The sequence below is a fragment of the Solea solea genome, chromosome 9, assembly GCF_958295425.1.
Source record: "Solea solea chromosome 9, fSolSol10.1, whole genome shotgun sequence".
Taxonomy (NCBI): domain Eukaryota; kingdom Metazoa; phylum Chordata; class Actinopteri; order Pleuronectiformes; family Soleidae; genus Solea; species Solea solea.
Window position 1 is genome coordinate 8,667,273 of NC_081142.1, and position 127,183 is coordinate 8,794,455.

The 127,183-nt window shown below is 41.4% G+C and overlaps 1 protein-coding gene and 2 long non-coding RNA genes across 3 annotated transcripts; all 3 read right to left on the minus strand.

Annotated features, from left to right (window-relative positions):
- Positions 1-49,471: 49,471 nt before the first annotated feature.
- LOC131465912 (uncharacterized) lies at positions 49,472-53,069 on the minus strand. The gene is made up of 3 exons (XR_009241352.1): positions 52,942-53,069; positions 50,157-50,263; positions 49,472-49,894 (listed from the first exon to the last, which is right to left on the minus strand). It is a non-coding gene; the product is annotated as an uncharacterized LOC131465912 (long non-coding RNA).
- Positions 53,070-54,142: 1,073 nt separating this feature from the next.
- On the minus strand, positions 54,143-117,160 carry trabd2b (TraB domain containing 2B). Its single transcript, XM_058639453.1, has 7 exons — positions 116,697-117,160; positions 113,412-113,981; positions 79,127-79,273; positions 74,855-75,029; positions 58,408-58,504; positions 55,766-56,044; positions 54,143-54,961 (listed from the first exon to the last, which is right to left on the minus strand). The coding sequence occupies exons 1-7, from the start codon at positions 116,820-116,822 to the stop codon at positions 54,727-54,729; spliced, it is 1,629 nt and encodes a 542-aa protein (XP_058495436.1). The 5' UTR covers positions 116,823-117,160; the 3' UTR covers positions 54,143-54,726.
- On the minus strand, positions 86,811-88,726 carry LOC131466249 (uncharacterized). The gene is made up of 3 exons (XR_009241403.1): positions 88,545-88,726; positions 88,064-88,119; positions 86,811-87,176 (listed from the first exon to the last, which is right to left on the minus strand). It is a non-coding gene; the product is annotated as an uncharacterized LOC131466249 (long non-coding RNA).
- Positions 117,161-127,183: the final 10,023 nt, after the last annotated feature.

Consider the following 127,183-nt stretch of genomic DNA (forward strand, 5'->3'; position numbering starts at 1 on the left):
TGCTTCTGCCTTTTTTCTTGGATTAATAACTGCAAAAACATAAATTAAATACATTAACACATAAATCAACACGGTCTAGCACTAAAATGACCTCGCAGTATTATTGTTGGCAGCAATTTTGAGTTGGTTTCCCTTGCAGTTTGAAACAACATCAACATATTTCTGCATGCCAGTGTTGGAAAAAGAAGTGATGTAAACCTGTGATTTAGACATTAGCACTTCTCTAAATCACTTACAAATCAGGGCATTGACCTTGAGCAAATGTGTGCATGAGAGACTTTACTGAACGAGGACGCTGATTACTCATTGAGTTCAAGTTTGTGTTGTGGCATGGACAGAGATACAGAGCAGTTTGAGAGAAACCCACAAGATGACAAGATGGCTCTTCTCACATCTTATCGTCTCCTCTCCTGATGAGATGTCTCTCCTCTTATGTGTGAGACTCTGATTTGATTAGTTAATGAGACAGTGTGAAACAGGCTCTTGTGGCTAATGACACGCTCTCATGCCAAAACACTCAGAGGAAGCTGAGGAACAGATAATTAGTCCTTTGATTTGTGGAAATACAGTTTATTTAATTTTTATTAGGTATGTTAAGAAACAGCCGAGAGGGAAATGACAAATTAAACAACATTTAATTGGCTATGTTAGGTAAAAACCATAAACCGCATGTAAAAAAAAATGGATGGAGTATTCCAGTTCCCTCAGTGAAGTCCATCAGGAAGTAAGCGTATACTGAATGGCCACCAGGGGGTGACTCAGCTGGTTGTAAAAAGTTTGAATGGAAGTCTATGGAAAATTGAGCTTCTACTTCTCTCTTGATCAGTAAACATTTTCTTCAGGAGTTCATGATCTCAATTGCTCATTTAGGGTTTCCTTCAATAGCACATGATGTATATTATAGAAGATAATGGCACATGTGTGGGACACCAGTGCGACTGACAGCTAGTGTTCCAGTTGCAAAATGTCAACATGGCAGAGGCTAAATAAATCGTAGTCCCAGATGTTTCAAAATGGGATTTTAGATTCTGAAATCCACTTTGTAAAAAAAAAAAAATTCCCTTGGTAAAAGCAAATCTTATATCATAATCATGATCATCTTCATTATGATGCCTGTTTGTATTAAGCTGCACAGTAATGAAAAGAAAACACAATGCATTTCCACAGTCAAGTAACAAAGAAGTATCAAGGCTTTAGCAGTGGAGTCTTTCAACTGAGCAGAGTCTCACTCAAAGCAGCGATTATCTGTGATAGGAGGCCCATTTTTCTCCATCTCAGCTGCGGTTTAAGCTCTCTGTGCTGCAGGAGTCTTCATTCACTGCAGGTTCAATGAAACTTTCTCTGTTCTCCTTCTCATTCTCTCCGCTCATTCAACCCAGACGCTGTGCAATACACTTACGTACAGTAGCCTATATATCTCATTCAATAAAGCTCAGTTCAGCGGCAACATCTCCCCTCTTTAGCTTTTGGAGGAGAAAAAAAAAGCCATGAGCGCTGTCAGAGCAGCTGCATGACACTCATTAGATATGACGGAACATTACACTCAGTGATTTTCTGTGGACTCTGGACAAAGTATGGTTGTTAACACGTGGTTATTGTTTTATATTGATTCAGTGGCACATAAGCTGAAAGATGACACACACTCGAGGCCTTAAAATGACTTACAAACCACATCATTAAGAGATTAATCTTCTGCGAAACCACACAACCCCAAAAACAAAAGGCTTTCATTTCCGATTTATATAAAATGACTTGGGGCACACTTTGGGGCTGTGAGGTTTCAGGGGCTGACCATGAATCACAATGTTCATGGTTTGTCTCTAACCTTTAACAAAACACACTTACTTACTGTAGGTGAAAGTGTGGCTGAGTAGCACCAGAGGAAATGAGGTGAGAAGACTGATGTTCAACTGTCAAGTCTTACCAAACCAGTTGCTACAGTCACTAAAACACAGTAATATCAACATCTTCTCTCTTAGTTTGACATCCTAACTTAATTAAAGCATGTCCTTGCCTTAAGATTTAATGATTTACATTAAAATAACTAGTTTGTCTACACAAGTTAGTCTCCCAAAGTCCCCAAAACAAGAGTAATATTTACTACTACTACACGCACACAGCTAGAAAACAAGAGCAACAACTTACAGTAGAAGTAGGCTGGCAGGAAGAACAGGATTTTACTGCTCTGACTAAAATAAAACATGCAGACTTTGTGGTCCACAGTACAGTTAGAAAGACAAATATTATTTTTTACGAGAGAGAGAGAAAGAGAGGTGGGGGGTGGGGGGTTCAGGGATTGGCTGCATAAAACACCGTAATGATTTAATGGCTAAAGTATTACACCTTGTAACTTTGGATGTAAATTTGACAGCAGTGAGGGAGGAGAGACATGTCCTTGAGGGTAAAAGTGCAGTGTGTTCAGTGTGTACACACATCAACAAACAAGTGTCACACATCTGTCAGGTTTACTCTGGCAGAGGAGTTGCTCTGTAAATCTTTATGTTGGCATGGCTGTTATACAGATTAACGGATTACTTCTTGAAGAACACTTAAATGTCTTTAACAAACAATAAAAAAAAAAAAACAACGAGTGGCCATGTCCATGCAAATGTATAGATTCATTGATATTTGCATTTTTCTTCCTGGTGCTGTCATGTGTCATCAGAGAAAATAATCTTATCTTCTTTATAGTGAGCCAAACAAAAGAGGAGCGTTGATGGGCAATCTGAGATTTCCTGCAGCACTCAGACACTTTGAACTCGGTATGCTAATGTTGACATACCAGACGAACAGCTCTCCATCACGAGGCTCATTATCTGTCTGCTACCCTGCATGATCATCATCATCATCATCATCATCGTCCAACAAAGCCGTCACATCCATTCACCAGCACTGGTCAGCATTTCAGGAAAGGCTCAGATTCCATGCAGGCTTCTCTCACGGTGTTCCCTTGAGAGCAATGAAGGGATAGAGGGGTGGGTAGTAAGGCGGCAGGTGGCAGACAAAACTGCAGGCATGTAAGCTATGCCAGGACTGTGAAAATGTAAGCGCGTACCGAGATAAAGCGTCTGAGTGTCTGAGTCTGAGTCTGAACGCAAGCAACCTCTGTATGTCTCTCATTTTCTCTCCCCGCCTCTGTCTCTTTCTCACACACACAAATGCACCCTTGAACATCTGCACCAGTCCTCCACAAGGGGGGAGAGAGAGAGAGAGAGAGAGAGAGAGAGAGAGGGAGAGACCCACAGGTGGTCATGGCAGCCGTACACACTCTATACTTCTTTCTAACAAACATGACAATTATGAGGGTTTGTAACAAGCTGACACATCATATTAAAGAAATGCCGTCCGCATGTGTGTGTGACATTTGAATGAGAGACTGATCAGTTGCGGTTACACTTGCACTGAAGTACGTGTCACTAGATTGTGTATCTATGAGTGTAAATGTCCCACTCCTTTTCCAGCAACAGCACCCATGCTGAGGCCTCCTCCTGGTAGCCATTATGGGTGTGTTTGTGTGTGTTTGTGTGTGTGTGTGTGTGTGTATGGGTGGCCTAGTCCCATCTCCATCTTTCTAATAGTTTTATACTGGTCTGCTCTGGCAGTGCTCGAGGGCAGGCGATGGTTGGGAGGAGGGGGTAACGGTAGGTGTGTGAGCGGCCCTGCTGTGGTGAGCAGACGACTGGCCTAATAAAGCTACACAGGGTCTGAGCCCATCGCTCTCAGCACTTCCTCTCCGCTGCCCTCTCTGCTCCCTCCTGCCCCATCGGTCTACCACCACACCCCCACAGGCGCATGTGGTCCAGCTCTAATGGGACCCAGCTGGACTCCCACCTTCCCTCTCATACGGACCCCAGCCTCAGCTCTCTGTTCTACTCTCTCCCTTTCAGCCCCAGATGGCTCTCCTTCAGGCAGGATATTCAATGCTCAAGGGAAAGGATCCCTTTCTTTCTGTTTTCCTCTTTCTTGCCTTACTTTTCCTCCCTGTCTTTCTCTCCTCTCTTGTCACAGCGTTTCAGGATTCTCTGCTTCCCTGCAATGGTGGCTGTGTGATGTGGCTTAAGTCAGGATTCAGCTTCCCAAAAGGAGGGGGGTGGGGTGTGGGGGTGGGAGAAGATGAGAGATTATGTTGGGAGAGAAGATGAGAGATTAAGTTGTCTTGTCATGCAGCGGACCCTCTCGGAGGCCTGAGATTTCTACCACCTCTTCTTCCACAGTCCCACCGCAGCCACTCGTTCACACGTCAGGCTCCCTACGGCTGCTCTAATCAGTGTCCCTCTGTGGTGAGGTAGCGTGGGGAAACATTTGTTCCCCAGACTTGCTCTGCTTCATCTCCCCAGAGTCGCAGCCTCAGCATGTAAACAGGGCGGTGCCAATTGCCCGTCCCAGAGTTTTTATGGTACCAGGGCAGAGCAAACAAACAAACTGGACAATTTTATGCAACAGCCTGCGAAACATTCTCACAGTGCTTTAGGGGACAAGTGTTGCCACGTCCCCTTACATGTAATTTGAGCACATACACTGACATGAAAGCAAATGGGCATGGATTGACACACACACACATACAAGGGCCTGTTTTCCTGGCAGCATGTTGGACAGGACTGTCATAATACAACAATTAATGATCAAAGTCTCTTAGCATGCAACACTTATTCGCTGTGGTAGTACCAAAGTGCCTGTAACAGCCTTTATCGGTTTTTACTCTTGATTCCTTTTGACAGTAATTAGCTAAAACATTGACAACTGAGACTTCATGCTGGTTCAATTTGAACCCTGGTAAACAAGGCGTTTTTATATAAAACAAATAAAAAATAAAAAATAAATGCTTCCACTTTTCTACAGCAAGAATAGGCAATTAATGTGATTACACTGAGGACAGACAGCCCATCGTGTGCAGTTTACCATAACATCTTATCATTCTCAGACCATAACTAGATGTTCACACTGATTAAATGGTTGAGCTTCTGCTGTGTGGTCCCTCTGTGGCCTCTGCACATGGTGTCGTAGTGGTTCCGCTCCATGTCAGAGATGAAAGAGCGTTGGGTGCGGCAACGCTAGGTTTGTGCTCTTGAATTCATTATCTTTGACCAGATCCGTCCCTGTGATCAGAGCAAGCGTCAGGATGGTGGCAGAGCAGGGCAGGGAAGTTGCTCTTCCTCTTCATCATGTACACACACACACAAACACACACACACACACACACACACGGTTTTACTGCTTAATTGCCCATTTATTTTGAAAAACAACCCCATATGACTCAAGACATACATCTAATCTTTAGAAAGCAACGGACTCTGTCTATGTTTATTTGAACAAGATGCAGAGCAACTATTGGAATGAAAACCTAAAGTAAGATGCGTGAGATCCTGCTGCTCTCCTTGCGTGCACTCACGGTGGCAACTACACGAGTAAACACTCTAGATGATGTCATATACCGTACTGTACATTAATCCAAAGGATCATAATGCAAATGTCTTGGGAACATTGGCAATGCAACCATAGATAGATAGATCTTAGTTAAATTTTAGTTCTCACTAGGTCCTTCAACCGGGCCTTCTCTGAGGTGGCTTTCCAGGAGGACTTAAACATGACTGTTTTCCCCTCCACCTTCATATGTATATGTACATATCCTGAAGCAATGGAGTGTTTATGTGCAGCAGGCACCCAGGCTAAACAGGAAGGGACGGGAGACCTTGATCACTGAGGACTCTGAATGTAGACCTACATCTACGGGCCCTCTCAGTGTGTTGTGTGTTTAACTGAATATCACAAACATTACCGGAGGCCAAACACCTTTAAGTGACCACATACAGGCCAGAACTCTGTGGGTGGTGGATCTGCATGTCAGTATGCTGCTGTGAATCAATTTATATTCACACTTGCATCAGAGAATGATGTCGGTGTTTGCTTATTGACGTGTGCCCGGTGGACCTGGTGTTTCGTGCTGTAATACTTGTGACAACCTGTGCAGAAGGGAGACGCTATACTGTCCATGCAGGGCTTTATGTGAGCTGCTCAGACAGAAAAAATAAATACTGTCAGAGGAGCAGAGCAGAGGAAAGTGAGTCTGTTTGAAGTCAGGGAGCTGCAGAGCAGAGCTGAAAGGCAGATGAATCATCCAGTTTCAGAAACCTGAACGCACCCTTGTTAAGGAGCAGTAATATGTGTTTGTGTGTGGCAGCAATAACACAGTTTCAAGACTTGGCCCTCTGTGTGTACACATAAGCCTGTGTAACTCTACACACCTCTCTGATGATGTCAGATTAGCATTAAGCATGAGGTCGGGCCTGTGTGTGGGAACACATGTGTGTATGTGTACTCATTGCGGTGAATAAGATGTCTGGTATTGTTTTTTGGGCAGAAACAGAAATGTAAACAGCGGAAGGTAGCGGCTAAGGGAGAATGGAAGAGCCGAAACGCTCCTTGCGTGTGTTTGTGTGTATGCATGAGTGTGTGTGGCAGACGGATGATGACATCAGCGGCTGGGCAGGGAGTGGGTGAAGGGGCTCTGGTCAGTGTGAAAGTCGAGGCTGTCACACAGACGTCGTCGGTTGCACGCCACGCTCACAACAGAGCACTCAGCCACTGGCAGAGGCTTGAGGACTGGCCGACGGTGGTCTGCCAAAGCTGTCAGCTCTGTGGAAGCTTAAAAGGTTCAGTGCAGTAGTCTGGAAGGAGAGATGTAACAGTCACAGCAAATGTTGGCATTGGATTCCTACACTGAGAGGTTTCCATCCCAGCTTCCTGGCCATAGTGAAAGTAAATGGTGTGTACTTTTCTATGGTAAATTAAACATTTTAGGGTCAATTCAAATGTAGATGATTGGAACTTTCTCTTTTAAATATATTTTAAATTTCAAACAAGGCCACTGCCAACGGAAGCAAAAGAAATACAGAATTATATTTGAGCCGTAAATCCCTTTAATCTTCAACATGCCCTTCTGTACAACAGCAGTTTATGCCTGGCTGAATGCCAGTGTGGAGTTTGCCAGTTCTAGCAGGGAGACATATAGAAATGCCCACCTGTTTCCTCTGCTTCCATTGTTATATTTATCATTACCAGACTTTATTGTAATGGGTGCACAATTGGCACATTTGTCAGTTTTTCGGTAATAAAAGTGTCAACTTTCCGCTTCTACTCACAAGCCTGCCTTTGTCGTGGCTGCCAAGTTGTTGTTTTTCCCACAGCTGTGCAGTTTCTGCACAATCTGCTTGCTTTTTTAAACATTGCAGGATTTGTTGGGTGGCCCAGCGTTTAGATACTGAGACCCAGGAGGTTTTCCTCTACAGCTGAACCAGTGAACCATTCTGGATGAGGGCAAGTGTAAAGAGTATTCCCAACAGGGATCAATGAAGTATCACTTTTATGGCAGTGTTTCATTAAGCATTTTAGGCCGGGACCACCAGTGAGGAACAGGGTCCAAATGCAGACCGTGGAATGATAAAACTTCTCTCAGGCCAGGGCTCCTCAATTTCCCTTTCTCCCTCCATCAGATGAGAGGGTCCTTGCTTTTTTTGTAGTTTGTCTTTGATCCCTAACTCTCTTCTTCTCCTATGATTCATCCTCCTGCTGCAGACAAAGCCTGCCTTTCCAACAAATGCAGCCGCTGCCTTTCAGGGCCAAGCGTCAGGCTGTTGAGGAAAGAAGGCAGCAGGAGAGAAACATGGAAGCAGTGAGGACAGAGCACAGAGGAGAGAAGAAGAAAGAAGAGAAGTGATCGAGGGGAAGAGAAGAGCATGCAGTTTCACCTACTCTGGAGGTACCCGGCAGCCCCCGGCTCTCAGTGCCCTACCTCCAGAAGGCCTTATTCAGAGACTCACCTAATGAACACTCCTGCCCTCATTCAACCTGACAATGGAGCCCTCCACTGCCATTGAGCCTGCTCACAATAGAGAACATCGCTCCAATTAAACCCCAGGGACAATACACTGGGGTAGGTGAAGGGGTGGAGGTGTGTGTGAAATATGTGTGTGGATGAGGGGTCGAGGTGGGGGTTTAGAAGGGTAATAGACAGACGCAACACACCAGATCTCTTCGGAGGTCCACTGAAGTGCCGTTGCTTCTGATGTGCTATTTGGATCAACAAGAAGCAATTAGGTGCCCATTCCCAGCACATCCCGAAATCTTATCCTCCCCCAGGCAAATTGTGTGCGTACTTGTATTTGTTACCTCTTCAGGACGTTTTCTGTCATGAACACTGACCTTGTCAGGAGCAAAACTTGGTCCTAATGAGGCAGAACGTCATTTCCGAGCTACTTGTGGTGAGGTTAAGGTTAGGATTAATGCTTTTTTTAAGCCGTCCAGATGAATGGAAGTCAATGCAGTGTCCTAAGAAGAATACTGTAGCTGTATAAATATGTGTAAGTGTGTGTGTGTGTGTGTGGTTAAAGGAGAATAAGAAAGGAAAAGGGTGATATTGGCCTGTGAAAGTGAGATATTGTGAATTGACAGGTGACTTAACCACATTTGGCCTTTTCAAAAAACTGTCACACAAATGGCAAAAGAAAGCCGTGCAAATAAAATCGTTTGACACTTTCTCCAACATAAAGGGAAAAAAAGGTAGATTCTAATAGTCTACTTTAGTTACACTCTGGCAATGCGTGATTGTATAAATAGAAAAGAAAAGGATAATAAGATCAAACTGGGACAGCCGTATAAAAAAATAAATGAATTAGATGTATGAGGAGCAAAGGAGCTGGTCAATCATTAAACAGCAAGGAATGAGTTAGAAAATACAAACACTATTTTTTAAATAATATAAAAACAAGTTCTTGAAAGTAAGGTAAATATTAAAATAAGATATGCAGAAGAAAAATGTAATATGAAACAAAACAAACCACTGCACATGTACAAAGGGGTCTAGGCAGGCTTCCATTACGGTGAGTGTCCAATTATTGACATTGATGCTCAAAATACAGAATCTGCAGAGACGTGACATTTGACAGAAGCAGAGGCAGGCAGGAAAGCTAACAAAGGCCAAAACAAAGGCGACAGGGTCTGGGCCATGGTAATGCAGCTCAGTGCAGATCCCACTCATGAATATGGCAGCTGTGGTGCTGTCAGTGGTGAAGGTGTAAGTGGGTGAGCGCGTTGCATGCATAGTGTATAGTACTATCCCAAACTGCACATGTTTGCTTGTGTGCTCGTGCAGTTGTAAATACAATTTATGCATATCCTCACACTCGTCAACACTCTCCCTCTGGCTTGTGCATGTATTACTGTGTCAAGCCCACTGATGTTATGGCATTTATGTGTCTCTATCTGCCTATGCTCTTTCCCAGTGGAACTGAAAAGTCAATCAACAAGTCTGTCAGGGGAGCAGGACGCACATTTTGCACATGGATCAATGCCCTTCACCCCTGGGACTCTTGCTAAGTCAGTGGGGGCATCCTAAGCCCTGAAAAGCTCTCTAAATCCCTTGCATGGCTCTGACAGCTGACTGCATGAGTCACCTCTGTGCATGTGTGGGTGCATGCCTGTGTCTACATGTGCAGGTGTCCTTTTGCACATTTGACAAAGCCTAACACAATGGGTGCAGTGTTAAATTGAGTTTATCTACTTTAAATTAAATGCAATGTTTTTTGTTTGTGTGAATATGTGAGTATATCTTACACCTTCTAGTGCAACCCATCAGACAATCCATTGCCTCTCTGTGAAGAGTATGCATACTTGGCCCCATGTCTCTGAGGGTTTTTCTCCAGGTCCTCTTCACTTTCTCCTGGATGCATTGAGACTGGGACTGTGTTACGGTTGACTGTCCATACTTCGGTCGGTTCGGTTCAGTACAGTATCATAAGGTTTTGAATGGTAAAGACCTGGGTCAGGCCTTTACTTGACAAGACGTCAAGGACCATACTGTACCAAACTGAGCTGTTCCACTCCATGGAAGACTAATGTGAGAGTGAGTGGTTGTTTTGTCTCTGTATATCAGAGCTGTGATAGGTTAGAGAGTCGGCTGAGATTGGCTTAGGTCTGGGTCATACTTTCCATGTCCACATGACCACATGCACAGAGGTCCGCACAAGTTCACACTGGTGAACACCCCTATACTTTGAATCTGCATGGACCTTACATGCATGCTTACCTTACTGTGCATGCTCCCTGTAATACAATTGTTCTGGTCAACAGAGACAAAGAGGAAGATGGTAACCAGGGACACTTGCTTGAGGTTATGCAACGAGGTCCACCAGGATCCATACCTAGACAACCTATTGCAAGAATTCAACTGTAAATGAGTATGAGATTGAGTATGCATGCACAGAATGAATGATCATCTTCACTACCAGCATCATCATCATCACTACCTAGTTTTAAGATATTCTTCATTTCTTTCTTTCTGTATCACAACAGTTTCACAAATTGCACCGATTTACCCATGATTTGAATCAGCATTTTTGGGACAAAACGTTATCATTGAGAAAAAGAAAATGTTTCAAATGCCTTAACTGATTGTAATGAGAAACATTAAACTTTGAGAAGGATATTTCTGTAGCAACCTCAACTCTCAGATAGATGACTAATAGCTTTGCCTCCAGCCGGGCGGGATGCTGTTCACAAGCCTCAGCCTTTATCTTCTGCTTTGGTAGGTTTTGTAGGAGCTTGCTGCTCTTTGTTCAGAATCTCATCTGCCCCCAATTTACTCTCCCGGTGACCTCCCAACCCTGACCTGTCAGTGCAGCGTTCCTTTCTTTATTACTGAAGACCATATTGTTTTCAAATGAAAAAGGACATAAATACTTGCTAATATTCTCGAGTCTCAGTCGAGTGGAACTGGTAGTTGTACTAAATCAAGGGCCAAGAACAGGAGTTCCACCACTGTGTCCATTTGTGCTAAGTTTGTGTATAAGAGTGTGTTTTTTTGACTGACTGAGTGTGTATGTCTCCATTAAGTGTGGGAGGGTGTTCTCTCGACTTCTTCTTCGCTGATGTTGGCACAGACCTCCACCTCTCTTCCTCTCCAGTTCCTGTGGCCTCCCAGGGCTTCCTTTAGCCGTCAAGACATAGCACTGCTGAGGGACTGGGACGATGGTGGTGGGGGTGCAGGTTTGGAGGGGTAGGGTGGGTATCATATTCTTGTTCTCTCTCCTGCTACAGATTTATGGGGGCTCAGTCCTTCTCTAAATATTTGCCTTTCCCCCTGTACGGTGGGAGATTGATGGCCTTTGATGTGGGGGGTGAGGTGGGTTGGAAGTGCACAGGCTCCGGGTGCTGAGATGGAGGACGGGAGGAGAATATGCAAGGGTAAAGACCTGGTTTAGTGCCACCAGGAGGTCCAGTGGTGCTAGAGTAAATGGATGCTGCAGATGAGATGAGAATGACTGTTGAGGTCAGGTATGTTTACATGACTTTAGAAAGAAGAAAATTATTATGTTAGCCCAACTTTTAAAAATACTTGTTTGTACTAAATCACATTTCTCAAAGTTGGATTAACACAGCTAGATAATGCAATTGGGAGTTACTGGGAGTGGAAATTGCATGTTTAACCAGACCCAAACTGGCCTAGATACTGTGCAAATGCTCCTCACTTCTCACCCCCATAAATAATAAAAGAAGCCAGTATACTGAATAAGAAAACAGAGAAAAAAACATGGTTAACATGGTTATTTTTGGACTGATGAGGGGACCAAATTTATGCTCTGTCAGTTTAGAGAATTAATAATCTTTGGATGGTGAAAAGACACAAATTGGCACTTAACATGCTAACAACTAGCCATCAACCAAATACCGACAAGCTGAAATGGGGCATATCAACACCTAGTGTAGCAAAGGCAGACACACTTCACTCAATACATTAATTCCTCACTAGTCCTTTTATACTTTGATGAGTAATCTGATTAAACAGCATTGGCAGATAAGTTGAGCTGCAACTGTAGCTTGACAAAGGTACATGATGAAACAGACAAACTGATCATTTTAACCCACATGCTTTGGAGTAATGGAACATGGTCTGCCAACTGACTGTTCCATAGAGGATTAAGTAGGGAAAGTCTGAGTAGAGCTGCTAATAATAATTCTATACAAAGTCAATCACGAATTTAAAAAAAAACCAAACACATCTGTTATAAAGCTAGCTCTCAATCTTGCTGAATCTCCTTTGTAAATAATTGGTTTCAGATTTCCAAAACCAGAAGATGTTGCATCATCTTCTGAAGTTACATTTATAGACGTCTGTTTGCTTTTTGACTACAACCAATTGTTTTTACTCCCTCAAAAAGGGGAATTGCAACCTCCCCACGGTAAAGGCCAACTTATGCCAGACAATGATGTTTATATGTATGTAACTCTCTTAGCTGTGCAGCATAACAGTCCCATTCTCTTTTTGTCTTGTTGTTCAGTCCAAATAATATCTTATGCAGCTACAAAGCCAAAGTAGTAACTACACCGTGAAAGCAAATAATTGCTTTGGTTATTAGAGGTGAAAGGAACATAAACAAGTCATTTCAGCGAACACGGTGGTGGTGACACAAACTTTCTACTGCAGAGTTACCCCCCCAAACTGCCTCACATTTCTACACACACATAAACACGCACACACACAGGTTTGTGCAGCTATTCTTCTTAGGACATTGCACTGACTTCCATTATGTTGGACAGCCAAAACAAAACCTTTTCCCAAATCTTAGCCATAATCAGTTAATAAACCCTAACCATAACCCAACCGAAATTCAAATCTGAATTTAAATCTAGAATCTGTTTCTCACAAATGAGGTACAGCCTCATAAGAACCCTGATTTGGATTACTGAGCCTGGCAAGGTCAGTGTCACAAAACACAACATACACATGTGTAGCATGTAGACATGTTTCAAACACTACATACACTCACTCTTAATTCACCTCTGGTTCCAATTTATCTCTTCTCTCCCCAGGCAGCCATTGCTCCAGGAGCACTGTGGTAGTGACACGGGTGGGAGAGGAGAGAAGAGAAGAGAAGAGGAGAGGAACAGCAAAGTCATTTGGATGACTAATGGCCAAATTCACAGGAAACTCCAGGCACATTCTTCCTCAAATTATGCTATTAGCTATTTGGGGGACCAGAGGGAGAGAGAAAGAAAGAGGGCTAGAGAGAGAGGGGGGGGGGGGGGGGGGGGGGGGTCAGGCGTGAACAGTGTGTGTATGTGTGTGTGTGTGTGTTAAAACAACAGAAAGAGAAAGGAACTTGTAGCCACTTGGCCTCCTGTTCTTTAGCGGAATGTGGTGCAGTGGCATTTACATGTTCACTGTGATTTATTGGCACTGGCGTCCCCCCTCTGTCTCTGTCAATACAAGGCTCTCAGTGCCAGGAAAAGGCTATAAGCCCAAGGAGACAGTGGGCCTGAACTATTCTCCCTTTCCCCTGCACCTGTTCCCTTGGTGGGGGAAATGAGAGCCTGTAATTATGTGTGAAAAGGGCTCTGTTGGATAGGCAGTGTGATAGTGTCAATCCGCTAATGCTTTCAATGGGTCGGACCAAATGACCTTATGAACATGAGGGGGATTGCGCCTTGATATTCCATTTGTTAGAATATTCTGTCACAGAGCAGGCATTTTACATGTGTTTGGTTTGTGTGTGTGCATTTGTTGCTATTTGCTTTTTTCCATTGTGGTACATTAACTTTCCCTAGAAAAAGTTGAGATATTAATTTGTAAGAAAATCACCAACAGTAACTTTTTTGTGTAGCCGTGAGGGACCAGGCTGTGACTGAGAGATATGGACAGCCCAAGTTGACCAATCAGGGTTCTTGCAGGCTCCAGCTGTTGTACCACCGATGTGAGGGTGGATTTTGATTTACTGACCTTGCACATTTTTTAGAGGTTTTAAACCAGCTATATGGTGAACAGCAGTCATTCCCAGAGACTGGGTCAGGACCCACAGATGGATTTTGGGGTTGCCTAAAATCCATCTACTGAAGATTTGTGTGAATCGTAGTGTTGTTTTTGTTGCCATTTCCCCTATATATACACAACGTGCTGCATTCATGAGGGATAGAATGTCAAGAAGCAAACGCTTGGCTTGCAATTTCCAAACCAAAACGCATGCTTGGAAAAAACATCCATCATTTTACACATTCTCGACTAAGAATACTGCACTACAGGTGTAGAAACAAATGGCCCACCCCTTCCAACGGTACTGAATAATTTAAAAACTGGTAACTCTTTTTGAAATTTTCAGCTGTTGAGTTGGTTTTGACTGTAGGTCAGGTTTCCCAGCTGGAGCATGACTTAAGTTGAAAATGACTGCAGTGGGAATAAGTTCAGTTATTTTTTGCCCTCCTGGTAGCTGGCTACCTTCATATTGTTTTCTGAGGTCCGATGAAGGCTGTGCTAACTGTAGAAGCTGAGACGTCTTTCTTGTGGAAAATGAAACCCACCTCATGTGTCGTGAACAAAGCAGGATAGGCAAAGAGAAAGAGAGAGAATAACTTACGTGTATGAAATGGCTGCTGTTCTATGTGGGAAACATTATTCTGTCATTCATCCATAAATGAAAGAGGGAAAAGGTTATTTCAGGAAATGTGTCAGTACTTCATACCTGTGTGTGTGTGTGTCTTAACAGCAGTCAGCATATACAGGAAACCACAGAAAGCTAACATTTGTCTCCATAAAATGAGGGGAAGGCTTTGCTCCACCTGCCTGATACAGAGAAAATCACAAAGCACAGCGGTCAGACAAAATAACCGACAATTTCTACATCCACCACTAACTTTATAAACCATCTGACCCTGTGTGTGTGTGTGTCCGAGTGTGTGATTGTACACTGTGTGAGTGAGTCATAGCAAAGCTGCAGGTGATTGGCCAGGAAGTGGTCATGTTATTATCTCTAATTGAGGGGTAATTGTAGAGCTGAGTGTACTGTACTGTATGTGTTAGTGTGTAGGTGTGTTTGAATGTCTATGTGTATCTTTCTATGTGTCTGTGTTTGTGTTTAGGTGTATGCAGAGTGGAAAATTACATCTAGAGTTTAGGCTTGCTGTGATTAAAAACAAAACTGAATAAACACTGGGCTTTAGTGGGTAGCAGTGGGAACAGCGGAATGCTTTGTATCTAAGCTTCCATCTGTGTGTGTGTGTGTGTTTCTATGCCTATGTGTGTTTCTATGCCTGTGTGTGTCTGCAGCTCTTGTTGGCCCGAGTGGTGGATTACAATTTGTAACAGATTACCCAAGCTTGTCGGGAAACTATGGGGGCGTTCTCGTACCAAAAATGACGTTGCTCATCTTAATTTATGAAGTAAACACAAAACACACACTTTAGCCGGTTTGTCCTGCTGTAGAATCAAGGCGGCACAAGATGGCGGCCTCCTTAAAGCAAGGCCCTTGACCAAATTACATAAAAAAGCTTATTCCAAAATTCCAAAACAATTTTCTATCTAAACACTGTTACACATACATACAAACATCATTTTGGCTTGTAAATTACATTTTAGCAAACAAACCTTTACTGTTTGTACCGATTCATCACCCCTCTCAGCTGTAGAAGATCGGTCTCCCTGCCACAGCCTGCAATTCTTTGTCTTTTCCACCTCAAGGAGCTCATACTGTCTCGCTTCATCTCTCTCTCCTAGTTTTTTTCCCTTCTTGGTTTAAATCCCTCTCCACTGTGTTCTCACCTACACTGAGCACAGATCTAATTGAGGGCAATCATTCAGATAAAAAGCCCCCTACAATGATGCTGCTGCCCTGTGTGTATGTGCATACATATTTGTGTGTCACACTTTATACGTGTGTGTGTGTGTGTGTGTTTGGGGGGGGGTGTTCCTTTCTGTCTCTGCCCAGAGCCTCACTTCCTCCTCTCCTCTCTCTCTTCACCACCATTAAAATACCATGCTGCTCTCTTGACCCATCTACTCTACTATACCCCCAACAAACCTTTTGTGTGCCACGGAGAAGAGGGACTGAGGCAGCAAGAAAGTAAGAGAGAGAGAGAGAGATATGAAAAGGAGGCAGGCCAGCTTCTGTTGTTGACTGGTACCATTGTCTTGGACCTCTGGGAGCACGTCCTTAACATCAGGAGATCCAGGGTGCTTCCAAAAGCGCTCCACTTTTCACTCCTCTTCCTGTCCTCTTAACCTTCTCAACCATGCTGCCACCCCAGCATCATCCCATGCCTTATCATGCTATGGTTGTAGTGTTGTTTTGTTTTTCACTCTTTGGCACTTTCTTTCTTTACCTTTACTTCCAGCATGTTGCTCTCAACAAACACTGGAATTATGGGGTTGCACGTTTGGGATTGCATTCTGATCTGTTGAGGTCACTGATGGCAGTGGAATTAATGTTTCTGTGTCTTCCTGTATTATTTTTTTCATAGTATGATTTGTTGTTGCATCATTTTTGCAGAGCTGCTGCAGTTTCACTGTGCTACAACGTGACGGCATATTGTCTACAGTATCATGCTTAGAAATATGTTTTATTGGTTTCTTAAAAGCAAAGCATAATGTCATTGGTGTTAGACACCCATAGAACACTGATACAATGACACCATAAAATATGCACAGTAATTGCAAAGTCCTCCACGTGAAGAGCACCCCAGTGTCCCCTCTCTTTCTTTTCCCTCAGTCTCTCGCTCTCTCCATTCACTCAGTAAGAGCCAGTGATGGTGTCAATGTGGTGAGACTGGTGGTGTGACCCCTCAGAGCAGGGGGACACGGTGGTGGTGGTGAGGGTTGGTTTTTTGAGAGGGTAGAGATGGGAGAGCTCGGAGGGTAATAGGGTGGGACAGGCTGTTGTCGAGTGATCCAACCCCACTTGGCACCACTCTGCTCATAGTGTTAGCATCCTACTCAGGATTCTTCATGTTCCCCGTGACATTTCTTCTCAGTTCACTTTCACTTTTATTTACATGTAAGAGACCTGTTCTCTCCCTCCCCCCCATGTCTGTTGGTCTCTTTATCACTTCAGCAACATGCTGTATATAACTGAATAAAACTTTTTATTCAATAGACAATATACATTTTATGTTCTTTGCGTCTTACGTTTTACGTTATAGTTTATATGCTTTAAATCAAATTTGTCTATTATATATTATTCTCTCTTAATGTCTTATATAACCTATTTTGTTGAAGTTTGGGGTAACACCTATACAACACAAAACCAATTGTCCCAAAAGGGCATTAAAAAATATACAATTGGACCTGTGCACTTTGAAATTTATGTTTCAAATAAAATGATTCCTTCTGCCAAAAATAATATGAAATCTGTTCATAACCAGAGAGAGTCAATATCAACTCAGAGGATTTTAAATGTTTAAAAAACAGCATTTAGGCCAAATATCAAGAACAACTGTATATCAGTTAAGGGTGTGGATCTGTGGAATAGCTGCACAGAGGAATGAAATCAAATACTTCACTTTTTTATTAATAGATATATGAAGACAGTAATATTTTGTCTGTAGATAAATGTATTTTTCTTGTTTTGATTATAAAGGTTTTGTTTTATATTTTTGTTTCATGTGCTGTTGGGTAACAAAAGAGCTCCAAAAGATTCAGTCTAGGACTTTTCTGTTTATTTCGTTTATGTGCAGATTGCTGCTATTTAATTTATAAGAATGCATGTTTAATTCGTGTAAATGTATTTGCATTTATTTGTGTAAACCTGTGACCAAAATAAACAAACTAATGTTTTATTTATCATAGATTAAACACCGTATTTGATGTTGTTTATACTTTGCATTTTTTTTCAGCAGGGACTGTTTTCACTTAATCTTCATTCAGTCATTGTCTTATTTTATGATCTTAAATTCTCAAGCAGACTTGCTTTGGAATCAAATGTCCTGTAATTGATTTTATCAAATCAATTGAGTTTTATTTGTATGGTGCCAAATCACAACATACATTACCTTAAGTCACTTTTTTATTATAAGGCCAAGACCTTGTGATATTAAAAAGAGATAGAGGAACCCAACAGTTCACATACTGAACGAAAGAGTAAACTAAAAAACCTTTTAAGAAAACTCCAACACCAACATATATCTGGTGCTTAACATCACTCTCCTTCTGTCGTTATTGAATAACTAACACTTATTGACACTTGTAATCCACATTAAAAGCATTCAACTGGCACATGGTTTATTTGGAAACAGGCACATGAAATGCGATGTGTCACACCGTTTATCGATGGCCAAGAAAATGTGTTGCTGAAAGATGAAAGTTTTCTACATTTTATGTTTGACAGTGGAGAACAGCCACAGGGACCTCTTGTATTTATATAAGTAGCTGTACTCAAGCCGTGTGTGCTGTAGAATCACACCACTACCACTAATAACCCCCAGTGACCGCAAAGTTTGAAATCAACCAGGACTGAAAGCTTCCAGTAAAGTCCCCTGCCTTCCCTTCAACTAACATCAACTCCCTGTCTATTTGTTTCATTTATTTAAACTCCCAGCCCGTGTTTAGTACTTCTCAGCGGTATTGTGGCATTTCGCCGTACATCTCTCCCCTCACAACTCTTGGAGCATTTTAAGTGGCTCGGAGTTCGAAGTTCATCCTGTAACCCTGGAGCCTCTAACTCTCTGCATCAGATCTCATTTTTAGACACTATGAAGTTACACCCTGATGACTATTAGGTTCATTTGTGTAGTTGTGCTCACCTCAAGAATACATTTCGTAAAAGGACAAGCTGGAACAATCTGAAGTAAAATGCCACTTCTTATTCTTCATGTACTGACATTATAATTTGCAAATGCAAGACCCACCATAGAATTGGATTTAATGTCTGTTTTAGTTTTACTATTGTGCTCAGTAAAATGTGATTTTACTGACATTGTGGGGACCTAAATTGATTTTCACAGTCACATTGGGGACCTGTCTTCCTTATGGGGACATTTAAACCGTGTGTGTGTGTATGTTGATTGATCCTGTTTTAAAACCCTTATCTAGTTTCAAATGAAGTCACCCACTCACTCCGCTTGATGCTGTCACCCTGGTTTACCCAGTTCTCTGCGCGAACCATCGCACTAACTGGGAAAACCTTAACATAAGTAAGCCTTCTCCTGACAACTCTCTTTTCTCATATTGCCCTCTTTTCCCACCTTTTACTTTTTACTGTTTTCCCTCTACTGCAACCTCTCTCTTCATTTCTTTCACTCTCTGTCTCTCTCCACCAGGGAAAACATCATTGTCATGGAGAGAGGGATGACAACAATGAAGCGGCTGCAAATCACACCGATTGTTAGTGCTGGACCCAGTAGATGGGGAGAGGGCTAATGTAATTGTCCAGGCCCTTGTCACTGTTGATATAGGCTCTTCAGAAGCCGGGGTGATTTAGCTAAAAGCTATCTCTCGGCCAAGTAATTAGACACACCATTCATGGTGGCATTAGCACTGGCTGCTGCCACCGTGTCCCTTGCACTGTGTGTGAATACTCACACAAATGCACACATCCCGCTCAGGCTTTATCACGCCACTCTGGGTGTTATTCAAACCATTAGCAGGGAGCATGGTGTTCCAGGCTGGGAACAAGTGTGTGTGTGATTTTTTTTCCTACGTGTTTATCTGTGAGAGAGAAATTGTGCTTGGCCTTTTCTGCTCGTGTGTACAAGTCTGTTTTTTTTTTATGTTGTTATGTATCACTATGGGCTCTTTCTGGCAACTGACACAGGCTGCCTAAGATCTAGTTGAGGTAGTGCAACACACTTGACTTCTCTAAAGCATCCTGTGTTTCCCCATCTCCTGCTGTGACTCCTCGCTCTCCCATTAAATCAATTAAACCAGTCCAACACTCAGCTCAAAACAGACGGGGCAGAGTAGAGCAGGCGCCGTGCCTCCCTGTTCAACATGTACTTCAGTGGCATTCTAACCTAAAACCCAAGGGAATTGTACAGAAGTGTGTTGGATTGTTTAGCTATACTCACACCAGGATATAATGCCTTCTGTAGAGGCCCACTTACATTTGAGGCCTTGAGATGAATAACAATGTGCTCATTCTGATTTTTGGATATACAGTTATGTGGTTAGTCCAGATTGTCGAGGCATGTATGTCACGTTGACCTCATGCCGAAGATAGTTTACTATTATCTATTTTGTTCATTATTTCAAATAATGTCACTACAATGCTATATATGAAAGTTATGTGAACAATATTGTGTGTTTTTTTTATTGTGTTTGATTCGCCCACTAAGGAAGGTGAAGTTTTTGTGTCTAGATGGGACGTAACTACTAATCATCCTTGTAATACATGGGCACATCACCATCAAAGAGTCCTTTTATCCTGGATGGGATTTCACTGCTCTTGTGTCGCAGATGGATAACCATCAGGATCATTCCACACCAGCTGAAGTGACACCGCAGAGTCTGTCACAACAGTGGAGGAAAACGTCCATAATATTTTGACTGTGAGAGCAGTCGACAGAACTTAAGCCAACAGAAATAAGAGAAAACACTCAGGCATGGACATATTCATTTCACGTAAAATAAAAATGATTTGGTCTACATAAAATAAACATTTGGTGAAAATGTTCTTCTTCATCGTGTTAACTGGCAACAAGGGGGACAGTCATTCTGTTTTTGAGGATTCAATGGCCATAATCGATGATTCATCAGTGTTGTTATAGTTTCACCCTAGAGCAAAGTAAGTATATTTACTCAATAGTCTTGAGCAGATATCACTTTAAATAAATGAGCCCATATTTCTCGGCAAAACTTTTTTTCTTATCAAAGCAGAGCTAAATATATCTACCCTGTTTTCAGTCTTTCTATCGTGCTATGGTAAGCCTATTGTGTGCCGGCTTCATGGAGATTTCAATGTGGCATCATCTTTCGTCTTGACAAAGAAGCCAAAACTTCACGTGGATTCCACTGAGTACTTTGTAATAATTTGGTGCTGCAACTGTTTGCATTTATTTGGTCTGATCACATCTCTCTCCTCACTGACAACCACATAGCCAAATGAAAATATGCATTTCACACTGTCAGCCTATTAAGACCATAAGGACCTTTCACATCTTTGGCTGTCTCTGGTGTCAACAGACTGTGAAATGGTGGCAATCACTCTGTAATACTAACATCCATAAAAACAAGACTGGTAGCATAGCTGATGAGTTAGCTTTCCCCTACAAACATCCGGATGGCCTCAGGGAGGTTTTTGTTTAAGTTAAGGCCAAGTGGAAAGCACTAAAACTCCCTCCTAAAAATCCATCCCACTCTCTGTTTTCCATCGTTCACCCCCTCCTCTTCACTGTTTCTCCAGCTCTGCTCCCTCTTTATGGGGACATCAGACTCCCTGACAGTTTGTTTTAAATCTGACCATGCAGATGTTTCTCTGGGTGAGTGACTTTTATAGTTTAGAAAAGATTATATCAGCTTTCCCTAAGATTGTGTTACTGTATTTAAAAACGACTGATGATTTGAACAGGGGGCTGGATTGGAGGGGAGTGAGGTTGGAGGCAAGATAGACTGACCAAGAGAAAGAGAGGGAGGGAGGGAGAGAATGGAAGATAAGGAGGTTGCGTTGAGGGGATTTGTGCAGCAGGAAAGGGAGCAGATGAGAATTGGTTTATTCTTTGGGTCTCTAAATTCTGGGTTTCTCTCTGCTGCACAGGCTGAATAGGGAGTTGCTGGGGAGCAGGGAGGATGGAGAAAAAAGAGGAGGAGGATGGGGGATATGGAGAGCAGGGGAAGGAGGACAGAGTTCACGGCAGCCAGGTTTGGCTTATTGCATTAGACACAGATTCTTTTTAATTTCAAAGGACAACACGAGCGTCAAATTTGAGGATATTAGTTTTTGATAGGCAGCTGGAGCAAAGCACACAGTAAGGGGGTGGGTGAGGAGTAGAGGTTGAGTTTGACTTTGTAGCCAGATGGTCAATCCCCTTTCCCTTTGTTCCTTAAACTTATAAATGTGTTTTTTGTGAAGTAATTTTGCAATAATCCTTTTTTTGGGGGGACATTTTTCCTCTTTTTAAAGTATTTAAGTGAATGGTAAATATCAATGTAGTATACAAGCACTGAGTGTAGCCAGGGAAAGCAAATGCACAGTATTTGATAGTTATGTTTTAAGGCCCCCCAAACACTGACTTCATGGCCAGAAAACAGTTGGAAATGTGTCTTATGTCCAAGCAGAATGGGGTGGCATAAGAAAATAGAGTTAAGGCACATGCATACTGGCGTGAAGTGAAAAAGTACACATCATCTATCTGTAAACTTTATATCAGACTGTTTTTTTTTCCAGTGTCGAGACAAATCAGTTAGGTCATTTATCCACACTCTGAAATAGCAGAAAAACCCATCGGCATCAACTTCTAATGTTTCCTTGTGAAAATATGCAGGATAGCAACAGTAACTATAATTGACAGATTAAACAAATGGAAGGCGGCCATCAAGTTTGGCCTGATGGTAGGTCCAAGTGATTTAAATGAGAGATGAAAAAAGGGTGACGTGGATCAGTTCAGCTTATTTGTTTCACAGGCAGCTTGAATTGCGTTCATTTAACCACAGGTTGCTGCAGCACTGTAAGGTTGTGATGCATACATTATCAGACTGCGTTGCGTGGTAAGGACAGTTTTATACTTAATTCAGTGTCCCATTGGTCTGGTGCACTAACCAATTTCCTACCCTCTGGTTGACATGCTTTTGACCGATTAGCCAATGAGCCCTGTGATGGACTAAAGGATCAAAAGATCCAACATGGTTTAAAATAACCTCTACAGGGCTTTCATCAGAACACGTAACACAGGACAGCGATACTTCTTGAATGACAGCTCAGCAACAGTGCTAGCTGCCGTTAAGTACAGTTAGAGTTAATTGTCCATCAGCACCACTTGTGGTTCTGGTGCATGTAGCAGCATCAAAACAGTTCTTAACATCGGCCCTATACTTACTTGCCATATCAAAGAAAACCGGGTGTAATTTTCTTGCTGTGGTCGCCCACCAGTGCTGAAGAAATGCTGAAGGACAAGACACATTGGATGTGGTGGACCGGCTGGCTCCCTGACTGATCTTCTGTCTGTCTGACTAACTGGTGGCACTGCTGGATCTCTGCTTGTGAGGTAAGAGGTTGTGAAAATCGGCGGGATTACGTCACTTTGCTTGACTTATGCTGCATTCCCATATGCAGTGAAGTCCGCACATATTCCTGAAATTGTCCAGAGGGGCTGTATGTAAAAACACAATAGTCCACAACAGTTTTGCCAGAGATTTTCTGGAAACTTCCCTAGTCAAGATAATGTCTGAGTGAGTCAATTTAAGAAAGTAGCAGGAAAATGTCAAACAAGTGAGTGAGTGTTTGGCCCCCTGCAAAGCCGGGTGCAAACCCTTTACCTCACATGCTCTACTTATACTGACCTACATCCAAAATATGTAACTTGAAAAATCTCTCTCTATTGCCCTAATGGCTAAAAAAATTTTTTACAAGAGAATTCTGAAGATATGAGTTATGAAATCATGCTAGGGCCACATGGCGATGAAGTCAGTCAGTCAGTCATCATCTACCGCTTTATCCTCTGCTAGAGGGTCGCGGGGGGTGCTGTGCCAATCTCAGCTACATCGGGCGATAGGCGGGGTACACCCTGGACAGTTCGCCAGTCCATCGCAGGGCCACATAGAGAGACAGACAAACAACCATTCACTCTCACACTCACTCCTATGGTCAATTTAGAGTGTCCAATTTACCTATCCCCACATTGCATGTTTTTGGACTGTGGGAGGAAGCCGGAGAACCCGGAGAGAACCCACGCACACACGGGGAGAACATGCAAACTCCATGCAGAAAGGCCCTTGTTCCAACCGGGGCTCGAACCCGGGTCTTCTCGCTGCAAGGCGAGAGTGCTAACCACTACATCACCGTGTGGCCCCATGGCGATGAAGTGACTAACATTATTGCCTTGCAGAAAAAAAAGACCCACATTCACCACCTGGTCTGAACAAAGGCCTTTTCTGCATGGAGTTTGCATCCTTACCCGCCTTTCGCCTTCTGTCAGCTGGGATTGGCTCCAGCAATCTGTGACTCTCATGTGCAGGATAAAACAGTAAACAATGAATTGATTAAATCACACTATAACAATAAATACATTTTACATTTACATTTGTGAAACACTTTACATTTGAATCACATTTAAATCACATTTATATCATTGTTCACGTTAATTGGCTTGAAACAATTATGAGTGTAAAGTCTATTTCTATTGCGTGATTTAGGCAACAGAGCATTTTGTTGAAGTCCTAAAAGGCTTTTAGTGATGTTTTTACTGCTGCAGTATTTCAGCAAGAACATGATTCCAAAACCAAGTAATGTAAATAGAAAAAGGTAACAGTAGGTATCATTTGATGGACATTCACAGTATACAATCATAATTCCTGGGACACAGAATTGAAATGCCATGAAAACAGAGTGCTGTTTGACTTTTTCCCGGACAAGACTTATTTTCTCACTGCCAAAATCACCAAAGTAACAAGAGAACAATGCTGCACAGGAGTTAGTTTTACCACCATCTCTTCACGACTACCTGACTTTGGCTTCTGTAAGAAGCCAAGATTGGTAGTTTGCTGTAATGTACATGTAGAACCCAACATGATTGTCTTGAAATAGATGAAAGGGCACGACTGCCTTGAACTACGAGTGGCTTCCATCTTTTTATCATCTTGTGTTCAGTTCACCTCTCCAGGCTACTCAGAGACGAGGAAGATGGCAGGGCAGACAAAGAGCCTGTACCTCCACCACCTCGCCTTCCCTTTGTAGCGCTCTCTCCATCACTGTTAGTCACACATGATTATGCCCTGTCGACTGCTGACCAAGTGTTGCTATTTGCCTGTAATAGCATGACAATCAGTGTCAATCTGTGCTGGGTTTCAAATGTTGTTCACACTGTCTGCCCTTTGAATATGTGTTTTGCATAGTGTTGGCATACACAGATGTTGCCTTGTCCACAGTCTGCTGATACTGCTCATCTATGAGAAAAGAAACTACCTATACACTGTTAATAATGATCTACATTTTTCCATATAAATAACCACTTGACACAATATTGTAGTCGACATCTAAAGGGCAAACAAGTGACTGTCTACTCTTGGCAAATCAGTTTCATTGGCAAGCATGTTGTTCCGAATTGTTTTCATGATCAACACCAAAGATTAGACCGAGACAAGGGTCAAGAGTGAAATGACAGATGAAACAAGACAAAGGGGAGGAGCTCCAGGCAGCAGGGGATCAACGTTCATCTCGTCAAATATCTCGGCTTCACCTCTAATCCGTGAAAATATATGGAGCACGTGAAGTATAATTGTGAGGTGGTCTTTGACCATTAAAATCTCTCAAGTTGTCACATGAGGGGCCAGAGAGAGAGCGATGGAGCGGCAATCACGACAAGTTCGCTCCGCTGATGATGGGGAGGGAATTAATTCACCCTGGAGAAAAACAAATTAGGCCTCTTCTTAATCCAGCCCAGTCACACAATAGCATATATAAATATTTTATCTTGGTTGATCCAGGTTAACAAAGGTTTAGTGCATCTCCATTTACAGAAGAGCCACCTCTCCAAACTGTGGCCTCCAATCTCTCAGCTCTTTGCCTGATGAGTGCCTGCTGTCCTCTCTTTCACCTCCCCGTCTTCCTCCTTTTCGTGTTCCACACCACCTCTCCATCTCCCAGCAATGTCTCTATTGCACATGTATGGTATTTCGCCTCTTGCGCTCTCTACTTGAACTCCCACTGCCTCTAGTCTGCACTCTTTCTCCATCTCCTCCAGTTGTTCAATACAAAAATCTGAAAAATTCATTGTTAAGACCAACTTGCATGGCTCCAATGTCTTAATCCCCTCTGACACAGATGTATCTCTTGTTGACAGAGAGTGGGAGGGGTACACCATGAAAAACAGGATTCAGCTGACACAGTTGAAAATGTCACAGTGATTTATGGACCCGTGTATAAATCAAGTTTGAGGCTGCACTGTATTCTTGAAACAACTTACTTTTCCTAGTTAAACTGGGTACCGATCCCGTTGGATGTTTTGAATTGCAATAAATTTGCCCTGGCAAAAGTATTGGGTTTGTTATTTCAGCTTCCCTTTTCACTGGCTTTCCACTTGAACAATAAAAAAATACGAGTGTGTTACACTATAATATAGGAAAGAGAATCATTTTGTAAAATAGATTTTCACTGGATTGGACCTTGCTGAGTTTGCTGCTTGTAAAGAAATATCTTAACTTATAGGTCCACTGGATGTGTCCTGCAGCTCACAGTGGGATAGGTACAGTATTTATCACATTAATAAAGCAAACTGCTGTGTTTATCTCTTCAAATGCATGTTGTGAAATACCAGCAGAGAAAGTGATTGATTCATTGACAGATGGATGGATGTTTGACAGGGTTTGTGGAGGTGAAAGTTTAACTGCTTTTTATAGTCAGCTTCAATTTCTATGACCAGTGCTGTGTGTGTGTGTATGTTCTTATACTCACATGACTGAGTATTACAATTTCATGTGATTTGACGAGCTGCTGAGGAGCTTTACTTTTGCTTAGTCATAATTGTGAACACGATGATTATATAATATTGTGACAGAAAACTAGGCCAAGCTTAGAATGTATAGCATAGTTAAATACACTAAAATATAACACATGCTGTTAAATTATATTTACCCATTAGCACATCAAAAAACACCTTATAATAATGCTTTCACTTAAAAAAATTAAAAAATTAAGAGAATCAACCAAACTGAAACAGAAAAAATATAACAACTCCATTGTTGTGTGTCCAAAAGGAACCTTATCTCTTCTTTATGTTATGCCTTTAAACCTAAAAGTCAAACAATCACTTTGAAGCTTTCACATTAGTTAGTCTTCCATATTAATATAAACTATTCAATCAAATCAATTACTATCACAAGAAAAGAAAATATTTAAATTGTCCTGATAATACTTTAGACTGAGTTTTGCGTAGTCATTTTTTTGACATTAGTTTTATTTGACATTCATTGACATTAGTGATATTGACTAATGTGAAATATGTCAATGCTTTATCCAACACTGGCTCTTGTTGTGCTGATGTCATGTTGTTGTTGTTGTTGTTCTCAACAAAGTGAGACAATTAGAGCCACATAAAGCCAGTAATGACTGTGGTGCAGAGCGATCGCACAAGAGCAGGGCAACACCCGATGTGAGAAAGAGCACGTGCCCCTGCTTTGCGTCCCGCCTTGCAGCAATGAAGCTTATGATCTAATGAGAGGGATGTAAGGGATTTATAGTGGTGGAGGATTCCTGCGTGTCCACAGGCCCTTGGCTCCGCCAACTAGAAACGTCTGTAATAATTGGTGAGCCGCCTCCACATTAACATGAACCAAAGGGAGAGAAAAAAAACCCGGAATCTTCCCCTGACTGCTTTCCCACGACTACCATAATAAAAACAGGTAGCCAGCACGGATGCTAAAACAGTGAGAAAATGACTCTGAGAGTGGTTATGAAGAGATTATGAAGAGTTTTCTCACCACTTTCTTCAATATAAAACATAGTTTGATAAGAATCGACCCAATTTGAACTGAATTGATCTGCCACCATTTGGATTAAAAAAGCCAACATCTTGTTTTGATTTTGGGGTATTGAATTTTTTTTAATGATGATATACTATTGTGATCAATAATGTGTGTGTGTGTGTGTGTGTATTAAAATGTCTGTAGTTTGTTTTTATGGTCAAAAATGTCATAGTTTCTGCAGAATGAGTCTACTGCTCCTCTTAGTCTGCCTGGCAGTTTCGGAAGTAAACCACACCCCCAGAATACAGACTGTCTTGTGATTGGCCAGCTCCCGAGAGTATTCCCACTCTCTTGTGATTTTTATGTGTTTGAAAAATGTAATTAGGAAAAAATAAGAAATAAGTAGGGTCTATTTTTTTGTGTGTGTTTTTACTGAATAGATTAATTGCATTAATTAATGTTGTTGAATATTGTGTGTGAGCAAGTGAAGGTCACACACCAACCCCCTTTGGCCACTTTCTCCTCATTTATATTTCTGCCAATAGGCCTTTGAATTTAGCCACAATTCACGACTTTGGTTTGCTGTAATTCCTCTTTGATCTTTGATCTTTGATTTCCTCAGACTGGGCTACTTAAGAGCTGTCACGTTGTCCTCTGCTCTGTTGATCAATAGGCCTAGCCTGCTAATTTATTGTTAATATGTCCATTGATCTGGAGTCCTGTGGGGCCAGATAGAGAAGCCTAGGTCAACTAATCCTTAAGTATAATCACATGAAAACGAGGGAACTAATTATCTTGTGTCCTACTACAAAAGTATAAATATGCAATTGGAGTAGCTTATACCTAATGTGATATGATAAGTAATTTAATGGCAAATAAAATATGATATTATACATTATTTGTCATACTTTTGTGTCAATATCAATGTTGGATAACCCAGATAAACCTCATCTGATTTAATGAATCATTTTAACATGAAAACAAAAAACCATGAGCACTTATTGAGTTAACAAGTTGCCCCTCCCAGCTCACCGCTCACAGGCTGAGGAGAATTTCAGGACAAAAGAAACATTTAGCGTGCGCTTGTTTATTCCTGTGCTCACTCTGTATTTATTCACTCCTGTCACTCATCTTTTTTTCTCTCTCTCTCTCTCTCTCTCTCTCTCCACCTCGCTCTCCCCTGCGGCTTTCTCTCACACACAGGCAGTGTGATGGCGCTGCAGCCGAGAGAAAGATCTGGGCGACCATCTGAAACCAATTATGGCGGCGTTGCAGCCACCCAGAAACTCAGTGACGGATGGGGATCTTGTATTTATAGCTGGGATAATTGGCAACACTCACAACACACACACACACACACACTTGCACGACACAAGGAATCACAAAGAAATAGACACATTTAAGTCTACATTCATAAGACACAGTTTGTGTTTACACTTTGGGATAGACATCACACACACGCAAGCAAAGGCCTCACAGGCTGCAGAATAGGTGCACACCCTGTCAATGCTTGTCTCGCTGGCAGCCAAAGTGACACAGGCTGCATATGAATCAAAGGCCTTTGTCATGGGAAGACAAATAAGGCTCAGGGATGGCCATAGAGGCATGTTTGTGTTTTCCACGGTCTAATCAGAGCTGATGTTTACAGCCCATTTTGCAGTCTGGACAGAGGTTGTACATCTCAGCTATCTGTCTCGGGCTGTCAGCGCGTCAAACCTGAATGTGAAAACATATACAAAACACATCTGCCTCTTGTTAGGTGCCATAAATGGCTGCCATGTGGTCTGCTGATAAATAGGCCAGTCTATTTATTGGAGCACAACAAATTGGCTACAAACACTGACAAGGAATTGAAGAACCATAAATATTGCAACGTGATGAAATCTTTAAACATTCTGCAGGTATTTTACGAGGGTCCTTTGCCTTTTTATGTAGTTGGAGGTATTTTGGCTTTCTTCTTTCACGTACCGCCTTGTTTAATAGGTGGGGGGGACAATGGCACACTCTCACACTGAGCATGTCCAGGGCTGAGTGTGTGTGTGTGTGTGTGTGTGTGTTGAAGGCTTGGCTGCACTAAAGCTGAGCAGATCCGCCACTTGAGAACGATAAAGAGCCATGTTACACCCAAACTCTCAGAGAGACGTAACCAGAAATTCCTGAATGAATCGGCAACAGACAAGCCTTAAACCCCGTGTAATTACATATTTGGAGTTTATCGGGCTTTATGCGAAAATGCACAAGTTTCCCTTCCCTGGTGGTCCTTAAACACATCCATATGTCCAGCCTGTTTCCATTTCTGCTCCTCCCTCTGCTCTCTCTCTCTCTTACTCTTTCTCTCTCTTTCTCTCTCTCTCTCTCCCCCTCCATCACCATTTTTCCCTCCATGAAAAATGGCTGCGGTGTACAGATGGATGATATGACCCATTGGAGTGGTGTTTTTCTATTGTTAAGTTGTTGTTGACTCTCTAGACTCACAGTGTGACAGATCCAGTTTGGTGCTTCAAAGTGGGCTGAGGCCATCAGCACCGGCCTAGAGCTCTTGGTGGAACTGTGTGCAAACAGAGGAAGCCGCAGCCTGTCCACATTGCACTGACTGGAACACATACACAAATCTAGGGAGGCCTTCTATCGTGTGTGGGCCAGTTTTTTTTCATTCCTGTTTCTCTCCGTCTGCTGCCTCTCTCTCACCCCTTCCCTCTCTCTCGCTCTCTCTCACTGTTTCTCCCTGCTTGAGAAAACCGATCTGTTTTAAAACACGTGCTAAATATTACCATATTTACATTTTCCTGTTTCAAGAAAACAGCAAGGATGGGGGTGTGGTGTGGATTTTTCTTCTCTTTTTTTTCCCAGTGGAAAGGTCTTGGTCCGGGGTTAGACTCTGTTTGAAACTTTAAACCTTTTTCATGGTTATTTGTTTTATGATTCTGCAGGGCACCGTGTTTACACTAAGAGTATAACATCTGGATTAGATAATTTGTCGGGAATTAACCGATCTTAAATGCCTATTGACTTCATCTGATTAAGTTGTTTGGCGTTCATTATTTTTTCAGCCTGGTCACTTATTCAGTTGTAGATAATAGGAGTAGAATAATGTACAGCATTAGCACCAGCGGCAGAAGCAAGCTACCCATTCACTGTCATATCTCTCTAGTCACAGCTTTTACATAATGGCTTACGTCCAATAAAAACTCATGGATAATGGTTGACTCTCCAGTGACACATGACGCTGCTGGACATGTTAGCAACGTCTGCCAAGAGGACACATGAATGGATGACATCCTCAGCACTATTTGATGCATCACATATGGTCACAGAAGGAAATAACAGGAACACTTTATACACTCAGGATTCATGATATTATAATTCTCTCAGTTTCTCTTATCTCCCTTTTTCTACCTTCCCCTCGTGTCTCTCTCTCTCTCTCTCTCTCTCACACACACACTTTGTCACTGTCTTTCTTGTATATTTTATTAGCCGCAACCAGCAGCTATAGAGCACTTCACCCTGTCACACAGTTCGGGAAGTGCTTGTTCCAAATAGTTTAACACACTTGACAGAGCCAGCGGGACGGTGTGAGCCTAATAGTTCTGTCACCTTAAATGTTTTGTTTAGGTCTTAAAACATAACACCACTGCTCTGTTATCCAAGTGAGTCCATACAGAACCAAACTGCTTTCATGTTGTCACGTGAGTTGTGATGTGGTGATCAATACTGTGAGAGAATATATCTCTGATCCATTACATCCTTCTCTGATTGCTCTTATTACAGCTTTATAAATACTTTAAAAAGTTCCGACATGTCTGGGCTCTTATATCTGTCTGGTCTCCATGCTACTGACTTTATCTGAAGCATAAATGTCCACCCTGGCCTCTATCAGGCTTCATCTCTATTGCTAAAAATCCATTACAAAGCAGCCTGCTGTCTCCTGGGTGATCTACCCTGTCCCCTCTAATCTGGCCGAGCTGCTGTGATTCCATCACTCCTGTCGAGCTACACGGGAAGATTAGTCTGCTCCGCGTACAACAGATGTGTCCAACACTTGATTTGTGTGTGTTTTATTGACTCTGGCCATCTGTTAATACAGTTGCTGGTTCCTCCTCTTGTGTTTGTTGATGCACACAGACAGGGGAGCCGAGTGCCAGAGGAAACATTCAGCAAAGAGGGAGATGGGAGATCAGGAAAGGAAGAGAGTGGAATTGAAGGTATAGGAGGAGGAGGAGGGCGATATTTTATACATTTGAGTTGTATTTGTGCGTAAAGAACAGAGCTTTGCTTCAGTCGGAGCATGAGTTAAGGGTAGCGCACAGGCGGCGTTGCTTGATGAATGAGTCTCACATGCTGAATGCTTTCACCAAACAGTATAAATTTCTTTACTAGGAGGAAAGTGAAAGATTAGCTATCTGGAATTCTTAATGGTTCCATTCCTCACATTCCCTCTCAACACTAAGGTGCATATGGAGCAGTTGCTGTCAGCATTCCGTGGATTGTCCATGTGTGTATATGTGCGCATACTTGTGTGCTTGTCTGTATGCTTATGTGCATTGCAGGGATTTCTGACCACGCATAAAGGGATGATAGCGTGGAACAGTTGGAGTCACTTGTGTCAAGTTGTTGCCCTGTGTCTTCTTGGACCGTCATTTGTCATTTGTCTTCCTCCTTTCTGTGTCACTCACCCACTCCTCACAGTCCTCACTCCCATGGTGTCTTTTTCTCTCTCCCGCTGTCTCACATAACAGTTGCACAAATGCCTTGGAAGCCGCAGAGCTTATGAAAACTTACGCCTCACATTAATTATGCCCTGTCCTGCTTAAATGCCTAAAAGGTGAGGCAGATTACATCTTAAAGCTTAACCTACTGACTCGGCAAAAAAAAATTGCACTCTTAAGTTTTGACAGTCTCAGACAACTTTCTTAATCTGATCTATTTCATCTGCTCTTTTCTCGCAGGCTGCCTATTCCCCTTCATTCCTCCCAGTCGTCAGCTGTGAAGCTTCCCTCTGAATGGAAAATTAAAAGCCGTGTGGGTTTTTTTTTCTTTTTTTCCTGCCCTGCTCTTTACTGCAGCACTGATGTTTCTTCTCGCCACCCTCTCTGCCGTGTCATGATGATGTGATTTCTTGACACAGCCAGTTAAAACCCCAGAACTCCATCTGAACCTGCGGAAAAGACGGTGGCGTCCGGCCTGGGTAAACATATTGCGAGGGGAAGCCAGGGACACAGCCTGTTGGTCCTAAATGTGGAGGGGGAAAAAAGGTCCAATAACTGGTCCTTTAGGGAATGAGCGGGGCCAAGGCTAATGCTTACCCATGCTCACAGGGAGCAGGCCATGGGGTTGGATCACAGCTGCTCTTGGGGACGTATAGGTAACAGACGGGACTTAAACTTGGGTCTCATGAACAGGACGTCATTTTCTAGAGGGCAGTATCCCCTCTGTAAAGCAGGAACAGCACTTCATTTCTAGTCAACCTAATAGTTTTTGTAAATAAAACTTGAAAATAACCATAAAACCCCTGCAATAACTCACACACGGCCCAAAATGAAGTGCACAATGACATTAAATGAATTGCAGTTTTAAATTACATGTTAAACTGAGCAAAGTGAAAGCAAATTGACCTCAACTCTACAACGACATTTAATCTTTGCGCGGCCATGTACTGTTACTCACTGTACGTATTTGTTCCTCGTCCTGTACATTCACCCACCCCCCCCCGAAGAGGACATCGATATCGCCTTCTGTGCTTTTTACCTCACTGACTTTCTGTTCCCCCTTCAACTTTGACCATTGAAGGTTTAAGCACAGTCCAAACGAGCAGCAGGGGTTTGTGGGAGAAAACACACACACAGAGAACACTGTATTATTAACAGAGGCAGAGGTGTTAACAGTAGTTGTGTCTATGCGAGAGTACATCTCTGCCAGACTTGGGTCAAATATTCAGAAATATTGTTATTGCACATTTTATCCTGTATGAAGTGCCAGGTGGGTTGGACTGGGTGAGAATAGCTCAGATGGTGTCAGCAAGGTCCTTTCAGAGTCTTTGGCTTCGTCCATTCCAATGATTCACATCCAGATGAGGATTTCTGCTCCACCAGATGTAATCTACGTACATCGATACTAACACAACTAAACTACACGGGTGCCAGTGCAAACAGGAAGCCAATTTTCTCCCTTTTTTTTCCCGCTTAGTTACAGAAAAGTCTTCTAACGAGAAAAATCAACAGTTAGAGTTGAAAGTGTCATAATAATATAATGCTGTGTTTTATTTCTTTTTATGGCAAACACATTGCATTTTGAGTCCAACTGGTTCATGACTCACAGCACAAGGCACCATAGGGAAGAGGTGCAGGTTTTATTTTATTTTCACCACGCTGGTGTGATGGTATGTTAATTATACTGAAGTCATCCACTCTCGCCACAGCAGCCAACCTTTTTTTTTTTTTTGTACTTTGTTTGAGGAAATTAAAAACCCTTTTGAACTTGTTCAGGTTCAGCCCCATGGCCACTTGCTCCACGTCCCGACCCAGTGCTACCTCACATCCTCCGGGAAGCAGCTAATGCTTTAATTGGCACTTAATTAGTGTTGTAGGGAAAGGGGGGCTCGCAGGGCGATGGGGGCTTTGGGGGTTTGGGGGCACAGGTGAGAGTAGAGAGGATTGGCCCAAGGTGCTTCCTGTGTCACATCACCAGTGGAGGTACCCATCAAGCCCTTTGAACTGGGGCACAAACACTGGAAACACTTTCATCGGGCCAATGTGTCATCACAGCAGGGTCCCATGTATATGTATGGGACTGTCTGAAAATATACAAAGTCCAATTTGCCCGGGACAGGCCAACCTCAGGATAATGAATCACATGTGATGTGTATCTGATATACAGCCTGAGTCATCACCAGATGTTTCAACAGGATTACTTCCAGTTCTGGAGAAGAGCGGCATGACTTAGAAAGGGAAACCAACAACTCTCCATCAAGGCAGAGAAGTCAACAGAGATTGGTTTTTTTGTTTTTTTTGTCACACTGAGCAAAACAGGAGTTTATAAAAATTCTGCATAGTTTGGAGTACCTTTGGAAGGCAGACAAAAGTGTTTCTCCTGTCTGTAATTGGGGGTATGCCACATGCCAAATGAGGAGAGTTTTGAGGTCAAGTGCAGAAGAGGAAGTAACTTGGGCACCAGACCTTCAGATAAAAGCTTACAGGTGGAACTAAGTACAGTGTTACATGTGTAAGCAAGCTGTGCTGTTTGTTTGTTCTAGTGTCTGTTTGTACGTCGAAAACACAGCTCCCAGTACATAGTGTGTTTGCTCAGTTGAAGCATAGCATGTACTCTGGATTATATTCCCTGTCTCCTGCACTTGGCAACAACTTGTATGAACCTTTTGTGAATCTGTGAACTTGACCCAGACACATTCACTCAAAAAACACACACACACACACACACACACGCAATGGAACGCTGCCACCGCCTTCTCACGTATGCTTATTGTATCTCATCTAATACACATTTCTTATACCATAATGATATTTTTTGGGGGGGAGAAATGTGGGCGGTTGTGGGCTTCATCCGTGTGTGGGTTCCTGCGTTTGCCCCTGTATGTTTGCACCCATGTGTGTGCGTGCACCATCAGAGAAGGAAGCCCAGCAGGCACTGTTGTTGTAGGTGAGGGTGAGGAGCCCCCTGATGGGCAGCTGTGGCAGAGAGGCCAGCTTTGATCAAAGGCCCAAGAACAGGAGGAGGGAGGGGAGAGCAGCAGGCCGCCCATGCAGGAGAGAGGAGAAGCGAAGCAGAGCTGGAGAATAGGGGACATGGGGAAGATGGTGGAACTCTCCAACAACCAAAGACAAAAACACCTGCTTCTCTGCTACACAACCGTCTTCTTGTAAAACGATACACTGATATATTTTGTGACATAAAAGTAATGCAAAAGACTGCTGAAAGTGAAATGACTTCCTGAATTAAGTCCCCCTTTTTTAACATTTGGAGAACTGGTGCCAAATCTAATATCGTTTCTTGTGTGATAGAAAAAAATGAAAGAGAGAGGGAGAGATGGAGAGAGGGAGAGACGAAGAGAGATACACACACACACACACACACACACACAGACAGAGTGCGCTCTGCTGCGGAGTTTTCCAAATAATTGAATCATGTATTTATTCAATAGGCTCTGGGCTGCGTATTGATTGTCGACAGATTGAGTTACGCGGGGAATCTATGGTAAGTCTCACAAGAAGAACGAGACATCTTAACCAAGGGCATGTGTGCGTGGAGCCGTGTGGACAAATGTATTCAGACGGAATACGTGTCGCTTAGGTCATTCATGGCTTCACAGTGCGCCTCGAGGGAAACACTCAACTCTTCCAGATAAAGACGCTTTTGTTTCCACCGCTTGATACTTGCATTTGTACGGCCTTAAGATCATTTGCGGGTGAAAATTATAATAATGGAAACAAATCTTTTTCAATTATAATATATAAAAAACCATGAACCAATAATGTATTTAAATATCCCAGAATTATATATATATATATATATATATATATATATATATATATATTCTATATATAATATAGATTATCAAAAAATAATAATACCCCTGAAAATAAAGGGGACACATTTCAATGATATGGTAAATGTTTGGGGTATTTATAGCAACGTATTGTGTGCATTCTTTCCAAACTCATACAATGTGTCTTTGAAATTCAAGTCGTAAAACATATTTAAACACGCGCGTTTTCTCTGCCAAGCACAGCAACAAACACATCCTCGAAAACCAGACTTCAGCGGCCTTGACACACTCCGAGAGAAAATTAAATTTGACAAAATAAATTAATACCAGCACGGCACTTGAACGGAGCTCATGTAGCACAGTGAAAAATGTGTTGGCAATAAAATAAAAAGGACAGAGGGGTTACTGGGAAATTTAATACACTATTACCCACAATCGTAAAATGAATTGAACATTATTATTATTATTATATTATTATTATTATTATTATTGTTACAATTACTACTAGTTCATTCACATTTATTTTTTTAATCAATTATCATTTATTCCAGCGGGGCTCATTTACTTTAATTAAAATCAAATGTTGCAACTTAATTATATGTATCACATTAATAACAGATTTGTTCTTATTCTATAGAATGACTTCACTGGTGGCATTTCGTGTGCTTCAGTGGGAATGGGGCCTTGTCGACATGTGTTTCAGTTTGAACTTCGTGATATGCAGCTTTTACAGAGAAGGATAATCATTTTCTTAACCCCTTCATTCACCTGTGCACGGCGTCCTTCTTCCGTAACACGGCGGTTAAATTACAGTAAAGACGGATTAGGTCAGAAAATGAAGGAGATGTGGCCTCTGCTGAACCTCGGAAATTGGTGTTAAATGTAGGCTCCCTCACATCAGCCTTTGTTTGCAGGAGCAATGGTGAGTGTGTGTGGATTTATAATACACGAGTGGGATGGACTGCAGCAGCAGCAGCAGCAGCAGACGACAATTAGAGGCACGCTGAGCCTGATAGCTGTAATTTAGCCTACATGGTTCCTCACATGTCATTAGTGTATCAGGGTATAATGAGTTTGTCAGTGTCACGGTGCTGCTGCTGCTGCTGCTGCTGTTGTTGCTGTTACAGTCTGACTCACACACATTTCGTTTAAACAGGTTTATTTTCAGGCCCCAGAAATGTTCTGGAATGAAAATAAATAAAAAAATACTAGATTGAATCCTGTCTGAAACAAGTGCAGGTGCAGGTTTCTGGTAATTATCTATCTTATCGAGTGCAGTTTACTTGTAAATATTATGTTGCTGTTTAACTTGCTGTCATTTGTTGCCTTGCACATATTCAATAGTATTTTTTTTTCCTTATCTTATTTCTACTGTTCTACATTGTTGTGATTGTATGCTGCTGCATACGGCACTGCTAATTGCCCCATGTGGGACGAATAGAGGATTATCTTATCTTATCTTAAGTAAAACAATACGTCTGCCACAGTGTCTTATTTGTGTCGATTCATTTATTCATGATTTGTTTTGCTATTACTACTAATAATGATTATTATTATAACAAGTGTTTTATTATTAAATATAAATTATTCTTTATTTTAAATACACAGATGCAAAGAGGAAATAAAGAAAAACGAAAAACCCCTCATTTGATAACAATCAGTTTGCCAACCATTTAAATGTTCAACAAAACTATTATTTTCTTCTTCTCTGTTTTTAAAGAATAGATGCGTGACCAGAATGGTTTGGGACAGTCTTTACCTTGTAGCTCCTTCTTGTGTGATACTAAAACGGACACTGACTTCCGTTATAATTACGTGTTGACTCTCTCGGGCCACAGGCCCGCGGGTCGACTCGCTGCTCCGCATGCAACGGGACGCGCAGGCCCCCGCGCGTTGCTGTTTCGTGTGGTTTCAGAGGAGCACCGATGCCATATGCGCTGCCTGTGCTGCATGATGCATGTGTGCGCCTTGTGGGGTACACTGAAAAAGAAAAACAACAATTAGACATGAATGTGTGTGTCCAAACAAACGAATCAAAGGCCCGTTGAGTTTGTGGGAAGATGACTGGTGGGGGGAGACAGCCTTCCCCCTTTCTTTCTTTCTCTCTTTCTCTCTGCTCTGACCCCGCGTTTGAGTCCTGCAGTGCGAGGCCGAGACACACAGATGGGCTGCAGTCTCTCTTCTCTGTCGCTCCCCTCACTCTTTCATTATCTGTCTTTTAGTCTCACTTCAATTCACGTGAATTCAGTTAATTCAACCCAATAACTCAAGTTTATTCAATGCCACTTACACAGCACCTGTTTTGTTGTCCTATAGGCGTGGAAAAAAATCTCTATCTATCTATCTATCTATCTATCTATCTATCTAAACAAAGAGGGCAGGGTTGGACATTGAAGACGTCTTCTCTCTGTCTGTCCCTGTCCCACAACAAAAAGCAGTGACTGAGTCCACCACGCCTGTTCCCCAGACAAGTAAAAATACAGTGTTGTTATGGTTTTCCTGCACACACGTGAGGATGTGGTTGGGCTCCATCAAACATAATAACAGGACCAGACAGCTGTCATGCTTAGGTCATATTGTCCAAAAACAATGTGACATGTGATGATTTACTTTAGACCAGTGCCCACGTTTGAAAATGGAAATTGTGCCGAGAACAAAAGATAAGCTAAATAAAGTCAAATCCCAGCGACACGCAGCAATTTTGGACAATATTTGATATCCCACAGATGTTTCACGAATACAGAGAATTGGATTCAATCCTGACTTTTGTTTTGTCTGATTACTATTTTTATTTAGCCCATGTATTTATAATTTAAAAGCATTTTTTGGTCCACTTTGGTAGTTTCATGGTACAAAATCAACACCAAACTCTGGGTTAGATGTGACACAGCTGCTGATTTGAATTTATTCTTCAGCAATAAACATGTGTTTTTCACAAACTTGCACTTCAAATGTGTGAACTCTCAGTGCAGCTTGTGTGGGCCTGCAGTGGTGAAAAACCTCATGTCCATTTAGCTCTGCTGTCCCGACACCAAACTGTCTGAGCCCCAGCCATGGTTTCTGTCCCTCCCAACCTCCCAAGCTGCTCAGAGAAGGTATAGAGCTCCAGAAGTACATCAAGTCTGAATAGACTGGGGGCCAACAAAGCAATGGAGCTGTGGGGCCCCTGGCCGTGCAGTGTCTATGTTTGCAGGCCTCCGGTGGTTGAGACGAGGCGTTACATGGGGCTGGGGGCCTCCACTGCATTAGGCAGTAATAGGTTTGGGATGACCTAAACGATTAGTTGACTGGGACAATAAATCTGTTGTGTGTTTCTTGGCATGCTGAGGGGAGGATTACAAGTTGTCACACAAAGGAATGCAAATTGCAAGCCAAACTCTCCGAGAGGCCTGTGGAGTAGCCAGCTATTTAGAGCATTTGTGCGGATCTGTGCCTCTCTCTCACACTATTTTATGTTTCTCTATTAGTCCTAATAACTGTGAAGGGCCTGAGAGTAGCCACTGTATTCATCTCAAATCAATGGCTTTCCCGCACCAGGCCCTATAGACCTCCACATTTGCATTCTATCAAGTGAGATGACCAGCAGGACAATTGGCGTTAAGTCTCTTTCAGGCTGCCAAATGGAAATCTTGAATCCAGAATGACATTTTTTTTTTCTCAGACCTTTTTCTCCTATTCACTCTCCATATTTATTTTCTGACCACACTTTTTCTCACTCACTGAACCCTGGAGCTGCTGAGACCTTCTATCTATCTATCTATCTATCTATCTATCTATCTATCTATTTAAACGTGGGCTAAAACAAAGAGGTCAGGATTAAAGACATCTTCTGTCTGCCTGTCCCAGTTTGCAACATTGATTCGTCCAAATGTGCATTTGAAAAGTCGTATAATTTTGAACAACAAATAAATGAACGTCTATCCATCCATCTCTTGGACAACTTGCAGCCTCAGTTCAGTCTTCAATCACACCTCCTCCTAGCGACTGCAGGATGAAGTGCATGGACAGCAGCAGCCCTCCAGATTTGAGCCCACCTTTATCTGCTGAACTGCTGCAGTTATATGGCAGCAGGTCGGTCGAACCCGATTCTCACTGATATTTCATGCACATAATCAGTGGTTGTTGTTTGTTTGAGGTCGCTTCTCCTTCGGTGGCCCTTCTGCCTCTGCATCCCCCCCCGTCAGTGTTCCACGGTGGAGAGGCAGCGGATTCCTGAGGTTGAGTGGACGAAACCGCAGGACGGGGATCAACACGGCGATAGTGGAATTATTCCTCTCGAATCACAGTAGGAGTCCTGCAGCAGAAAGAAATTATAGACGCCTGAAAACTGCAGCATAAGTTAACAAAAGATCACTCTGACACTAAAGTCTTCCCAAGGACCTGTATGTATAAATTATGCCATTGTAATGGAAGGCAATGTTAACACTAAGTGCTTCAACATTAATCTAATTTGTAAAAGAGATTTAAGTGCATTTCTGCAAGATTAACAGATGAATTATGAAAGTAGATTGATATATTCACCAATTGTGAGTTTATCTGCATGATAAAAATGCTTTTACACACACACACGGGCTCTTTATTGTAAAATCATATCTAAAATAGAGATACAAAGTGTGTAATGTTCAGTTCCAGGTCCAGGTTCTTGTAAATCAATGCTGCTTCAGAGGCTGATCACCTGATGCCTATAACGAGCTGTGATGATGGATTCATGACTGTGATTGCAAGATTCAGTTTCAGAGTGGACGGTTGTTGTAATTGGCTAAGAGTCTGAGAAGGGTATGCACACACACACACACACACACATTAGTCACAGAAAGAACCCACAATGCATTGTTTGCATGTATTCACACTGAGGCGTTTGCCAAAGGTTACCATAGCTCTGTGCCTTCTGCCCCGCTCCCTCACACTGAACGGCAGAGATAGTTTAATTAAAGAACAACATTATTTTAGGACAGCTGCACTCCTACCAATGAGGAATGCCCTGATTTCAGTGCTGTGTCAGGAGAGACAGAGCGCATATCGCCGCTGCTGTCCTCCTATACGCTCTCCTGGTTGCTTTTAATGGAGTGATTGTAAAACATCTTGTCATACGAGGCAGTTGCAGTGATGTTTTACTGCCCACGGCTTTCAAAGATGAGCCATAAGAGTTGCGCAACACCCGGGAACATTATTTTCTATGCACATGTAAAGATGGAGTCTGTGTGTTCTGATGTGGATCATAAAACAAGGTACTTAAACACAAGGCCGCACATGTGGACATAGATGCATGCAGCACACCTATGCCTGAACACACTGAACACAGCACACACACACACGCATGTGCATGAAAAACAAATGAAATTATATGTAGCAGAAAAGAGAGATCTGGACTGAAATACTGTATAAGCACACAGTGGACAAACACTCAGAGACAAGGTTAATGGTCTGTTGAGTAAAAAGGAAGATATCGATGCACCGCATTGCCTCTTTATTATTATTTAACAAAGATACATGCGTGGTTTGGCTTCGGTGCGTGTGTTCCATTATGCTCCAGTTGTGATAGAACACTGGTGTTTGAATGCTGATGATGATTTCTGAGGCCAGCAGCAAAGACCTGGCTGTTTAAATAGTTTTTTTCTCCCCGTAATCAACACAATTGCAACCCCTGCAGAACAAAGGCATGAATATCCATTTCCAAGGAAAAGGGTGAGTGCCCTCTCCATGCCCCACTCACCCTCCTCACCTCTCGTTTAACTGTACTAGTTACCCTGGTAACCCCATGGGCACAATGCAGATCAGGAGGACCAACGAATCGGCCCCTTGTCTCTCCTCACAATTCACCCTGATGATGACTAACACATTGATTCATGGAGAGGGCAGGTGGGGTTTATAAAACACTTCAAATCATTGCTCACCCAAGATCTCCCTCGTATCTTCTCTCTTTTCTGTCATTGTTTTTTTTTTATCATTTCATTTGCTTTGCTATTTTCATTTCCTTTTTTTGGGGGGGCTTTTTGTCTGTCTGCCACTCAGGGATGACACCGAGTCCCTCAAATCTCTCTCACAGCAGACATGGCAATGGTTTGCAAGAGGTCAGTGTTATCTAAACAGACCCATTGGGCTATTTGCTATAGCACCCTCCATCAAGCAAGAAGCTCTGAGGAATCAGCCCATCACTTCAATCAGCCACGGCAGCATACAATGAATTCATAATGGCTGCAGCTAGATGAGGAATGAAATCAGAACAAATGCTGAGAGAAAGGGAGAGCGACGGAGAGGGACAAAGAGGGAGAACAAGATAGTTACGAGAGGGCAAAAGCAAAGAGCCAGAGGAGAGTTCTGCTGCTGTTTGTGTCAATGACCACTGTGCAGGAGAGTGTGTTGTTTGTTTGTGGTCTGAAACAAACAAGTGGTTGTTGAAAGTGGGGGGATGAACTGTGATTGTGTTTGACAGTTAACTGTGTGCGAGAGGCTTCATCCGTTACTGTACACGACTGCCTTTCTTATTTGGGTAAACATGCAAATGTACACACCGCAAGAATCACTGTACATCAATGTGTGTGTGTGTGGGTGTATGAACATGTGCGTGTGTGCACTTATTTGTGTTTATTGGCCTGTGTGCAAAGAGAAGAAGTAATCTTATCGCTCCTCAGAGGGTAAGTACATGTGACAGTAGATATATACAAACTCCCGATCAGTATCTTGATAGATTGTCAGATAATGACTGATATGAACAATTGCTTCAATATGTATGTTTTCCTGGCTTGTGTGCAGACTGCCTGGCAATGAGCCACCATCCACAACTCATGGACCAAAACCAGAGCGCAGTCCAGTCTCTGCTTGGACTGCGTGACTGCAGCCAGACGCTCACTCAACAACACAGCCACTGCCCTTTGACCACATCAACCAGTGCGGTCAGACTCATCTCTCAGACGTCTCTTATCACCTGAAATCAAACATTAAAAGAGGGAGAGAGCCAGAGTTACTCATAAAGTCAAAGAATTACAGTCGTAGACGGGGGAGGGGGGCAGAGAAAGAAACAAGAGGGGAAGGGGAATTAAAAAAGACAATTAAACACAAATGAAAACAAATTAAATGACTGCGCGTAAACAAGGTGAACACAGGGAGGGTGATGAAATACAATGTAGGAAGGAAAAAAAGGGGTGAAGGTGGGGATTAAGCAGTGAATAGAGAACGAGCAGCAGATACCACGCCATGTCGTCTCATCCTATAAGCTTTCACTTCCTGCCTGTGAAAGTTTAGCACCTAAAAGGAGCAGGGCGGAGTTCAGCTGTAAGCAAACAGGCTGTTTTACGAGTACCATTCTGCAATTACCCGTTACCTTGACTGTCATGGTTTTAAGAGCGGCCCGGCCTTGGAGTTACCTAGATACACCTGGAGGAGAGCGATAAAAGAAGCTGGGGGTGTTAGAAACACAAGGTGCAGATGAGTTCCTATCTAAACGGACTGAGTGTGCACCCAAAACTCCATCTGTCTGTCTGCCGAGTCACGACTACTGGCGCCCGCACACACCCTGCCTATCTCTGTGTGTCTGTGTACCTGATTGTACACATATCTATCTGTCTCTGTGTGTGTGTGTTCTAATAAAGCCAAGATGTCTCAGTAGTTTCATCAGTTACGCCGATATGTTGCTTGGCCGATTCTTCATGTACACGCACACATGCACACACGCACACACACACACACACACACAGAATTAAAGATTTCAGGCAGGTGATTTGCTGATAGTGATGGGTAGGAAAATATTTGATGTCCCCAGCTTGGCCATTTAACATTCTCACCCTGTGCTCTGACCTTAAAGAGAATGAATGCATGCATAGAACGTGCATGACTGTTTGTGTGTGTGTGTGTGTGCGTGTGTGTGCTCATGTACATCAGCACATTCAATGCATTGCTTTATGTTTGTTCGCTTAGCTTTTAGCTGCAGTTAGCTGGTCAGAGCCCACAAACCACTCACACACACACACACACACACACACAGTCTTATTAGCAGAACATTTCAAAGCCCATTTGACCTCCACCTTCTCCCTGACCTCTAGCTCCATCCCTTGGGACTGTGGGTCATCAAGGCGAAAGTGTGTGTATATGTGTGTGTGTGTGTGTGTGTGTGTGTGATAGGATGGGGGGCTGCTCCCCTGTCTGACCGTGAGCAAACACTGATGGTCAAACACACAGAGCCTCCTCCACCCCCTCTTGTGTCCATCCTTGTATTTTTTTTTTGTCTCTCCCATCTCCTCTTCTCTGACATATAGCCGTTCAGCTAATTGTCACTTATAGAAGTATACTTATAATACTTATACAGTAAGTATTCAGCAGTCATTATTACATTATGACCTGGGAACTCAATGCCTCCAACAAGCAGCTTGTGGCTTTTGGTGGTATTTTTTTTTTTCTATATGAATTGGAAAGTATTATTATTACCTGAACACCTGAGGTCTGCTCAGACTGTCAGCTCATTTAAATCAGGCCTGAAAACAAAACATTATGTACTGCAGCTTTTTCTTCAATTCTTAAATAATCATCTTAGTCATCCATTAATTCTTGTCTTTTAAATGCACGTTGTTTTGGAAAATCACACTTTTATCTCTCATGATTTGAATGACTATGTTAATTTGAATGTTGATTTTGACATCTTGCTTTTATTCTGTGATGTATAAGTATGCCCTTGGAAAGCACTTTGACTTGCTATACAATAGTGCTATACACAACATGAACTCGCCTTGCCTTCAGAAGATGAAATTGTTCTTTTTTGGTGATGTATAATCCAGATTTTTTTAAACAACTTAACTTTGTGAGATGGGATTTCAACATTCTCCTTAATAACTCCTTAAAAACTAGTTTGACACTGTGAGAGGCCATGAGGTTTGTTACTCACTGACTGTGTTCTCTTGTTTTGCTAGTTGTCAGAAAACCATTTAGAAACCAGTGCATTGGCAGAGAGACAGAGATATTTCTCTCTCTCTCTCCCTCTCTCTCTCACACACGCACACATGCACACACTGTCTGGCTGGTAAAAATCACAGTGATGTGAGTAGTGTCTACTTCACTATGATACAGCCATAACAATACTGTTTCAAAGTGGCTGCAGTTCAAAGTCATTTTGTTGGCAGCTTGTGTTACTGAAATGGACGACAGTGCACAAGTGTTGTTGCCCACTGTAATGTTGTGTCTTTACTTGTCTACTTAATGTGTGTGGTCCGCAGCCCACTGGTGGGCCTTGGAGGTACTGCAGGTGGAGCTTAGACTGAGGTATATAAAAAAAAGTGATATTTCAAAATGTATTCTATTTTTTTTGGGAAAGAATAATTGCATTGTATTTTAAAAAAACAATAGGGATTCTCAGTTATGATCAAAATGGTAACTACATTGTTTTTTAGTTAGATTTTGATCAATATTTAAATTCTGATAAGTGATTCTTTATTAATAATATAGGCAAAATATTTTACTTTTAATCGTATCTGTTAACGCCAGTGTTTCTGCTCCATTATGAATCTGGACGTGGGGCTCAGAGGTTTTTACCATTTTTGGGGCCTCCATGTTAGTCCTATATGTATCATAACTGTCTATGCACTCATAAGCTTCCAGTCAGACAACCCTTCTCTAAAGACTAACTGGTGTTACATTAAGTTGAATTTAATAAGTTAATGCTTGACTGTAAAATGTCTTTGACACATTTCTCAGATTTTGATTGTGTAAACTTTAAACATCTCTCAGTCAAGTTACCATATTTAGTTTTTCAACAAGTCAGACAGTGGAATCCACCTTGTTGGTGCTGTGAAGTAAATATTTCAGTCCAAATTGGGTAAATTTCAAATCAGGGGGACAAAAAACTCCTGCTGCAGAGACAAGGGCCAAAGTTAGAGCAGCACAGAGAGCACTCTCTTTAGAAATCCTTTATTCCATGCTCCTCCATCCGGTGTTCTCCAGCAGACATGGTCTTTTACTGAAAAGGAACAATGGTGTTCTTAATCAGCAGACCTTTCCCCCCGCGGCAGTTCCTGGGTCAACTGATGTCCCACACTGCTTTGTAGCAATTGAACTGCATAAAATATATGTTTATGAAAAAGAGAATTAATCACAGTGGGTATCTTTGGAAAAAGTCATATTTGTTTTTTATACCCTTTCTCCGGCTCTGTCTAGGAGGGCTTTCATGTGCCTGTAATTACCATATTTCATTAGCGTATGGAGTGTCACTGCTGGAGCATCAAAGCAGTTGGCTCTTCGCATGTGCAGCAACCACTGCCAGGGAAGTACACAACTATCTGTTTTTTTCCCAGAATAAATTCGCCTGCGCCTGTTTTTGAGTGCACTCTCTCCCTCAAGCTGCTGTCGATATCAAAGAGAACCCATTCCGCATGTGAAGTGCCCCTTGCGCAGAATAATAAAGCAGTGCATCATGGCAAAAAACTGTGAAACACAACACTCTCACCACCATTCTTCAATGCACACACAAGGACACACACACACACACACACACACATTTACACATGGAGACACAAGCACACACAGTGTTCCTATCTCCTTTGTACCTACTTTACTCTCCTTGGTACACATTCACTCTTTACTACTTCTGCACTCAAAAAACAAACTATTTTGCCATACCGCACAGAGGAATATAGAACCAGTAAGGCAACGTGGACTGCATGTGTTTAGCATGATCTTGCCGTAATTACACTATGATTCACAGATTTATTTCCAGCACATTTGACAACACTCCTCTAACCTTTGCAATACGAATAATACCTTCTTGAACAATAATTAACATTAATGGTTCAGTAAGTGATTAAAATAACCAGTGCCATTCTTTAATTATTGACCATTTTTAATTATCACAAAGCCAGCACAATCTGAGTTCTTTACTACCAACAGTGTTATTATACATCTTCACCAGGCGCTGCTTTGCCTTGGAGACTTGCACCTGACCTGCGTTAATTCGCCTCAAGGCCACAGGGCCAAAGCCGCACATCTTCAAGGGTGGAAATACAATGGTAAAGAATAATGTCTCAACCAGCACAAACACAGATGAGTTAGCAAAGCTCACCAAACAGCACCACTCGGCCTCCACTATCAGCAGGATTATCTAAAGAGAGAAGAGCTAAACACACTTTTGTTTTCCCAAAGCTTTATGGCTGCCCTCGGCTAGACAGAGAATCAAAGCTCTCTGTGAAATATGGGGAAGCGTTTACCACACAGGACATGGTTAGAGTAGACAGACGTTGCCTACAACACATAATTACAGATCCGGCATTTTTGGAAAAAAAAATGAAATTTTGTAAACATCCTTCAGCAACAAGCAGACAAGAACCACTGCTTCTTAGGTGGCTTTTTTTTCTTTTTGCAGAGCACATGTGTCGCTACAATGGACCTGATTCACTGAGGGACAATAGCATGTTGCTTTTATAGTTAAAGTCATCGGGTGTGTTTGCTGTGTGATAACAAACTCCTCCGTGTGTCATTGCTGTGAACAGTGTGCGTGTGAGCTGCAGCTCAACAATCCAAGCAACACACACTTGAAATGCTCTTAACAGCTCCAGCGGCCTGAGATCGATGTTCACCTTGGCTCCGGTGACTTTCAATCTGTGAGCGGTATTGATCAAAGATGAGGCTACAGCACTGAAATGTGAAAACACTCCAATGCCTGTGTGTCTCAGTCTCAACGTGCATTTCCTCCTCTTTTTTATGGAGGATAGAGTTGTTTTTAGCACTTATCCCCTGTTTCTTCCTCCCCATTTTTAGCAACTTGCTGAAATTATAACTTCAATTTTGTGGGCAAGGGTAACACTTTGATTTTTAATCCTGTTATCAGAGGTTATTTTTCAACAACTTCCCTTCCGATCATGTTTAAGTCTGATTCACTGTAGGCTTTCTCAGGCTGGGTGAGCCTTAACCTTGGAACCCCCCCCCCCCTCCCTTGCAGGAGGCACAGGCCAACATGGAAGGAGATGGAGGGAGTGGGGGCAGGCCAGGGAGTGCTGGAGCTGTATGGAGAAACCAAGGACCTGCCACATTATATGCTTTAACATGACTGGCAAATCCACCACGGTTAAACAAACTTAACCTTCATTTGTGAAACGGTGCAAATCAAAGGGCAAAAAACGACTTGTGCAAGTAATTACCACCAGGGGAGAGCAACAGGGCAGAGGAAGGATGGAGGGAGGAAAGGTGGGAGGAAGGGGTGGGGGATGTGGGGGTAGGGTGGTCAGTCTCAGGGACAGCAAGCCGTTAACAGGTTGAATGGAAGGAAATGGGAATCATTTAAGGTGCGGGGCATTTTTAATGAGTTTGCTCAGAAATTGATTTTCCACTGTAATCTTTTATTTATATGCGGCTGGCGGCATATCCCCAGCAAAGTGAGGGTCAGCCCTCAGAGCACCCTGTCAAGTCCCCCCCCACTCCCTCAAACAACACCCCAAAGCCCAGGGAAAATTGTATTCTAGCTAAGGCAAATATTGTCCTGTCTTGGCTTAAGGGGCGAAAAAGCAGTTTGTTCTAAAAAACTTGCTCTTGACATTTTAACACCATCTAAGGGGCAACAGTAAGGGAGGGGAAGACACTTATTAAAGATAAGTGTGAAATTAAAAGTAGCTTTATAATTATAGAAAATGTTAAATATTTGTTTCTATTAGATTGATTTCATCATAAATCTAATACATTTTATAAATCTCATAAAATACCCTTACCCTTATTATTTTACTTTAGTAGTGATTAATTTTGTCACACCAATAAATTGGTAATAAAATCTGCACATGAATGTAACATTCAATTCAAAAAAACATTTATCATACATTTATAAAACCACAGAATCCCTTTTATCTCACGTCATTTTTTAAACATCTTTAAATAAAGAAATCTTATTTTGAACATGTTTGTAAACGGAACCAATGTTCCGTAAACAATTTAGGTTATCTTGCAAATTCACAACAAAATGACCAGACAATGTAATAAACATAGCAAAAACAATTTTATGTACTTTTAAAAAAATATATATATAACAATAAATCTATAAATATACTTTGTCTGTAGGCTGTTAAGATATGTTCTAAATAATATGTGTTTCTAACCTCAGATTAGATTAATAAATACAATTTTTATTAGATTCAAGTGCTTACTTAAAAATTAAAAAGACAATTTATCATTGCATTTCACGGTCATTTCAGGGTTAATGAATTTTTTTATCTGTTTAATATGTTGTTCAAAATGCGGTGTCTCTCACTACCTGCCAATGTAATAGTATTAGGCCTTTATAAGCGCTATTTTAAAAGCAGTGCTGTGTGAGTGAACGGTGACGTTATTAGAACTCTAGCCCCACTTAGCGGTAGAAGTAGAGAAGTGCAGTTTATATCTATAAAGCAAAGTAAACTGCACTAGCAATACTCACCTATAGCTTGTAACTTTACTTATAATTATACCATTGCATCTAATTACAAAACCCAACAAAACGTTACTCTTGTTTCTGTGTTATTACTCATCTTTGTTATATTCTATGTAATTGAGTAATATTTATTATGAATGTTTTAGTAAATATTAATTGAATTAAGTAAATATTTTAACTATTCTATTAAATAATTCAATATTTTCCAAAAACAAATATGTGCAGCTTAAGGGTTGTTTGAAATACACTTTTATTTCACATTTGAAATGGCATAGATATATTTAAATTGCTACATAACATAACCACAAACACATGGCCATAGAACGTCTTGCTAGCGCAAATTTTCTAATTCTATAATTCCATCAATTGGGCTCTTTTATAAACTTAAAAACACTGAAGCTTTCACTTCCTCATGGATTTTATAGGCAGAAATTCATTGAGAAGGAAAACAAAAGACATTCTCAGGATGTTCAGGACGGAACGGACTTATATAAAACTGAGCAACACTTGAAATCACTGTCAGAAAAGCTGACTCTTTTAAAAATAAAAATAACACTGGTGCTTTCATTTTCTTGTGGAGAGACTGGACATTTGCTGACATTCTCAGGGTGTGTCAGCCGTGGAGTCCAAATTAGCAGTCAGAAGGTCCTATGTTCTGTACAAAAAAAAAAAAAAGGTTATCTATATGCTTTTCACCTAATTTCTACTAACTCAAGGATGCACATTGATATTAAATTTTTTTAAATTTACATATATGGCCCTGTGATGGACTGGTGAACTGCCCAGGGTATACCCCACCCATCGCCCTATGTCAGCCGAGATTGGCACAGAACTCCCCGCGACCCTCAGGGGATAAAGCAGTAGAAAATGGATGGATGGATATTACAAATTATGTGTACATTATTTTGTAATATTACCTGTATGGCCAGGTGTCTTGCTTTTGTAGTCCTAAGTAGTTGCTATTGTGATACAAAGGCTGATGCTCCTCATGTTCTTAAAGACTGTTGTGACTTCCTGTTCAAGTCTAAAAGGAAAACAGAAATGTAATGACAAGAAGCAGTAACTCACTTTACATAGCGCTGTAAAGTGACAACAACAGAGTTATACTTTCTATATAATAAGTACATAACAAATAACATAACCTGCTGGTTAGACCAGGGTAACTGCTGGTGTATGTGATGTGACATTATTGTTATAATACAGTTTTCAAAGGGAAAGTCATTGAAAGTAGTTAAGAAAGAATAAGCAAAAACAGTTACACAGACAAATGCATTCCTCCAGCACAGTTATGGCTCCCACAGAGTCGGGCGTACTGTACCCATACTGTGAGCGACGCTGACCTGTGCGCACCGTCCGCGAACGTTTGAGGTTTCATGGTCCAGCGTATCGTGTTGCATTTAATACAGGTCTATGTGAAGACTTGAGTGAAACTGAATGCGTGTACACGGAGACCGCGCTATGGGGTATCCACACGTATTTCTTGATTTGAATGTGTGTTTTGAGATCCACAAATAAAAAAATCCAATTTGTAACTTGTATATGGATTTTTACAAATATAGATTAGTATTTGTAAATAATATTAAATTTGTAAAACTGAAAATTGCATTTGTGAATTGTGATTCTGCATTTGTGGACCGCCAGCACACACATTCCTCTCTTTCCAGTCATGGATTTTTGAGACCGTCTTTGCGTGAAAGTCGCACAGATCGACACGTATGTGCAGAAGGTGATCTACAAGTATGTCTGGATTTGCATGCGTGTTTTTAGATCCACACATAAAAAAAAAATAATAATAATAAGTAAATTGTATATTGATTTTTACAAATAATATGACATTTGTAAAACTGAAAATTGCATTTGTGATTCCACATTTGTGGATCGCCAGCACACGCATTCCTCTCTTTCTACAGTTAAGGATTTGTGAGACGTTATATTTGTCTCAATAATGCTTCCTTTCATCAGCAGGTGGCACTGTTTTACAAGTACAATCTAGCTAAAGTGACAATGCACTCCATGGCATGGATGTATTATAAGAACTGGATAGAGCACCTCCCCTTCGGCATGTCCATAAAGAGCGAAAGGCATGATGGGAGTACGTTACTAACATGTGCAAGTGGATTTCATGAATACTGATTGCACGTTTGCTTCGGGCTTTAAACCATGGATTTGTAAATGAACGTCAAAACCAACGATAGTGAATGTCGTAAGCTGAAAAGTATAATGACGTCATTACAGGTTAAAATGATCAATTTAATGGTTCTGGCTTTTAAGTGTTGTTACAGGAATTATGTTGTTTTCTTGGACAATTTTTGCTTGATTTTCTATTCACTGATATACTGTATGCTAATAACTGTCACAGGACTCAGAGATTTTATACATCATTGTCCAAGAAAATAATTTCAACATTAAGTACTTTCATGATGAATAAAAAAAAACAATTTCATTGAATATTAACCATGAATATTATTTTTGGTCTCATTGCTATGCTTTTTATTTTGGTTTAAATTTCAAAATTTCTGTTTTTGTATAGGTGGCTTACAAATAAATCTAAATTATCATTATAATTACAATTTATGGTAAATATAATAATCATCAAATATTAAAATAAAGTCAGGCCAGAAAACCTGCAGACTCATGATCATATTTAGGAATAACAATGTGTTAAACGTAATTTTATAACTCCAGATTATTTCACTCTACTTCATGTGTTTATCACATTTATCAGTAACTTTATGAACGATAGTGACGATAAGAGAAGCAGCCTCCCCGGGAGTCAGTGGTGATGTGAGCGCAGGTCTCAGTGCAACACACGGTCACAGCTCCACAGTCCACACCGTCATCTGACCCGTGTTCACGATGCCAGTACGACTCCACACAGCAGGTCGTTGACTCATTGGCTGCCATTGACAGCTATAGACGTCAATTCGACCACTGCTCTGAAAATGGCTGGCAGACAATTAATACATCAATAATAAGTTTGAAAATAAATACGAATGAGCAACGAATAAATAACTAAAACCTGCTTTGTTGTAATATTTAAAAAAAAAATGTAAAAGAAGTGCCTTAATTTATTAACATTTCACATAAAGTCAAATCAAGAAATACGTGTGGATCACCCTCTGCACATATACAAATATTACTGGAACGAATTTAACCGCATACCCCATGATCCGGTTTGTTTGTTTTTTTTTTATTACACACCTCCAGGCGGTGAAAAAAAAAACTTTTATGACAGCAATTATTTCAAAGTAGACCATGGTCGTTTTTATGCGTTCACAAATACACATATACAATCATAAATCAACTCAAGTCTATTGTATCAGTATCAACAATTGAAAATGTCAAAGGACTTCAACTTCAGTGACTTGTAACGGTCGAATAGTGGAGTTGGGGGTGGTTGGGGGGTCAACAGAGCTGACAGCACAACTTTTCCTTATTTCTGTAAAACGCATATCATGTAACAATGAAATTCACTCGTTCCAGCCAGCACACCACTTCCAGATTTGATAAAACCACGAGCTCATGTAATGAGGGCGAAAAGGACATACCTCGTGCCAGCAAAGTTAGTTAGCTAGTTAGCTAGCTACCAGGAAAATACTCTATTTGCTAGCGCCGCAGCCGCCGCTGCTTTCAGTGCGGAGAAACTGATTTAACCAGGTAAGCCAACAGGAACGTAAAAAGTTTGTTTCGCTTAAAACTTACCTTCATGGTTCCATATTAGTCACGTTCCGTCTCAGTCAAACTCCGCCAATCTAGTAGAGATGTGGACCATGGACGTGTAGTTCGTGCCTGACGAAAAACCGCTGAAATGCGGGGCGGGGCTTTTGACGTCATGCTCCGAATGCGGAGAAGGTTGCCAGATTCACTGATGTCACTCAATTACATTTTACTTGGAAATATCAACTAATTAAGCCAATGAACTGGTTTAGTGAAAATTACCTGGATGGAATGATTCAATTTACATTATAGCATAAAATTCCATCATGATACAGCAATACATGAAACGTTTTTTTAGAATTTCAAAATAAAACTGTTTGTTTAAATAATATTCACACATACACACACACAGGTCTGTAAAAATCCTAAACAGACACTTACACTTGATACTGAGTGGTGGGCCACATGTTAGAGACCCCGTGCTAGAGGAAAGTCTTTCTCCAGCTCAACCAGCAGAGGGCAGATTAACACAAGCTGTTACACTTAACCTCAGTCTGCACTGATAACTGTACATTTAACTGCAAGTTATATTTTCAACACATCATTTGTGTGTAATTACTTAAGGTAAGATTTGTTTTACTCAATTTACAGTGCTTAAAAATGTATTAGACCACCATCCAAAGCCACAGCTGCCCTAAATTAGTAATTATCAAAATCATTTTTTATGTTTCTGTAACGGTTAATACACTAGTATGTAGATTATTGTTATCCATGAATTTTCAAACTTACTGTTTTACATAAAACCAGAAAAAATAGTAAAGCACATTATTATTTCTTGATTAAGATGTCAAATTATAGTTATTTACTTGCATTCCTGAACAGAAAAAAAAATAGATTTAGTGGTTGAATATTATGCTAGATTAATTTCTCACTCCTCAAATTTGGGTAGAAAAAAAATGAATTCAGTTTGTATTCACCTTTTTCAAAGATTATTAAAATATTTATGTTTTCTCATTTTTATGACAGGTGGTCAAATTTGTTAAGCACTGTATATTGGTATATATACATGTGAAATGCACACATGTCTGACACTGGAAGGTGCATTTTGATTAGTCAAATGTCAAAATGAATGAATAATAACTGAATAATGATACAACACACTAAGTCCACAGAGAGTTTACTGTATGTCATTACCACCAAAATAAATCATTTCTCTGGTGGAGAGAAATAAGCATTGCACACTTGATTGGTTTTGAAAGTTTATTTTTGTTTCATGTTTCTTCAAAAAGCAAGAAAATATACTCCTTTCTTCAAGAAATAATAAATATACAATATTTCTTTATGAACAAAATGGACAATTTACAACAGTGGTGACGCGTGTACCACCCTCTACACAGTATTCTTTGACTTTTTTTGCGTTATAAAAATGGTTTGTTCTCATTAGTAATGTCAGTCTTATTTTTCTATACAGTATTACATTTTATTAGGTCGACAATTCCACCACACAATCTCCTCAGCATCACAGGTCTTCATTGTGCTACATGTTTGTAATTCTATGGTAATACTTTCATGAGGTTTGAAGACTCCACCCATGGCTGAGAGCTTATTCCACACACTTTGAGACTTGGCCATTCCGGCAGGTTGGAGCCCTTGCTGTGGTGAAGGCCAAACAGCAGCAGGACTGTCCCAATTTAGGACATCATGTTCTGACTAAAACCTCTTGTATGTTTTGATGGTCATTCCTGTTGTTTATCAGGTACATTCCACTGCTGTTGTACGGACGACATAGTGTCTGAGTGTTTGTCTGTGAGATAACGCTGTGTCTTGTGGTCAGGAGGTAAACAGCACGTTTGATAAGATCCAGGCTAAAAGACAAGATAGTGTGAGGGTGCTGTGGACTGAGGTTGCCTGAGCTGAGCTGGGACGAGGTGACACGGAGGACGATGGAGCTGCCTGTCGCTCTGTGACGTAGCTCTCCACCAGTCTGTGCTGCTCCTGATGGGTGAGTGGAGGCTCCACTGTCACATAGCCATTGATTATCCTCACATTTGTTGGTGCCGTTGTACTGGAGAAAAGACAACACAAGAGATCATGGTTCTGCTTAAAACTTGCATTAAAAAAAGTTAAAAAATTAAAGCTGCATGCAGCGTTGACCAGACCCTGACACATGTACATGTGGCTAGCACATCTGCTAAATTCTGAAAACTGGACGAGTAAGGAAGATGTGATTTCCTCCTCATATGCCTTTGTTTTGGGTTGCCATAGCTACTGTGGTAGGGAATTTCATCTGCCTTTGATGTGTGAGAGGCAGATTGTGTCTGTCTACGTTCAATTTCACTGCGGGAAAAATTAAAGCTGTAAGTGCATAACTTTTAAATATAAACAAATCTCTCTTACACATAAACCATTGTCAAACGAGTTCATGCAACGCTGATTAAGCTTTGTTTCTTAGTACAGCAGTATTTACTGTGCTACTCAGCAACATACTTCCCATGCTGTGCACACATGAATTGTTTTATGTCAAGACAGATGGAGGCAACTGCAACATTGCTCGAGTAAAGCAAGCCAGCTGCAAGCAAGTATGACTGAAAACAAATAAAAGCCCACTAAAAATGTCTGAATTAATTCTCCTTGAAAACCTGGTTGTTAGAGTTTTTGTGTAATTCATATTCCCAAAAATTAAATTGTTCGGGAGAGAAACAAGAGGAAGGTGGAAAATAATATTATATTATGTATTAATGTCTTCAATAACATTAATCTTGCTCAACCTTATTGAAAAAGATTTTTTTTTTTTTTTTTTTTACTGAAAAAGAAAAAAACACACACACACCAAGCAGGAAATCGAATAAAGTTATCTTGATTTTCTCACCCATCCCCAATGCGAACCCACAGGTCACTGAAGAGACGGGGTCGCCCATGGCCACGGTGGGCTTTGCGAGGCCGCTTGTGTCGCCCAAATTCCTCCAGTTGGCTCAGGCTGTCAGGGAGCAGCATGTGAGGAAGCTCCTCACCACCCAGTCCAGGAATGTCCTCTGGGTCCTCCAGATCCACCTCTGATGGACTGGTCTGCCAGCCGGTGGGAGACACAGTGGCTGAGTCAGTGCTCTCTTCACTGGACCCTGCTGCAGGTTCTTCAGCTGGTTTACTCCTGAAGTAACAGGACAGAGAGAATAAGTATCATTTTTTCTTAATTAAAAACCCCCTTTCTGAACTTAGCTTCTCTAAAAACTCCCCCTTTTTTAGAGTAAATGCTATTTTTTCCCTGGTCCCTGAACACTCTACTCCATTTACATTTTAGACCATTTTCAATTAAGTCAAATGCAGTATATGAGCGCCACACAGGATTCCTTCCTATATAAACACTGTACTGAATGACCAAAATACTCAAGAGGCCATGTTTGAGGAAGCTGTAAGTCTTGTGACTGGACAAGTGCGTCAAAAACTGACATCTGTCCAAAGCAGACCACCCAGAATCACCAACTCCTCCAAAGTGTTTGCCATGCTCCTCTTTCTTCCACCCATTACTCATACTTTCTCTGCTCTTGTTCTTTTTCTGTCAGCATAGCTTTGTGTTTCAAGGTGGAACATCAAAAAAGAGCCTAAATTATACACATCATGAGCACTGAGACAAGCAGTGGGAAGTAAAAAAAATGAAAATGAAAAATCAGATTATAAACATTATATGTTATGATGGATTGGTTTAGTCGTGATTTTCGCTGCTTACTTTTAATTTGCTTGATCATAAATCTGATGCTCTGCACTTTTACTACAGGCTTCAGAGACACCCATTCAGGTCTGATGTTTGGTTAGGGTGATGATAGCTCCAGGCCTGTGGTCAAGCTACTGTGGAGCCAAACCCAGCAGTAGTCTGCTCTGTCAGTCAGTCATATAATCACTCTCAGAGAACCTTCTGCCAGTCGAGTCGAAAACCCTCCAGGTCTGAGGCTAAGAAGTTTTCATAAACACCTCTCACGCAGCCATCTTGTGGTGTTTTCCTTTGCCTGTCCCATCACCTGTCGTATCAGCAAGTGTCAGCATGCATGCACACGTATAAAGTGTGTGGTCGTATGAGTGTGCAGCAAACACGAGCGTTTTGTGACCACAGTAAGTCAGTCCACTTGTCAAGCTTCTAAACCAGAGCCACTGGCTAAAGCCCACAACTGTGCACGCAGAGCAGAGGGAAACGGGGAGGCTACGTTTACAGCCGCTGTAATTGGCAGTGAGACGTTTGTAAAAGCCCCGGCTGGATGGTGGTACGGGGATGTTTTTACTGTTACAAAGAGATTCCCCCCTTGTTGTGCCTTGTTTTTCCATTTCCACACTGATTCAAATGGCTCTTATAACTATTTTATGGACCCATGGATCAGCCTGAGAGGGGAGCGGCTCTGTGCCAAAGATAGGAACACACACGCACACACACACATACACATACACTGTAATATAAAGCAAGTTTGTAGAAGAAATTCAGCAGGAGAGAAGCCAAGCCTCTGTGTGAGGTGTGTGAGTTTGCATGCGCGTGCAGCCCTGCAGCCCTGCAGCCCTGTTCCTTGGCATTGTGCACCATTCCTCTCACCCTGCAAACACACATGTATGTGTGTATATTATGCGTTTGTGTTGACTGTGGTAACAGTGGCTGCTGAGAACAGACAGAACCTCCACTGGCAGCTTGCCGTTGGCCGGCAGATGCGAGAGCAAGGGAGGAAGGTGAGGGAGTTGATGAGCTATCAAAGCATTCCTGCATAGCTTAGCGTTATTTGTTGCAGAGCAGAATTTGGACAGCATCTGTTACAGTCTATATTACCATATCATCAACAATCTGATGTTCGTACACACAGCTATAATCACACTCCTCTCGTCTTTTTCCATTCATTATCTTGTCAGATCAGAAGATCCACGGTTTGGTTTCAAAGTAATGTGTGATTGCAACCTGGAGAAAACTGGAATCAACCAACCACTCCACATAACTCACACACACAGTATGTCATTTCTACCACTAGGGGTCTCTTATTGAAAACAATAGCAAAAGTGCTAGTTTAATTATGTCTGTGAGCAGAGTATGATCAAGGGAATTGTAGTCTCGCTTGATTTCCCTTTGCGGAAAGTGAGTAATCTTGATCCATTAGTAACAAATAACACACAATAAAATAAAAAAATAAAAATAAACACACTGGCCAAGTGGTTCTGGACATTTCTTTCCTCACTATAACTTTTTGAAGGGTTTTGCAATTAAGTTATAGCAGAGATTGTTGAGTGGATGGTAAAAGGTGACCAAAACAAATTGGCCATTACCTTAAATAGAATGGATTTCCATGGATTTTTAGACATTTAAATGCAGAAATGTCACACACTGTATTCAATATAAGAGACAATACTATTGGCTGTTGTGGTCAGATGTTAAAAGGGTAGCCATTGCAGGTTATTTTTACTGTTTTTCCCCACTAACACGTTTTTTTTTTTTATTTGTAAACACATGACACATCTGTTACAGTGCACTATTCTCTGCTTACTCACTCAGCGACTGGCTCTTGATGATCAGAGGGCATGTGGATGATCTCATAGCCTTCTTGCCTCAGGATGTCCAGCACACTGTGGTTCCCCAGGAAGTGGCCTGACAGTAGACAGAAAAAGAAGTTGTTGTTTTCTCTTTGAGTAGTAAGAATCTGATCGTGTTTATAGGAAAAATAAAACAGCTTCTTAATATTCCACAGCGGTTCAGTCTGAGATTGGAAGACATTTGTACAGACATTCATGGTCCTCAGATGATGTATCCCAAGAGACTTTGCTCTGTATCGCCACCATGCTGTTGACATTACATATGGATCATAAATTGTATTATCTAGGGTAGACTCTAATACCTGGTGGTCACTTAAAGCAGAGGTAGACAGGATATATTTGGCCATAATGAATAATAATAGAGAGCTCTCTGAGAGAAAGCACTCAGAGACCACAAACCTCCACCAAGGCAGCTCAGTTCCCCAGCGAGTTTTAAGTTATACTGCTCACAGAGAAACAAGCACATGTGGCCAAAAAACCAGAGGACTTGTATTCACCTTTTTCGACATAATACACATCAATTGATGTGAAAGAGAATTAGAATTATGCACCCTCTTTGAACTCTGTTTCCAGCATTGGTGAAATCTGGCCCATGACATGGGAAACTGACCAATCACAGGACAGTTCACAGAGCGAAGGCGTTCCCATTAGCTGCTCTCCTGTGCAGCTGTGCATACACATCCCATCAGTGGAAAGGTTGCTATTTCAGCATCAGTTAATGGTACAATGTGTGTGTTTATATGATGCCGTTCCCATACTTTACACTAGTACAGTTTTGCCATCGAGCTATACAGTACATACATAGAGTAGAGGAAACCACAGACCTCCCACTTGAACATTGACCCGCCCTTTGCACTAACCCACAGCGATAACTTCCTATACTGCAGAGCAACCTTAAAAAACACATTAACAGAAAACAATAAAGCACAATAAAACCTGTGTCAATTTCAATACAGCGTTTCAACGATGGAGAGATTGCTTCAGGTCATCACCCACTCAGAAAATCATCCATTTATAGACACCTTTATACCAACAACATGATAGTGCTATCTTTTATGTGCAGTCTATAGATACTACATTTACTATATTCTCAGGAAGTGGCCTGATGTGGTAAAATGATGAGACTGTGGCTGTGGTGTCAAAAGAAACAGGACTGTGGAGGATCAGCTAGATAACAGGGTCTATCCAAATGTAAGGTAGCTTATGTAGTGGACCCACTTGTTGCTCTGTAATGACCCCATATTGTAGACACTCAACCTCCTGACTGCTCCCTACCTCTCTCTACAATTCCTTCACCATGTACATGATTCCTTCGAGCTCACATCAAAGACATGGGCCCCAGCCCCACACTGATGAAAGCTGTTTTTTTATACTTCTCCCACCATCCAATAATCCGTCACGTCACTCAACACAGCAGCAAACTGTAATGTACCCTGAAATCACACCCTGCTCAACACATACAGGTTTGCACAGCTTTTCTTCTCAGGACTCTGCATTGAGACTGCATTTGGACAGTCTAACCAAAGCATTATCCCTAACATTAACCATAACCAGTTCATGCCTAACCTTAACCTCAACCTAACCACAATTCAGATTAACTACTTCCTCAGAAATGACGTTCTGCCTCATTAGGAGCAGGTTTTGGTCTCCATGAGGACTGAGGTCAGTGTTTATGCCAGAGAATCATAAAGAGGTAACAAATAAATCAAACACGCTCACACCTCGACTCACTGGAGCTTATTACCAACATGTTGACAATATTCAAGCCTCTCGCTTGCTTTTTGCTGGGCCCCTCTGCTCCCACTCAGCTCCTCACCCCCTGCCAATTTCATCATGATAATGTTCCTGATCATTCCTGAAAGTCAGAGAAAAAGGCACGCGGCGTTACATTCTCTTGGCAGCAGAGTTCAAAGGCAGCGCTGGGGGAGAGGCTGCAGAGTGAGAGGAAGCTTGTCACAACTGTGTCGGGGGAGAGAGTGAGGTCTTGACTGAGAAAAGGTGGGAATATGTACATGTGTGTTGTTGTGTTGACCAACGGGGATATCCTAAATCCTATCCTTAATAATCCAAAAATGAGTAATAAAGGAGACCAAAAAACAATTGCATGTCATCACCAAGTACTGCACACTAAAAACTACTTCAGTTGCTAACACTCAAATGAATGAGTTAAATGAAGACAATTTTATTTAACATAAATATTAAATCAACTTGTAATTATAATTATATTGAATTAACTTAATTGCTTTGCGTGTTACCAAAATAATTAACTTTTTGTCAACTGTTTTCTTTTTTCAGTGACAGATGGAACATGCAGGAGAGATTAAAAAATAAAAATAAAAATAGAAAATGAAGAAATCAAGTTTTAATTGATGGCAGTGGTGGTTGGTTTTTCAGTGATTCCATCACCCTGAAATATTTAATTTACTGGACAGATTACAGGGAAAATGTGTGCAACCATGGGATTAGCTCCAGAGTCAAAGAGTGAATCTAATACAATATAACTGAGGTGATCTCTTAACGTTTCATTTTGATTCATCATCAGTTGAAAATGAATATTTTTCTTATCAAATGTTTTACATCAAAAGGGTTTTCACTGAAACACATTTCTGTATAATATAAACATATTGCTCTCTTCTTTCCTTCAACATTCTTCATTCTATTCTTCCATCCTTTCCTCCTCCATACAGTGGCTGCATGCTGACAGATTCAACCCCTCATATCTGTGACAAGCAGATATGTCAGGGGAGAGAAGAACACCTCTTGAGTGCTCAGTGAGTGTGAGGTTAAACTGAATGTTTGATTTCCCGGTGTCACGAATACTTCACTCAGTCAGCTGAGCTTGAGCACAAAAACTCCAGTGATTGTCTCTGTAAACATGCAGCCACAACTTACCACCTCCTTACTTATCGTGTTAGCCTCACAAGTCAGGAAAAGCTATGAATGTATGTCTTTTTCTGAGCTATTTAACATCTTGTATTGTAACAGGAACTGGGAAGAGTAAGATTTGAATTGGTGTTAGATTCAGGTTAAGGTTAGGGATAATGTTTTGTTGAGGCTGTTAAAATGAATGCAATAGCTGCACAAACGCGTGTGTTTGTTTGTGAGTAATCCAGAGAGTAAACACTGTGGTGCTTCTGCAGCAAATGAAAGGTCCAACAAACCATTCAATTAAAAATTCAAAATGTAATGTGCTGAATGTCAAGCACATACACACTGACCGGATCAACATGTGTCATCAAGAATAAAGCAAAATTAAACTTTAAAAAACAATGTCCAAACACCATAATACAGAAAAAGCCCCATGTCCTACTTTTCTCTTTCCACCCCCCCTAAAATCGTAATTAAAAAATATGACCCAGGAATGCCAAAACTATTTGTTATTGTGAGTGTTAGTGTTATTGTGAAGATTTAAAACTCATTGTTCCTTTTTTAAAGTCCTCCGAGAGCCATATGATCACCATCTGTAAATTGTGTTGATATTTTACAGCTGTGACCTCTTTTCTTTTTTCTTTTTTTTTGCCCATGATTAATGTTTTTATGATTACACTCAGGCACTCAGAGCTCTTGGTTTAGAGTTGAGGAAAGATTGTGGTCCTGGTTAAATACTAAAACACTGAAAAGTGATTTGAGGCACTTGACTGGATGTATTTACTTACATAATTAGTGTTAACCCTGATTTCGGCATCAAAGTCTTCCTGCAGCATGCCCACCATCATCCACAACTTCCTACTGTACATAAGCAATTTTGCTTTCATCAATATTTACACAACATGTGTGTAATTTCTAGGTGTACGCGCTGATTACACAGTATGTTCTAAAGCATCCCACAGCATTTCTAAACATGCACAGCAATCATGTGTAAAGTGTAATTCCATGCCTTATTATACAGAGCTGAACTGGAGCACAGCTTTAATCTTCATCGTTAGTTTTTTTTTTTTTTATCACAGTCATTCATTTACAAAGTGATCTGTAGCTGCATGCTAAGGCTAAGGCAGCTGCAAACTTACTTGTGGTCTTGTGGCTTTGTACTACTTCTTTTAGCCAAATAATCCATTATGCGCCTGTCAGTCCACTGTCGTCACATTAATAATGCTATGCATTAAAAAAAAAACAGAAAGCACTAAGAGGCTGTCCACTTTCCCACATTCTCATATCTCATAAGGTTTATAATATATATTTAAAAAAACAAACATCTGTATCACCAGAGTCTGATCATTTCTTCCTTGGGCCACAGCAGTACATCCCCAAAATCAATTTATCCTTTCTGTTTTGAGCTATGCTGCTCACAATCCACTGTGACCTTTTGCAGTGTACACTTAGTTAGAGTGTTTCCCCTCTGGTTAATGCAGTTAATGACCCATCCCTGATTTCCACTTACAGTAGCAACTCTTTGTATTCCACATCCACATTCCACCACTTTGTCTGTTTATTGTCTGTTTATGTTTACCGTTGCCACCTCATGTCTCCTGCGCCTTCCTCTTGTCTTTACAGACACAACCGTATCTCTTAAGGCTGCTTTGCCCGTCTGGTTTTCAGTGCATTTTGATTTCTCACTCTCTACGTATATATATATATATATATATATATATGTTTCCCCTTTTCATCCCATCTTTTCTGTCTCTATTCTCTTTATGTCCACCGCTCTTTTCTTCCCATTCTATATCCTTCTGGACAACTTTCAAAATGCAAAGAGAACCTGGCTGAGGAGGAGGAGGAGGAGGAGATGAAGACAGAAAACACAGCAAGCAATTTGGTACAGCAGCCCTGAATGAAAGAACTGAAAAAAAAGTGCACACAGGAAGAACATTCTGTTATTTTTCAGTTTTTTGTACAAACAAATATGTTTGCAATTACACCTTGTAAACATTGGATCAACAGATACGCACAAGTTGTTTAAGAACATCCCACATGGCTCAGACCACCTCATATGAGAACATGAAAAAGGATGAGAGAACATGAGTAGGGAGGAGATCATAAAACGCCAATTTAGTGGTAGATTAAGTGAATAAAAACAAGAAAGGAAGAAAAAAATACAGATCGAGACTGAGCAAAGATTGATGGTGACAGGAGGTGGAGGGAGGATATACAGAAATCCTACCCATGGGCAAGACGGATCACACTGGAGTACACCCTGCACTGAGGGGAGTGCATGCTGGGTACTGTTGCTACATCATCGTCCAAACAAACACAAGCTGTTGCCTCCGAGCGAGTTGAACAACACATGAAAGTGAGATGTGACGATGAAGGAAAACAGGGGTGGCGGTACAGTGGTGAGGGAAACCCATTAAACAGAGAGGAACAATAAAAATACTTAATAGATGACGAGGGCGTGTTCCCCTTCAGAGTGTGCTGTTTAGAACATGTTCTGTGTTGTGTGCATGTTCTACACAGACAGAGATGATCGAAGAATTTCCACTCATCAGCACACGTGTTGTAAATGTGTGTGGGTGACAAATTAAAGGGAAAACTGGCATGACAGGTGGTGCACCGCCCCTTTGCATCATCAAGTCTCCAATCTCCGCTTGTGTAATGAACATAGTGTTTCCCCACCCCAAAATATTGTCTCATCTATTGTTTTGATGATGCAGAAGAGCAGTGGTTCATATGTTGATCGAAAATTGCATTACTAAAAAAGTTTGGCTTAAAAGAGGACAGATATATATTAATGTATCCTTAAGCAATATCACATGAGAGGTAGCACTGTTCTTAACATCAGCACGGCCACAGGTCGAGTGCCGCAGATATCAGTACTGACACACTGGGATGTTTGCTTGATAGAATCCTGCTCCTTCTCCTTCATAATTTAATTCAAATGTATTTAACAAGAAGGAGAAAGGAAAATAAAGGAAAAATGGCCAAACAGTGGCTGGTTGTTCATCTATGGCCCAGTTATGGACCATAGGGTTAAGTGGCCCCCGCGACCCTCATGTGGATAAAGTGGTAGAAGATGAATGAATGAATGAATGAATGAATGAATTGCCAAAGCAGGAAGTGAAGGGGGAAGGGAGCTGATAAATCAGTCACACCTGAGAGCTAAAAAAGAAGGAAACAAACAAGGAAGTTTAAGGAGGAATGAATGCTGTGAGAAGTGAGCGTTGGAAAATGAGCAAACATTCTGGAGTTTAGGACCTTTGATCAACTCATAAAAAAACGTAAACTGACTTGAAAGACTGTTCTGTGTGGAAACAAGACTGGAGAAATAAGCTGATCCAGGAAACCCTGAAGAGAGTTCTACTGTGACCTTGGATTCAGCGGCTGAGCTCTCAGTTGGATGACACTCATGTCCAAATGTTTCCTGAAAATCCCTTGGCTTCTCCTGACTTCCAATCTCAAGCCTTGGTTGTATTTGTTATGTTGTCATCTTTTGAAACAAGCTAGCTGGGTAACTTACTTAAATGTCTAAAAATGGACAGGTTTTGACTTTTGACTGTCTGACGCCCAACATTCTTCTACGCCATGTTATTTCTAGATGAATGTCTGGACAGTGTGTAATTAATGATTATTATTATGAACACCTGTCAAGTGGAGTGATACTACAGTTAAAAGGCCCACTGCTGTTATCAGCAGTTATGGAATGCTTCTCGTCCAGTCAAATTACTTGTGAACTGTTGTATATTCATATCATGTACGCGCGTGCGTGTGCGTGTGCGTGTGCGTGCGTGCGTGTGCACTAATGCAAGATGCAGCTGCAGCTAAAATTTGCTGTCAACAGTTTTCGCCCAAATAAATCCAGGGCTGTCAGCTAGAAAATGAAGATAAATTGTGCTAAAAATTTCTGTGGATTTTGAGGTTAATCTGTCACCATTATCATAAATAGCATAAGCATGCATGACTGAAATGTGGGAGTTGGATTGAGATCTGTTGACTGCTAAGGTCACGGTCTATGATTTAGATCATTTTCATACTCATTAAGCAGTTAAATAACCAAGCATGTGTGTTTTCATTTCTTCATCAAGTCAGGTTTTTTTTTTTCCACATTCTGCTAATGGGCCAGTATCAAATTTAATTGTATGTGTATTTACAATATATTGTCTGTTATAAAGTGTCTCTCTCCGACTTATTCTGTGTGGCATTATCGCTCTTTCCCTGAACAACCTATGAGTAATGCAGCAACGATTTTAATAGGCCCAGCATCCCAACGCCTTGCTGTGCATTTCCATTTACAGTTCTGCTGCGCTGGAATCGCTCTATAAATCACATAATACAGCCTCCAGATTAACAGGAGGCTTAACTACGCACAATGCCTCAGAAACAGTTGAAGCAATGCCTTGAAAAAAAAAAGAAAGAGCATCACCTTCACTTGAACCTAAAAAGACAGGATGGTAAGTTCCACCACTCTGTCCGGATCTAGGTTTGGAGAAAGGGGAATAATGTGGAGTCTTCCCCCTCCACCCTTCCACAACTCTCACTTATTCCTCATCTCCATAATGACTTCACTTCCTATGCATGCGGTCCGATATCCACCTCTCTGAGGTGTTATTAATGACAGCTGTTGACGGGGCTGTTCCCATCCAGGTTCTGGTTGAAGTTCTGGTCAAATACAGAGATCAAGAGGACCTGAGGCCAGCTGCTGCATGCGGTGGGCCTGACACTGGTCCATGTCAGACAGGCTGAAAAGGGACGGCTCGGTGGTTTCAGTGTTAGACGCTTTTAAAGTGATTCCCCACATTTAAATATTTAGACTGAGGTAGTCTGTAAAGTTCTCCTGGTGGACGGAACCAAAGTGAAGAAGGAGGGCGAGGTGAGGGAAAATCATAGAAGGACTGAGACAGAAAGAGAAAGTGGTTTTGAACGGGGGAATACAAAGGTGCAAAGAAACACAGACAGAAAGGGAGGTGAGCTAAACCTACAGCCACGTTTTTATTTCTCTTAGCTGCTTTGTGAGGATTATTATTATTTTCTCACAGACACACACTCGTAATGGAAGAAGCTGTTGTTTTCTCACATGGCAGACTTTATCTTTTTCATCTCATTAAAGTTGCAATTGAGAAGAAAACACGGCAATGTTTTTCTTGTGAGCAGGTGGAAAAGTGTCACAGTGCCAACGTGCCTGTGACATCTCATGTGTGTGTGAATAATAAAAGATTACATATGTGTGTGAGCATATAACTATGCTGAATGTGTGTGTTCTCACAACATCAAAGGGTGTTTTTTGGGTTCTGTTTGATTTAGGTTGAGGCTAAGTGGTTAAGCATTTAGTTGGGAAGTTTAAGGTTAGGGTATAAGGGGACAATTAAGGGGACACGTTATGTTAACAAGTGTCCTCACAAAGATGGAAGAACAATTGTGTGTGTGTGTTGCTGGGGCACATGACAGACAGGCCTTCCAGGAGGCATGTAACTGTGAATGTAGCTTACCATGTGAACTGTATGTGCATGTCTGTGTGCGAATGTGAGTTTGTGTGATTTAGTGTGTGTGTGTGTGTGTGTGTGCGTGTGTGTCTGTGCCGGCAGAAACCAATGTTTCACAGCCGTCATTTCTCAGGACCTGGACTGGAGGCCAGCTGGTTTTCATTCTTGCCATTTAATCAGTATTTTATTTACACCTGGGACAACAGGTGAATGCAATTAAATACCAAGCTGGGAAACCAGCAGTTGTACAGTATGGGCCCCAAGAAGTGGACCTTTGTATTCTAGTGTTCCCTGCTCTGCATACATTCTGCTGTATATGCACGTCTTTAGTTTCAGAGCTCAAATGATCAAAGTGAGCACAACTGAAGCACAACTGAAGCATCCACGTGTTTATGAAATGTAACATTGAGCATTTTCTTGGCTCTAAATACAGTTTCGGATGTTCTTTTTTTTTCTAATGACGTGCTTAATATTTGAACAAGTTAATGAACTGTACTGATTCAATTTAAGCAATGAACTCTACCAGGTTTTAAGATTTAACTTAAGACAAAGTGTGTGTCACAAAGTTGTATTCCTCAACATCTCAAAGACTTTGCATATGTATCACATTTGCTCCACTTATGTGGTTACTGTATTTGATTATGTATGTGTATTAGTATTTTGAATCAGCTTTCCTCACATGGTAACATAATGCATTTAAATGAACAAATTATTTTGAGTATTCTCTGGTGCATGGTGGGTCCACTTAAAAAGGAGTTACTTAAATATATGTGTGCAGTGCTAGAAGAGATGTTTTAACTCTCACTGAGAACCTATTAGACCAATATGCAGTGACATACATTACTCTTTAAAAAGCAATAGTGGTTTCTGGTCCAAACCCCACTCCTGTTAAAAATTAATTTCAATGTGTGCTCAGCCCAAACTGTCACTTGGAAAGAACTAACGATATCTTTCAATTCCTTCCTCCCAATCTGTCTTCTCTGCTGTGCAGAGCACAACACATGACGCACACATGGTAGCTCCATCATTTCATAAAATGCTCCGTATGAAGGAGAAGACGCCGCTGTCTCGCAGCGGCGTCAGCTTAATGAAAGGCGAGACAGCACCAGAAGAAGAGGACAAACGGAGGTGATAGATAGCAGCGTAAAACACACACAGTGGCAAGCAAGACAGAGACAGGTGAGTTGAATTGAGAGCTATAGAGGTTGAAGACAGATGGACAGACAGAGAGGCTAGGAAAAGCAGATACGCACGAAGGGAGGAAGAGCCCCAGAGACACTGACATGCAGCCCTGGCAAGCTTTCTCCCTCAGTCATCACTTCAATGCCACACCACAAAAAAATGACTGAAAAACACATGGTCCTTCTATGCACGCACAATGGGCTATTATGGGCCTTTGCATTGTTAAATAAACTCCAAAAAAAAAAAAAAATCCGCTTTCAGCAAACAAATCCATAGAGGCTCAGACTTCAAAACAAACAATAGTACATGTGTATTTTTGACAGTAAGCACTTTTTTTTTTTTGGTGATAAATATCTTTGCGGATCATCTGACTTTGTGTCACAAACATACACAAACACACGTGTGAGTGTGTATGTGTGCGAAGCGGTGTCTAGGCCGCGGCAGCATCAGGAAATTCCATGGGATGTTTTCAATAAGAACGGGCCGCAGCTGCCAGAAAACTGGCAAATGAAAACCTGCTGTAGTCCACCATAGAGCTCCAACAACACACGGCCTGCCCTCACAGCACTCCCCAGCTCTGCAGCTCTGATGATAGTCTTGCAAATATGACTGTAAATGAATTTGTTTGTTTGGGACTGTGGGAGAAGGGCACAAAGAAACAACAGTATTGCAAATAGCGGTTGAATAACATGGCTTACGGAGGATTGGATGGTGTTTACATTAGTAACAGAACAAGAAATGTGTGTACAGTGTCTACCAGCAGGCTCACTGCTGGTGCTGCCATGCCACTCTGTCTGAGGGGAAATAGTGATGCGTTCACTTGGCCTCATAAGGGAAACTGCGTCATGCTACAGTAGATGTCTGTGATTGGTACCTATTACATAATAGTTATAGTAATCATTAGCAGCAGTCACCACATTTACCACCGTTTTGAAGAAGAGGATGAAAGACTGTGAGGACACAGAGGATGGAAAAGCTGAATAATTGTAATTGTAAATATTCATTATGAACACAGGGTTACCCACTTCAGCCAAACAGAAATACAACAGTTTGAAACGTTCCCTATTTTCAGTCTTTGCTCTACATAAGCTTTCCGGCTGTATAGTTACACATTAATGAGTGTGTCCCATCACACTTTTATTGAGGAAATGAATTTGAAGAAAATATGAAACTATTTGAAATCATCTTAGGCTAACATTAGACATGCACTTAAGTCCAGAGATTCTCTGTAGTTTGTAAGTGAGAACAGAAATGTCTGCACAAGTCTCTCAGGACATTTTCCACAAATCCTCCTGCCAACTCCTCAGTATAATCTCTGGATAATGTCCGAGTGTGAGCACAGCAGGAGAGGATCCACAGCTGTGGAAGATCCGAGGTGAGTGAATAGGCGAGTGTCTTTGCATCGCGCGTGCTTATTTCAGACTTCACCACCTCACCTGGAGTCCCAAGAGATTCTCCTGCTGTTGTGAACGCAACTCACCCAGACAGTCTCCTGCCGCGCTCATTATATGTGAACAGCAAACTCTGGACTATGTCCAGACTCATTCATGTTGACATCCAGCAGTCACAGAAAAAAAACATTTGTTTGATTTTAAGCTTGCAAAACAACCGCACTCTGTGAAACAAGTGACTGAACCATGTATCAATTAACAGCCCAAACCGAAAATAGGGAGTTGCAGCTGCTCATGGTGACTATTGACCCGTTCCACACTACATGTAGTCATTTGATATAAAGCCAATTTAAAAAAATTCAGGGTAGGGGAGTGAATACTGAAGAATTGTTGACTTAAAGTAATGCAAGCTCACTGCATGAGAATTCAATTATTTCAAATATATTCTGAATTACTGACTGAGATATTACTGTTGAATGAGTTGCTGCTGTAGACCAGTGAAATCTTGGCCCAACAGCAGACTCCAGTGAGAGGATAATACTGCTCAGTCAGACTCTTTTATACTGCCCAGAGTAATTAAATTATGCCTGCTGGAGCTCATTTAGCCTGTCTCGGTAATTTGTAACAATAACCTGTTGGTGCAAGTGAAGAACAAACTCTGTTAAAGCATGCGTGTGCACGGACATGTGCACAGGATGCAGGAAAACTGGGCAGTGAAATGAGCACGAATCTGCGTTTGGTGTGCAGTGTGAACAAAAGCGTACATTTTGCACAAAATGGTACATTTGCTACAGGAAGGTGTAGGTGTACACTGGGAGGAAAGGGGGAGGCTGGGAAGGAAGGTGCTGAGCTGAGCAGAGATGGATTTCCTGCCTGAACCACTTTATACACACGTCGTATAGTTTAATTACCCTGTGAGAAAAATTTCTGGATCAGACTACGACATCAGTAATTCTGGAGGGCCTTGACCCGAGCGCTGCCTCAACTCTTTCCCGACAGTCCTATTTTCCTTTCGCACACTAGAGAAGGATCGGTCTGGAAATAAGGGGTCCAAAGAAAAAGCAGCTAAAGAGCAGTCATGAATATGTGTCTGTTTTATGGCAAAATGCAACCTGACAAACACAAAAACAGCCACTTGACAAGGACATAAAAGGACACACCAAGACAAGATTACAGTACCAGAGAGACCATGAGCCTGTCAGACTGAAGGCCAAGATCCCAAAAGTTTCCATGTCCCATGGTGTGTTTATTCCATGTTAAACTTCACACAAAATAATACCATAGCGTACAGTCTCTTACTGTACGCTCCAGCAGTAACACATGTCTGGTTAATGGCATTTCTGAGATCTGACCATAAAGATTGGATTTTATATGATCACATTGTTTTACACCCACATTTGGCCTGAAATAGCTGTAATACATCTCCTTGAGCTGTATTTAGTTTAAAAGAGGTCTGGATAATCTTAGCCCTCACACTTTGTGTCCTCTTTATTCCTTGTCATTACTCAAAGCATGTACTGTTGTTTTAATCATGATCGTTTTACAAAGCTAGGCTGCAAGTTGATTCCAGAGCCATTCCAAAAAGAGCAATGATACAGTCAGACCTTTGCAAGTACAAACGGTCACTTTATACATCCTTGCATCACTGAATGATAAAATTTCATGGTTGGTTAGGGCCAATGGGAAACTGGGGCCAGCAGTGACAGTTACGGGACCACAAAGACATGAGTCAGTGTCCTAAAGATAGAAATGGAGGAGGGAATTGGGAACCTTTGTGATTAGAGCATGGGAGAAACATTATTAAGCCTGATTTATCAGAGCTTTTGTGTCTCATTTTTGGCAAATCTGCATCAAAAGATATGCAAAGCATTAATAAAACAACCTGGAGTTTGTCATTTGAGATAAGATTCCAACCAAGTCAATTTCTCTATGTTTTTGGAGAGTGAGAATGAAAAGTATTAGTGTGGTAGACAAATGTTAAGCTGCATTTACCGTCACTAAAAGATCAGGATGAATATTTTTTTGTGAAACTTGTTTTCTATTAAGATGTAACCATTTGTGTGGATATTAAATTTGCCAGCTGCATTTATTTTGCACTTGAGAAGATAGTTTACTTTAGATCTCCACTTAACCAGCTAAAAAATCAGCATTATTTGATGAGAAATAATTTAATGAAACCTTTGAAGTGTTTTAGTAGCCTGAACATTATTTATTTAATTAGTATATTTAATTTAACATCACTGATATGAAATTCCTTGTGTTTCACAGTTCACCCTGAAGGAACCAGTAGGGAAGGCCCAGTATTTAAGTGAATCATTAATTGACATTAATGCATATTATAAGCAAAAACTGAATAAATGAGCATCACAGTTGTACGTATGCATTAACTCTATGCATGTGTACAGTACAGTGTGCACCATGGCAAAATACGACTAAAGGAACTGCAGTAATTCTTCTGTCCTACCAAAAGATATATTATTATTACAACTACTTTTAGCTCAATTATGCTTTTTCTCAACAAAAATGAAAACTACATGTATGCAATTCTAAGAGAAAAATAATCAAATGAATATGGTTAAAGGTGCTACATGTAAGAAATGTATTATATCAAGACATTAAATGACTAAATGTGTCAGAGAATAAGGAAACATGTCTAAGTGAAACGCTGGCTTCACAAAGCCAGTAGCACTTCAACACATGGGATGCCAGAAGAGAGCAGCTAGCTGTTAACGTCAGAAAAATTTAAGCTCAAAAAAACGCCCTGACCAGAGGAGAAGCAACACAAACATCTGCAGTGAATATACGTTCAACTATAGATGGTTGAAAAACGGAGAGGAAGTTGACAACGGACTGTCTGGAAGAACGCCTGGAGAAATGGATATATGCACTGGAGGGAAGAGGAATGAACGTTAGTAGGAGCAAGACAAAGTTCCTGTGTGTGAATGACAGGTGGTATAGTGAAGATGCAAGGAGTAGAGGTAGTGAAACTGGATGAGTTTAAATACTTGGGGTCAACTATCCAAAACAATGGACAGAGCACAAGAGAGGTGAAGAAGAGAGTGCAGGTGGGTGGGGATGAGTGTTCAGGGCTGATGTGTGATAGAAGTATAGCAGTACAAATTAAAGGGAAGGTCTACAAGACAGTTGTGAGACCTGATACGATGTATGGCTTGGAGACAGTGGCACTGTTTGAAAGACAAGAGTTAGAGTTGGAGGTGACAGAGCTGAAGATGCTGAGCTTTTTATTGGGAGTGACCAGGATGGATATGAGGTTGAACGGTTTGGAAATAAAGTGAGAGAGGCAAGGTTGAGATGGTTTGGTCATGTGCGGAGGAGGGATAGTGATTATATCGGACAAAGGACGTTCAGAATGTAGCTGACGGGTGGGAGGAAAAGAGGAAGACCACAGAGAAGGTTCATGGATGCTGTGAAGGAGGACATGAGGACAGTTGGTGTAACTGAAGAGGACACAAGGTACAGGGCAATGGAGGCACATGATCTGCTGTGGCGACCCCCTAAAGAACATTTGATCAACTCTGGAGGCCCACAGGCCACTAATAGTTTACCACAGGCATGTGTATAAGCACTGTTTGCATGTTTAAGAATGATTCCGAGTATAAGCATACATGTGTACATATGTTTGTGTATGCAGCGGGTTACAACTGGGATGGTTCTTATCACTTCACACTTGCTGTCAGTTCTCTCTCACACAAGGCTGCAGCCTGTAGGTGACCTGACACATATGTTCACCTCCCGTCCACCCAGGTCAGGTTAGACACACGGGGAAGCTAAACACACAGCTGCTTTACTAACGGCTAAACATTTAGAGGCAAATCTGGAAAACATGAGCCTGCAATAGAACAGATTTTAATGAGAAAATGTGCCTCTTTTATTGCCGTAAAGAAATGCCAGAGTAACATTTTACAGTAAGATTTCCTAAATCTAGATGGAGGAATCTGTGTCTGACAACTGCTCATTAAATCAAGTGAGGACCTGAGGAAATACAGTGTCAAGGTATTTTTTTTAGGTGAAAGTACAACAAGGGCCCTGCAGCCCCAGATCATTTTATGGGGTGCACATGACAGCTGTGACATGAGTTTAACTTAAGAGCAACAGTATTTGGCCACTCTGGTAAAACAATGATATTTTGGGTTCACAGGTTTACATTTTCCAATTTGTAGAATCATACTGTTCGATTTTTCCTTTCTTTTGTCCCTGTGTTGCCTGTTGGCATGTGAGATATTAGTAGTATAGTTTCAAAGCCAGACCTGGAGGCGGTCCACTAGTTTTGTATTAAGAGATGTCCCATTTTGGATCGTTTCCACATACTTCAGATACTCCCTGCTACCTCCAGGGAACAACATCCCCTCAAGATGCACTACCGAAGTACGTAAACCATGAGATTTATAAATAATTATTCAATGGGCGGTTGAATTTAATGATGCCATAAAATGTTTATGCGCACAAAAGATGCAGGACGTGACTATGTCATGGCAGGGAGAGCCCACGAGTCATGACTGAGATGTCATTTTCAATTTTAGTGCTACATCAAAGCTTTTAACTTGGCTACATTGAATTGCAAATGATACAGAGACACAATGTAATGTTAGAAACTCTTATATGTAATATTACCTCATTGGGTTTCTTAACCCAATAACTTGGACTGGGTCACCTTCATTCATAAATATGGTGTGTAAAAGAAAGGGATGTCTCATATGCACTCATCAGTGAAACATCGATTTCTTTATATATTTTTTTAACGTTTAGGGGGGCCAAGAAATGATGGAGGAAGGAATCAGACATCCAGCAATAATATATGAGACTGTGGCACAAACACACCTCTCCATGTTCTCCCTCCCTCCCTCAAACACAAACACCCACTCACCCTCGCGGCTGTGCCGCCCATTTTCAGATGCACTAACTGCACATGTACAATTATACAGTAAACAGACGCACAGGCATACACCCGCCACCTGTTTGGTGAGGAAACACACATGTTCATATTGTAATACACACACACACACACACACACACACACACACACACACAGACACACATGAATCCCCCTCAGGACACACAATGCCATTCAGGGCAACATTAGCAGCATTAGCCAGGAATGCTAATTGAAACAAACAGCTCATGGTTTCTTTATTTCTGAGGTTGGAGCTGGCTATAATTGAGAGTTACAGTGTGTGTGTGTGTGCACATGCCATGGATCTGGGAACCATTGTATATCATTAATGTCCTGCTTTATCACTAGTTCTGCTTTAAAGTGCAAGAGTGAGCAAATTGAAAGATCACAGACCAAAGAAAACCTGACGGCTCTTTCACTTTACGCTAAAATGTAAACGTCACACACTCAGCTCCAATCAGAATATGTTTGGAAAGAATGCTTACACATCACCATTCATCCCTCCATCCACCTTCTACCACTTTATCCTCCACATGAGGGTCGCGGGGGGGAGCAGACTTATACCTCACCTGCACCAAAAGCGAAGAAGAACGTCTGGTTAGGATTCCTCTGCAGTAGGGCGGACACACGGCGAGCCATCCGCTCGTTGCGTTTGTAGATGAGCTCCTGGCGGAAGTAGCTGTCAATCTGTTGGGCAGTCGTACGGTCATGGGCTGGCAGAGAGCTGTTGATGAAGTGAGGCAGCTGGAAGAAAGTAAAAGGTGAGAAAATGAATCATTTCAAACACCACGCAAAAAGAGTAATTTAAATTTGATCAATTGCTGCATAAAGAGTCAAACAGTACAAAGAGAGGCCACGTCGGCTTTACTCTTTGCTGCACCAGTGAATCAACAGTGTTTATCTGTGAGGATGAGCAGAGGTCAACAGAAGTCAGCAGAGATTTTTTTTTAGCTCTACCTGTTGACATAATAATATACATTTTCAGAGGTATGTCATGTCCAAGTAAACCAGTGTGTTCCCCATTTCCTGTTGCTCCAACATATCATTTGCAGCCAGAAAAATAGTTTTCTAAATATAGGAGAATTTCACTTGTTGCCAAACTTGTTTTCCACATATTCTAATTATAATGGTCTAGTTTGAAAGTTGTTTCATTTGTTTGCATTACTGCCTTCTTCTTCTCTTCCTCACCTCCACACCGACTACTTTGCAAATATTAGCATTAGATGTTAAATGTCCAGTTTATAGGAATTACTGACATCTAATGGTGAGACTGAAGATTGTAACAAATGGAGGACTCCTCCCTTTACCAAGAATGTCACAAAACCACAGTGGTCTTCGCATACAGCATAACTGTCATTCCTCTTTGTTTTAGTATGAGTGTGTGAAGCAAACAGTCTTCTCATTTCCTCCTTAGGTTGGAAAAAAAAATCAAATGTTGGAGGTCTTGGAGTTGGAAGAAACAGAGCCTTGTCTTTATTCTTATGTCTGTGTGCGTCCTTGTGGTTGTGAGTGCAAGATGTGTTAAATCTGGGATTGTATTGAGTGTGACAGGAACACACACATGCATGCGTGCAGCCTCTGTCTATCTGAAACTGAGTTACAAGTTGACACAACAGCCGAGCTGCTGCGAATGGTGCGTAAATCAGCGTGTGTCTGTGTGTGAGGTGTCTCGTGACTCCTGAGCGCGTGAGGGGATTTATTGTACCACATGTGAACAAGGTGTTGCTCTCCAGTGCTCATCCAAAACCCTTATCTGACACATTTTCTCTCACTCCCTCTCCCGCACATCTGTTTCACATTGAAATGTTCTGATTCACACCTACTGCAATCGGAGTATTTATTTCTGTCATTTGCGATGCACTTCAAATGGGGAGCTTTCACAGAAGGGATGTCAATTGGAGCCATATCAGATGGTGCTGAAGATTGAATATGAAACACATCTGACTGTTGAGTTGCATTTTGGGCAATGTAGGGTGGAATACATAAAGTCTCTATCACTGGTTCCGTTGTATTGATTTTAGTCGTTTTTGGTACCATCAGACAGGCCATTTTGTCTTCTTCTTCTTCTCATTATTGCTATTATTTTACAGTTAATTCCATGTTTGAGGTTGTTGTACTTGTCTGTTAACTAGTTCTACATACTTCAACGCCTTCAACTTCAAACTTCAGTCAAATTACAAAACGTTCATTAGGATATTAATCAGACCATTCAGAATTTTGTCAAACTTTTTAAAATATTAAATGTTTTTCAAAGACAATTTAAAGAAACACACTTCAGACACAGTCATGTTACTTACTGGTTCCACATAATTCAATGTAGAAGCTTCATTCAAACTTCAAAGTCACAGAATTTAATTGGTGTGTATTGCATGAAAGGTTCTAGAGTGGAGAGAGGTTGTTAAACTACTTAAAAGATTTCGCTTCGACTTGCTCTCCACTCTGCATACATCATCATACAACATCGTTTTATGATACTAGACAAATGTGTCTAGTTATATAGATGTAATATTGTAATAAAATGTGAAAAGGCAAGTCATTTCAGCGAATAAAGTCAGTTAAATACGTTGAATGTTGTGTTTTTTTACTGTTATTTGGCAAGTCGCTGAATTCAAGACCTGATCAAATCCAAATGGTTTGTATATTTTAAGCCACATTACACGTTTCATTTATTTGCTTCTAAATACAGCAGTTAAGTGGTAAAACAATGCCAGACTCGAAGTAGGAGTGCTTCATCATTGCTCCGCTGGGTGAGAGTAGTGTGAGCGTTTCATGATGGGAGGAAAAAAAAAAAGGGTTCGGTCAGAGAGGGGTCAAGGTGGGAGTGCAGCAGTAAATGCAGATAAGTTATCGCAGGAGTCCATAAGCTGCTCTCTGTCCCAACCTGCACAGGAAATGTGGAGTGACAGCGAGATATTTTCTCCTTTCTCACCACCTCTCCCTCTGCTTCTCTGCACTCATTTGCTTCATCAGTCTATCCTGCCAGCTTTTTCCTTTTTTTGCTTTCTTTTTCTCTCTGATTTCCCTGTTTGAAGTCATTTTTTTTCATCTTTTCCTTAACATTTTGTGCACATTCTATTTTCTTTCCCCTGAACATGACACAATGAATGCATCCAAGTGTTTTTTTCTTCTGTCCCATTTTGACATTGTGTCTCTGATAGATTTGGGAGCAGTTGAGTGTTAAAATGCATTAAATTCCCTTGCATCATTCTACTGTGCTGTGTTCTGGGGCCCATCGTCGACCTCTGTCTCACATAATGAAGATAGAGCTTGGAGAGCATCGTGGGTGTTGGAGAACTCTAGGAAAAGGTCCTATCTATCAAAAACACCTGCTCTTTTAAGCCCTCAAAGTTTTCCTGGCTACAGAGGGACAACCTAATTGCTTAAGCATATGCTGGGAAATGTTGATACACGTTATTGTGATATAAGGAGCAGAGACAAACTGGTATAAAGCATTTGACTGCAGGTGACATAAATAAATAAAAGCTCTTCGCGGCCCCAGCTGTACAAAAGATGGATAAAAACAGACACAGAGAGTTCGGGAGGATTAACAATAGAGTCAAGATGTCTGAACGGTGCACTGCACATCTTTTTTTCTTTTACTGTGTCTCTACTGCAAATTGCAGTCCCTGCGGTTCAGTGGTAAATACATGGTGTGTTATATTTAATGACACTTTAGATCAGCATGGGAAGTAATCGTGTAATGAGGATGCTCTGCAAGTGAACGTGAATTTGAAGGTGGAGATGGAGAGTGATGTATTTACCGTGTGTGTAAACGATATCGAATGACCTTTTGACAGCTCAGTATGAAGACGGATGAGCGGGCCATCACAGCAGGAGCAGAGGCTATGTTAGGAAGCATAGAGCTACAGGGGATCAGATGGTGTATTTAGTCCAGAGCTAATAAAGTGTGACACTATCGAGTAACTTGAGGTTGGGACGGATTAATATGGTAATGTGCAGTTTTGTGGAACTGACATGAAAGCCTAAAAAGACTGAGTGGATGAGAGAGTAATGGCAGTGAAGTGGATGTTAGCTGGTTAAATGGAGGCTCTGACAGATTTGGAGTTTCGGACACCTTTTTGGGCAGAAGCGTCAAGTAGTTGCTATTTGTGTGAACATTTTTATTGTAGGAAATATGTCTCCATTCTTTTGCTGTCATCACTTTATTCTTCACAAAGTGAGAAAGCATCAACATCAAGCCAGTGAGTGCATCATTGCTGCTACATTTACCAAAAATGCAGCATCTGGCATAACATAAAACTGTTGACGTCATCTTTGTATTGAACAGTTTGACAAGTGGCTCAAGGAATGTGAAAGGTTTTTTTCCAAGACTATAAATCTGCTGAACACTAACGTCTGTATGTCCGTAAGCTTTTCATCTCTTTATTGAATGCACTGTCACTTCATTACGTCATGGAATAACACAATGACTTAAAAAGGACACTTAATTGTAGTGCATCGCCAACCTATAACTAAGAACTGGTAAAGTACTCACTTATGCTCTTTTCATCTTTAATCAACACTAAAATGTTTTGTATTTTATGATATTGCACTGTAAATATCTACTTTTTCCAGCCGTAGAATGTCTCAATGTGCATGATATCTGCATTTAATTGAATTGGAAAAATGAAAATGTTCATACTATAGTTTTGATATCTATTGTATGACCATGCAAAGCAATAATACAATTGACCCCAATCTGCACAACTCACACAGACACAGAACCACTGACCAAACCAGGAATTGATTCTAAACAGAGGCTTGATTATGTTGTTTACTGTTCAGTCGTTACACAAACAAAGTTTTAACACCTCAACAAGTCAGATGATCTAAAGACAAACCTGCGAGGTGTCATGGTTGAAGATGATGGAGCTCAGGTCACCGCAGTTGTAGTGTGTTATGAGGTCCTCAGTGGTGTAGGAGCCCTGCAGGCTTCCTGCTCGAACTCCCTCATGCTGTAGCAGCGTCTGGTTCAAGGCAAACAGCACCTGCAGGGAGACAGAGAAAGAAGAAAAAAAAAACAGGACTGCTGTTAGTTTCTGTGTGCACAGACTTGGATTTCTCTGCCATGTGCAGAGGAGGCATTTGCTATAGGGAGAAATTGTGCCAGTTGTGTTGCCCCTTAAAAAATATGTCTTAAATATGCCTTAAAAAAGAAATGAAATGTTCATATATTCTGGATTTAGGCTCACTACAGGTAAAAGCAGATTACAGAAGACATGATTACACTTCACTGACTTTCTTCTGAATGGAGGAGAAATCATAGAGAGTGAGAGCGAGACCCTTTAAAAATAGGAGTTACTTTTCTTTCACCAGGACCAGTGTGCCTTAAATTTACAGCTCCCATTAAAATCACCAGTAAACCCTCTTTAGAGAGAATTTACAGCATGCAGCCACCAACCAGCCAATGACTAGACAGCTGTCTGTGACACCAAGGGTTAACCTCTGAGCCGCACCACCTCTGACTGTCGTTGCAACCCGGACCAAGCTGTCAATCACTGTTCAGCCTTCTCACAAAAAAAGGAGGTATTTATAAGAAGGGAAACATGCTTTATTGTTTTATTTATTTCCAGGACTACACAGTAGATTTGCACCCAATGAAGCATTTTCTGTTTGCTTGAGTTGAAAAAAAAAAAAAAACGTGACTCAGCTCATCATATCTTCAAATCACACCGCACTAATTACCAAGAACCTTAACCAGCACTTTTGGAAAACACTGCAGGAAGAACGTCATGGCCTGCATGATTTATGGAGCAGCTTAAGGCCGATCCAGCTGCACAACTGACTGAAGCAGATGTCAAAAGGCTGGGTCGTAATTCTTGCAATTAAGTTATATTTTTTGCAATCATAAATGCCCATACTGTGTATATTGAATGCTTCAACTCCAGGTAACCTTAATGCTGGGATAATCACAACCACGCTCAAAGCTCAACCTTGACTCTCGCACATTATGTTTGTGAACCCGAATTTTGACTTAGTTCAGTGTATGTTTTTAATCTAATGCAACGTGACAACTGATGAGCTAACAACATATACAGTAACTCTCATTATCCCCTTTTCTTATTGCCAGCTCTTTCGCCACTTTCACTCCAAGAGTCGACTTCCTCCTCTCATCTCTTCCAGCATTGGATCCTGAGCCTTCCCTCCCACTGTACTGTACAACCAAGAATGCAGTCTGATCCTGTTTATTCTTTTTGACGCACACTTCATCCAGCATGTTTTTTTTGTTATGCTTAGCGCCCCATCATCACCCTGCCAGAGGCGCATAATCAAAGAATAGGCCTCCAGCAAACCTGTGACCACTTCAGTTCAGGAAAAAAAAAATGTTTTTTATGCTTCTCTCAGCTCAGCACCAGACTTCCCATTCCCAGAAGCACCCCTACTGACTCAGTAATGACACTATACCTCATTTAATTTTCTAGTTACATCTCACATAGGATTTCTTTTTCTTTTTATTGCTCCAAATTCAGGGTAATGTGAATGTGTGATGCCAGGCCCAAAGAGGATAATACCTGACTAACTGGTTACAGTAGCTCCTTTGGCTTTTGCAGTTGCTGAGTCTGTGCCAGCAAGTTGCCCCCCTCCCCAAGTCCTTTGGCACTCTTTTCCAAAAGCAACACCAAAGCAGGTCTCATGGGCGGTGTCAAGGTCTCGGGCTGGCAGAGCACACACACCTGTGGCTTTTTGTAATGCAGCCAGCCTTAGTAGTTTCTCTTAACATGGCAAACTGCACTAGATGTGGCATGACAGGGAGGGTGAGTGAATTAGTGGGTGGAGGGTATGAAAGGCGCGTATTTGTGCGTGTTGTGAGTGCGTGTGTGCATGTCGTTATGTTGTTAAGGGAATTCTTATTTCAATATTGTCCGTCTCCCGGGGATTGAACATCACTGCAGCTGTAACCATGACGCCTGAGTGTGTGTGCCGGGCTGAATAAGTGCACATGTCAATCAGTGTGAGAAAGGGAGAGGAGGAGAACGAGGGAAAACATTCCCTGTGTGTGTGTGTGTGTGTGTGTGTGTGTGTACACTTTGCATGTATATGCATCAGAGTAAATATGTGTGTGCGCATGCACGCGTGTATTGACAGACGGAGTGCTTGTTCTCATGGTGAAGGGGTCCAATCTCTCTGTCAAACTGGATCTTTAACAGCCAGGCCTTTTCAAAGTAACTATAGCACTGACTCCAGTTGTTCACCACACAGTTGACTCCACTGCAGGTTTCTCTTTGCTCCTTTCTCTTTTGTCTCAATACATGCGTGAGAAACTCTAATTGTAATTAAAGAAAAAAAAAAAAGATTTATAAGAACAAAGCTGGAAGGAGCAAAGCATATGGATGATTTTGGAACCTGTAAGCTGAGCAAAGCACTCCAAAAATTCATTAGTGAGCACTGGAAGGAAAACAGAAAGAAAGGGCTCAGGCTGGAGTGGGAGTAACAAATGAAAAACATTTAAAATATCACAGATCTTTTATATTTCTAAACTAAAATGACATTTATCAACATGTGTGTGCATTAAAGCCACGCTAACAGTGTTAGCATGTTTTTACAGGACTGAAGTGTGTAATGAGTAGGTGCTGATGACAAGGTGCTGGAACCGAGAGAGCTCACTCTTGACGACTTCATCACTCCACTAGAATTCCTCCCTAAATCTGAATCAGAGGATGTGAGTGATGGATGGCACTGAAGGGTTTCAGGCTGTGATACAAGAGAAGGGAGTGTCAAACTGTGAAGGCCAAACATTAAACCCTGGCAAAGAGGAAACAATCTAATACCTCGGATTACTGTTTAGTTGGCAGCTATAGGTGTCAGTAAAATAAATGGAACGAAAGCAAAGCAATCATCAACAACAGCGATTCCCAAATTAGAAAAATAAATAAATGCATAATAACATAAAATAAAACATATGCCTGTACTTCCCTGACCCGTAACTTCATCTGGTCAGGTGAAACAGTCAGACACTATTCTACTGTTCCTGCAAACTGACAGAGAAAAAAGGGAAGGAAGAACAAAGGGAGAGAGGTGAAGTGGTATGAGACGGACAGAGAACAAAAGCCAGAGATGTGAAAGTGTGAAAGAAGGGTATGAGACAAATAAAGCCTTGTTAGAAGAGCATGTGTTTTACAGATGGGGGAGACTCCTCTGTTTAAGTGAGTTCAGTGTAGGCATATGGGCAAAAGGCCTGGCATATAACCAGACTGGTGAAGGAAACCCTGGTGATTCCTGCCAGCATCAGGCAGGAGAACTGAAAAGTTTTTGTTGCGACACACATTCCCTCTTCCCCTCCTCTACTGCATGTCTCTGTTTGTCTTTCTGTGTATTTTCCTACAGTTTTCCTTCTCTATTCCAGTACTTGTGAAGTGGTGAAGCAACTATCATAGCTCCTTTTTATTTATCCATAAGTGTCTTTTACCTTTGTCTTTATTTAGGCGTTACACAAAACACATTACACAAATGTCCTATCATCACATTGGATGCTTGCTGACCAATATGATCCGTGACACATTAAAACTACAGTGTGTAAACAATGTGTTATTATGTGTATGCTCAACGTAAAATGATACTATCATAACTGACTGAGGGAGCATTTGTGTGTATGCGGCAGCAGCACAGAAGTGGGGCAGAGGCAATTAGCATGTATCCCAAAAAACTGCTTTTTTTTCCAGTCTTACTCAAGCCAAATTGCAGCCGCCTCACTTTACTAATGCAATGTTATGTTGTCTCTGTGTGTTTAGCCATAAAACAAATGATTCTTGGAGCAGATAGCCTTGTGTTGAATGCAACATACATTTGTTTTTATTTAAATGTCCTCAAAAAAACTTATATCATTTCAGAAGAAATGTGTCAAGATAAAACTTCAACAATGTTTCACAATTCTCACTCTTTCTTATCTGGGTCTTGTAGAAAACCACAACTTTACTGCCCAAATCAAGTTGTTTTATTGCAACAGTGGATGGCTTCATCCTAAATCCCTCTCTGGACAAACTAGTACACATGAAAGAGAGAGAGAGAGAGAGAGAGAGGAGGAACATATTCCAACAATATCTCTGTCACAGAGAGTAAGAAGGTTTATGGGAAATGTGGTCTTAATAAAAAAAAACAGTAAAGATTAAAACACCGAACGCTCGGTGCTGTGTTTATCGTGTTCACAGCAAGCCCTATTAAAAGAGGACTGCACTGTTCTAACATTGAACTCCTATAACTCTGTCAAAACCTGGCACAAAACCAGTACCCACACTGCGACTTGACCTCTCACAGCTCTGTCGGTGGTAGTTAGATATGCAGACAGGCTACAGAGGTAAACTCCTGTCTTTCCAACTTAGAAAAAACGTGGACATAGTCTTCTGGTTGCAAAAACGTCTGTTGTAAAGCATCAAGATTCACAATTTGACCCATGCCATGTCAGTTTTTGAAACCAATGTCACCTGCAATGGCTTACACTGGTGACCACCCTTATTTGTCCTGCTTGATCATCTGTTTTCCTCTACATAGTTTACAAAATTTAAATAATGTTCTATTAACTCCTCAGGAAAAAGTAGGCTCTCTTTCCCATAGAAATCACTTCTTCTTCTTTTTTTCACTTTTGCATAGCTCCTTGTTGAACCATGCTTTTAAATGTGAAATCACTGTAGTTCCCTTTTAATTTAATTTATGGAGAGAATAGAAAGAAACCATCTCAAATTACAATTCAGTTTTCCCTCTCAGTCTTTATCTCTGGTCTGTTCAATCTTTTTCGGTGGTGCGTTCCCCTTCACCGCTCTCCTCTCCCTGAGAGCCACTTGTGTTTCATTGCCTGAGAAAGAGAAGAACTAGACCCTTGACCCAGGACACGCACCGCTGGGTTCCTCTGGGCCGAGCTTGCTTCCCCCTGGGCTCCAGCTATAGATGAAAAGAGGAGCCTGAGTTCACAGCACCCTGGGGTGACCAGAGGAGAGGATGTAGGGAGTTGAAATAACATCCAGGGCAACCCAAGAATAGGAGAAGTGCGATATCTCATCACCATTCCCCACGGAGCAACCACCAAAAAAAGGGTGGATACCAATTTCGTGTGAGTGCACTTTACAGTCCCAGTACAGAAACAAAAAATAATGAATAAAAAAAAACACCCTTGCATTAATTTTCTTTTAACTTATACTACGGCTGCATGCTTGAATGTACAGTACGTATAGGAGTTGCTTGAGTGTTTAAAAAGCTTGCCGCTGTCTGAGCTTAATAGTCCACGCAAGCTCTGAAAAGCACCTTGAATACATTAGGGTGGAAAGATGGTGTCACACAAGACCACATCAAAGTCCGGACAGTTTTATCATTAACGGTCCTCGAGACTTTGACTGTGAGGGAATCGTGTGATGTGTCAAAGGCTTTAACAACAACATCCAAGCATATAAACACCTTAAATGCGGCCTGAGCATTACCAAAATAGTTTTACAGCCCTTTGGCACCTTTCGCTTCACTTGCCCATTTGAAGGTAAGCGGTGCTTCATCTGGCATGAGCCGCAGCAACCCACAACCATGTTTTCCTTTAAATCTTTATCCCTGCTAATACTCTTATACATGCTGCACACTTAAAAACACAGCCACAGACACACACACACACACACACACACACGCTAATAATTGCACACAGTACATTTGTCTTTGGAGCGATACCTGTGTACAAACCACATACTGCAGGAAATTGAAGAGAAGTTTTGAATCTTGTTTCTCTTTTGTCTCTGCTTCTCTTTGTCTTCTGACTTCCTTTCTCTCAGAAAATCTACCTCGTGTCTCAGTCTAGGAAATCCAGGGATTACCAGAGGGACAATCCCAGTGGCTGAAGCCTGCTGCTCTCAGCTTCCACAGAAAGCCTTGCTTTCTTCCATCGCTTTCTCCCTTCCGTCCTGTCATATTTCCCCTCTGTGGCAAGGGGTGAGGGTCTAATCATGGGAGATATCCCTCTCTTTGCTTTTACTATAGTGAAAATGTTCTAACCTTCCACCTCCTCCTTGTACTTTTCTTATCCATTCTTCCCCTGACAAAAGTTCACACGTCAACTTCTGTTCTCCCTTTCTCTCGTCTCCACTCAGTCTGTTTTTCACTCTAATGAAACCAGACTTATCGGCACCCACACACATAAGAATCTCTATCTCGCAGCTCTACCTACACTTGTCCACAAATAAACCCTGCTGTTTGACTTGGCAAGGAGTGCCTAAGCTTTCCTGCCCCCCAAGAAAACAGAAAAATATAATAAAGTATCACTTGATTCTGAATGAAAAGACACACAGCTGTCCACGAGCGGAGGCTGTGGGGTGTGAAAGTGTGGTGAAAAATTATAGAGGGGAATTTGTGCTAATTTTTATTTTCTTTCAGTATCAAAGAGCGGGAATAAGCATGGACAAATATATAGAGTAGAGTAGAACAACGTGTGCACATTACAAAAATGTATCTTTGAAGTCATTGAAGGGAATATGTATGGAGATCAAAAAGCTTAATTATGAAGGTAAATTGAATTAACGTTGCACTATATATATAAAAAAAAAAAGGCACAGAGCACATCTGACACAGTTTCTGCTGAATTGTACAAAGTGGCTCAAAAACAAACCGATTCACATCACAAGAGACAGGTGCTTTGGACAGTGATGATAGCAAACTCTGCTGATTTTTGCACCATTTCAGTCCTTATGAAAGTGCCGACCAGTCAATGAAATGTTGTTTTATTAAATGTGTTCATTTAGCTATCTTTAAAGAAAAACATATGTACATTTATGAGGTGCTGCGGAAATGTCTTATGGGCAGTGTTGTATCTACTGAAACCTAAATAGGCCTTCAAAAGATTTCCAAGCTCAATTTTAATAAAAAAAGAATTAGGAATGCAGATGGTGTTGGGTGAATTTACTTGGCTTCACCAGTCGAATATCATTTTCAAAAAAAATGTAATTCCATTATCTTCTTTATTCCAATAAACTGTTGTATTTTCTTACAGGATCAATGACGTGAAGAAAAATTAAATGATCTCACCAGGCAACACATCTGTCAGATGTCCTCCTGTTGTTTTAAGGAAAACAGAATTAAAGGCCTTGCTAATATCTACACTGTAACAAATTTCCTGTAGAATTTACAGTAAAGAACAGGCAAAAAAGTTGCCAATAAAGTGCTGTAAAAGTGTTGTTAATTACTGTAAACATTAATTACAACATATTACTGGATACGTTTTACAGGTTTTTGCCGTATATAAAACACAACAATGTATTGTTTTATATGATAAACAACCATTTATTGTATTTTAATTTACAATATTATCTTGTATCCCATTCAATTTACATGAGTTACCTGCCAACTATTTTTGCCACTAAATAGCTGTTACTTGTTCATAATTCATTATTTTATTGTAGAATGTTTTTACAGCTAATATAGGTTTGCTTGTCATGTTTTGCAAATTAAGCACTGTAATTCTTTTGTAATTGTAATTATTTTCAGCTATTAACAATAATAATAAAACAAGAGTCAGTGCTGCAACAATACAAAACATTTATTAACACTCAATACCCGATGTGTATATTTTCAAACTCACACAGACATGAACAAACTCACATAAACATACACCAGACTGCACAAGACTTGCAGCCACACAGTGTAACTTTGAATTAACTACTGTAATTTGCAGCAACAAAGTCAAATGTGTAAAAAATAACCACATCTTGGAACCATTGTTTTTTTGTTTTTTTTTTATACAAAACAGTGTGCCATTATTGTTTCTTTTGCAAACGGGCTCAAAGGCATTCAAAGTCCATTAACCTTTTTAGAAGTGCAGAGACATGAAGGTTGACATTGCTGTTCCACTTCTCTTGCACCTTCCCACTTCTTGGACTGATCCACTTTGTGGCCTTTGTGCCAGACGTTGGGTTGATCCCCAGGAAGCATCTGAAGTCACAAAATCAGGAAAAAGACACTTAATGAAATACATTGTTTACAAAAGACAAAACCCATAGATCTCCACTGCGTTCCCCGACCACCGCTTTAGCTTAAGTCATCAAAAGCTGCGCAGGCTAGGCTAGTGACGAGTTTAAGACGAGACCCAGACTCTATCAGCGGTAGTGATTGGGTCTCGTCTTTCACTTGTCACCCAACGGTGCGTAGCATTACAGCCTCTGAACCAGCCCATAGACAACGCAGCGGCTACCGGAAAAAAAAAATCGAAATAGCAGAACAGATTGACTGCATTTTCGCGGTGACATGACACACAAATATTTAAGACCCATGCCATCTGAATTTAAGACAATTTAATACTTTTTAAGGCCTTATTTTTAGGAAAATTGATTTACGACTTTTTAAGGACCTGCGGCCACCCTGAGTTCATGGACGATTCGTGAACGATAGGAAGTTTCTGACTAACTACCTTCACCAGATAAATGATGATAGTGGTCGATATTACTGTGAAAAAAAAATGTTTTGTGCACATATTCTTGGTCTGAAAGTCGTTACAGAAGTGAACCAGACGAAGCAGTCAGAGAATGGCTCATTCGTGATTCGCAAGTCGTTTTAATGAACTGAACGAGGAGAACTAGTTCGCGACAAAGAATCGTAATAATAATTCCCATAATACTAAATTGTACCACACAAATCTTCATAATACAATCCAGCAGTTACAACACTCTAGTGTATCTTGCTGTTCTGTGGTTTTTGCTGGTTAACATCTTCAAAAAACAGTGCAGTTTTGAGTCCCACACCCCGTATATTCCAACTAAGGCGAATAAAATGATGCCAAATGCTGTTAGTCACACAAATAAATAAGGAAACATTATTCTTACCAAAATGTTGTTTTTGCAGCTTTCTCTCCTCACCTCACTTCAAGGTTGATTCGATCCTGTCGGCGACACATGTAACTTTCTCACACCGAGTTTAGACAACATACAGTAGCACCTAACTACCTTAGCTAGCGGCATGTTAGCCTAACATTTTAGCCTTCCATTAAACTGCAGAGCCTGGGATTACACTCGTTTGAAAAATATTCTTGAGCTAACTTTATTTTTAGTTGTGCAAACCAGGCTGACACACGATTAAATCATATTGCATGTTATTACTTGAATCACATTTTGAAGAGAAACTAGCAAGGTTGGTTTCCAGCCATGATATGCCAGGTGAAAGGCATAGCCTCAAAAAAGGTTACTAAAGTCATATTGTTAAAAACTAAAATAATTACTGTTTAATTCGGGTAAAATGTAACATAACCATGCATACAATCTTGCCTAGTTTCTCTTTAATAGTTTAGACTAATAACATAATACTTACTCTTTATTGAGTGGATGAATGCTGGGTTCGCTCTCCTCCTCCTGCCATCAAATGCCTATCCTCTTGCAAACCGCCAATATTAGCCTAACAGTGTTTAACTGTAAATGTATCATTTACAGTCAGAACCAAGTGAAAACATAACCATGCTGTAATTTTAAAATGTGTTACAGCTTTAAATTACTGTAATTATTTTTTACCCATAATACATTGCAATTTACAGTTACACCTTGTAAAAGGATAGGACAACAAGCTTCTGTAATTTTTTACTGTAGAAATTACAGAAATTTGTTACAGTGTAGCCTAGATCAGGTCACTCTAACTTATCTTCCCTGAAAGCTCGTAGCCCACCAGTAACATCATGGCCTTCACTAATCCTAACAGGTTTCACAGACTGCTTATTTTCCAAAGGGAAAAATTCTCATTGAATTCCATTGGATTTATCCAGCTCCCATTATGATGTGTGATGCTATCCAAACCAGATGAGCTGGGTCTTCTCAGCGGCATGAGAAAGCAGCAGTCAAAAACAGCCGTATATGCTTAAATATGCCTCCTCTGCCCCCAACCAGGACCCAGCCACTCTCTCTTATCTCCCTCAGTCTGCGTTGGTTGGACTGATGGTTTTAGACAGATTAATTCCCAAAGAATGGTTTTGTCCTGTGCAGGGTCCACATCTGAGATCCGGCTGAAACATGAGAGCAGTACAAGATCTAACGCATGGACATAAATTGTGTAAAGAAGAAAAAATGAATCCAGATTGAGAAATAGCGAGAGTCCAAACAGTAAGGAGCTGTGACTGAATCATCCCGTTTAAAGAGATGAATCCTTGCAGAGGTTCCTGTGTGTGCGTGCAAGTCCGGCAGGCACTCGGCCTTCAATCATCACACATCATTTTGATTATATTCAAATGACGTCATGTGGAGTCAAAGTGATTTTTCTTTAAATAAATCACTGTTTCAGTTAAGGATCGTGTGTGCACCTCAGCTAGAATCCAAGACTGATTTGTTCTTGTTTGCACTATTCAACAGGCAGATTGGATTTCTCCTGCAGAGTAGCAGACGCCTTAGTTGTATAGAGTGTAATTCAGCAGAGCATAGCCATAAAAACCATACATTCACATGAAAGTAATATGTGGAGAGGCTTTTATGTATGAGTTAAAGTCTGCATGTTGTGTCATCAGAGGGTTAGAAGGTAAATGGATGAGGAGAAGAGGAAAAAAACAAGTGAAAAAGATGATGAATAATGAAGAAAAAAGAAGAAAGGGAAAAAGCTGCAGGACACACAGCAGGAGGCATAATGTAAAAGAGTCAAAATTCAGCAGGCCAGATGTTTACGGTTAACCACGAGAGATAGAACGAAGAGAAAAGGGAGCAGACCTATTATGCACCTATCCTCCTCCTCCTCCTCCTCCTCCTCCTCCTCCTCCTCCTCCTCCTTCTCTTCCTCTCATGGGTCTGGAGCCCAGCTGTCAAGCTTTGTCCGTCACATCTCTCCTCATCACCCTCCCAAAGCCTCTTCATCCTCAAGACTGTCCCTGTCCCTCCAAAAAGACATTAAGTCTCTTCATCAATCATCAATTCTCGAACATTTAGCAGCCCTCCTTCCGTTTCCCTGGATATGTGTTCCCATTCACAAAGATCCAGGTTAAACCCCCCTAACTCTCTGCTACCCATTCGTCTTGCTCTTTGTTCCTTGTGTTATTCCATTTGATGGTGGCTCTCATTTCACCATTGTCACTCTGTTTATTTAGCTTTCACATCCTTCCTCCTTCCTCTGCTCCGATTGAACCGTGTTCTAACTGTCTAATTGTCCACGGCAGCGGTAAGAGGGGACCACACTTCCTCTCCTCTCCTCTCCTCTCCTCTCCTCTCCTCAGCGGTGTAATCCCACACAAGTACAACATTTCACGGCAAATCAGCAGGAGAAATGTTCAATTTCATGCAAGGATATTCAGCCTGTAGAAAAACAGAGACAGAGTAAGACTGTAAACGCTTCAAGCTTGAAAGAGGCTGAGAACCGGCAGTGTACGTATGTGTTTAAGTGTTAAATAGGACTTTGAGAAAAGCTGTGTCCAAATCATCACCACAAGGCGAACACACTGCCAGAAGCGACGCGTGGAGAAGGACACACAAACATAAACAAATGTGCACAACCATCGCCACTATTCCAACCGACATTTTTCCAGCACTTACAAGTGTGGGGCCACCAGAGAGACTTCTGATGTCTCTGACAGAAGTATGTTCTGTGGCTGTTGAATCTTTTCCTATCACTTTGTTAATTCAAAGACTAGCCCATAAATGATCTGGCAGAAGAGGAGGAATGCACCTGTTGAGAAACTTTTCATTGTTTTTCTTCCACCTTGCATTCTACCAAAATGTCATGCAGGAATCACATGACTTTTGTGCAAACTTGGAGGGTGTGTGATCCCTGCAAAGTCCAAGCATCTGTAGGGCTGTGGTCACGTGTGGGACCAGTGCAGCTTCCCTTCACAACAATGTCTAAGCAGCTATCTGAGACAAACATGCTTATGAGAAAGATGCAAAACTCAAGACAGAGTCAAGTGAAATGCTGCAAAGCACAACTACAGCAGATTATGGCAGATTCAAGGTGAGAATTAGTCCAAGACTTTGTCGCTGTGTGCACCAAGTCAGACGTTCCTCTAGAAAACCTAAAGAGGCCACAGCCGTTTCTAGCAAAATCCTGCAAACGATGAGGAGTGCAGCCTGAACATGAGCGTAAGTATAAATAAAATGCAATTTGGAAAGAAATAAACTCGAGAATTGACGGCACCTGTCGTGTACAAAAGAGAATTTGCCCGCAACCACGCACCTACTGTCTGACTATATAGCCATCAATCACAATGTTTCAACTCATATGTGCTGTACTTCAATCTCTATTTTTCTCTAAATGGGAACATAACTGACAAAACAGACATCATTTGCTATTGGAGAAGACCTGTAATTACCAATTAACATTTCTTTCTGCAACTAGCAGAGTCACCCTCTACTGGCGAACTGCTATTTCTGTCCTACATCCTGGGCATCACTTTAAAACTGATAGACTAGATTCATTTTAGCAGTCTATATGCAGTCTGTAATGTAATCTAATGTAAAGCTGATTTGTGTAAATGGCAACATAGAGTTACACAGTATGCATTGTAACGACTAGACAGTAAAGTGATTTATTGTACTTTTTGTCGCACACCCAGAAACATTCACGTAGTGTTCATACACATCCTTTCAGTGTTGCTCTGGCCTGATGCCAAACATCATTGAAAAACTCTCAAACATCTGTCATTTCTCTCCGTCTTTCTGTGTAAATGAAAAGCAGATGAAAAGCGGGCAGACTAGCAGTCTCTGTACCCGCTTCTATATGCTGAACTGGACTTTACCGGACCGACTGGAGGATACACTCCTTAATCCACTTCCACGTCATGTGGACTGATCATAGAGAGCAATATGACACACTCACGCAAGACTGAGGAAAGGTGAGAGGAAAACACTCCCACGCAGGCCTTTAAATGTCAGCCAACAACGCTCACAGAGAAGTGGAAGCTCAGCTGGTGATGAAGACCAGAGTGAAGAGAATGAAACCCAAAATGACAGCTGAGGGAAATAGGTGGTCAGACGTGAAGTGCAGGTAAAAAGCTGAACATTGAGTATAAAGAAGTGGTATGATAAGGATTACATTGTCACTCTTGAGTCAAGTGCTTCAAAGATGTTTCAGTGCTCCCATAACCAGAAATGTTCAGATGTATTATGTCTGCACTATTCCAAATCCGCTGATTAAACATTTACATCTTTGATCCATTCATTGATTTGACTTTTTCTCTTACATTTCATGTAAAAACAAAACACAACTGCAGTTGTGTGAATGTTTTCCAGGAGCGTCTTGCCTTATTTATTATAGGATCACATCTCCTCCCTCTGCAGCTTTTCACTTCACTTTCCAGTCCACTTAAAACTACAAACCCTGAACCCTGACAGAAACATGAAATTGAACTCTCCACTTGAGTATTACCTGGCTGTTAGTCATGGAATACACCTCACTTCACATTTGTTGAAAAGTTCTGCAACCTGTAAATCTTTAAAACCATGGTTCTCCACAAAGATTTGTGAAAACGGGCTTTATTATTGACGGCAATAGGGTCCTCTCATTTGAAGGTGTGGAAGAATTATTAGTACTTTGAGACTTTCATTGCCAACATTCACAAGATAATATCTTAGTTTTTTTGGAATGGCCCATTTTGCTCTGATAACATCAGTAAATGTATACTTTATCCTTTAATCTGAATTAATTGCATAGTTAAGATGAAACGAGATTCATGAAGTTAGCTCATCGGCTTGGACGCTTCCTTAATACTCAGAACCTGTGGCCTATGTAGTAATTAAATAATGGGAATTATTTATGCTGACAGCAGGCCGATAATGAAAACTGAACTGTACAAGAATGAATCATGTTTACGAGCAACCCATAAATGAGTCTGTCTGCAGCATCAAGCCATTTATCAACGCTGGAGGAAAGAGAGTTGGGGAAAACATGTATTTGTGTAAGTGCAGAAGTGTGTTTGCTTGTGTTTGTCTGCGAGAGGCGGAGAACACGGAGACAGAGGGAAGCAGTATTTGTATCTGACAGTGTGCAGAAGACGGAGAGCAGACTCGGTGGGAACATGGAGACAGAGCAAAACAGAAAAACAAACACCAGAACTTTCGTGGATGCACGAAGTGGGAGGTATAGTGAAAGTGAGCTTAGTGATAGGACATGGGAAAGAACTCCTCTGTGCTCCCGGTGGTTTGGAGGTGGAAGGCAGAGTCTTGACGACATGTGGTGGAGGGGTTACGGTAATGCTGGCCATAGATTAGTAGCTCTTCCTCTTGCTGGCCTTGACTAGGAGCAGCGCTGGCTGTCACATCAGAGACGAGACATTTAACTGCTCTCATAAGACTCTCATTATTTCATAAATCTGCAGTTCAGACACTTCGCCTTGTTGATTTGAGCCGAGGCCAAGGCACTGAGAATGTTTTCATAATCTCCTGAATTTATTGACAACCTTGATTCATTTTTGTGTCTTTGTGCGTATGCGTGTGGGTTTTGCTCTCTCTGCTTTTGTTTGTTTGGCAGCTGTGTGAAGCAAAATGTGCATGTTATGTACGGCATTCTATTTGATCGCGTCTGGTTTGCACATTTATTTATCCCTTTGTAAATAGTAAATACTTCCATTTTTATTTTGCTCCGTCACATTCTTGGCTGCTCTTCTTTATCTCTGTCTTGTCTATTTATCTGCCTTTCTGTTTGTTTGTCCTCGACTAAACCAGATTTCTTAATGACACAATCAACACAGTCTATGTACAAATACAGCAGTACTTAGAGGCAAAGATGGACATTATACAACACCCTCAAATTTTGGCAGACGCTTGATGAGATGCCCTTACGTGTAAAAACAACCCTTTTCTTTCTTGCTTACTTGCGTTTCTGTGAGGCACAGACATTCGTATGCACTTCCATACTTCCAAAGTGCTTGGTATGAAGAAATCCAATACGATTAAGACTATGATTGCTGCCTCTAATAGTTTTAGCACCCATACACTCTATTAAGGAAAACATTGGGTTTGGACCACAGCTCAGCACAGGCTTCTGACAGAGGGGATCAGTCTGTGGGAAAGACGCATAATTCCGTTTTTTTTAAACGTGTGTGTATGTGCGATCAGTAGGTGTGAGTTGTACATATGAGCCTGTACATCTGTGTTTATGTGCGTCTGTGCTTTTTTTCCCCCTGTCTCGTGTGTGTGTGTGTGTGTGTGTGTGTGTGCGCTCTTCTCTGAGCCGCCCGCAGCAGCTCAAGGGCAGACTATGTCAGCCGTGCTGAGGGTTTGTGGTCGCCCCTGACCAACAGATCACAGGATTGTGGCTTTAAATGGGCCGCAAATCATTAAAAAAAAGGCCACACTCATGGAGAGGGAATGTTGAAGCAGACGAGAGGAGTCCTGGATGAACAAGATTACAACGCAGGCAGTTTGTGTTTGGTGGAAGGCAAAGAACAAAACCTCAGCAAAAATAATGAGCACCAGAAATGACAATAAATGTGAGTGTGGATTTGTATCCAACTAGAATAGAACATTGTTTTTTTTTTTTTTTCTTATTTTGTTCTCTTTTTCTGATACAGTGGAAGAAAATTGTGTATTCATTATTATATTACATCTTGTTCTGTTTCCAGAACAAGAGGAAACTCAAAACTCTACTATAAACAAGCAGAGGTCAGTCGACAACATCGGCACAAAAAAAATCACTTGCCAGGAAGTGACCTGGGGAAAGAATCATTACGGCAATATCAATTTCACAGGATTTGCAGTATCTTTAAGTGCCCCCTGATATTTAACAACATACACTTTGCATGGTGTCGCTATATTAAAAGCTTCGCTCCCCAATCACACACTCCTTCTTTGTGACCCCGGGGGCCTAACCTTCGTGTTATCTCTCTCTGTAGAGCCATAGGCGCACAAACAAACACAAACACACACAATACAAATACAAGTATTAGTGAAGCCGAAGAATGGCTTCACTATACCCCTTGTCTATCTGTATGCATATTACTGGTGGCACAAATGGGAGTTTTTGTCCGTTTCTAAGTTCTGTTTCCATCTCACCACATTCCCTGCTGGGCCAAAGCCTATCTTAATTAACACTGGGATTTTACTAGATTACTATTGATTTAGCACCCGGCTGAGGCTCCACTGTGCTTCCTTGAAAAAGATTGTCATGTGTCTCACACACACAGACCCACACATACACACACAATGTTGTTGACTCAAGGGTCACTGAAAACAATATCTGTCAAAGTCAACAGAGGAGTCACTTCAAGCAGCGCCACAGTCTCTGTGTGAGTGTTTATGTGTTCTCCTGCATGCATGAGTGTGTGCCGATGACCCAATCATCAAAGTGTGGTTAGGGGTGAGTAGCCATGGTTTTAATGGCGCCGCATACATGCACACACACACACACACAAAAAGAGAGAATAATGGTAGTACTCTACAGCTCTCGCAAATAAATACCTTGTTCACCACAGCCATTGTTGTAAGAAGTAAGACACAATTAAATAAACAATGGTATAAACAACAGGGTTCATGCACCAAAAAAATGAAATTACAGATGAACACAAATGTCCCACAGACAAACACTGATGTTTGCAGTAACCTTTGAACAGCAGCTACAAGCTGGAGAATGTTTACCCCACCAAAACAAAGGTCTCCCTCTCTCTCACACTCTCTCTCTCTCTCTCTCTGGGTTTCTCTCTATTCTTCCTCCTCTCCTCAGCTCACCATCTCCCTCACTCCACCTCATTTCCTCTCCCTCCCTGACCCCCTGCTCACTCTGTCTGCATATACACCCCCACCTGGTTCAATTCAGGCCAGACTGGCAGTGGCCATGGCAACGCTCCAAGAAGGTGGGTGAGTCAACAGAGAGCCACAGAGGCCCTCCTCTCAACCCCCATCTCTCAGGGGGTGAAACTTTTACTGCCAGGGTCTGACTGACTGAATGACTGAATGACTGATGGTAATAATGTAAAACATGATTTTGAACACTTTTTGTGTTCAAGAGGAAAGATTCAAACTGAGGAAGCACAAAAAAAATAAAAAAAAACACCCAAAAAGCCTATAGGCATTTGATTGTGGGGACTGGCTTTGACTTGCGTCAGGCTATAACAAGCTTTCAGATCAGACATGATAATCAGATAAAACTCATCTATCTCACCACTTTGTACGTTGTTTTTTATGATCCGTTTGTATAAGGCATCATTACAGACACATGAGGATGGGAAACAACAATGCAGAACACTTTTTTGGTTTCTTCCTTTCCTTTCCTCTTTCCTTTCCCCATGTCCTCGCACGTGCGAGGACATTATCGTTCGAGGACAGTTATCGTTCAAATACTTTATTGTCTGACCACAATTTGTCACACGAACATGTTAAGAATATTTTACGGATCCCAAACGTTGGTGTATTGTGAAAAAGGAAACATAAAAGATGCAATGTTGTCTTTCTTATCCTCTTTATTTTTCCTTTTAATTGGGACTTTCCGGGTTTTACTCACTGTTTCAAAATCCACTATTAGGCTTTTGCAAAACACCCAACTGCTTAGGTTTAGTAAAAGAACATGGTACACAAAACCCAAAAGTGCTTTTCATGAAACCTTATGTTGATGGGATCTATCTCACTGCATAAATAGAAATACACTTAATTGTACAATAAATCTGTTTCTTTAGCATATTTTTGCATATATCATTTCCCCAACGCTGAGTAACTTATTTTATTTCTGTGCCTAAACATTATCAAATAAACATCATATCAGTGTCAATCAGATTTCAGATTTCGGTTTATGGTTAGGATTTCAGCTCGGAAACTATAGGGACATTTTATATATATATATATATATATATACATACATACAGTATATATATCCAAGTAGAAGTGGTATTGAAAGGAATAGCCGCAGTTTAATACGCTGCTCACTTTATTTTGTTTACTGATTGGGAGTGCAGGTGAGGACAGGCTGAAGGTGACAAGGAAAGCAGACTGGAGAGGAGACGAGTGCTTTGTTATCTGGCTCCAGTGCTGTGTGTGTGTGCAGTGTGTTATGGTTTGTGTCAGTTAACACTCACACAGGGTGTTTCCCCCTTCTGTTGCTGAAATGGTGGATGAGGTGTCAGTGTGTGTATGTAAATGTATATCAACATGTGCACTGTCAGTGTCGGCAGTCAACGTGTCAGTAACAATGCAGACAATCACATACACGCTGTCTATCTCTGTCTTTCTCTTACACACACACACACACACACACATGCAGACATGCGAGAGCAGAGTCCTGGGATGGGTGACACAGACACATGTTTATCATTGAGGGGATTGGTTGGATTCCTTTCATCTGAAAACGTCTGACTGTTCCCTCGCTCTCAGCGTGACCCTCTTGGCTGCCTGTATCTCCATCTCGCTCTCAGTCATTCTATCCCTCCTTCTCTCGCTGTCTTTTTTTTCCCCTGGACAATTTCTCTTCAACACTTTTTCGTCTCCTGTGTCTAACGCTGACCCCACAGCCTTCCGTCTGATTTAACACCTGTTTTATTCTTCTTCATGTCTCTCCTCCCTGAACCTGTGACCCATCTGATTTTTATCTGAGCCCAAATATACGAGCAGAGAAAGCTGTTGGTTATGGCCGCGGTTCAGTATTCTCCGTTCGTATTCTTTTAGAGGTTATAATAGCTGACTGAATGATGTATTTAAACAGCGTGTTTGTGTGTGTTTGAGTGCAATTGAACTCTCATTTTAAGTGGGCGCATTCCTGCATGCGTGTGTGTGTGAGAAAATATGTTATTATTGAGTTATTACGTCTAACCAGGGATGTTTGCCTTCTCATAATAAATGCACACAGACGTTTGGCACGCTCTGACACCTACTCCCAACACTCACACACACACACATATATATATATGTGCATGCAGCAGTTCTCAGTGCAATGAGCTGTCAGTCCCTGTTAGGCCCGGCATTCTTGTTAGCACGTGGTTTGGATCCGCTTTCAGAGGACCTGAACTCAGGACCCCCCCCCCCAGTACTTCCAGAGAGCGACAGAGAGGAAAGCGGCGAAGAAATAAGACAGACAGGAAGTGAGAGCCAAGGATATCTCATAGTGTTGGAGAATTTGCATTTCATCATGTGCTAAATTATTTCCCATGCTGCATGAGATGTGCAGTTCACAGAGAGTGTTTGAAAGACATTTCAAAGCCTTCCTTTATATTCCCTTGAATAATCGTGTCTTCATCTAAACTGTTGTGAGCTCACCCTAGAGCTTGAAATCAAGCTTTACAAAGCACATGCACCTCATGAATAATGTTACCTTTAGTTTCAATTACATTCCTTCCAAATCAGCCTCGGAAGAACCTGTGACTGATTAAAAGGAATTTATTTGTGTTTCTTTGGGGGGGGGGAAAGTAGAATAGCGTTGCTGTTTGATACAAGAGAAAGATCAGCATGTTCTTCTGGGTGGGCAGTGCTGCCCCAAGGAAAAATTGAGCCCAAAGCAGACATCGCTCAACATGATTTCATCCACAATCACTGGCGGCACTGAAGGCAGAAAACGGATCCAAGATAAGCAAGAAAGTGAGAAAATTGCTTCAGTGGAAGGGAGCTCCCACCATTTCAACACAGATGCCCAGAGATTTCTCAAAAACCTGGCACCTTCCCAACCAAAAACCCCTGTCTCCTCTTTCTACACAATCCCATGTTAGCCCAAGTGAGGGTGGATGGAATCCTTGGAACATCTCGCTGACCAATAACAGACTTCACACTTAGTGATTATTTTCTTTTATCATAGATGCTGCAGATAGTTCTGATAAATAATCCATCACAGACTGTGGAGTGTGGTTGGGGCGGTTCACTGCTTTGGGTATTTAGCAATTCAGGGTTTGGTCTCTCCCTTCTGGCAACAGATCTCTTCAGATTTTATAAGGACAGTCAACAGGAATTCTTTATAGTTTTCTGAATGGAGTTTTTTTCAGTTAAATTTCAGGATACAAGTCCATGCAAAAAGTTCCACAAACTGATATATAAGCTGGTTTTTAATAGCTCATTAGGTTTGCTCACAAAGCTTTGAGGTGATTCAGATCACATACTGTCCATAAACTGTCAGTAGACCACGCCATGAAACCATGAAATTAAAAGAATCCTTTTAATCTCTGTGTTTTCCATCTCGTCTTTCACCGTGGCCTGTTGTGCTTCCCTGTCTCTTCCCCTCTCATCATTCTTTTCTTCCCTTCCCCTGGTTCCCTGGGAGTTTTCCAGCTTTTGTTTGAGTCCATGGCCAATTTATGTAAACAGCAGCCGGGCTGAGGTAAGATAGCAAAGTTTATGTACTTTATGACCTGACTAGTTTCTTACAACATTATTCCCTCTGCGATAAGCACAAAACTAATCCATTACATGCAACGAGGGACAGACCACACAAATTACACACGGTACTATTTGTAGAAGTAAACCACCATGGAGAATTATATTAGTCAGGGTCAAAGGTAACATCTTTTTATACAGTATGTGCCTGTTTCTTCCAGGGAGACTCCACAGTCATCTACTCATGTACACAGAAGCACAAATAGCAGCAGCCGTTGATAGAAGCACACAGATGCAGTGCTTCATGGGGCTTTTGCCCTCAGTTGTTCACAGGCTTACGGACTGAACTCACCAGAGAAAAAGTCAGTTATCTTCTGATAACTTCTCCAACTTTGTCTACAGACACATTAACACATGTTTCATGCTGAGCGGAATAACTTTTCTCTTGAGGCAGCTGAAGTCAAACTCAGTAAATCAGTGCTTTACTTATGATCGAGAGCAAGATGAGAAAGAACAAGCAGTGAAGTCCAAGTCAAGATGGAGGCAAGTCTTCCTTCTGGGTATTTCCGCAATGGCGTGCACATTTGTCAGGCATCGTTATTGATAGTACATTAGATTCTTTTTATAATACTTGTATTGGATAGCGTTTCTCTAAAGCATTGAATTGCCATTTGAGTCAGTGTATAATCAGTAGCCAGCTGGAGACTGGAGCAATGATGGCAATTACCTCCGTGATTTCCACATAACCGAGACTTAATTTGTGTCAGTCTTAGGCAGGATAACAAAACCTCAAGGAAAACATTGAGACTACAAAATGAATGAGTCTGGAGTCAGAAAAAAAGACCACAGCCGTTATAGTTGGGATTAAGAACAGTATGGAACCTTGTGCCTACTTGAGTCCTGCTGCCATGAAAAGCCTGTAGTGAGGGCAGTGGTGTTGCAGTAATGTCATCTGGGACCGCTTGTCCAAATATTGTCATCAATCTCCTATTTTTCTCCAGCTCATCTATCATTCAGCGTATTGCTTTATCCATCCCTCCCATAACTAACTGCTCCGGCTGTTAGTGGGCATTAAAAAGCCATTCACACTGCTCTCAAGTGCTTAGGTTGGCTATCACCACAGCTAACTACAGAGGCTTTTTAGGAGGCCTGGCCTCTTCAACTTGTCTGTCTTGCTCTGTGTACATTCTGAACTCTCCCCTTTGTACTTTGGCAGGCAGATAAAATAGACTTGTGTTTCCATTACACAGAGATCTGTGTTTTGCCTGTCAACAAAGTCATGCATTTCTGTCGGGCTTCTGTCGGCCGTCTGAGGCATTGACACGATTACCTGACAGAATCAGCCGCAGAAAAATCCGTCAAAAACATGATTTTTCTTTTTAAGTTGATCCAGAGCATTGCTTGGCTCACACTGTTCCATGATTTTAATAGTATCATATTCTGCAATGTTCCAGCATGACACCGGACATGGGGGCCATCGCAATCAAGGACCAGAGGCAAGGAAACATCTCTGCGTGGCCCTTCGCTGCAACAAAGTCAAATTCTGCAATGAATACAGCAGCCAAAACCTCCACTTTCTTACTGTCCTACTTTCAGTTCTTTACAAACTGAATGTAGGACCACTCATTTCCTTTAAAAAAGATTAAAATATGATTCTGTTTATAATTTGAGAGGCCTATATTCTAAAAGAAATACTTCATACCAATGGTTTTCTAAGTCTATGGCCTTCCTTGACAAAAGTTCGACAACTGTAAAGTGATTTTAAAGCTTGTATGTGATGATTGCTGAACCAGTTCTGACAGTAAAACCTCTCTTTTTTTTCCACCATAACAGCAGGAAAAAAGAGCGTCTTTGAACAAGTTATAACGAGGGCTTGATTATAAAATAATAAACTTTATTGTAATTCTACTAACAATCCACAATTAAATGCTAGTATATTTTTATGAGTTCTTCACTTTCACTATTGCTTTGCAAGCTTCATTCAATCCATGATCATGCATTCATTAATAGTGAGTAAAATGAATTTGTTCTTACATATTTAGTTTAAAGTTGAGTAGTTTAAAGCAGGAATAACAACACAAATAACAACACAAATATCACTAAAAGTGAGTTTAGTCATTTTTAAATCATGCAATCAAAACAAAGACTTGACAAAAGGTATTTGCCATCCAGCTTGGGTGGTTTACTATGGGATGCTTTTAGTAGTAAAGGCAGGTGGTCTGGCACAGCGCTGACAGGGGCATTACACACTGACTTTCTGGAGCCAAGTTAAACTCACATATCTGAAAGCTCGTACAGTATGTACACGAGATGTCTTCCTGGCTCTTATTCTCTCCGACACTCTCTGATTGTCTGTCTCCTCAGCTCAGCTCCAGGAATGTCCACTTGTGCAGCATCTGTCTGTTCCCAGAGCAAACATTAGCTGAGAGCGGTGCTATATTTTATCTTAGCAAGACAGTTTCTCTTATTTAAAGGCTGACTGTTACATTTTTACAATTCAAATGTTGACTGCTGTCCTTATATCAGTCGTAAATATTTAATTAGCCTATTTTTCATTATGACTTTTTGGGGTTTCTGAATACCTTCACAGGAATCACAAAACTCATTAGCCATTGCCAGGAAACAGTTCAGGGAGTCCAACTTTTAGTCCCAATGAAACCACAAGTTACATTTTTAATAATTTGTAGTTAGCATATGTTGTTTACCCACGATAGTTATTTATCCCCATTTCCAAAATGTATGTTATAAATGATCAGCTATTGACTAAGTATCTTCTCGTCTTACTCTTATTTATTCTATGTTTAACACAAATGAGACTTTGCGTTACATTTTTGATTAAACTCAATCAATAAAACTAATGGAAATGGCATGATTGTAGCCTTAACCTTATATTATATTATACATTTTATACTTAATTGCAGAACTGTTAGCAGCAATCACTGCCAACCAGTGACCCCTGTAACTCCCAATGACACTTGTCAACAGGTAGTTTGGCCCACTCTTCCTGAGCAAACTGCTCCAGCTGTGAGTATCTTGTCCAAATTGCACTTTTCAGCTTTTGTAACAGCTGTTCAAAACGTTAAGATCATTTAGAGAAACAGTTCAGAAAAGTCCATTGTTTTTGAAAACATTTTTTTTTTGCTGTGTGCATGGTCCATGCACACGTCATTATCCATTCAGTGCGTGCAGTGGAGCAATAGCTGTAGCCAGGCTTCATGGAAGAAACCAAAATTTGTGTCCTCAAATGTCCTTAAACCACACAGAACCTCTGAAACACATGAATGCAATGAAAATATGATTTACTACGATACAAATGAAGGATTGTAGACTTTGCATGGTTTCTGTGCTCAAAACACCTGTGTCACTGAGCAGAAAGATGACCTGTCGACACGCAGCCACCGCAACAAATGATTTTGTCCGCGACAAAGTCAACTGGCCCACCAGCTCACCGTTAATGCAGGTTGGAGTCCGTCAAACCATTTCCCACACAACTTCATGTGTGATTCACACAACACACACATTCACTCCAGTCACCCCTCAGGCTGACATGTTTCCTTGCTAATCTGTTTGCATAACTCTGGTGTGACCACAGGCCAATTACACATGGTCACATGATGCACACCCACAAGAGAGAATGAAAAAGAAGAAGAGAAAAAAATCAGAAAACCACCCACAGCGAGTACCTCTTTCTAAACTTCGACATCGTGTTCACTCCTTAATTGTCACTCCCATTTTCCTTCTCATGCTGACTCTGTCATTTATCCAATCTCTGTCCCACTCACAGTCTGTGGCCTTAATTATAGCTGCCCATCATTTAGGCTCTCCCTAAACAACAGCACCCCATGGAGACCTCAGTCCCACGAGGACTCTCTAAGTCAATTTGATTTCTCATCTCATTTACCTTCCATAAACTCTGCCATGTGTTTGATATTATATTTAAACTGTTCCAGTGGACGCCAAGAGAGTGTATGCCTTAGGAGAGGTAGAGGCACTGCGTTGGAAAAACTCTGCTCTGCTGAATGACAGGTGAAATTGACCATGATGTGAGTGTGCGGGGGAGGGGGGGGGGTGTATAGCTCACACTAACCAAAAAAGAAAAGGGAGATAAACTTCATAGAAGCAACCTTTGTTTTGTTTTTTGGGATTATTGTTTTCTTTTGTATTTTGGCACAGAGAAAACTGTTGAGTGGAAAGTGTGAAAGATTTCCTGAGTTATTGTTGCTTTAGCTCTCTCCACTAAACTTCCAAGTAGGGCTTTTATATTTTTCCTCTCTTTCCCATTCCGCCTGAGAGTCGTGCATGAGGGCTTTTCTGCTCTTTCTACCCTATTCTTCTGCCTGTCCCATAATCATAATCCACAGATTTTCACTTTCTTTTAATAGTAAGGATTTATCCGGTAACACGTCAACAGCAGGTCAGCCACTTTTAACATTCTTGTAATGCCTTTTGTGTCAAATAGGACTATAGAGAAACAGTGCCAAAGAGTCCAGTCAATTGTGTCTGTGTGTTCTGATACAGTAGAGACATGTCCAAAGTCTGGCCCGCGGGCCAATCACGGCCCTCGGTGAGATTTTATATGGCCCGCAGCTTCAGTTTTATAATGTATTATTTAGTCCTGTGTTTGAAATCCACTGCATTAGTATTTAAAAGTTACTGACACTGGTCTGAAGTGACCACTGGCCCCTGTACATCTTCACATTATCAAATCTGGCCCTCGTTAAAAAAAAGTTTGGACACCCCTGCAGTAGACCCATCTATACTCATCTATAAAAAACAACAATCTCCATCCATTCATATTAAATGGCTCGTCTTATTGAAACTACATCTGAACCAACTGGCTGCTGCCTTAAGGGGGAACTGGAATTTTTTAGCTGCACAGGGGTGGGGGGATGGGGGCTGAATGGAGGTATTGGTGCTGTAGCTGGAGGGATGGGGTCATCCAGAGGGCAAGGATGGGGCAACCAACTCCCTCGGATCAGAGAAAGCTGTGGGAACTCTAATTTAAAAAGGTAAAACAAAGGCCTAAATGCTCAAATGATCCCATGAGCTACCGAGTACTCACTGTGGTAGAACAAATGTATTGACCGGGGGGGGCTGAATGACTTTGATGAAAGCTTTAGAAACATGAGGCCTGTTTCCAAACCAGGCGATTAGCTGGGCTAAGTTTTTATATAATAGTCAGACACTTTGCTGTTTTAATCCAGATTAAAGGGTGGTGTGGTGTTGAGCAACACAAACGAATGCGTCAGTATGCTGTGCAGCCACAGCTAAATCTCACTTTCTTTGAACTGGAGGAACTAGACAGGAGAACAGAGGAGGGTGACTGAGAACACGTCTGTAATGGGAGAATGAAGGTTTGTACAGATGGTAACATTTTTCAAATTGGTGACTCAGCCGAGTCTGACCTGCAAAATTCTGGTGTTCGTGCTTTTACTTATCTCCAAAGTAATCAGTCCCTTTAAAACTGTGTGCACTGGTACTACAGCACATCTGTCTGACGTCTTATTAATGGTAGTACAGCCCGTCTCCCGCTTCCCTGTGTATCTGCTGTCTCGTCTTTCTTTCCTGGCTGCCCACCTGTCTGTGCATGACTGTCTGTCTCCTCTCCTGCCTGTGCATTTGCCCAGTAGTCATTATTCCTGCACTTCACGCTCTGTCTGCCCACTTTGCTTCTTGCCTGCCTGTCTGTCTCCATGCAGGTTTATCTGTCTGCCTCTTTTTCTCTTGCGTCTGGTAAGAGATCATTTTATGGCGGGGTGTGTAACGGGTGTTGGTGTGCCTGATTACGAATGGGGAAGTAGGACAAATGATCATATGTATGTGGTGTTTAGTAAAGTTTATGAAAGGAGCATTGTTTCAAGACCTACAACTGACAGTTTTCACAAGCGTCTGAGACTTAGGGACCAAACCGTGCCCACACAGTCTTTAGCAGCCACAAGAAATGCAGCCATTGCTGTTAGTTCTTCAGAATCCTCCTACCTATTTTTACGAATGAGCGAGCCACACAGTTAGAGTTTTACAAGGCCAAAAGCAATACCAGTGATCAAGTTCCCCGTTATACTGAACCTATCTTGACCTTTCCAATAGGTGCGTCTTGGTTTCAGATTTTATTGTGAAAACCCTTCCATCAACTCGTTCTTATATGTGACAAGAAGACCGTCCAGGACAATGACTGCATGAAAAAGCAAAAACAGTAAAAGCATTTTTGCTAACTTTCAGGATAATGCAAATAAATGGTGTGACAGTGAATTTGAGCACGTACATGCATGTTTTTTGGAAAGGGGGGGGGGCATAGAAATGTGAGAGGTGCAGGGGCAGTGTAAGCAGAGCTGAAGTGGTCCACTGGGTAGTGTGTTAAGTGGACATGCAGGGCAGCAGGGCTAGAGAAGCCGCATGGGTCACATTAAAACCAGGTTCAGTGAGAGGGCTCCACTAATGCTGCCTCATTCCCAGAAAAACCTGGTTGAAGACACACATACATGCACATGGACACAGTTGTTTTCTATTGGCACCTATAGCCGGTTGGCCTGTGGAGTGTAAGAGGTGTGGTCGTATGTTTGGCAGATGCCACTGGCAGACTGGGACGCTGAGTTCATCTCGGAGCACTGAGTGTTGCTCAAAATGCAAAGTTGCATGCCATGGTGTACTAGAAGTCTTTATATCTTCCCCCACACTGGGGAATATTGATATACACTGCACTGTCTGGTTTCTTGTCAGTGTACCGCCGTCTCATAGCCCATGTTTATTAGCACTAACACAAGGTGTTATTTATGGCTACTGTGCATTTAACTGTTGTTGACAGAAGTCAAAGCTCTTGCTGTAGCTAAAGCAACTCGTGCAAAATGTCGACACCTTACTGAAACCAACAATCCGCCATTCAAAGCCACTTCACACAGTGATCAGTGCAATGTGAAGATTTGCATGAGGAGCCAGCATTGGCACTTCTCTTGAGCTCTCAGCCTCTTTTGTCGGATTTCTCAACAATATCACTATTCAGAACAGTTCTATACACATTTGCTTTTTGACAAGATCAGGTGAGACATTGCACAAACTACTTGTTTTCAAGCATGACCCCACTCTTAAGAATTATTCAGACCTCGCTCTTAAGACAAAATTACAACTATAGTTTTTCAGATAGCCCCTTAAAACTGTATTTGTTTAAATTCAAGTGGCAAAGGAAACAGTGTGACATTGTTATAAAGCCAGTGGGTCAGAGTGGTTCAGTAGATCAACCAAAATACTTCACTTTGACACAGCAGTCTCCTGTTCACTTCAAGTTGCCGAGACAGCAGGCGTTGATTTCTTTCATGATCATTTTCCTAAATTTAAATTTAAAATGTACTTAAACTTGAGGGCATAATGTAATGGCAACAGAAAAACAACAGCATTCATATTTATATTGGCTCTAAGCCTCACTTTTATTGTTCTCACAGTTTTTGTGGAAAAATGCTGATTTGATTCACAGGCTGCTGTTTTATTCTCCTCCTGCTTCTTTCTTTAAGCACATTTACAATGTACACACAACACTGACTCCTGCATCCTGCAGCTCTATAACAATGACAAAATATTAACAACACCTGAAACCACCAGGAACATGAACGTCGTCTACTGTATTGCCAAACCTTAAACACAGCAGCATCATACAAAAATGTTTTATTTTCACAATTGGCAACTAGTGGAGACAGTGAGCCAATTTTTTTTTTTATTTTGCTGGAGTGCAGTTACATATGAAGTATGTCTCCATTTGGAATTATTTAACAAAAGCTAAATCATAGATAGTTCAAAGTCATACGCTGCATTTCCACCTGTAAAAATATCACTGCGGAAGATTCATTATGAACTGATAATGAATGCATTTCAGCCCCAATTTAAAGTCAAAATTGGGAGACATCACACGGTACATCACAGCTGTGTGCAGTGATCTAGTGGTTTCATGAAGGGTTAACCTGGTTAAACAAAGGTTATAAAACAACACCGTCCCTAAAGACAACAACATTCCAGAGGGGCCAAGTGGGTCTCTGAGGAAATCAGTCGGTCACATTCCTGTCTGTGATCAATCAGCCTCTGGCCACTACAACCTGAGATTAACCCCATGCCTTCCTGGAAACTACCTGCCTTCCCATAGAAAACAACCTCCAGCACTATAGTTTATTATTTACTATACACCCTTGTTGTGATGAGCAAATAATGTATGTCATACAGAATTACGTGTATGTGTCCGTATGAGCAGCTCTGCTCCTCATTTGAAGCAGAGTGCAAAGTTACAGATGCACCCTCAAAGTGACATGAGACTGTTACGCTACAGCGAGAGCCCACCAAAGGCAGAATGAGGGCGAAGGAAAAAGGGACAGATTTGGCATGCAGGGAACACTAAAGTATGGAAGGGCACTCTGACCTGCAAAACCATTTACTCACTGCTTCAGCAGCACACAGTTCAGCGACAATGTGGTGGAGTCATTACCGACAGTCTCTCAGGTACTCGAGAGGAATGAGAGATGAGACCTTTGCTGGATTCACTGAGTGAAGATACAGTATTGCAAGGAGTTTATAGAGGAGCCTAGAGGAGCAAGTTAATGTGTCACTGTTGATTAAAAAAGTGAAAAAAAACAAAAGGCAACCTTAAAAATACATCAACACAAGATGACTTTCCCCTTTGTTAGTTAGTGAACCTGTCACCTTTAATTTTAACTAAATGTGTAAGTGCAAATAAGTGGTGAAAGTGGGGTTGACTTCGTTTTTCCATTTAATAACACTGACATTGTGGCACTTACTTTAAATGGGACATTATTTATAGCCACACATTATTCTTGCATTTGTCTGCTGTCTGTTATCAAACTCAATCAGAGCTTAAACACTTTTTTCCCCTCAAAATATGAACTAAGAAAAATAAATTGGTATTGATATTTATTTATTTATTTATTTTGTCAAGTGCACAGTGGTTCTGTTTTCTCAACATCCGTATCTGCCTCTCTGCTTCACTCCATCTCGTCTCAGTCTGCAGTGTTCTGGCCAGCACATAATTGTCTAAGTGCTTCTGGATGGCAGCGGGCTATTTGGTCATTAAGGGGCCTATTAAGTCATTAGTGCAACAGTGGGACTGCCGTCTGCCTGCCGACAGAACCAGATGATCGACCTGATACGCATAGTCTTGCAGTTTTCCACATATTTGCGCAGGTAATTATAGCTTAGATGTGAAACACCCTCACATGTCATGCTTTAAAGAGGGGATACACATCACCAACACACTTTAAAGGTAATCTCCTCCTCCCCTTCTCCTCTTCTTCTATCACCTCCTTTTTTTCCCATGTATGTGTGTCTGTGTGTTTATGGGTAAACGAGTGCAGAGGAGCAATGGCTTAGCAATGAGACAAGCAGGGTCTTGGGACATGTCAGAGAGAACGATAGGGAGCAAGAAGAACTGAAATGAAATCCAAATGGAGCGAGGAGGTCAGAGGAAAGAAGAGCAGACACCAAATGACTTTTTCCATCAGTCAGACTCACACACCATCATGAAATGTAAATATTTGGATACGGTAAGGTTGGATGTTCCTTAATTCCTCCCTTAAAGATGTCCTGTTTAGGTGAACAGGGTCCAAGAAACACACAGTATTCTGCATGATTTGATACAACACATGGAAATCAAAGCATGTGGAGATGTTCACTAACACTGGCCTACGCAATTACATTGACTGCTTACTGTAAATCCAATATATAATTGCTATGCTAGCTACACAGAGAAAAATGTTCCCACTGTATACATGCTGTATTTTACACATACAAATTTTCAAATTGTTTTAAAATCACAGATTTGAAATGTATGTGTGCAATAAGTGCAATCTGAATTGCAAAACCAAAAACAAATAAAACTGGATATCTTAAAAAAAAATACTGACGTATGGAAAACACAGAAACAGTGGGTCCAAAGTGTCTCTGGCCCAGACAGACATAAGTTTCACTTTATGACCACAAAGTGTAAACTCAGTGGTGGGTATTCCAACGCCATGTGCTTCTCATTATACGGCTTCATATAGACAGTATAGGGGAAAAGCTAGATGTCATCATATTTCATACTATTATATCATCAAGACAAACATTGTTGTGATTCTTTGGCTGCATCACCAGGACTGAAGGTGCCCTCTGTTACCACAGAGGGCTGCAGTGTCAACATGACAGAACGCATTAGCCAGAAGTCTTCAGCAGCAGAAGGACACAGGCACAGGAGCTGCCCTGATTGAAATAGACACATCAGACTGTCAGTGAAACGGGTTTCTTTTCACCTGGAGGAGGAGGAGGAGGAGAACGCCCTCCTGGTGAGAGGAAACCACATTCTGTCATCCACAATGCTGCAATCGCAAAAAAAAACCCTTACCTAGTCTGCTCTGAGGTGACTGTAAAGCCTTTGACTGACGCTGTGTCAACTGTGGCACCCACTGGATGACACCAGCTGTCAATCACACAGATGTCCACTTGTGTGTTATCATTAATTTTCTTCTAAATGGGAGAATCATTTTTCAAAACTGGCGATTGAGAGCTTTAACGTCACAGGAAAATGATTTAATGATGTTATAAATCAAGTGAAATGGAGGCTCATTTTTCCCACTGACTTTCATTCAAGCAGAGTTGTTTTTGCAAGCAGCAGATTTGTCCCCCGGTGTCTAACTGCTCCTTAAGTCCCACTAAGATTTACTCTTCAAACTGGCAGACTGTGTCCATTTTCATAACGAGCCTATGAGCAACAGTGAGGTGTACTGTGATTCAGTTATTTCACACAAACACACACACACACACAGTCTGGTTTCCATGGCATTACATTGACATACATTCATTTCCTGGAGAGTTAATCAAAACTTAACCATAACTACCACTGGCCTAAACTTAACCCTAACCTCACCATTCAACATGTCTTCACTTAAAATGTAATCGTTTAATAGCCCGAGCCGATGGAGGCTCCAACCTGAGCAGTGGCTGAGCCCAGCACTCTATCAGATGGGGTGCCTTCTCAGCAGTGTGGGTGCCCAGACTGACCCCATCAGACTGCCAGTCTCCTTACCGCTCTGCTGCTCCATGGCTCTGCTACCACCTCCCACCATGACCCTTGACCCCCTGCCCAGGAGACAGGCGCCACCGATATGATGTGATTTCTCCCTGACATGGGCCAGTGGCCTCAGCTGCAATGTGACCCAGGGAAAATAAATATGGGTGTTTATTTGGCGTGAATGAGAGAGAGGCCCACAGGCTGCAGACATGCCCTCAAGTTTCCCAAAAGCAAACGAGCACTAAAGCCATTTTGTTCCACGTCTTATCTCCAAAAATATACAGTATCGAGGTAGAAATAAGCCACAACGGTTTGATACTGTGATAACATGCATACTGTGGTACGCTGCTGTACCACTGTGATGCTGAGACTGCTGAGATGAGTTACCATTTAAGCACATTTTAGCAAAGGTTCTTTTGGGTCACTGACACATACACATACATTTGCTTGATAAGTAATGGTAATTTAGCAATTACCCTCTTGTGGTAAAAGGAAGTATAATCGGTCATATGGATTCCTCTGGCTTTGGTTGTAGAGCTTCAACCAGTGAGCACCCAGTGGCCTCCAACTGTGTGCATTCACAAAGATTTTGGTACAAGCCAGCTGTCAACCGACATCAACGTCTACAGAACAGGAGAAGAACCATGCATCCGTGCATCATGGCCCGCCTTTGTTTCCACTGCTTCTGAACTCCCTCGCACGGAGACATCCACACATCTCTGTCATCAGACATTACAGATTATAGAGATTGTAGAGAGGTCTCAGACAGACAGAGCTTCTCATTAACGGTCTAAAAAAGAGCCCTGGCACACTTCACATCCCTCCTACACTATCACCACTACAAAAAAAGAAGATCCCTGCACTAAAACCTCTACCTTCCATCTCTCAGAGGTTGATTTATTTGCTGCACCAACTTTTTATCCAGAAACAACATCCTCTGAGGTCACAGGTCCTCCCGTGACAAACCAGCGCAGGACCGCCGGTCTCCTTTCACAGGTGCCTATGACGACATTGCTTATATGACAACATAGATGATAAATCAAGGGTGTCTATGTTTCTAAGAGCAGAGTAACAGAATACTGCCAGCAGCTACTTTTCATTGAGAACAAATAATATGTGGGCCAGATACGTCTGGATCTTTTCCCAACTCTCCTTTTAAGAATTACTCATGTTTCGGATTAGTGTTAGAGGGCAGACAATGTACATCAGTCTCCCTGCATTTTCAACCCCAGGACTGTCTTTACACTTTCCCTGCTCTCTAGTCACTGTCTCTTGTCTCTGCCGTTGTCCCTCTCTGGTGTCTCACTTGCCTTTCTACTGATTCCCACCCACGCGGGTGTCTCTTTGACATTTTGTCTATCCATCCTCCTGTGACCTCATCGCTGTTTCAGTTCAGCGTAGTGGGATCCAATCAACCATAGTGTTCAGATGAAATCACAAATGATTATAATTGAGAATAATGGTTTCCATGTCATTTCTAGTTCAGCTCTGAATTGTTCTCATGCATATCTGAAACTGAGGGGGTTGGAAGCTCCATGCAGCAACGCTCATGCTGCGGAGAGGTGAATTTCAAGTTATCCATGATCCAATTCTGACTACAATTTCCATGGCAGTAAAAACTCTTATCTGAATTTGAGCACCTGTCTTGTAAAGGTTTTACTGTCCACTGTGAATTGAGTGCATGAGTGCATTCTCATGCTCTTTTCACTGAAGGACAATAGATCATTATGAGGATCAAAACTCAAAGTGACGTACTTCAGGAACATAAATACCGTTTTCTGAAATTGGACACCAAAATAAAAAAAGAAAATGGCGGCGGTACAGAAAATAACAGACTTCAAAAACTGCAAAGCCTTCCTGACAACATTACCACTTGTCTCCTTCATTACGAAGAAGCCCAGTGTACCTTACAGTGAGCTTATTTCTAGGTGCAGTAAAGCTCTCAGGCATGTGCAGGGCATGCAGTGCAACTTTGACAGTGTAGTTAGGAGGTGTTGATGAAAAAGGAGAGGCTGGAGCCCACTGCCTCTCAAATTAGCCCCAGAGGCCTCTGACCCGTCACATGAAAGCTCAGGCCTTCGCAGATTCTGTTGCAGTGCACCGCCAATGTGCATGTATGGAGTTTTGCACACTTACGGTGTGCTGTCGCGTGTGGCGCGCTGTGCTGTGCTGTGCACGCAGAGCACATGGGTTCAGTTATGAATACGCACATATGTGCTGAGATGTTTTCCTCCCTAATGTGGATGAAAGGTCATATTTGAAGAGAGCACTTCTGTGATGAGGATGCTCTGTCCAATGTGTGCAAGATAGTCTCAGTCCACAGTCTCTGTGACACTGTGACACTGCAGGTGACCTGTAACTGACTAACACTCTGATAGACGTACATCTTCATCATGACATGGACGCCATCCCACATGTTTTGCTCATCAAGCAATCTGGTTATTTTGTCCATCATCATTCTCTGATTACAGTGAGAGTGGTGTGTTGCCACAGAGCGCCAGACAGTCAGTCTGCTACATGAATGAAAGAGAAAACCCTCTGCTCTTCTCCACTTCTCTTATCTTTTCTGGACATATGTTGCTCGGATTCAGCTGTTTAGTGTGTTTGTTTAGTGAGGTGGAGGGACATCCATAACAGTAGAGCTGTCTGCAGAGGACAGGTTTTAATCACCTTGCTTCTCCTCATATTGTCTTGTCCCATGTGCTCTGACTGTTTCTTCCAAAGGAGGTGCAATGCCCAGAATCTGTGCGCATACACTCAATTTTTACAGTGGATTAGAGAGCTTAGCATGTTTCTCTTCGAAACTGCTTTGTTACAAGCAGAAGGATACAGGATATACAATCCAAGGATTTTTTTATGGCCCCTCTAGGCTTGACTTGCTTTTCCAATGACTCCTGTTATTCCAGCTGTGTACACACACATGCAAAAATGAGAAGGGAAAATACATATTACCCCGCTTACCTGAGAGAAGTTGAGCCCATTAAGGGGGTGACACTGCTCCTCCACCCGCTCCACTGCCCCGGTTCTCTTTCCCATCTTCTCAGCTTCTTGAGCCAAGAACAGGTCCAGCACAGGTGTCCCCCTGGACCGGACATCCCATTCTGTCAGCGAGTTCACCATCAGCATCACCCACACAGGCCTTTTCCTCTCCCAGTTCCCCGCAATGGCATTGAACAGGTAGTCAGCATACAGGCCACGGCCACGCTGGTCAGCAGTCATCCAGTAAGGCATCATGTGTTTGACGTAGTCCAAGTGACGTTTGAGGCGACGGTACAAGTCCCGAGGTAGAAGTGTCTGCAGGTTCCCCCCGTGGGGAAGTAGCTGGCAGCTCGTCAGCTTAGAGATGGTCAGAGGGTCAGTCAAGTCCAGCTCAAAGAAAACATTGGGGCTGCTATAAAAAGCCCGCTTGGTGCTGTTGGGAATAAAGTCCCAGACCCGCGTGTAGGGCACGTGGATGGTACCAAACAAGTAGGAGGGTGGATGAGGAGCAGGACGCTTAACTGTCCACAGGAAGGAGTTCATGTCACTTTGCTGTGGCAGAGGGGAGGAAAAACAAAAAGTGAAAGTTAAATTAAATCCCATTAAAAGGCCTTATACACACAGAAACAGGACAAAATGATCTTTTCCGTAAACGCGACTTTGCAAACACTGTACTACATATGCCAGGCCTGTATGTGGCGCTGTAACACTGCTACACTAAAAACAGAGAAGCAGATGTTAAGCGTGGGCATAAAGCATGTGCGCTGTGTGCCAACTTGATTTTTAAATAAAGCTTTATTCGAAAACAAGATTGTATATAAAATATATACAATCACAGAAAAAGAATCAAACCAAGCCAGAGGGACTAAGGAAAGAAAATAAAAGTTATGATAAAGCGAACAGAATAATCTCCAGATAAAGATAAAACGTCAACAAACGTCTTTTCCCGGCCCTGAAAACTGACATATTATTTGGAAATATCGGCAGCTCAGGGTTGTGCTGATAAGTCTTACTACTGAAGTTGCAGGCAGTGAGGTTAGAGGGGGGCCTTCTGGCCTGTAAACAGACCCCCATGTATTGTTGAGGTACATAGTTGCCAAAGCCTCATTTGGCCAGGGAAACATTTCGAAGGCTGCAGTGCAAATATTGTATACTGCAGTGGAGCTCATAAAACCCAAAAGCTGAAAGAAACCTGCTCTGTGTTGTAACCCCGCTGTGATACTTTTGTTTGTGATTTTTTTTTTTTTACGCAAGACACAGAGCTGTGGTGCTGACAGCCTTAAGTACAGCACTATTTTAGTCCTGAGTGGTTTATATTACAGGAAGTGTTTGTCAATTGTGGTTATCATCGTACAAAACAATGTCACAATGGAAATGAAATAATCACAGCCACTTTAAAAGAGCACACGGCCCCGTTGCATTTAAAATATGCTTCTTGTTAAGCACTCTGAAAATGTGCACATGACATTGGTGCTGGCATATATGCGAAGATGGAAAAAGAAAAAGAATTTGCTTTCATAAACAATATCAAACCTCTGGCTTCCGAGACACAGTGTAATCAGGCATTTGAGGGATGAAACCCATTAATGCAAAATAAAGTTATTCTTAGTAAATGTTTACTTCTAGAATTTAGTCAAGATTTCCTTCAGCCGTGTTCCAATTATATTTCCCACTGCCGTTGCCATATGAAACTTTTAAAAATGAGCTGCCAAAAGCCGGTGAAGTCGTCCTATATGGATCTTCTCTTATCGTCATAATTATCTGCTTTGAACATATATACAGCATTTTCTGGCACAGTCTCCTTCAAGACTAAATAAAAGTACTATATTTCATTTCAGAGAAGTGGTTTTAACCTTTGCAGATTAAGTGAAATGTTTACACTGATTCTTTGAATTCAAATTTCACAGAGCATACATCATCTCCTTTTTATATGTATGTATGTATGTAAATAAATAATGTCTGTATTGCCAGTGCAGCATTTGGCCAGTTCTCGATGAGCACATGTTCGCTTAAAGGCCGACTCATAAATGCAGGTTTTTGGACATGGAAAGTGAAAGAGTCCTGAGGAGAGAGTTGAGATTTCCCTCTTCTGCTGAAGCTGCAGGGTTTTGTTCTACAGACTTCTTTAAAGGGGGGAAAATGACTCTTAACAGAAAACAGAGACCACTGTACTGACGCATTACAAATCACATGAAGCAAAGAAACACGAAAGCTCTCTGTGATCCCAGACAACAGATCCGTTTTATGCCTGTAGATATTATGCACTAATGGAACAAAGACATGTGATCTTTAAACGACTCCTAATGACAACCTTAATAACATTCACACTCATGGACAGGAGTGTCTTTTTTTTACAGTGCAGAGTTTAATATTCTTTAATGGTGTGATTTTCCCCCCTTGTGTTGGGTGAGATGTTTGCACTGATTTTGATTAACTTTCCCTCTCTACCATCACGTGCATCCACAGTGGGAGGCAGACAGACGAGCAGACACGTTATAATTGAGCTGGAGGATAATGAGAGCCACACACACACACACACACACACATTGCGTTTGCCACAAAAACAGCCACAATTGTGGCGCGTGCAACCGATTTCTTTTATTTCCATGGCTCTAATCATTTTAGTGGAAGTTTAGTTGAGGACTGAACCGCGTCTTAAATTAATATTAATACGAAAACGCATTATTATTGTCATTATTTTTATTATTATCATCCTCATTATTATTATTACAAGCAGTAATTAGGTTTTATTTTGGCAAACATTAATCCTAAATCCTTTCACTGCACACGTTATTTTTATTTATTTAAAAAAATGAATGAATAAATAAATAAAAGTCCTTTGTGTTTAATGTTGTAACCTTATATTAGCTCACACGTCTGTGGGGGTGTTTTCATGATCACCAGTACCAGCCTACACAAAATAATAAATAAATTACATTAATATTATATAAAATAAATAAGAACGGCAATAGTTCCCTCTCTATACAGTTCAATTATTCCTCTGAAATCATCAAATTGACAAAAAACTTTTAAGGGTATGCTGTTCAAATTGTATTATAATGTTGTCTGACCCACCTCAATATAATGACAATAAACCCAATTTATTACTACAGTAGTTGAAGCAGCAGCAGCAGCAAAACACTTGAGGACAATTGACAACAAGTGTCACTAGTTGGATTTAATTAGGGCCATAATGTTGTTCTGTGGTGTGTTGTTCTTGTGGATAATGTCCTAGGCTCGATTAAGTTCCCCCCAAACAAGACTCACAGACGTCGGTGCGTCGCACTGCCTCGGTCTGTGCGGCCGCTGATCTGCGCTCCAGGGTGCCGCAGTGTGCAGGAGTGCGCTCAGGAGGAGGAGAATCCAGCTGAATCCCTGCCATCGACGCACCATCGTGTCGAGGTGACAGTGCGCTCCCACACGAGTGTGCCCTCTGTCCACGACGCTCTCTTCTCGCTGACCTTCCCCTCCGTCTCCCTTGAAATTAATTAATAAAAAGTCGCTACCGGTGGCCTCTGGGCTCACATGTGCGGCTCGGCTGGAGGACCATTCCGCCTTTTTCGCTTGTCCTTTCCGATGCTCAGTTCACTTTTTTTTTTTTGTTTAGCTGTTTCTCAAACGTTTCCTGTCTCCTTTCAGTCCCGAAGCTCGAAAACTCTTTGGAGAGTTCTCCGCGGTGCGCTCCACAACTTTGGAGCGTCTTGGCTTGGAGAGAGAGAGGGAGGTGGGACGATTTGAGCAGCCCCTCCACCCCAATACACTCAATACGCACACACACACACACACACACACGTACACGGTGCTGTTTCTTTTAAGAGGAGGGAGCACAGGTCCTGAGAGGGATGACAGGTTTGCGTGAGTAAAGTCCCCCAAGACAGAACCAAAGGCGCATAGTGGTGACTGAATGTTCTTCTGATCTTTTAAGGTCCTTCAGTGTTTGGACGTTTTCTCTTTCTGCATGGCCGTTTATCAGTAGCCTGTGGGGCTGACAGTGGGTTATAGTCCTCCATAAAAGGTCTTTAATGCCTATACACTTTACAGTATATGGCTACTTTTTCTTTCTTTTTTATCTCCCCTTCAATTGAGATGTACTGCACTGTACTGGAATAATAGTGTTTTCTGAAGTAGGTTTTGAACTTTATCAGCTTCAAAATATAAATAGTGTCTCATGAATAATACATTAAAATGGAAAAATGCAAAGCACATGTCAACAGGAACTGATGAACTGTATCTTTTTGATAAATGGATGCAGCGAAGTTCAAAATAAAAACTGATGTATACATTTTACAAAGTTACAAAACAGGCCAGTTACATTGGAATGGGAATTTCTGTCTAATTAAAAAAAAAACTAACAAAAAAAAAAAACAAGAGAGCTTGAAAATCCATATGTGTGAGAGCTGTAAAGTTTACAGTCTGGTGTGTTTGACTTCATTTTAAGAAAATAATAATGCAGAGCCTGCAGGGCAGGTGGCAGTCTGTACCCAGTGCTCCCAGGTCAAAGGTGTGTTTGGTTTGTATTTCAGCAGACTCATTCCAAAGATATATATGAACAATTTTTCAAATGTTGTCATGTGCTTCCTCTCGAGCGCAATCACATTTATCTCTGTCCTTCTGTGTTTGACAACCCCGCACTACATGGTACAGTATGTAGTGCACCAGCGCCACAGACCTTTGGCCTTACACGCATGATTAATGATGACAAATAAACAAGTCTGAGTAAAGAAAACTGTGAGAGGTGTTTTATTTATTTTCAGCCCGGCACACTTCTTAAGATGTATTCATCATGATGTGGAGCTCGGGGATGTGAAATAAACTCTCATGATGAAAGAAAGTGGCCCCCTCTCAGCTCAGGCAGCGATGTCAGTGCTCCACCACTTTGCTATGACCTCAGTTATTGTCCAAGTGGCAGACAGTGTGACAGAGTCAAGTAGTGGGGAATTTATCACGGAGACCCCTCATACAAGTGGCACCGGGGGCCCCTCCCTGCACGCCAGCGGCAGATGAACCTTGGACAACTAACTCTTTGTCCTCTGCCGTATTCTCCACTCCTCTCCACTCCTCTTCTCACCACTCTAGGCTCACTTTGGTTACGCTGTTAGCAGCAGGACTGTCGCTGTACACCCATTGCATTTTCCATTCAGATGAGGCAGATTGGGGGCGTTTGTGCTAAACGTCTTTGATCAGCTTGTCTTTTAACACAGTTTCACGTTGTAAAACTCTGACACCCCCTGCCCTTTTGACCCTTGACTCCTTGCTTTTACTGGCTGCCATTCATCAAGATGTGATCACGTGACAGGCAGGGAAGTCAATATTTCTTTGTGTTATGCATTTTCACAGTGTTCCACTGAAATGTGGCCTCATATACTTTTACTTATTTGGAGGTCAACAGCATGCTTTTGTCACGATTCCATTATACCATGATACTCGGGTGCCAATTTCATTTGTATGGCAATTCCGATGTATTGCAAGTATTTGATTTGATGGTATTGAAAGCAGTGATTTTATTTTCCCCTTAAACCAAATTTTTGTGATACATTTCTTGTTGCAATAGCCCAGGAGTCATTTTTCCCCCAAATCAATACACACATATGTTAATACAAACATGTTTGGAATGATTTTTAGGTTAACTGCTACATTTAGAGGCCCCTGGGCCATGATGATGATTCAAATGAAACTGAAAAATGAACAACTAAAACAACTAAAGTACTGATAAACAGAACAAGACTTTTTGAGATAATATGGCAACTGATATTTTTAGCTGTTTCAGTTCGTGTCACGATTCTGGGGAGAAAACGATTTTTTAAAAGCATCAATATATATCGCGATAAGGGTTTCTTCCCCCCCCCCCCCAGCCGCATAAAATAAAACCATATGTATCCTCTAATCTTTTTTATCCTCGCTGCTCTGCTTCCTCCCCTTTGTGGCTCTGGCTCTGAGACAGGTGTGGAATTTCAGTTAGCAGTTTCATCTGCTCTAATGTGGCCACCTGTGGACTCAGGTACCTGCCTCAGCCACACCTTGCAGAAGGCTTCTCTTTGAAGGAGTGTTTCAAATTCTTGGCCGGTAAAATGTGGGCTTATGAGCGGCTGGCTGCAGGAGATTGCTGGACGGGGTCCAACACTTACAGCATGGCTCGCATATAGCTGGGGACGAAAGAAGACTTAAAAGTTAATGTTCTGTAAGGAGACCACAGAAATGCTCACTTAAAAACACACACATCTGGGGAGGTGTTAAGAAATAAGAAGGGAGGCATTATAACAGAAGGGAGGTGAGTTAAATAAAAAAGTTTCATGTTAAACAAAGCATATACACAGTAAAAAAAATCCTGCCAGTATCAATGCCTTCCACAACTGTTAATGACTTTGCATATTTCTCTTGAATGTGTCTATTATACACAGTGTGTACACCCCATATGGACAGACTGACAAAAAGCACACACGCAGGGAGGGGGAGGGAGTTAAGAGACCTTATTAATGTCTGTGGCCCTGCAGCTCTAAGAATCCTGTGTCTACATGTCCTTGTGGCTCCACGGCTGCTTGTCTGTCTGACGCTGTGCAGAAGACCTGCCGCAAAACCCCAACATTAACTCTCTGTGTCTCTCTGTCTCTCTCTGCCCCGGCATCAGTATACTGGTATAATGATAGAGGCCCTCCTATTACAACTACTAGGCCTACCACTGCTACTACACACCACATGAGAAGAACATAATCTCATACATCCACTGAGCTTTTAGGATATGGAGAAGTGGTGGGGCTGGGAATACAATGTGTGCATTTGTTTATTGTGCACACAGGGACCCCTAGTGGTGTGAAAAGGAATTAAGATGATGGATGCACAGTGGTGGACCAAGGTAAGAAGGACAGAGGGAGAGGGCCGACCTGAAGGAAGATCATGCTTCAAAGAAAATATGAGTTTGATGGATATGAAGGAGTGTCTCATAGCCTCAGGCTGCCATACATCACAGAGCGAGTGACTGCAAAGGCCACACTGAATACTCTCTGTCTGTTGTTCCTGCACTCTCTCTCTCCTCTATCTCCGGCCGTCTCTGGCACAGGCTCCAATATCCTCTGTCCTGCTTTGAAGATATTGAGGAATAATATTGACTGAGTCTCTGGTGAAATGTTATTGTGGTTTCCTTTTTCCGGACGTCCTGGGAAAAGAGGGGTGAAAGCAGAGTGGTAGAGATGTGGGAGGACTATGTTAGGAGGTGGAAACAGAGTGGTATATGTCAGAAGGGAGTCCAAATGAATCTGTTTAAGACCAGACACACCAGAGGACAAGAGATAAGAGATGAGTGTTACAGCTCGTGTTTGTGAAACACGCACACGATGATTTAGATGACAACAGGTCCGCATTCACCAGAGGCGTTGACACATGCAGTGGCTGGAAATCTGTCTATCTTCATCGTCCAGAATGAGCAAAAGAAGGTGAGGGGAGATTAGAGGACGACATAAAATGACAGGAATACTCAAAGTCAGTCATTATTTTAAGGTGAAATGAGGGGAGATGAATATACATCTGCACTGGAAATTATTTCCAGGTTTTCATGGGTGTTAAGTAAATCTCACAATTAAAATTACATCATCATTTCACAGGGTTTAACTAGGGTAATTCACAATGTAACACCTTGTGTTTTATTCACAAATTTATTATCGGTGTGTCTATTACAGAAAAGAAATTTAGAGGGATTTTTTTGATGTGTGATTTGATTTACAGCCAAACAAAGTATTTATAAATGTAAATACTGCTAAATGAGAGTAATCATGTATAGTTGCAGTAGATACCTGTAAAGTAACCTACTGTTACGCTATACAGTATCTAGGACATGAAATTACTGTCACGTACAAACAGTTACTTGCTGTGAAATTAATGCAAATAATAGCCAGTAATTATGTACAGTCAAATATTTTATAGTGTAGGGTTATAAGCGATGAAATCATATCAGAGACCATCTGTCAAAATATTTCAATTGTTAAAGTTCAAATTTAATTAAATTGAATTCATATCACTCAATTCGATTTAAAGTGTGTGGGGCCACATCACCTCATGTTATACAAAGGCATTTAAAGGTCCATCATCAATATTATAGAGAGGATCTCAAAGTTTCTACCTAACACAGTCTGACTGATCATTATAATGACAGTAATAATAAGAGGTGTAATGGAGTTATTGATAATTACATCAGAAGTTGATATGTAGGTTTTATCAAACAGCAAGTTTTAAGTCTACCCTTAAATGCAAATATGGTGTCTGCCTCCTGAACTGAATTGGGAGCTGTTTCCACAGAAAAGGAGCTTGGAAGGTGAATCTGCTCATCAAGACTCTAGGAAGCACATGTATGCCTGCATATTATAAGAATACCGTGACTGATTGGATGAGATGCAATGAAGCATAACCATTTACACATCAGGAGAATCTTCTTCCCGGTAGACCCGGTACCGGGGGCAAAAAAACTCCCCGCGACGCACATTAATCAAAGGCACATTTACCTTTGATCAATATTGACATGCTGCATACCCACAGAAAGCTCAGAAACTCCGCTAAAAGCTCATAAAAACCATTCCTATGTTCACCAAACACAGACTAAACGCTAAGTAATCTAACCAACATGAGCCGAGAATACCATAACAGCATAAACAGTAAAAAGTGAATCAGCTTGTCATGTTGAAAAAAAAAAACATGTCTGCTCAACAGTAGACTCCACAGATTCCAACGGTGCCATTTATATCAATCTACGACCAAAACTCACGGATCCAGCCGCAAAATAAGAGCAAAACAACAACTCACTTTCAAGAAATACAACCAGAAATGTTGTCTCACCTATGTTGTTGAGCAAAACAAGCTGTTTTCACCAGAACAAACAGAGAACTAGACTTCCCAGCATGCTTTGGGGCCTCTTCCTGGGCTGATTGGTCATTCCAGACGGCTGTTAGCTTGTTTTGATTGGAGAAGATTCAAGATTCAAGATTCAAGATTCAAGATTCAAGAGTTCTTTATTGTCATACCAACACACATTAAGACATGAGGTCAGAACGAAAATCAGTCTCTCCAGAACCCGGTCGGCCCAGCAATAAGAAGAATAAGAAATAAGAAAAGAAGAAAAGAAGAACCAACATTTTACTCTAACAAAATATAAATTAAAAAAGATTAAAACTTTAAACCTCTGAAGGGCGAATGTCCGTCAAACAACGTCATACGCATTTGCGTCCTTCTGACGTGCGAAAGGAGGGAGCTACGTGCATTCGGAGACTACAGCCTGATCCTATTGGCTTTGATGATAAAACGAGCTGTCAATCACCCAGATTGGCCAATCACAGCCGGAGCTATGCCCTGAACAGGCTGAGGCTCAGTGTTGTCTCTGACGCTCCAGAGAAAAATGCCCTAAATAAATAGTTTTAATCATTTTTTATTTTTTAATTCAAAACAAGTTTTTATTAGACCAATAGTGACATGTAAGTAAAATGAAATGGGTTTAATATTTTTTTACCCATAGTATAGATAGTGCCAAACTAGAGTCGCCTAGGCATCTCTTCACTAAAACCTCTGTAATTTCACTCTGGTTCACTTCAGCATGATCAGACTTTGCACAGCTAATGTCCACATGTTGTTACATGACTTCCATGAGTTTTTAAGCTCCTAATGCACATTTTTAAAATGCAATATTTCTTTGAGCGAGGGAAAAATCCTTCATTTATTGTGGGTCCCATCTGCATTTACTCTGGCACAGTGAAACTTACACTTTTGGTGGAATCTCACAAGTGTTATCTTTATTTTGAGACCAAGATAATTAGATAGAGCGTGTAATTGCAGAGATATACTCTATTTAGTTTGGGCATTTCATTTTCGAACCGGGACCCCAAAAAGAGGGTCAGGGAAGAAGAGGTTTTAAAATATAGTATATTATGGATTTCTAGACAGTGCAAAGAAGGCAATATTTTTTAACTTCCTGTCAGCACTCTTGCTGCAAGTGTTTTTGCACAATCTGTCTTCACAGACATATTGAGGCATCCTAATGAATTACAGTAGTCCAATCTAGATGCAATAAAGGCATAGGCTGGTTTTTCAGTATGCCCTCAAGACAGGATGTTTCTAATTCTCGTAATATTGTGCAGGTGGAGGGAGGCTGTCCTGGAGCCTCGTGTGAGTCTTAGGATGTGTCCTGGACAATAATACCTCTAAGGTCCATTACAGTAGAACTGGGGGCCAAGGTAATTCCATCCAAAGTTATATGATCAGATAAGGTTTACTTAAGTTTTAAGTACAATAACAATTTTGTCTCAATTCCGATGTAAAGTAAGGCTTTGCAGTTGAAGACATATTTACAACAAATAAAACATCAGCAGATGTTTTGAAAGCCTTTCCATTTTAATTACATTATATATCTCAGTCATGTCCTCAGTGTGCATTGCATACAGGACAAATCTGTTAACAGTTATGGCAGTGGCGCGTGTGTGGGACTGCCATATTAAATGTCAATCTCACCTTCTCCTCCAGGCACAAGTCCAGTACGCATGTAATTCAGTGGTTTTCCTACAAATAAAACAAAGGTTGGGATGCATTTTAAATAGATACACATACGTCAAATTAGAAGAAGAAGCCAACATCATTGGAAACACACTCTCCTTTACAGTGTCCGCCATCTGAAGAAGACTTTCCATTTTAGATAATATCAAAACATACACTACAGTTATGGGCATTGTTGAGATGGCTCCTGTCCTCAGATTTCAGTGAAGTAAAAGATTTGGTCATAATGTTTATTTTTGCTCTTTTATCACAAACACACACATACTTTCCTCACAGAAAGCCATATTTTGTATTTGTTTTCCAAAGCTTTTAATGCTCTCACATCAAAGGCTTGGCTTGCACAGTCATCCCATGATGCACTGTGCTCTCTCTTACTGATCATTGGCATTGTGAGTAATTGTATTATCCATAGCAGGAACCCCCGCTATCTTCTCTCTCATCCTGCCCCATTTACCCCTGAAAGCCGAAGAGGAAGAGGTGGAGGAGTGAAAAGGCTCGTCCTGCTGTGAAGCATATCTACTTTTTGGTGATTCTAATGGTAAAAGAAAATAAGATATGGAGAAATAATGATGTTTCCCTTTTGTCGTTTCCACAACCGTAGTGAAATAGCTGCAAATCTCAGTATTGGACAATAGGTGAATTTAAATGTCCATTATATAAATACTATAGCCACAACACAAAACCAGTAACCAGTCTTAACGTGTGTTGTATATATAGCTGATATGGTACGGTGTGATACTGCTTATGTGCATTGTCAATATCCTGTTTGTAGTTTATCTAACCAGGGGGTCAACAGAGGCTTCCAGAGCCAAATAAGGTTGGTTTTTTTTGCAGTGACTGTGGAACACTGCATAAACAGCATGTGTTATGATACCATTAAATCAAATCCTCTGGTCTGCACTGGTGTGCAGGAACCAAACATGAATTTCAGCCTGAAGGATCAGATCAGCTCCTCTTTAAGTCGACAAAAATCTGTAGTTGGACTTGACCTTCTTTTGAAGACGGTCATCTACTCAGATGATGTTCTTTGAAGATTATCTTATTGTCCGAGGGGCTTTTATGCCACATGTATAATAAATTCATGACATCAAAGCTGGCCTTGGTAAAAAGATATCATGCTTAAAGATTAACAGAGATGGGGAAGCTTTGCTTTAACCACTGTCTGGCCACATTGTTTTCCTACACAGTTCTCTTCCTTTCTTCTGTAATGTAAGTTCGTAGGACTGAAAGCAAAGCACAAGCTTGCGTTTAAGTTACGGCAGCCAATGTTGAGAGTTCAGCTCTGTGGCCGTGAAACATTACCCCAGTTCATTCCGCATTTATCCCAGGTTTATTTGATGTACGTCTAGCACATCTCTAAATGTGGCTGTTGGTTTATTGTACGTCAGCCACTGTGGTCCACGGTGGACATAATTTTTTATTCATGTTCACACATCTGCACGACCAGATGTCCATGACACACATTATATCACAGCCTCAAATGACCACATTCTGTTTTAAACAAGTCATAAGAAATATTTAAAAAAAAAGAAACCGTTGAATTGGGTCAGAGTGGACTCCAGAAAATTCACAGACAATCATACACAGGAGGGCAAATTCCTCAAATTCACTGCCTCAAGTTCTTCGATGTCTTAGATTGATAAAAATGTACTATAAAGATGTCATTCCAGAACCAGCGTAAAGCTGTGAATAATGAGAAAGCCTTTTATTTTATATTCTAAATAATGTTTTGGTAACACAGTATGACATTTCATGCTTCCTCTCCATCATCTGCTCTTTTCTGAGTCAATGTTTCTTTTTCCTCAACCTCTCCTTTGGTCTTTGGCTCTGTTTATTTTCAAAATCAATGAGCAGTTCTGTAACACTTGGCTGTTCTGCTCAACAAGACGCAAGTTCATGTATCGGTGTGGGTATCCATTCATCTAAATGTGAGAAATGACGGAAAGCGGGGGAGATAGTGAGCATGGAGAAGAGGAACTCCAACTAAATGAAATTCAACGGGGGAAAGGTGGTGATGGAAAATGCTTATTGTGAAGAGGAGGAAATCAGTGACACACACACAGGTTTTTGGACACTGCATTGACTTCCATTCATTTGGACAGCCTAAACAAAGCATTATCCCCAACAGTAACCATGACCACTTAATGCCGAACTCTAACTTCGAGAAATACGGTTCTGCCTCATTAAGACCAGGTTTTGTTCCCATCAGGACTACTGGTCCTGGACTTACATACACACACATACACACACCATACTTCTCTCTGGGCATCATTCCTGCTGCAACTCTTCACTCTCACATCAAGCTGTTCTCGTGCATGACAGGAAACAGAGGGGCTGTCAACAGGCCCAGAACTTGTCAAGAAGCAGACTAAGCTACCAGGCTACACCACTACATACACACACACACACACTGATGTAGACAAAGAATCTCACATGCATGTGCAGTTGAGACACGTCAAACAGCATAGCTTCTATGACAAAATACACACAGACACGTGTGCGTGGTTGGTCAAGAGACACACATTAAACAGCGCGAGCCTTATGACTGAATACACAAACACACGTGCGCGCATGTGGAGACAAATACACAAGCAGTCCTCCAGGAATGGTCTGACTGGTCATTTTCTGCCTCTTTAACTGATCCTGAACATGTGTCAAGGTTATACTGTAATCGACTGTAAGAGACTGAAAAAAGAAAATAAACCGCTTCTTCTTTCATTTTCGACATTTATTTATGGTCTATTTATGGAGTGTGAGTGTGTGTGTGTGTATGTGTGTGTGCAAAAATATAAACCTGGTACTGACCATTTCATACTCTTAAATTTGTTCTCGCATAATTATCTAATCCAGTGAATGAACCACCCCATTAGTAAATTTGTTTTGGAAAACCAGGCAGAGGATCGAGCTCAGTTCCTTGCAGTTTGAGTGCAAACCAAATCAATGAGTCTCCACCTGGCCTCACAGAAGACTGAGGTCTACTGCTCAGGACCACGTGGAGGAAAAACTGGGACATTACATGACTCACCAGTCAATACCACACAGAGAGCAATGCAAATGTTTATCCCTTATCAGTTCATCTTTAAACTGCGAGCATTAACCCTACTCTGTACATGGAGTGCATAAACAATACATAAACAACAGTCATAGTGACAAATGTAAGTGTAGGCCTGTTTGCATGCTTCTATGTACAGCTGAGGCTAAATGAGAACATGAACGTCACACACAATCTA

What these genes read in the sequence shown, in the direction of transcription:
- trabd2b (XM_058639453.1), bottom strand. Translation starts at nt 116,822, where the DNA reads ATGGTGCGTCGATGGCAGGGATTCAGCTGGATTCTCCTCCTCCTGAGC. An exon ending in ATGGGCTCAACTTCTCTCAG is followed by an intron (nt 79,274 to 113,411) that starts GTAAGCGGGGTA and finishes GTCTCCCTGCAG; the next exon opens with GTGCTGTTTGCCTTGAACCA. An exon ending in TGGGTTCGCATTGGGGATGG is followed by an intron (nt 54,962 to 55,765) that starts GTGAGAAAATCA and finishes TCTTTTCTCCAG; the next exon opens with TACAACGGCACCAACAAATG.